The sequence below is a fragment of the Pungitius pungitius genome, chromosome 11 (assembly GCF_949316345.1).
Source record: "Pungitius pungitius chromosome 11, fPunPun2.1, whole genome shotgun sequence".
In the NCBI taxonomy this organism is placed as follows: domain Eukaryota; kingdom Metazoa; phylum Chordata; class Actinopteri; order Perciformes; family Gasterosteidae; genus Pungitius; species Pungitius pungitius.
In genome coordinates, this window is record NC_084910.1 from 15,179,893 (window position 1) to 15,301,788 (window position 121,896).

A 121,896-nucleotide genomic window follows, 5' to 3' on the forward strand; every position below is an offset into this window, starting at 1 on the left:
ATCGGGGCTCTGGCCAAGCGTTATTATCATCCTGATCATGAGGAGCGTTCTCCCCTTGCTCTGCCGCAGCTCAACACAAGACCTTCCTGGCTTCCTCTCTCCTCTCCTTCAGCCCGTCCAGCAGCGTTCTTGCCTAATTTCTCTCCTTCCCTGCGTGACGTCTCTCTGCAATAAAACCGACGCACCAATTCTGCTTACGATTGCTGGCCTCGTTCCAAGGGCATGCATTGAGGTGACGTGTCATTGACACACACACACACGCGCGCACACACACGCAAACACATATCATGCATTTATTTGCCACTCTGTTCATTCTCAAAAATATACAACTGATAAATTAAGAGATATCACCAAATATCCATTACGCAAATGAGCAACCTGCTGTGCCGTTAGATTGAACACATGTACACGCACGCACACACTGGTGCGCGCACACACACACACGCGCACAGTGGTGGTTAATTGCCAGGTGGTGGAAGATAATGTGTGATTTAACGGACTGATGGATTTGTTTTTGTTTCGGTCACCCATCGGTGAACAGAGACATCTGTAACAGCGCCAACACACACATGCTGGAGTTCTCGTACACACACACACACACACACACACACCATTATACACAAGTGGAAGCCCAGGGATATCGCTGACAAGTGACTGATAGCAGTGGCAACGGGCATTGTGCAAGACTCGAACGCAGGCAAATGATCCGTATTCACGAAGTGAAAAAAAAGAAAAGAAAGAAAAGAGCCGTTTGTGTTTTTTGTGTGTAGTAGTACAATCATAGATGTACGGGAACAGGTAAGAGTGTGCATGCTTTTGTGCACGTGTATCAACGGCTAATCCTCGGTAACAGCCTCAGCCTCTCTCGTGGTTGACGAGTGGCTCGGGGGTCAGAAGGCGCTTGAGAAACTGCAGGTCCGGCGGCGTTACAATGTGTTTACCACTCAAACTGACAGCTCCACTACAGCTTATTACTGGCCTTCTCAACCCTCCGCGCTGCACTGAGAGTTAGAGAAACTCCACAGTGGCCCATTGCCGACGGCGAGCGACACAACCGCCAACCCCCCACCAATGTGAGATGCTGCGGTGGAGAAAAAAAAAAACGGGATCTGTGCGACGAGGGAAATGAACTGCCATGAAGTACGTGAAAGTATGGATCATCTGCCCTTCGCGTGTCACTGTCCGTGGTCCCTTTTTGTCTCGTGACTCCCACGTGGTCATTGTGTGTGTGTGTGTGTGTGTGCACTCAGGAAGAGAAAGAGAGCGAGGTAGGGAGATCAAGGATGAGCCAGGTCCGCTGAGATGCCGTGTTCCTTAATTAACCACGGTCTTCAGTAAAAGGCTCACACTGCATGGGGCTAAGAATATTCCGCCGCTGGGATGGAAGGCGCACTGGCAGCGAAGGTGTGCAGAGGCCGCGGGGTTAAAGGTCAGGACTCTTCAGGCTGCTTTAGTTCTTCTGCTGCCAAATTATTCTTTTCTTTTCTTTTTTGAAATCAACTGCAACGTTTCATTTTTTTTTTTTTGCTTTACAAACAGGGAGAGTGTGCAGCAGAGAGCAGCTGACAACTGACTTAATTAGTACACTTTTTACCAAGGCTAGTGCTGCTCATGTTACGAGGGGCTGATTGTGCCGAGGTCCCGGGTTCACCTCTTGCCTTCGTGCCTTTGAGCGTTTCTTTTACACATTTTATCTAAATCAACTCGTCTCCATTATGGAAACCGAAGGTGGAATTTCATTAGCATATATTATAAAATTGTTACAGAGAGAAGAAAGGAAAGTATAGAAATTGAAAAAGAGCCCTCTCCAGATTGAGAATGAAATATCAGCTAGAATGCAATGGCAGAAACCGCGCGCGCAACGTCCGTTTATCTAAAAACGAACAGGGAAACAATTTCCTCACATCCAGGGAAATTATTGTTTACCGTGTTGTACCACAACGCAATAACCGTTTTTTTTTTTTTCACCAATTGCTTTACGCGGTACTTCATGTATGACGTTTCCGCCGTGGTGCTTGAATTCACTCGCCTCTCTTTAAGTTTTATTACGCGCTGTAAACTGAAATCAGAGGCTTAGAGTCACCATCAGCGCACAGAATGATTGATCTTCCAGCTGCAAAAAAACAACAGTGTATTTTCGGAGAATTCATTTTGTTTACGTCTTCAATAAGCGCAGTCATAAAATGTGAGTCAGTATGCATCCGACTGCTCGTCTACGGGGGCCTAGTAAATTCAGCTGAGGAAGTAAATACCGCAGACTGAGAGGTTTTAAGGGCCGCCTGGGCTCCAAAATGCATCTAACAGTCAGGACTCGCTGCAAGATGGAGAGCGGAAAGGAAGGTGTGTGTCAGTGTCTGACATGCGCTCTAGTGCACCTGAAACCTAAGAGGGTTGTTTGCATTATTATTGTTATATTAATTGAAAAACCATGAATAAGCGGCCTCCTGAGTTTCTCGTTTAAAAGCACATCTTGTAAATGTATTAAAAATGTCACGTTAAATCCGGCATCCATTTGCAGATTCAAAAAAAAAAAAAGACCAAAACATTTTATCTGCATATTTTTTGCAGAAGAGAAGAAACACGGATGTTAAGATGGGCACGAGTTGAAATAATACAACATATACGTTCCGGGCGTGAATTGTGGGAAGGGGGATGAGGGCACAGTGTGTTGCAGCAGACTGACGCCACATTCTTAAGGATTCAGCAGCAGAGCCATGGAGCCACAAGGACAGTATTTAAAAAGGCAGCTTTTCACTTAAACAGAGATAGGAGCAGGCAGCCAGGGATTAGAAGCACAACAAAAAGGCCAGCGGACTGAGTGTAAACAAGAACGGGGGGGGGACGGACGGAAGGAGGGGGCCAGTTGGAGAGTGAGCGAGACGCAGAGATTGAACGGTGACACTGGCACAACACAATGGGGTCAGGATGAAGAAGTGCTCCTAATTGAACCAGATAGAGGAGGAGACAAAAGAGGAACACTTCTCTGCTGCCCTCGTCCCACAGCTCCACGGATGTGAATGCCTGAACGGAGAGGGGGGGGGGGGGGGTCATCGGAGGACCGTGCACAGATTGACTCTGAGCAACGCCGGCTAAATGTGTCCAGACTAGTTGTGCAAGGTGTTAAAAAGACAGTTTGGAGCCGCCATGACTTCACAGAGGGGGTGAGGGGGGGGGGTCAGCGTGAGCAGCATGTCGCTCAGGAACAGCATCCCTCTCCAGAGAAACGTGAGAGGCCTGTCCAAGCAGCTTTTTTTTATAATGGATCTATACAATAGACTCTACCCACAAGAAGATACAGACGATGGAGGCAGCAGTTCACATCCTTGATAAAAGCGCGTTGAGGGGACTCAAACAGGTAAAGCTAAAAAAAAATGTGAAAAAAAAATGCAGCGAACCACTGAAAATGAGATGTGGGGAGCACGAGGGAGCAAATCAGGACAATCCCCTTCATTTTAACAGGGTTAGAATAGAGAAATCGAAAGAAATAGCGTATTACCCCCCCCCCCCCCCCCCCCCCCACCACCCCAACACACACACACACACACACACAGACGAGCACAGAGGAATGGGGGAGGCGGGGGGGGGGGGGTCTTACTGTATGTTGGAGCTGTTCCAGTAGACGGAATGCCTGTTGGCTGTCACCTGGACCACGTCCGCCCAGGTGAGACTCGTTAGCACCCAGAGAGACAGCGCCACCAGAGCCATGCTCCCGTCTCCTCTGTCGGCCCCCCCGGTCCGCTCGGTGTCTCCGGCCACTCTCTCGGTCCCTTCACCCCACCAAACAACGCGACTCAAACATCCCAGCAAATGCCTAACAGATGTGGAGGGTGGGGGGGGGGGAGAGAGAAGAAGACAACAGCTTCACGCATGCATACACATGAGACGTACTTGCTCTGGTTAATAAGTGTCGTAAGGTCTATTGAGGTGGGAAGTGACTAAATCCCCCCCCCAGCATAAACCATACGGTGAACCCCCCTCCCACCTCTCCCACCCTCTCCAACAAATCCCGGGGCTTCCTTCTGAGCGGGCTGCTCACCGGGAACTGCCGCTTCTGAGCCCGCCGGAGGAGCGCGTGTGGTCGGCACAGGGTCCGAGCGGGGGGTCGGTCTTCCTCCGGGCATGAAACGGTCCCGTCCGCGGCCAGAGAGTTGCTTGCTGACGTGCAAAGGCGGACTGATGGAGAACTACGAGTGTGGATGGGGAGGTAAGGGGGGGCTGGGGGAAAAAAACGGTGGTAAAATAAAAAAAATAGTAAGCAAGTCCTCACAAGAAAAGAAAAAAAAATAATTAAAAAAAAGCGGTTCTTTATCTGCGCGCGGCTGCAGTTTTTCCTTGCGAGGATCCGAGGGACGCGGAGCGCGCGGGGCCACTGAGCTCCGTAATGGCTGCAAACAATTCAAGCAGCCAGTTTCATTAGCTCCTCAAGACTCTATCCGACAACCATCGTTTACGGTGAGCAGCCTGCCCACCCGTCTCTCCCCTTTCCTCCCCCTTTCTCTCTCTCTCTCTCTCTCTCTGTTTGGTACGCAGCTCTCGTTCACTTTTTAACTCCGCCCCCTTTCTTCAACATCGTGGCCAAGTCGCAAGTAAGTTCGTGCGCGTTTGGATCCCCGGACTAATACAGTACTGTCATCGTGCACGACGTGCGGCACATTAACACGCGCGCTCGTGCGCGCGCTCACACAAACACACTTACGCAATTCCCCATAAAGAAGATAAAACGCGCCGTATTTTCACGGTGAGGATGCTGTAGTGACTTTGAAACAGAAGTGACTCGCCGTTTTTGTTTTTGCAAAATATAATAAAATTACATTTCACATCTCAAATTAACCAAAGCAATTAAGTTGTAATAGAATTAAGAGTTATTTACGTGTCAATCTTCCTGTAGTTCTGTCACGCAGAGACGCGGGGAAAGGTTTGCCCCCCTCTTATCACCTCCATTGCCGCAAACTGTATATCCAAAGGCATGCGTGTGCGTGTGTGCGCAAGAAATAGAGAGAGAGAGAAAATAGAGATTGAGGGAGAGCGAGAGAGAGAGGGGGGGGGGTGGACAAGAACAGGCCAGACGAGGACAGAGACAGGAGGAGGGAGGGAGGGAAGGAGAGAGAGGAGGTTCCAGGGAGGAGAGAGATTGTTACAGTTTTCTGGCCGCCTGCTGGGAATGAGTTGGTTAAGGGGGAAGTCAGAATGATTTATTGGAAGAAAAAAGGAGGGAAATAGGGAGAAGGAGTGCAAGAAACAGAGTGAGATGAGATGCCATCGGGGAATCCCTCCGTCTTCTCTGGTCCTTCCACCTCTCTCATGAGCTGTCCATTTAATCTCCCCTCTGTCCGTCTCTCTCTCTCTCTCTCCTTACCTTTCTCCTCACTTCACCCCCCCCCACCACCACCTCCCCTGTTACCACTGCAAACTCTGCGATCTCTGTTACCTGGCCTCTTGTCTTTTGTTAGCTCGGTCTCTGGTGGTTGACCCGTCTCCTCCGGCTCGCTCTCCATCTCTCACCGTTACAGCAGGCGTGCAACTTTTTAATGAGCACTCCTCTTTGGCCTCCTCTGTCCATCATGTCTCCTTAGTCCTTCTGTGGTGTTGTTGTTGTTTATTGCTACACTGCGTCGGGGTATTACAGCAGCACTGTCAAACACCTGCTACTGATTTAATATAATAGTCCGCACATGAACATACATATTCTATGATCATTCTTGAGTGAAAATAGGAATTACAAATCTAGAGGAATAATTTGAATTATTGGAGTGCTCTTATTTGCTTTCTTTGCTGGGGGTTATCCAGAAAGAATATTACGCAGCTACAGACCACAACAAGTTAGCATAGCTTAGCATAAAGAATGGAAACGGGGAGGGGGGACAGCTAGAGGTTTTTTTTTTACAGCCAATGAACATTTACAAAGACCTTTTATCAGATCCCATCGTCTTTATGTGAACTTCTGTGATGTGAAAACTAAGCGACCTGATCGCCAGTTGTAATGACGCAACCAACGTCGATCTCGTTAATCCAGATTCCATCCGCTGAAGGATATGTCCAAGTGGTTTAAAGACAAGTTTGGAAGTATTCAACCTCACACAACCACACATTCACTTCCACACCTACGTTGCACCGGGAAGGGCGGCAGAAATCTCAGAATCTGAATAAGACCTGAACGATCTGCATTACTAGATCACGCTACTAGGTGTGAGGAAATGTGTTTCTGTCGTTTCTGTGAAACAACCCTTCCAATGCCTGTCTACAGAGCTCGGGTGAGCGACACCATGGGGCCTCCCGGGGGCCCGTTTGTAAATATGCCGTGTGTCTACTTTTGTTAACCAGGTCCAGGAAGACAGAGTTGGAAATCAAACATTAACGGGAAGAAGAGAGTTGGTGCTTTCTTCAAAGAATACATAAACCGCTCCGGTCTCTATGGAGCAGACGTTAACACGTCGTGTTTCAGCAAAAGGCCCCTTTTCAAATTCTAATCATTCACGTTGAATTTTCCAGGCGTGGGTTGCAGTGCTATTGCATTACTTTTGCATTGGGGTTATTATGAGAAACGGCCTTGGGGATGACTGCATGCGGTGACACCGAAGCTCTCATGACATTTCCAACCCAGAGCCGGCCAACACCACATCTGTCAAGTGATCCTTTCTGCAACCTCGAAAATCTAATCGGAGCTTTCTCACAGCTCTGACAATTGGATATTGGGCCCCTGCAGGACTCACATCCCTCTCCGTGGCCTCGGCGCGGGAAACAATGCTCCTACGGATTGACCGTGAATTGACCTATTTATGCATATGAATGTAAATATACAACATTTGTATTTTCTTTGTACACTTGTGTGTGTGTGCTGCATTTCAATGGCAGTCTTTTTCTCACTCCTCCTCCTCCCGCTCGCTCTGTGTCTTGGCCTGCTTCGCTGTTCACTGTTGTGTCAGTAAATTGTACTGACACTCCCCCACCCCCCCACCGCCTCCTCTCGCTCCCTCACCACCTCTGCTACCCCCTAACCCCCTCCCTCCCTGTCTCTCTCTCTCACCCGACTGACTGACACGAATTTTCAATTTCTCTGTTTACCTTTCACTGCTGTGCCTAAAACAACACTGGTACAGGCTAAGAGCAAGGAGGAGACTGAGGAGGAGGGAGGGAGGTCGGGGGAGGGGGGGGGGGGGGGGGGGGGGTGGGTGGAGATGAAGCCGAGTGGAGCGTTGGAGGAGGAAAAAGAGGGAGAGAGCCACTAAGATTGGATGGGAGAAGGAGAACCGAGGGAGGGGGGGGGCAAGAAGCGAAAGAGAGGTGCAAAGAGAGAGAGAACAGGGCTTTCTCTGTGTTTTGGTTGGAGAGGAATCCAATGGGGGAAAGAGACATGAGGAGTGAGGGGTTAAGGGAAGGAGGAGAGGAGGGCTGATACTTTAACAGTCACGCAAACTGAGCCAGCAGAGGGAGAGGAGAGGAAAGGGTAAGTGTGTGTGTGTGTGTGTGTGTGGGTGGGGGGGGGGGGGTGTAAGTCAGAGTGGGGAGGAAGAGTTAGTTGGGGCACAGAACATTAGGAGTGCAATGAGATATAGAGAGTGAGGGGGAGCGAGAGATTTATAGAGGTACAGAAGAAGACAGAGGACAGCAAGAGTGATGCGTTGAGAGAATGTTTTTCTTTTTTCTCAAGAGAGAGAGAGAAGGAGGCAGAGAGAGGGCACATATAGAGAGAGAGAGAGAGAGCTCAGAATAGATACGCTCTCACCAACATGAAATATTGAACGAAGGAGGCCGAACACAAGGAGGGGCGAGGAAAATGGAGGGACTGATAAAGACAAATACAATTGTTTTTGTGTGTGTGTGTGTGTGAGAGTTGTTTAGGAAACAACGAAGATGAGAGAGAAGAAAAGTAGGTGACAGGAATATGAAGAATTGTTGCTCCTGGCAGGAGGCCAACACTCACAAACACACACACACCCACACACACACGTTGCTTTGAGTTTAGATTACTCCCATGTGTGGAGGAGATGGAGCGGAATTTGGTGGTGTTGAAAATATCAAACTGCAGAGTATGTTTCATCACCACTTGCACCATCGCAACACACACTCACTCGTACGCATACACACGCACGCACACACACACGCACACATCCTCCCCCTTTGATCTCACTTCTCACTGATCTTCTCTTCTTCCATGTCAAATATTTAGGCTGCATTTGGCAGGTTTGACGAAAATTAGCATGGAGAAATGATTTTATTTATTTAACTTCCACATCAGAAGTCAGCATCGGTAGCCGCGAGAGGATGATCCCAAATTTCAACAAGAGGAGGACGGCACTGATTCCCCCCACCCCACCCAAAAAAACCTGCTGACTGTCCCATTTTAGACATTCTTTTCAATGCAGGAAAAACCCCATTGAAGGATTTCTGAGGAAAGCCCATGAATATCTGTTAGAAAAAATGAAAAAAGTACAAAAACTTTAGATGGATGAAGAAGACACTTCACAAGCACTCATATCCATTGAAGGAGATGAGTCAACATGTTCTCTGCCGCCATTATTATTATTTTTTGCATCAAAATGGTGTTTCATGGCTGTTTTTGAATAAATAAATGCATTTGTTGATTCATTTCGGCTCCACGGGGCATTGTAATCTCCAGCTAAGCCAAAGGGGTGCGTCATTTTATCATGGAGAGATTGATGGAATTATCTGGCTACCGTCGCACACAACCCACACAACGCAAAAGTCGCACAATTACAAATCTCTCCTTCGCTCTCACCATCACACCCGCATACAAAGACCTGCATTCGCTCTCTGCATTATTTTAACCACAGATCCTGACATTGATCAGATAACAACACTGTTACAATTTGTTTTAAATGAACCATTTAAGAGATTCCCATTAAATACATTTTGTTTATAATCAAATCATCACCAAATGAGGTGACACAATAGTGATAGATCCCACCGATTAAAGCCTTTTATTTTCAAAATAAAACGATTCTATAGGTGAATTGACTGTAAGATCACGTTTGAGGGCCGATGCCATTACAAGGTCCAAACTCCCTTTCTTCAAACTATTGAGTGACCCCAAAATCTTAGTGGATGTCAGCATTGTCACCCTGCAGGAGACCGGTGATCGTAACACAATGACGTCAATGAGATAATTTACTTTTACCACATTGATCCAAAATCAATGTCATGCTCAGTATTTTACAGCTTGATATGACGTTTATTGCTTTATCGTATTACGCATTACGCGCATTTATTCATGTTCTCTGATTCGTTCAAATTGCACTTCGGCCACTTAAAGGAGATCGTTTGTACGTGCAAGCTTGTTTTTAGGAGCGTTCGGGCTCACACACACACACAAGAAGGCCCCCTCCCCACAGGTAGAGAGGCAGACACACATGCGCACACACGGAGAAGGAACAGGTGCAGGTCGAAAAAGCCGGCTGCCACCCGTTCTTTGTAACATCTACATTTCATCAGCCACAGCGGTGGCGGCGGCCGTGGCCCCGGGTGACGGCGAGCCCAGTGGGCGCTGAGATTAGGAGCGAGGGAAAGGGTTTAACTTACACTGTCAGCGAAGGTCAGATTTGCATTTCCCTTTTATTGTTAAAGGTTAAGTATTACAGCGGCTAAGCTGATCTGAGATCAATGTCCGAAGGCAGCCCTTCCAACCGCAAGGACGCCTCCTTGGATTGTCTCACGTGACGTCGTATCGGGGGGAAATCGGTGAAAGAATAATGAAGGGACTTTTGGGCCATTTTGGACATGATTTACAGACACTCGGGGTCTTCTTCTCCTTTATCCATGTTGCTCTCTCTGCTCCATCTCTTTTTATCTTGCCCGTAGCTTCCTCTTTTTGTCTCAATCTCTGTCTCCCATTCTGTCTCTCCACCTTTGGCTGGTGCCTCCTGTCTTTGTGCCCGTCGCTCTCGGCCTCCCTCTCCGCTGTCAGGGGAAGCCCCGGTGGATTAACCTCTGACTCTCAGCAGGAGTCGCGACCGATTGGGTTTGTAATTGCCATCAATGCAGCTTGTGTGTGGGTGTTTCTCTTTTTTTGGGGGGGGGTGGGGGGGGGGTTGTGTGTTGGCCATCTGGGCCAGGCAGCCTGCACGTTTACACGGTGAAAGGCATTGTGGGTTGTGATGGTGCGTCGAGGGTGTAACGTGTTGCTCTTTTGTGCAACAAATCGGCTGCCATTTGTCCGAATGCTTGTGCGTTTGTGTGCATGCAGTGTGTGTGAGTGTGTGTGTGTGTGTGTGTGTGTGTGTGTGTGTGTCCGCGCAGGGAGGCTGCGACTCCGAGTCCTTTGTGTCCCCGATCCGACTGCCATTCACACACACACACACACACACACACGTGTAACCGTACCTTAGACCCCATTGGACCTTAGCTAAAGTAGAACCAGATTTAGTGCAATCCTTTGTGCGGCCCCTTTGCCCCCCCACCCCCCTCCCCTCCGGTTCTGCTCGCCTCGGGTCGTCCTCGATGTGCTGAGTTGCCGTCGGACGTATCGGTTTGCCCTTTGGACGGGAAGGGGACGGCCACTTGGCGACTAACGTACGACTAACATGGAGCAGCCGAGCATTTCCTGTTGGTGGTGTCGCTGCGGCTTCTGGAGCCTATTGAGGAAATTAATGACCAGAATGAGTAAATGGGCCGTCACAATAACACAGCCTCTGGAGGCTCACGGGGGGGGGGGGGGGGGGAAGGGGGAACGGGGTGGGGGGGGGCTGTTACGCCAGACAAGCACTAACATAGTCAGCTGCCTTTTTTTTCTTCCAGGTGAAGCGGTGAGAAAGAGGGAGAGAGACATCAGATGGCAAAAGAAGGCAACCAGTGAAAGGACGGAGGGGAGGTGGGGTGAGACAACGAGGGAGTAAGGGAGGGAGGGGCTGGTCCAGGTGGGCTTCAGACAGTCAGCGTGTGCAGAGGGAGGGAGAAAGGGATGGATGGAAGGAGGTGAAGATGAATGTAGTTAATTAAGATGAGCCGGCAGAGGAGACAGTGTGGAATTACACAAACACTAATTAGAGTCTTCGTTAGGGGGCACGAAACGAGAGCAGCGCATCCATCATCGCAGCCCTCCATCCTTCTTTTCTCCCTCCTTCCCTGCCTCTAATCGCCACCGCTCTCCTTTTTGCATGGCAACCATATTTCCTCTCACGACTCACGACACACGCCCTCTGCCACTTTACCCCCCCCCCCCCCTTCTTCCCCCACCCTCCCCCCCCCTCCCTCTGTGTCACGCATCATCGATCCAGTCAGCGGTTAACTAAATAGGTACGATTTAACATCTGGAATTGTAATCGAAGCGCTCTACCTTTCCTTCACTTTGAATACTAGATTCTTCATGATTGTATCACTCCTTTTGTTTTTTTCATCCCTGCTCAGGGATGGGTTTCACCCCCCCCCTCCCCCCTCCCTCTCTCTCTCTCTCTTCCTTGTGTACACGCTTACACACACACACACACACTCTCACATTAATTGTGCCATGTCAGCAGTATTTTTTATTGTTTCAATCAATGCCTCTTGTTGTCTTGCTGTTCCTGCTCCTCTCTTAAAGTACACAGCACTCTAAACCATTTATCTCTCTTTTCTGTCTCCTTTTTTCCAGAAATAGGCTGAGCATTCCTCTTTATTGTTTCATAGTTCTCCTCTGGCTCGTCCCTCTTTGATCTTCATCTTAGGATCAGCATGTCACCGTGGTCGTCTGCATCCCTCCCCGTCCCTCATGAGACCAGAGGGATGGAGGGAATAACGAGCGGTGCTTGTTTCAGACATACAGCACACGCGCAGCGTGGAGCACGATTATACCGTCTTGTTATTGTGTGATCAACATTCATGTGACTGCAATGAATCAGAGTCAAGTATTTAGAGAGTTAACTCCTTATCTGCATATTTACTCTTATGTTCTCATTCATTAGCTTCCTCAAATAAGTACATTTCATTCCTTCTCACTCATTGAAAAATATTTGAAAATATTTAACAAATTTTGAAGTATTTTCCATTTCAACATTTCTTCACATGATGTCTTCTACTTCACTGAAAAGTACGTTCACAGTTTACTGGACGCTTTGCGTTTCCACATCCAGGGTTACGCTGACCTTCTCGTAGGTTAAGGCGTTAAACTGAGATTTAAAATGAGCACAGAGATAAATGTTCAACAACCATCTAGTTTCCAGCTCACCACATATATCCTTCTGCAAAGTGAAGGTTTAACATCCAAGTAACAATAGAGGGTGAATTTACACTTTGCAGTAGAATGGGACATCACCTCTGCAATAATAAAATGTCCCAAACTAAAGAGGTAATATCTGCAAGGTTTAATTCTACGTTAAAAAACAATGAAAAATAAGAACTTCTCTCTCATGGCAAAGTGAGCTCTTTTGTCCATGTTTTTGTAATTCATTATTGGATGGATTTGGTGATGGCTACATTTGGTACAGATATCCGTTGTCCATAAAAGGAGGATTTCGTCATCAGTTCAATTTCTTTTATTTTCTCATAACTAAATACCTGCAAAGGAATGCACATTCCTATATGGTGAAACTAAGATGGTGAATATATCAATTAAACATGCTGAACATCAGCATGTTAGCGTGGGCATTATGATTGTTGAATAGTGCATTTAGCTCTGAGCAGAGGTAAGTACAGCCTCACATATCTTGGCTCGTTGTGCAGTAAAGTAGTGACACGAGGGAGACACTTGCATGAGGATTTCAGTTTGGAAGGCAAGATCCTTGTTAATCCAAGTCCACAATGTTGATCCTAAAGCTTTTGTTTCATCAATAACAAGCTTGCATTCCTCCTGCAGTTTGACATTCCAGTTTTTATTATTCATGCACCCCCCATTAGATCGTGACGGTTGAAATACCTTAAATTATGCAACTGGGATTCTGTGGCCACAGCAGATCACCCAGTACAACCAGTACCGTGAGCATCTCCTGCCTTCCACCAGTGGCACACACCTCCTGCCCGGCACGTCAGCGGCATGTTAATACTCTGCGAAACCAGCGTAGTGTCTCACATCACTGCACCGCCTGTAATAGCTGCAGGTGAGAAAGAGGGAGAGATGGATTCCTGAGATGGTATCTGATTGAGCAGCAAACAAGATGAATAATTGATACGAATGCTCTCCATCCACATGAGGACATGGAATACACACAGAGGTGCAAACACCAACCGTCTTACAGCCCATACAGTCACCAGTCTCTCAGGCTAAACTAATCCTGCAGGAAATGTAATACGTGATTCAATTAGTAGCTGTGCTGGATACCTCCTGTGTATGACATTGTGGCAGCGTCAGTATGTGTGTGCGTGTGTGTGTGTGTGCGTACTGCAGAGAGTACAGAGCAGAATTATGTCCAAAACCACCTTTTAATGCACGGGGCCCCCTCCCGCATCTCTTTCAGAGCCTCTGGGTGTGCAATTTAAAGAGAAAAGCCCAGAGATATAAACAATCAAATGTCAAATAAAACACCATGTATAGTTAATTAATATTCTGATGGCAACAATACTGAATCAAAATGGGAGGGATTTTTGCAGTTAAAATACAACCTCAAACAATAGCCGGAGCGAAGTTGATGGCTAATGCTCCGTGTTTGCTTTTCCATTATTCATCATCTTGTTTTCGTGCTCACAGCGGTTTGATGATGCCATCGTCTTTCAAGTGTGCTTCTTAGCGTCAACTCTCGCCTCACACCCTCAAGTCTGAAAATACAAACAGAAAAGTGTCCTCACAATCATACTGAAGGGTACAAGCGGCTCTCATGTTTTCCCTCAATTGAATTGCCAAAGTATTACGATGAGGCATTCAATTAAAAGATGAGCATTAATACTTTTTCATTAAGTCAGTCTAAAGCGGTTGTCATTAGTCACTTAATAAATAACGTTTTTTGAGACTGAGGACTATTTCATGAATTTAAATAATCATAATAATCCGACATCGGCCACAAATATTAAACATGAAAACATTATGTAAGCTCTGAAAAAGAAAAACTGTTGCATCACTTCGGAGTCTTCAGACACGTTTTGTTTTGATCAACCGGTTTCTTTTTTTTTTGAATGAAAGAACCTTGAAACATTTCTCAGTGGGGACATTCCTAAAAATTCTATTTTAAAACATTATGAAGTCAAACATTTTCAGAATACAAAATACTGTCCTTTGAGGAATCTCGTTAAAAAAATAGATAATTACTTCTTAGCAAATTATAGTTTTCTTCTAAAAATGCCAGTGATGAAATAAAGCATCTCATGGTCCAATGGGGGAGTAAATGAAGGAGAGAGAACAAGAATGTAACTCTTTATTGCTCCTTTTCTCTTTTACGCTCTCTGATTCTCCCCATTACACTAAAAGTCTCCTGAATCCTCAAAAACAAACATCCATGAGCACGATGAAATGTAGTGTATGGGGAATAATGTGTGTGTGTGTGCTTCTCCGTGTGTCTGACTCATGATTGATGTCTCTCTTCTCAAATTAGGCATTTAAAGATGAATTAGAAGGAGCACGGGATGAAGGAGGAGAAATAAAATTGCCACTTAAGAGGGCCTAAACCGATTAACCATTTAACCCAGTGACCTCTCAATGTCACGCTCAAGCTGTGTCTCATCTGATCATAATGACCGTGATCGTGTTTCATAAGGTTCATAATGTGCGCTTTATATAAGGATTCATGAGTTTGGTCAAAATGTCTTCAATTTGTGAAAAAACACTGTTCAAAACTTTCTATTTGAATTCAATTAACAGTGAGATGAAGAGATGAAAATCCCCTCATTGTAGAGGAACCACTCCGCCTTTATTAAAAGTGTTTGCCAGATTCTGTTTACTGCAGTTTGCAGTTTAAAATAGAAAACATCTTTCATTACATTTTAAGTGAATCAGCTGGAAAAAAAAGATGCACAACATTAAAATAATGATCTAAGAAAAGAACAAAAAAAACAGCTGGATTGACTTCCATATTTTATGACAAACCGCTGAAACAGGATGAGGATGTAGCGTCTAGGCCGGACTATATGCCATTGATTCGGGAAACTGTTTTTTTTTTCCTGAGTCCGTCTGTGTCCACGGGCCAGGACGGCCTTTGAGGGGTTAATTCTTCCTTCTCGTTGGCTCTGCTGCTCCTGCTCCAGATGGTGCGAGTGTTATGCTGAGCTTTCGCATCCAGCTCCTCACAAATCATCTGTTGGGCGCACAAGGCCCGGCCCGTCACCCACCCGACCGTCCCACCAGCGCTTCTGTCCTCGTCGCGCCTTTACCCAAAGTTATGTTTGTAACAAACTTGTGCAAAACCGTCAGAGTTTTTCCCCTTTGACAACCAGTTGCTCACTTACTGACTGGTTTTCAGTGATGCTGAATGGACCCTGATTGAGGCGAGGCCCGGGGCGAAAGGACCAGCAGGAAGAGACTCTCATCATTATCCTCGCTCTCCTCCTCTCATCCCCTACATCAATTTATAATACCGTCTCCTCTCCCGCTTTCCCAAGCCGTCTGCTCATCAAATCCCCCTTCTAGACTTATCCATTCCCTATTTTTCATTTCCATGTGCTCTCTCTCCCTCGCTCGCTTTCCTTTCCTGTCTCTCTCTCTCTCTCTCCCCTGGATATTTAGTTTGATTTATTGCTTTTTGTTGGAAAGGTTGGCGTTTTAATAACTCAGCTCCTCCTCACCCGAACGAAGGGAGAGAGAGAGAGAGAGAGAGAGAGAGAGAGAGAGAGAGAGAGAAAGAGAGAGAGAGAGAGAAGAACTTTAGTAAGCACAAAATAAACGCGCGGACAGACTGAGAGAGAAGGTTTTTTTGTTTTTTTTTCCTGGTGCTTTTCTTTTATCTCTCCTGCTCTTTCATGTCTTCCGGTTCCTCTCACCGTTCACTCGGGCTGAGGATATAAAAGCTAAACGTGCAGCCGAAATGGATGTCAATTTGAGCTCCTCTCTGATCTACGGTGGGAGAAAAATAAATAAATAAAATAAAAACTACACACGCGCACACTCCAAACAGCTGTAATGGACCGGGGGATGTGGAAACCGACAAGCACATAAAAGATGAACTATCTGGTTCGAGGTGTAGCCCATGGGACCAAAAGAAAACAAATTAAAGCAGAAGATCAATGATCCAAGAGGGACAGCACTCCGGCCATGAGATACACAGCGATGAGAAGAAGAAAAGGATGAGACAGAGACTGGAGAAGTCTGTCCATCTGCTAATAGGCCAGAGAGGATGAGGAAGGGAAGTCAGAGACTAACTCCGTGTTCACAAGCACCAAACTGAGCCTTTATTTGGACGCCAATTATTCACACTGGGCATTAGAGAACCGGATCACTTTCCCTCATTTACTGAAAGACAGCAAGCGGGAGGGGGGGGGGGGGGCGAATGAGCAGGCAATCATTAGAAGGTATCACTTTCACCCGTCTTCTGAGGCAGACAGATACAGCCTGAGAGTCCCCGCCCTCCGGCAATAAGACAATAAATAGCAATTAATAATTCAAATCACAAAGCAGCAGCAACAGTATCGACGCGTGGGAGTTACAGAACCCGCGTAGAGAAACTTAACACTGTTGTTCCCTTTGTTTTCGGCAGCAGATATCAGGGTAATTAAGTAGTCTTAGCATATTGTTTATTCTTTTATCCCGTTTCTCCTCCTAGAGCAATTAAGGGTAGAGTGAATGCAGAGTTAATTACAAAGCACGGAGTGGGATTATTGGAAAAACATGTCCCCCTTTTATTAAATGTTTGCAGGTATTCATTGTAGAGTCACATATCGGGATGTAAGAACAGCAGAAGTGAGGCGACACACACAAGAGAAGTCTTCCGCTCTCTCTGTGTCTCCAACACACACACTGAGACACACACACACACACACACTCATTGCTGGTGTCTGATTCCGCAGTAATAACTCACAGCAAAAAATCGTTGATGGGGGGAGGAAAAAAAAAAAAACAACTGACGAGAAAAAAGAAAAATCTGCATTTTCATCTTCAGCCCATAATTCCAAGTGGCCCGGCCTTTTTGAATGTTTCCTCGGGGAACAATTAACTTGCTTTTAGTTCCTACCACACAAGCACGCCTGCCAAATCCCCATCAGTTCGCTGCCCACTAAAAACACACGGCGACGGCCTAGAGATCACAGGCACAAAGACACAAACTGGAGAGCCTTCCATTGTGTGCGCACTAAATGAACAAAAGCTGCGAGCACTGCGACAGCAAGAAATGAATGAATATACTGTACAGAGGTCAAAAAAATTAAATGGGTTTTGTTTATACAACACAATCTGCCAACTTTCTGCTACAACACTGGATGCACTTAAATGTACAATTATCAAAAAGGAGCATCTCTGACAATGACATGACAATTGAATGCTTTTGGGCTTTTCCTCTCACAGCTGCAAGAAAACTATGGATATGAACGTGTTCTCTTGTGTTCTTCAGAGCATCATGACAGAGCAGGTGAGGGATGCTTCCTCAAAGGCACCTTGACGGGGTTCAAACGACCCCCGTGTTGTAACAGGACGGTCACTTTCACCACTTTCACCTCCCTGCTGCCTCCTATTTGTTGTACTTAAACAAAACCACACCAAAAAGGACTTTATTTTTAGACACCGATGCGTACTTGGGGGAGTTGCAAGCCAGATATAAGTGGAGTGTCTTCGTAGTAAGCAGATGAAGACGTAACCTTCACCGATTTTTTTTGGCAGGATGTCAAACTGCGTGAGCGCAGCCTCGTTCATCTCAAAGTTAATTTTACTACAGAGGGTTCACCGGTGTGCATGTGGGATGGAGAGGAGGAGCGAAGGGACGCAAAGGCAGAGGAGAGGATCAGTTGTGGAGGTGTTCGGGGGGGGGGGGGGGGGGGACTGCCTTGCTGGCACAGAGAGAGGACGTAAGAGAGCACAGAGAGGGCCTGTGTGAATGGGAGGAACAGAAGGACGCATTTGTTCTCCTGCAAAGTGTCTCTTCCATTTTTGTCAAATTCTAAAGTTGCATTTTTCTTAAATGTCTAAACAAATCTACGGTAGAAACGTCAAATGAAAGATAATACAATTAAAAAAGTCCCTTTGCATTACACGTGTACATCTTTTTACATTAGGTAGTGCACAGGAAGAAATTATTATATTAATGATGGCTGAAACACATTTCTGCATAATCAAATTCAAAGTTGAGTTGACCAGAAATAAATGTCACCTTTGATCCGTTCAATACACCATCTTGTTTTTCACTTTCTCAGGCGTATCCTGGATATCATTAAACACACTGACTTCATCAACCTATCAGCATTGACCCATTATCTCACACTCGTCATTCTCCACTAGAAATAACATGAGCCCTGTTACTTTGCTTTTTGACAGTTGAATGAAAAAAAACAAAAAACAATTGTCTCACATTAAGTTCACAATTGTCTCCCTGAAGAACAAGAAATTGTGCGAGCATGTGAAGCTGCTTTGCGTATCTGTTAGCCTCAGTCAGTAACAAAAGGAGTGTTGAAGTTTGATAATGGCGCGACACGAGGAGAACCGACTCGGTAGCTTTGAAAGACGGGTGAACAAACAGAAAGAGAGAAAGACAGCAAAGCAGATTGGACCTTGTGCCTGTGAGGAGGAGGAGGAGGAGAAAGAAGAGACTCAATCGGATCGCTCACATCTCAGAGTGCTGTACATCAGTGAGGAGCACTTACACAGATAATATCAATGGGTAGCACTTGCCGTGGAAGAGACCCGGCCCTCCTTTTTTCCGCTTACATGTCGACCACAAAAGCCTCGACTACTGCACTGAAGATCCCTCCGACGTACTCAATTCTCATCCTCTCCTTACAAACGGCAACTGTCACCAAAGGAGTTGAAGTGACTCCTCAAGACAACAAAGGGAGGGAGATGAAATGAGTGAAGAGATACAGATGTTCATCGATACAGCGGAAGGTGAGAAAGTCGCAAACAGATAAAGCTCGGCGGAGCTGAGGAAAGAAGGGAGGAGGGGGGGGGGGGGGGGAAGTAGGAAAGTGTGGCAAGAAGCCTTCAATAAACACGTCTCTATAGTAACCAACATGCAATTTGCTTGGCGAGAAAGAGAAAAAGATGGAGATTGAGGGGGAGTGATAGAGGGGAATAGAAAAGCATTTACCATCACCGCTTGAGTCCGGCGCTGTAATTACGGCACTGCGACGCAGCGAGAGAAGGGAAAGAGCGACGATACACACAAGAAAAGAACCGCACGCAGTGTACTTTCACAAAAAGGAAAAAGGTGAGAATGAGAAACACACACACACACACGCACACAACTAAAGTGATGACCCCATAAAATTGGCACTGTTGCAAATAAGTGCAGTAGGCGTACAGAGGAAAAGCAGGGAAGAAAAACATCATCACAGAGTACAAAATGATGAAGATAAAAGGAAAGGAGGAGAGCAGTGAAAAGACTTCTTTTGTAAGTGATTGTGTATGGGGGGAGAGAGTTCAAAAGATTGTATAATCCTGGGTGATTATCAAGCCAAATCAAGGATGTTAACAACTCTGATTGTATCTGCAGGGAGCAGAGGCCGACATGTACGGATAAAAAGAGAAGAAGGTGCAACGTGGAGCAGAACAACCGGGAGGAAAGGATAGAGTGACAGGCCATCATACCTTGTGGGAAGATGTGCCCAAGACATGCATGTGGCCGATCAAAAACAGTAAGAGACCGGAAATAGCAGGATTACAGAGGAGATGGAGAATGGGGCCAGTACCGCCCTGCATGCACGTGTGTGTGTGTGTGTAAGTGTGAGAGTGTGTAGGGTAGTTGATTACAGCTCGGGCGAGTGGCCTGGTGTCAGCCTGTATGTGTGCAGATAACGGGATTAAGAGGCTACTGACACTACTGTACAAGAGAGAGAGAGAGAGAGAGAGAGGCGGTGATGGTGAGGAGTGCAACAGAGGAGAAACAGCTGGAGACGGAAAACAGATTTAAAATAAGGAATATTCCACTTGATCCCCGAAAACGCCTTTGGCATATGACACAAAACAATGAGCAATTATATCATGCCAAATCAGTTCCGCATAGGGTGACAAACCCGTGCTAAGCGAGCCACCCAATGCACATGATTGCAGTCAGGCTACTTAAAGGGAAAATATATTAATCATACGCTTTTGTTCCGTGCTCTCCATCCACAAAACACTAATTGAGAAACTAAACTGTGAAGTGGGTTGTGGGGCCCTTTATTTATGTTGATAAGCAACTGTCAGCTTTTCAGAACTTATGCTTTCATTAGTTGCATATTAAATCATTGGTGAGCTATGCAATAAAGCAATTATTATTGGGTTCATGGGAATATTTTATGAACAAGTTATATGGGGAAGGGAAACAGTGTCTTAGAAACTGTGCCCTGAGATGTGTGTACGAGTCCTATTTGACCAGTAATGAGACAACCAATGAAAGGCAAGGTTAGGATGACGAATAGAGATTGAAGAAAAAACATCTGGGAAAGAGTGCTGATGGTGATGAATAGAGGACACGCAGGAGTTGTAACAAATATTAAAGAGGAGGAAGAGATGAAGGAGAAAAGCTGCAAAGTTGGTTCCGAGATGCATCTTTCTGCATGTTCGGTTCAAATGGCCATTAGCACGTTCTAAATCCATCAGCTTTGCAATCAACGCGGCTCTTAATTTAGTGAATTGAAACTGCAGATTACAATTGGTGCACCCATGAGGTAAATTAGAGCACTTTTCTCTCCAATCAGAGTCAAGGGGGGGAAACTGGTCAATTTATAGACTGAGACTGAAGAATTAGCTGCAGGGCCACTGAATACGTAAACTCTTATGTATGGGACCCCATACTTCTAAAGGCAATTCCAAATTAAAAGATTGTTGGTGAACAAGTGAGAATTGAATGAATTCTCACAGAACAGAATTGACTTGTGGAGAAATTATAGGCTTTGTCTGGCCAAGTAGATAAATAAAGAGAGAGAGAGAAACCTGTGCAGAGTAAGTTACTCCTCTTAGGTTTGCAACACGTTTGCTAAGGGAGCACTAACACCAGGGACATATTAACCACACAGAGGCACTGAGGCATCATGGGAAATTAATGATCAGGACCTCCAGGAAGTGAGCTAATGAGGAGTTCTGCTGGCACACACACACACAGGATGAAATACAGCGGAAGCAAGGAGGAAAATAGCGTCCAGTTGCAGCAGCTAATAACACAAAGCTGCCAAAGAGTTATAGCGCTGCAACAATAGTGATCTCTCTCTCTCTCACACACACACACACACACACACACACACACGATCGAAACGTAGTGATTACTGTCACTACAGTACAACCTAACCTGGGGCGCCTGACAACAACCAGTGCATTAATACTTAACCCCCCCCCCCACACACACACACACACACAAAGCCAAGTGCAACGGGCCTAAATGTGGCCCGCGCTCCATGTGGCTCCCGCTCGTGTGTGCGTTGGGCCCCTGAACGCACCATTTCATGTGTAAAGTTGTCTTATTTGATGACACGTGGTAGCCAAAGTCTACATCTGGATTTCAGGCTTAAAAAGATGAATGAAGAAAGCGTGCTTGTGGAAAGTTTCTCAAAATAACGCATCTCACTTGTGAGGGAAAAACACCCCGCAAAGACCTTAAATTGTGTGTCTTGTTGCATGAATAGTGTTTTTTTTAATAAGTAGGACCATTGGGCTCCAGTGACAGACCGTAAACCCCACACCAGTCGGCGCACCTCTCAAGGATTTAATCAGTGCGGCGTCACACATGACCACACCCTTGTCCTCTGATTGGTCCCAAGTTCTCCCGGCACCACCCTCAGCTCAGCGGATCCGCCCTTTGGACGCAGCTCAGCCTGTTGCTGCCAAACCAGCTGGCACTTTGGATTGATATCCTCGTTCTTGCACTCGAAACACTGACCTTTAAACTCAGGTTTAGTAGATTTTTTTTTATTTATTACTTTTCAAAAAAAAAAAAAAAAAAAAAAAAAAAGAAATCCAGAGTCCAACACCACCATGCGGACCAACTCGGAGACTCTCTCAAGTGGAACTCCTGCCTGTAGAAGTTCACACCTCCAACTTTGCAGCCTGTGATTTGACCTGTTTTTTTTGGATTGACTTTAAATCACTTCACCTTTAATGCATCATGCGAAGCTACAGCCGCGCATGACTTAAGACGTTTGTTCATGAGTATTAGATAGCTTTTTTTTTTAAATATATTTTTCCACCCCTGCCTCACCTGATTGTCACGCCACTCCCGGGCCGTTGCAGAGCCCTCTCCGCGGGGACCCCCGCCCACCCCACCCACCCACCCACCTACGGCGGTCGGTCAGGATGGGGACGCCGGCAGCGCTGCCCGTGTGGAAAGCCGCGATTTTCTTCTTTAACCTCATCTCCGCCGCTGTGGCCAAACGGCACGTCGTGTATTGGAATTCTACGAACGCGAGGTGAGCCAACGGGTCGCTTAATGACGCTCACCTGCCGACAACCTACCTGCGAACCTGGTGTTTTCAGTTGAAGTTTTAAAGAAATAAAGGGGGTGAAGCTGCAAGAATGTGCTTCCTTTTGGAGAGCACGCGTAGCCGGTTGGAACCTGCGCTGCGTTGCTATATTGCGCAACGACCACAGTAATTCCGACTAAGTGAGTCAGACTTGAGAGTCAAAAGTGTTTTTCTGAAGAGTGAGTTTGAGCTGGCGTGATTTTAGCTGAAGCCTGCACGCGCCCCCACAGGTAGGCCTTGGACAGGTATTTTCGTTCAACGAGGATCCCTGAGTGGCCTGATCTCCGCTTCTTTCACAGACCGCTGTCTTTATCATAATGACTACACTCTGAAGCTGGCTTTCACCTCCCTGCTGATGCCAGAAGGGGTTTCTTCGTAAAGTGCACGTTTTTAAACAGTGTCCTAGAAAGCAGTCTGAGCACACGGGTGTATATTAAAGTCTAAAGTGCCGCCGTGATTCAGCAAATACCTGGTTGTGTGTGTGTGTGTGTGTGTGTGTTTCTGTGTAAGCGCGTTGATTGGGGCCATTAGCCAGGCAGTTAGGCTCACCTGCTGATCCAGGTGTTCCAGTCTACAGCTAATTGAAGGGTTGGGAGACCTGCGGGGCCAGTAGGACTACTGCCCGAAACAACACCGCCTGCTGATTTTTAGAGGCGCTCGCTCGCAGCCGGGCCCAATTTACCCCCCCCCCCCCCAAAAAAAAACCCTGTTTCAGACGAATCACCTTTTTTTTTTTTTTGGTCAACAGCCCGTGGCCACCGAGCCACTCTGTCAATGACGCTTTAGTCTTGTTTTACATGTTGCGGGGGCACCAATGTACAGAGATAAAACTCCCGGGACAAATTAATCCCCCCCCCAACCCCCCCAGGGCTCCTTTGTCAGATCTGCCGGACTCGTCCTCTTGGGGTTGTATCCGGTGCGTCCGAGCGGGTAACAAACGCCCGCCTTTTTAATGGGGGTCCAACAGAAACGTGTCGGGGAGTAACACAGAGGATTAAGAAGCACCTTCGTGTTCCCGAGGGATTCAGGAATGAACGCTCGCAGTCGTCTGCGGCGGCGGGGGCCACACAGTTGGCTGCAACGCCACCCAATCACAATGCCATCAGCGTCATGGCGGAGGGTGACCCACTGTGGCAGAGAATCGTTCTCATCAGCAGCACCACCCAATCACAAAGCTATCAGCAGCCTCCATGTTGCACCCGGTCCAGAATCCCATGGGTTTTTTACCGCTAGGGCTCTTTTTTTTTTTTCCTTTTTCTTTTCCTTCATTCCTCTCCTCTCTCACTCTTCATTACCTCCCTTGTTACATCCCACTCTCCTTTTCCTTTGTCTGTACCCACCCCACTCCCCCCGCCCCTCCGCCTCGTGCGTTTACACCCTTTATCTCTCACGACTCCCTCCTGTCCAGTGATGGATATTGGCGGTGCGATTAGTTGAGCCTCAGTCATTTTCCCCATACCATATTTTCGATTAGAAGCCAGCCAGCTAGGTTGTCCTGAGGCCTGTAAATGTAGCGCAGGAGGGGAGGGGAGGGGGGGGGGGCGGCTTTTATCGGCACAGCGCTCCACTGCAGAATTCAGTTTTGCAATTCCATTTTTTTTTTTTTTTTAAAGCTGCTCCAATTTGTATTCTTGCATCAACAACGGATCGTATTACAATGCCTCATGTTGTTTTAAGCATGAAGCCACGTGAGCAACCGATATATATATTATATATATAAATATCATATCTCAAGTGTAATCTGCCGTTGGAAATTCCTTGTTCCCGCCATCTCTGCCACTGGTACTAAACAGAGAGACGGCACCTCTTTAATAAGGATGACAGAAGACATTCTCCGGCCTTCACCTCTCATTCGACATCCAGATTTATGGTTTTAATGAAGGAGGGCAGTGAAGTGGAGACTGAAGGGCCTTGTCGCGCCGCTCTTCGCCGGCTAATATGTCTGTAACAAAGGCTCGGCCGAGCACTTATTAAACGGGCACACGTTTAGCACCCTCCGGATTGAAAAATGGAGCTTTGAAATGGAAGTGAGGGAGCGACCGCTGGGTCAGCGTCAAACCCCGTGGAATCGGGATCTCTGTCTCATCGAGGGGCTCGAGGGGCTCGATTTTAGCCTTTTTATGATTTCAGGAACAGCGTTTTGTCCGTTTTCTAACGGCGTTTTCTCCAAAGCAATAGTTCCTTATTACAGTGGAAATGTTTTTGTTTTTTTTCACATCCCGGAGTAGTCAGGTTAGTGAAATATTAAAAGCCGGAGTGTGTGCTGAGCAGCGAGCTCAGACTGGTTCATTGGTACGTTCGGCTCCTCCTCTGAGCCGTGTTGTGCTTCATAACCTGTTTGGCGAAATAAGTTGACCGGCCTATTTGCTGATAGAGGGTTGTCTGCTTCTTGTGCTACATTCTTCCTCCGAAATTCCCTCTGAATGTGTCAGCTCAGTTTGATTGAATCCTCCATTTTTGTTGTTGCTTAAACCAAGCTTTTGCCATCTATACAATTTGCTTATACGTCTGTAACAAGAATAAATGTTACCCAAACCTACATGAGCCATTCCTCTGTCCTACGCCTTTTGCTATTGCTTTCCCTCATATCCAACCACGTAGGCGGCCAACTTGTTTCAACAGTTCCCCCCTGGATTAAAGCTCCAAACTGTTGTTTGCAGGCTCCTCTTTGCAGAGGGGCAGATTATCTGTATATAAAATACACATCGTCTATAGTCTATTTTTTTAAACCTGTTTTCAAACCTTTTTTTTAAATCTTAAACTGAGAAACTCAATGGGTCTGTGGAAAACCATTTCTTACTTGTTTCCCTGTCTCTTGGTGACATTGGAACTCACTCACTCACAGGTTTGGACACCGACTTTAAAGCATTTACAGTACAGCAACACCACGGCCCTCTGTCTCTCCCTCTCGTTCTCACTCTCTCTTCTGACAAAAACCTCCGCTCCAGCTCCAAGCCAGTCAAGCATGTTTAAACTGTGCATGAGGAGATGAATATTTGTATTGGTTTTCTGTATCTTTATTGAAAGGAGCCCTCATAAGTCTTCCGTGTAATCTCTGCTCTGTTTATGCATCATTTCCCTTTTGTGTGCACTCATGAATGATCTAGTTTAAATACCAAAGTAAATCACATTCTGCATGCCATACCTTCACACTCTCTCACACACACACACACACACACACACGGGCGAGCAGACACACATATGCAGGGTACAGTAAAGTGAAAAACAGTGTTGTGATCGTGTCTTGTCAGAGGAGATGATTGCACTTTTACCACCAATTCATTTACTTTGCATTATTTCCTTGCCCGCCAATGTATCTTCCACCTGTGTGTGTGTGTGTGTGTGTGTGTGTGTGTGTGTGTGTGTGTGTGCATGCAGATGGGTGCATTTCTCATACTACGTGCTATCTCTCCTCACCGTGTCTGTCTCTGCCCTAATCTCCGTCTTCCCCTGGTAAATGATTAACATGGAGAACCTGGCTGAACTGTAATCAACAAACCCACAGTGAGGTAATTACCACTCTATTCCCTGTCCTGCTAACAAAGCAATCTCTCTCTCTCTCTCTCTCTCTCTCCTTCTCTTCCCCCCTTCTGCTCATCTGTCATCCAACTGTATCAATGTCTCTCCCTCCTTCTCTGCGTCAATTGCCATTGTCTCGCTCGCCGCTGTGCCGTGCTTTGTGCAGATCCAGGGATTGTGTAGCTGCCTTATCTGTGTGCTGTAAATGTGCGTTTGTTCGGGGCGTTGAGTGTGTGTGTTATCCGGAAGGCAAACCGGGCATGTGTACGCTCGAGCTGCTCCTTCTTCTTCTTCTTCTTCTTCTTCTTCTCTGAGCCAGCGATGGCAGTGATTCTGGTGAAGTGGACGCCTGTGAATTGACATTCGGCGACATTGAAGTTCATCTCAGTGGAACAATAGTGGTTTGTGTGTGTGTGTGTGTGTGACAATTTGGCCATGACCTGCTGCTTAGTGTAGAGGGGAACTTTTCATTTCCTCAAGAAGAGATGAGAGTGTGACAAATTTCCGTTCTGGAAAAAAAACAAAACGCCCCCGAGGTGCACCAGGATGCCGACCTCTAATGAAACGCACACCGGTTTCTTGATTCCTGCTCACAGCGCGTAGTGAAAGTGGCTTTGACTGGGGGGGGAAAAAAAACTCTGGTCGGTGGGAACATTTACCGAGCGCTGCGCCGGCCTCTCGTCTAAACAGCTCGTTGTTTTGTTTCCACTCGTTAGTTGACTTTAGGTGTGACTGAATGATACGGGGGAGAGGCGTGATATTGCCTCTGGATTCTTTTAAAGGCGGGGCGTGCACATAGAATACTGTGTTCAACCACGTCTTTCGCTCTCTCTCCAGGCCCCATTTTGTAAAGCATCACAGGTGTTGCTTTACAGATATACGTGACTGCTATCTGTGTGAAATCGGTAATCTCCCATTTAGTCTAATATTATGCCCAAAAGAGAAACCAACATAAAAGTTTTGCGGGGAGCATCATCTTTGCGACTGAATTGAAAGCAGAGATATGCACACATGCACACATGCACGCGGGAAGATTTAAGCACACTGTGTTGAAAATGAGGTTCAGGCGGAGGCCCGGCGCCGAGGACGTCCGTGTTGAAATGGATCAGATGGTCACAGTGCAGCTCGGAGCCGTCGGAGCACCTGCATGAAAGAGCCGCCGCTCTCTGCTCCTGGTCAATCGATACCAATTTAACACCCAGATATTATCACCCCGGCTCCTCGCATTATCGCCCCACTGCATATGGACCCATCTCGTTCCCAATTTCTCCCCCCCCCCCCCCCCGCCCCCCCGAGCTGCCACCCCCCGTTTTCGCTCCGTGCCCACATGCATCAACATTAGGTCGCATTAAGCCGTGATAAGTTGGATTGTCGGAATGCGTCCGAGTGGCGTGGACCAGCTGGGGAGCGGAGTTGGGTCCAGTGTCGTCTGGCGCTCGGGCTGGCAGGACCCGGCTGTGGCACAAAATGGCTGCTGTGAGTGTGTGGAGGGGAAGCTTCTGGTGCTTAAGGGTTGTTGGTGAGCGCCGGTGGGGGGGTGGGGGTGGGGGTGCGCATTCATTCACGGTGCACAATGAGCTGGCATTGTTGAACGTGTCGGACCAACCGGGTCTTTTTTTTTTTTTTTTTTGGACGTACAAAACTGCAATTAAATTCTAGCGTGAGAATATGTGATTCTCAAAATGTGGGAAACGCTATCGACTTAAGCTCGACCCGAAAATAGCACATTCTGCTGGTTTAGCCAATAAGTTGGATGAAATTCTCTCTCTCTCTCTCTCTCTCTCTCACACACATGTGCACAGACACACTCTCAAGTACATACAACCTCACACAATGTTCTGCACTCGGCTCAGAAATTCTGCCAAAAGGCATCCTGGGAATTCCCAGAGACAGAAATTGAATTAGTATTGACCCGGGCAGAGCAAGGTCCTCGCTGCCAGGAGGACATGAGACATGTTTGCCATCCTACCTCATGTCTTCAAAGCTGCTCAAGTCGCTCCGAAAGCCTTTTTGCTGCCTGCGTTCCTCTATCGCAGAGAACGTGTACCGATGTGAAGATCTGAGTGTCCTAGTGTGGGTCCAGTCATTCGCAGCCAGGAAGAACTTCTGTTTTACAGTGTCACGGATTATTGTTGTAAGTCGCAGAGTTGGAGGCACAGTTTTGGGGGTGTGCGTGCGAGTGGTGTACTTGGATGTATGTTTTAGATGGAGAGCTGCGAGCCTCAAACGGTGCAGTTTGTCACTTAGTTTTTTCAAGATTGTTCCTATGTAGTTTTATTTTATTGTATAGCGTGTGTATAGTTTATAATGATAATGTGAGTTGGTATTCTGCTTTGGGGGGGGAAAAAAAAAACAAGATTAAAAAGTTTTATTACGATCAAATCGTACAAACTCTACTACTGTTATTACAGAAAATAGAAGCCTCCCTTTTGACAGCAAAAAGCAGTGAATACATTATGAGAGTTCTATTCATTCTGATAGGTGTCGCTCTCTATTGATGAGTATTTCCCTTCCCTGACTGAGATGCTGGGCATCCAGAGGCCACAGAGGAGCGCTATGAGCGCCTTTCTTCACACCAGAACCAGAACTTTATGGGATAATAAACCTGCGAGAACCGCTCAACGGCGACTTGATCTCGCCATAACAAAAGACTCTTATATGAAAGTACTCAAAGGGGTTGTTTTGTGTGTATTTACGGTGGTGTATAACTTTGTATGAAACCGACTCATGATACCGCTTATCAGAGTTACCTTCTCATGAAAAGGGCTTCAAGTAACACTTCTGTAATGCTATGGTTTCTAAAGAAAACCCCTTTTTAATCCAGCGCTTAAAAATGCATGTCCAGAGGAGATGGATCACATGACATGTGGGCAGATATTTTGGATGTTTTTGTGTTGAGAGACTTTTCCACCGTGGAACAAAAGCTAACATCATTTTGCCGTTGAAGTATGGCACCACAGCCTGTTTTCCGTGCCCCTGCAATGTGAAACACGCGCACACACACATTCCTCCTCTTGTTTCTTTTTGGGCTGGTTTGCACTGACCACATGCGCACACACACACACATGTGCACGCACACCACAAATGAACATACACAATCCCTCTCTGCTTCCTTTTCCTCGTTGGCCCCAAGAGATTGTAAAAACATTAGACCTGCAGTGGAGGCAGCGAGGGGTGGCGGACGCGTTAAGGAGAGGATGGTGGGGAAAGAGTCAACAGATTTCAACTCCCAAAACAGCTCAGGAAGCCCCCCCCCCCCCCCCCACCCCCACCCCGTCACCCCCTAGGGATGGAAGGATGAGGTGAGAGGGAGAGAGGGAGAGGGAAGAAAGGATGTCAGCAGGAATTACTATCACTGTCACTAGCAGGCGAGAGGAGCAGCTCCTTCCCACTCGCTTCCCCGCCTGCCGTAACACACACACACACACACACTCTGTGACTCAGGCTGGTGTACAGGTGTGGTACCGAGTCACATAGCACCATCGCTCTTCCTGCATGCACACTCCCACACGGCGACTCTCTGACTCTGGGGAGGGCCAGAGTAGGAATCTCACCCCATTTAGGGGTGTGTGTGTGTGTTTTTGACTAAGCATATTGTGTTTGAGATACGTGATGATACATTTCAGTAGAGATAGCGAGCAGAGATTACCTGAGCGTAAAAGGACCGAATGTGAATGGAATGTATTGTATGCTTATTCAAACGTGCCTGCACCCAGACTGTTCCAGGTTTGTGTACGATGTGTGTGTGTGTGTGTGCGCGCCAGCATATTTGGATGTGTTATTTTTACAGCTATAACCACATGATCTCTGGGTGTGCAGTAATGCGCAGCTTGATCCCTGTCTCTTGATACGCTGTGCTGTTTTTTTTTCTCGGTCTGCTTCCTTGTCCTCTTTTTCTGCCTTTTACTTCCTCCTTTCTGTTTTTTGTCTCAACATTTTCTTCTAATCAAATCTTTTATAAGTTGAAGGAATGTGGATTTTTTTCTTTTTCTTTAAGAGTTGGTACTTTGACCTCCCTGCAGCTTGATGAGTGCAGCATGGAGCGTTTATTGCATCTACTACACTGGCAGGCAGCTGACATGTCGGCATGCCGTGGAAGTACTGCACAAACCGGGAACACACATTTTGCCACAAAGAAAATGTGTTTTTTTTGTTGTTTTTTTTCTTTCATGTAAATTTCCATTTATTGATGAATTGCTATCCATCCCTGCCCAAAAAGCCCGTTTTGTTATGTTCATCGGAAATGATCAGATGGCAGTAATTCACAGTCCGAGAGCATCGTAGTGTCGCCAATGTTGTGCTGAATGGAAGAGGGGGAAATAGCCTTGTCCCAAATCTCCATAGCCGTGGCCTTGTAGCAGGAGAACTCATGAATCTCATTGCTCTCCTATTCAGCCGAAAATGGAGTTCCTGGTCGGAGCGCGCCTCTCAAAACACTGGAGCAGAAGCTGCGTGTTTAGGATTGTGGAATTAATCGGCGTGTTCTTCCAAAAGGCACCCGGTGACAAATGCATAGTCATGAAAGTCCGAAAAAAAAAAACTTACTCACTGCTTTTGTTCGTTTTAAAGAGGTTCCCTGATGGGTTTTCTTTCAGAGCGGGAAATGTTTTCGGACTGGTTTTGTTCTTCATCGGACGTCGATGTATCAATATATCTGTGGTTTTTGCTTACTTTGCTTAGTTGGTTTACAGCAGACTTTACTGTTAATACGTTGGAAAAAAAACCCCACTCCCCTGCACTGTACACTACTGTGTGTCAATCTTGTACTTTTGGGTCATTGCGGTTCAGTACTCAAAGTACAGACCAGTCATTTTTAATCCCAAATTAATCAGTTAATCCCACTCCAGCTTCAGGCTGTTGTTGCAACTATGTCAGACCCGCCGTCTGCACCTCTCCTCTTGACCCTCACTACTTCCTTCCCCAGCGCTCCGAAATCCAGCCCCCCCCACACCCCCCCCCCGTTCCCTGTTATTGTGTCTAAACCACTCATCAGTGTTGTGGAACTCAACTGGCCTTTCTAAGAAACCCACTGGCATCCGGCCTTGAGGCAGATAAAGGCATCCAGTCCTATCGACTCAAGTGAAAATGAATTTAATTTCCCACACTGCACAGCAATGGATACGCTAATGTACCAGAGCTAAATATGCTGGATTTACTTTACTTTAAATAACTCGAACCTTAAAGCCAAATGGATGGATATTGTGAAAATGTCTCTACTGTTTTTTGTTTTTTTTCTGGGCACTCACTTTTTAGCTGATTGGTGTTAGACATCAGTGTCCTACCTCTGGTTGGTGTGTGAGAGAGAGAGGGGGGGGTAGGCGGGCGGGTGTGTGGCTGTGCGTGACTAGAACAGGACAAAGCTGGCTGCCTTGAGGGGGAGTACGGGGGGGGGACCTTCCATTCCCCCGATGCGTTGAGCGATATGAATCTTAACCGTTGTGACGGAGAAAGATGGAGAGGGAGAGAGTAGCATGGATCGGCTGCGGGGGGGGGGCAGTTCAGGCTCCTGGGATTCCAAAGCAGTGACCGTGAAAGTGCTTAGATAAACAGAGAAAAAGACGACTGGAGGAGGGAGGGAGGGAGGGAGGGGGGGGGTGAAATTGTGGTGGAAGAGGCAACGGAGGGGAGAGGAGGACGTGAAGGTGTAGGATTCGCTGACAGGGGGAGGGAGGAAATGAGACCTGCTGAAGATGGGGTGAGAGAAAGCAGATGGGAGTGAAAACCGAGTTTACAGAAGTTTTTCAAAATAAGTTCACCAGGAGTCGGCAGGACGGAGAGCGGCCGTGGGACTCTATTTACTCGCTTTTCTCTTGTGCCTCTCCGATCTCTTCTCCTCTCCTCTGGTTTAAATTATTCAGGCCGGTGGGCCAAGCTTTCCTTGGGTGTCTTAACTGTGTGTGTGTGTGTGTCGGGCTGACTGAAGGGCAGCTCCAGCCCTCCATTCGCCAGCTAACAAGCAGCAGGTAATCCGACACGGAGGCGCTGCACACCTGGGATAAATGGCTTGTTGCCTCTCCAGCGCTGACCTTCACTTTTGGGGAGAGAGACAAAATGCCGAGTGCGAGAGAAGGGAAAGAAAGGAAAGTGTCTACGGCATCAAAAGTGTGACCCACTTAGTAAAGGATGGATTCTCAAAGCCGCCGCTGATTTATTGGCCGAGTGCGTTTGCCTTCGCAAAGAGTGCATCTAGTAATGTGTGTGTGTGTGTGTGTGTGTGTGTGTTTAGGGCCGTTGCTCCCACTTAGACAGGTGGGGCCTCCTGAAAGACCTGAGACATTAGTGTTGTTAGGTATAGTTTTTCATTTATTTATTTTTAAGAAATCAAGGCTTATACAAAAAAACTGTTCATTATGTGCCCTGTGGCTTCTACAAAGAGGGGTTGTGTTTGAATGCCGATCAACGCAGCCGAAATGTCCAAAGTGGTCAAATCCTATTTGCTGAAATGGGTGAAAAAAACAAGAGTGACGGGGAAACGAGAAAATCCAAACTCCCCAAAACATTCGTACGCAGACAAAACCAGGACACGGGGCCGTTTTTATTAACGATTAATGCGATCAAGGAGTTTTTTTTATTTAAGCTTTAAACCTCCACATCTAGCCAGTGGCTCTCATATATTTCTTAAATCAATAGGGGAAAAAAAGATGGTCCTGTTCAGCCCTCAGCCGTACATCACCTGCCCCGTTGGCATGAACCCAACATCGACCAAGTGTGTATTTTTTATTTATTTTTTACTCCAAAGTTAACATTTATTTGACAACACCCCTCATGCTCTGACACCGTGTGCAAAGCCGAAGGGCCCCAAACACATGAGATAAATGATGTCTTTTTACACTAGATTTCATAAATGGTTTGAACCATGGCTGTCGGTGTCCACCCAACGCTGCCACTGTCTTCCTCGCCGCCTTTCCGTCGGTGTCTGAGCGGTGAGGTACTGAAGCTATATCGGGCGTTTATTCATCGGAGCCTGGCACCTGTACAGTTCAGCCCTGTATTTACACTGCAGCTCCATTTAGACCGGAGGAACATGGAGAGCCCTCATTACTCTGAGGTTTAGGCCGTCCGACAGTGGGATGCAGGAAAAAAAAAAAAAAAAAAAGGAAGACAACGGATGGAGCAAAGTATGCACGGGTGGGGCATTGGTTTGGCACGAAACCCCAGCTCCGGATTGGTTGTTGTCCCGGGCAACGGCACGTCTGACCTTATTTACCCCGCCCTCGCCGCACGAGCACGCCGCTCTCGCTTCTTTTTTTTTTTTTTTGCCGCGCGCTTTCCTCCTCGCTCTTCCCGCCTCGAGAGCTGAAAACCCTTCTTCTCGTGCCCTTATTTGTCCCCTCGCCCTCCTCCTCCTCCTCCTCCTCCTCCTCACAAGCAGCCACTTTCAGGCGGAGCAGGTGAGCGAGAGAAACCCCTCCGAACTCTAGCAGCCGCCGGTGTGCTCAGGGGGGGCGACGTTTTCCGGGGTGTTTTGGGTCAAAGGGCGAAAAAGGAAAAATGGGCCGTAGACTTGGAGACGTCCCTCTTGTCCATTCATATTGAGGATAGTAGTTTCATCCCTCCAGGACCTTTTAGGATCAGACCAAACGCATTGAGAGCGGAGCCCGTGAATGACAGGGCTCTGTCACGATGGGGGGACGGGGGGGGGGGGGGGGGATGGTTTCCGTAGACCTGCAGCCGTATCAAAACCCTTTTTTTCCTACGGATGGACCAAATCAAGCAATTCTCCTCCGCTCTGACGGCCGTCACCATACATGCCGACGTGCTGCTGAGTCTCCCGAAATGGACACGCATACACCCACAGAGGAGGGCCTGTGCTGTAACAGGCAGAACATAGGGTCGGCCTTTTATACCTGGAGGTTGAGTCGCCCCCCCCCCCCCCCCCTCCCCGGGCCTGAAGCAGCGGGTGTGCATGTTTGTGGAGGGCACGAGGCAGCCTGCTGATCCGCACGGTCTGAATGCCCCCCCCCGGTCGCTTTAATGGAGCCTGCCAGGCAAGAAAAAGGTGCAACCAATCACTTCATCCAGGCAACACACACACACACACACACCAAATTCATATTGAGATATGGTGCTCGGCAATGTGTTTGCTGGGCTCTTATCCTGCTAGCCTCATGGGGTCAAAAGCTTTACGCTCGTCTACTGGCATGGGGCTTACCCCCCCCCGGTACATGTAAAGCAAAAGCCAGCAAGATATCCGTGCATGTTATCGCTGCATCATGTGTGCATGCTCAGAACTTGCACGTAGAGAAGAAAAAAAACACACACACACACCTACGTCAGTGGGGGCGAGCGAGGGGTAGAAAAGGGGCGGGAAGTTCACACGCCGACTACATTAGGCCCGATTAGGAGGCCATAGCAAAGGGTCTGGGGGTAGCAGGAAGATCTACTTCCTGCTGACCTTGAAGGGAACGTCCGCATGCACTCTCATGGGCACGCCAAACAGGAAAGCGTGGAAGCGGCTTGTTCCCCTTACGTCCCCCTCCCCTCTCGGTGAGGAGCCGTCCAGCGCCGCCTTCGGCCAGTTTGATGATACTGTGAGGCGCAGTCTGCAGAGCGTCAGGGGTGATGAGGTTGTAGGGGTAGGGGTGGGGGGGGGGGATTTTTCTGCCAGCAGGGATGGCAGGGAGGGAGGAGGGGGTCCAGATGGTCGGAGGTGGGGGGTGAAGTCCTTGTTTGTGTGCACGTTGAGGGTAAGCACCAGGTTAGACACAACATTGGTGTTTAGGCTCTGGACACAGCAGGGCTTTGTGTGGGAGTGGAGGGGGGGGGCACAGCTTAAGGAGGGCAGAGGAGGGGGGGGGGTGGGTTGTCCTGATTTTGCTCTGTTTTACATCAACACAGGGAGGAAATGGTAAACAAAGGATCCTCTGAGAAGGTGCAGTAGAACGTAGAGGAGATCTGAGCCGTGGGTGAAGCACTTCAGGTGTATGTGGTTCCTTTTCTTCCTCTGAAGGGAGCGTAGCCTGTGGAGCACGAGGTCACTCACGGAGGCTTTGTAGACATCAAGAGAGAAGGTTCCCTCTTTAGTTCTGCCTCGTTACCGGTTTCCTCCTGTACTGTCTTTGGGCTCTTTTTGTCATAAACTTCTTTCATACTTTACATCAATTACTCCCCGAAACTACAGCATTGGTTGTTTTTTTTTAGTTTTCTTTGGAAGTTTGGTGTTCATTCAACTAAATGTGTTGTATAGGTGTAAATTCAGAATTCAGGTCAAAATCAGACTTGCGTTGCGATATGTTTTCATGTAGTTCTTTTCTATTTAATTACCCAATCCCACCAGAACGTAGCCCAGCTGTAATCATTTGTAGGTCTCCACAAAACGTTCCATTGGATTTTTGATTATTGCAAAATAGTCTCTGTGGTGAACACAATTCATGAATAACACATCTTCTCGATGTGTACACCATGAAGCTTTGAAGGTGGAGTCTTAATTACCCAGATGTGAAACTGTGGTCCATCCACTTTTGTTTTTTTTTAATGCCGTAGACCAAGACGGTAAGATCTCTGAAGTTTGTTATCCGCAGACTTTATTTCTGGCATAAAACCGCTCACAAAACTTTGAGACAAAACAAGTTGAAACGCATCATTTCCGACACATTTTTGTGGATTCTGGGACTCCTTCCTGCAGCGTTCGATTTGAATACAGAGGTTAGTCAGCAGCGTAACAAAACTTCACCACAATAGGACTCAATGTGAAAATTCTAGGTTGTGTGACTAGTCCATGCTGACTAAACCCAACCGCGACACCCAGAAAACCAAAGCAAGTAGTCTGTCAAAGTGGTCGTTGTTTTACTCTATGTGATCTGTCAACACCTCCCATAAATTCCCCTCACATCTGATATGAACTAAAAAAAAAAAAATACAGTTTCACAAAAGTTTCTTTTCTTCGAACTGGAGGCTGAAGCTGCGTCATGCGATGCACAGTGACCACCAAGCCATTCGCTCTCCCGTCGTCACGACAACAAAGCTGTGGGCTCGTAGTTGTTGCCGCAACTATCCCAAAGTGTTTACTGTAGATTATATATATATATATATATATAATTAGTTTAATTGGAATGCAAGGTGCAGTGTGAGCATGTCATTAGCATTTTCATTGTAGTGGAGCATTAGAACCCAGCGTGTTTGTGTGCGCTACATGCGTTGAGTGCCTTTGTGTATTCAGCGTGTGTAGTACGCAGCTGCCCTGCGTGTTGGAGTATCTGCTCTGTATTCCTGGAGCCGTGCTGTGGGATTGTTGCTCCTTTAATTATTCTCTCATATTAAAGGATCAAAGGTCTCTGCCACAGTCAACCCTCTGCATTTAATTATAGCTGCACACACACACACACACGCTTCTGTGTGCACACACTTAGACATGGACACACTTTGGGAGGACATCAATTGTGTGCAATTTTGGACTTTAAACGTGAGTGCTTACAATCATAAAAGGGTTAAATGTTGTGTGATTGGACTTCATCAACCGAGAGCCCCCCTCCTCAGAAGGGTGTCACCGATCACCCTGTGGCATGAGGAAGGGAGCATGTTTTATTCTCCCCGAGTACTTTCATGTCTGTGCGTGCACACTTGCGCCAACGCGTGCCCAGACGCACGAGTGTGCGTGCGCCTCCTGTGTCTTTGCCCTCTTGTCCTTTTTCCGCGCCATCGCTGGACCAAACCGATCCTCAACCTCCCGCTTCCAGAGGCTTCTCCTGCGGAGGGGGCTCCTCCAGCGCTGCACCCATGATGCCACTGTGCTGTCACCGCTCTGCTGCCTGGTGGCTGGCAAGAGAGGGGAGGGGGAGGGGGGGGGGGGGGGCTCTAGGTGTAATTATGGCGTATCCGAGCCTACCGTAGCACGAGAGACGGGAGCGGATAGAAAGCGGGCTGACAGTTTGACATCAGCAGCGCGCACGTCTCTGTAATTGCTGGTGTGCATATGTTGGGGGCCAAGGTTTGATGCTCGTGTGAGGAAGACGGGGCGATGTAGGATAGAGAGGAGTCCGAAAGACACGAGGGAGAGCCGGGATGCAGCCTCTGAAGCATTGGGGGGGGGGGGGTGCACTACATCCAAAGTGGGGAAATTGAGGAGACAAATGAGCAGGAGGAGGAGGAGGAGGAATGCAGAAGATCAGGCTGCACAGACTCAGGTGAATGACATGTGTAACATGGGGGGGGGGGTCTATTGTTACATATACATCGCCTATACGCACTTCCACATCTGGTGCAGCTAAGTAAACATATATCTGCCTCAATGAGGCCTCAAATACCTCAGGTAGAGAAGAGTAAACAGGCCTGTGTGTGTGTGTGTGTGTGTTTGCTTACACTGCTTTATCTGCTTTTGTGTTCCCTCAACCAGACAATCAAGTTCCTTTTTTTTGTTTGCGCCTGTAATTAGCACGTACAGGTAATGGAGCTATCGAGACGTGGACACACACACACAGGCACACAATAGCAGAGGGGGGATACCGATTGCCGGAGGGTGTGTGTGTGTGTGTGCGTCCTGAGCGAGGGAGTCCGGATCGATGGTGTCCTGTCACGTTGATAGATCGCCAATTGCGTGCGCCGGGTATTGAGCAGGAAGCAGCTTTTGGCGAGACCTGTCTCCCCGGGTGTCACCTGCATCCCCCCACGATTCACACACTCGTGTTGCTCCATTATCGCGCGCTCAGAGAGACCCGCCACGTCTCCCACATGTGAGCAGAAAAACTCTCCAAACTACGGTACTGTTATCATTTCTGGTCTCGCCGCTCCATCCGCCTTCAACACCTCGCACTGACTTGCTGGACCATTTCAGTCTCTTCCTGTCACCTCTTATCGGTTTTCCTTTGACCGGTTTGGTCTCCCCTCTTCCTTTTTTTCTGCATTGAATCCTCTTTTCATGTGTGCTTTGTGTCCCCTTCTTTGTACGCCTACTTAGCTTAAGACCACAATTCCTCCCCTCCACATTCCGCGATCTATTTTTTTCTTCCTCCCATGTTCCCCCTCACTGAGTCCCAGCACTCCCTTCCTCTCTCCTCCGCTCTGTCACCCCTCTAAGAAGGCTCCCACCGATGGACCTGAACCGTCTGCCCGAACCAAATTCTGCCCCTCATTCTGTCGTCCTGCCCTCCATGTGAAGAGGAGCCCAATTAACGTCCGTCTCCTCTCCTCCTTCCCCTCTGTGTGTGTGTGTGTGTCTGCACTCAGACTCTCTGGGGTCGCTAATTAAAAGGCTTTACTTTCTTTCAAATCCACTCAACCACTTCTTCCTTTTTTTTTTTTTTTCACCTGTTCTTCCTCGTCTTTTTTTTGGCCCTAACCCGTCTCAAGCAGCTCTCTTGTCGTCTTGTAGTCTTTCCATCCGTCTTCCTCTGGGTCTGGTCTCGCGTCACCTAATCACTCACATTCCTCCCCTCCATTTGTCACACATTTCTCTCCTCGTGTATTGTCTCCTCCTTTTTTGTCTTTTCATGCCGTGGTAACCCCCCCCCCACCACCCTTACTTTGTCCTACATGGGTTTCCCTCCATCTCTTTGACATCTTCTCTTCTCCCACATGAGCTTGTACACGGGTAGCTCCTTATGCTGCGGCTGACGGGGAGAATCTACAGTCTTGAAGGAGCGTGCATTATGCAGCGCTCCCTGTTCTAATGATGCTGTCTTGTCCACAGCTCGTGGTGGTTGTTGTTCTGCCTTAAAGCCGGTCAACCTTGACAGAATACGGGGGCCGTGCTCGCCCATGCACGTCTGCATAAGTTCTCCATGTGCGCACTGTGTGTATTTTGGGGAGTGGGAAGTTTATTTCACACTGAGCACCCCTCAGTGGTCTCAATTAGCGAGTGAAGGATCGTTCTTTTCCCGCTCGACACCGCTCCCTCGCTGGTCCGGAGGTAAAATGAACTCCTTTCATTGATGAATATCCAATTGTAAAACCTTCTTTTTAAGAGCCGCACAACTTTGCTGCGTAATTGTTCTGTTAAATATTGATGACCTATCCGTCTGCTGTAACTATCGGTTCCTTCAAGGCACAAAGGCATTATGGAATACCTGCCACCTGCCACCTGTCTCCTTCCCCTCTCGCCGTTCAATCGCCACCTCTCACTCCCCTTCAGTCCCGCCATTGTTACGCATAACGCTTTCACGTTGTTGTCGTCCTCCCCCCCCCCCCCCCCAGGTTAACGGCGGGAGACCTGTCCGTCCAGGTGAATCTGAATGACTACCTGGACATTTATTGCCCCCACTACTCGGCCGAGGGGGCCCAGGGCCTCGGGCAGCCGGAGACGCTGGCCCTCTACCTGGTGGGGGAGGCCTCCTTCCAGGGCTGCGTGGAGACGAGAGGGGCCATCAAGAGGTGGGAGTGCAACGCCCCCCACGCGGCGTTCGGACCCGTGCGCTTCTCCGAGAAGATCCAAAGATTCACCCCCTTCTCGCTGGGGTTCGAGTTCCTGCCGGGGCGCCACTACTACTACAGCTGTGAGTAGCGGATGTGTGTCCGTCTTTTTTTCTCCCGTTGGCTGTGGAACAATGTGAAGGATCTGTGAACTGTGTCTGGGAAATAGCCCTAGTTTTGGAACAATATAAAACGCCAAAGTCACATACTTTTTAGGGTGACTGTTATGTTAAAAAAAAAATAAGGTAAAGTGTTCCAAAGGAGCTGAAAAGACTACTTCAAGTCGTTGAATTAGGAGGTTAAAGAGCCTAAATAATAAAGTGCATGTTTTTTCTGCCATGTTTCTACAGTCTCCCAAAACAGATCAACTAAATACGGGCTCTAGATGGAACCTTTTTTACATTTTCAAATTTTTTTTGTTGGCCACACTGATTCTTCTCCCCAATCTTCACACAGGAGAAGTTTCTGCAACTTCATTGCTTTAACTTTCCCGTCCTATTCTCCTGTCATATCTTTTAACGGTACTGGGGTTCAACACGTGGTTGAAGAGTTTCCTTTTTGCGAAGGCCGAATCCTGCTTTTTCTATTTCTAATTGGAAAAATCGTTGACGTAAACATTTGTTGTTGTTTTTTACACTCTGAGCAGACACCTGTTATTTTTTTTGGTGGGGGGGGGGGGGGGGGGTAAGGAAGCGAGGAAGCTCTGCATGTTGACACAATTAAAAGTTTGCCTGTGTTTTACGAGGCTACGAGCGCCAGCAGGCTGCAGCTTGTCGCGTTCATGTTTCCATAAGTTCACGCTGCACGACAATGATTTGATGTGTTCGTAAACCTGTTGGCTGTTTTTTCAAATTTTAGTTACGACGTCAGATTTTCTTTTATAGTACTACGTTTGTTCCCCTCACTCACTCACTTCAAACCACAGGAGGGAGGGAGGGAGGGAGGGATTTTTTACAAATTCGAGGAGAAGGACATAAAACCAGGCAGTGGTTGGAAGGGTGACAACAAAGGGACTGCAAAATGTAAGCGGGAACACATGGAGATCAATATAGGGGGGGTGGGGGGGGGGGGGCAGACAGAGGTAGAGAAGCGTGGAGGAGTGACAGTAGGAGAGAGGGAGCAAAAGATGGACACAGTCTGACCGTACGGGAAGGGGGGGGGGCAGATGAGAGGAATCCACATTGGGGAGAGAAAGGGGGAGGGGGGGGGGGGGGGCAACAAAAGAAACGCAGAAAAGGGATGGATGAGTCGAAGAGAGAATCTTTACATAAATTACTGTTGCGGTTGGAGGGACAATGGAGCATTGTGGGTGCATGAGAGAGTGCTTCCACACACACACACACACACACACACACACACACACACACACACACACACACATGTGTATATATGTACACACTGGGCTATTGTGGTTGTTCAGGCCCGTTTAGAGAAAAGTAACAATGCCCCCCCCCCGCTCCGGACACATCGGGGCTCAGAGCGATTTTGTGTGTTTTTGTCCACATCAAAGACGAGGCGTAAACTTGGTCCAAATGCCGCAGCACCGGAGACAGAATAATGGCATTAGCCCGGGAGAGCAGCACAATGGCATTAGAAACACTAATGGCATTAGATGGCTCCGTCTGAGCCGGGGCTCAGGCCCCCGCAGACACCGTCCACCCACTGTCCACCCACCGTCTCCGCTTGACCCGCTGACTGGCTCACGTGTCTCGAACGCCACAAACGGGAAACGCCTCGATGTCCGACCGTGGGACAGTTTCCGAGGGGACAGTCCGGGGGGACAGTCCGGGGGGGGGGGACCCCCCTACAGCCGAGGGATGCAGTAGTGATCAGTCAGGGGCACTTCAATACGGAGCCACACAATGTTGAGATTGCAATAAATATTGAGTTAATAAATAGTAGTTTGAGGAAACTAATCGTCCCCGAGGACATGTTTTTAAAGAATTACAAGAATACCAGCAGCAAGTTTTAAAAATGAAAAATATTTTTCTGATGTAAAAACAGTGTTTTTGAGTTTTATTTATTTGCACATGATGAAATAAATTCACACTGTAGAAAGAGGCATAAAGCCACAACCTAAATAGTTAAATATTAAAATATGATAGAGAACATGACATGCATCACCTATGTTTACCTGAAATAGTTTTACGAGATGGCAAAAAAAGAGTGTAACAGTGTACATGTGTACTCATGAGAAAAAGCAAAAAACAGGAATACATGGAAAATAATACAAAACCATTACAGAGCAGCAATAACATGTTTTTTTTTAACACCATTTTGTCTCTTCATTCTCACTGTATTTGCTCCACAGACTGTGATTATCAATCGACGTTCCCCGTTGGTTTGTGACCTGCGTGTGACGACTTGCGCTGTTCTTTTCGAAATGTTCCACATTTGCTGTTTAGAAATCTGAGCCGAGTGGCCCTTATAACGACTCCCCATCTTACCAGTGATACAGAGTGGGACAGAGTGTAAGCGATCGCGTGGTGGGTCCCTGTTGAGTTCGCCGCTGTTTGTGAATAAACGTAAAGCCGTTTAAGTGCATTTTCCAGACTGGATTGTTTTTGTAGGAGAGCTGCTAAACGGACAGTTATTACAGGGCAGGTTTTCCTATTTCCCCCCCCATGAGACCCGCATGAGACCCGCGATCAGCACTGATGTCTGAGCCGTACAAACGTTCTGCTCTCAGTAGTGCGTGTTTTTGTTTTTATTTCGTTGTGGACAGGAAGAGACGTTGGATTCTTTTTTTTTTTTATATTCGTACATGGTGTGATCTGTTGATGAGGTAGAAACGAGGGAGAAAAAAAAACACATTCCCCCACTGCTCCTTTTTTAGATTTTCTTGTCATAAATATTCTTCAAAAGTACCGAGGGGAGTTCTCAAAGGACTCGTTTGATGGGCCCATTTCGCCCAGCGCGTACCAGCGTCTCCTTTTTATTTGACACGTTTTGACTAAGCTCCTGTTGGGTTTAATGGGCAAGCAGCAGACCTCCCTCTCAATCCCGCCCTGTGTCTCTTCGTGCTTCTTCCAGCTCTACCCGCCGACGAGGGGCCTCCTCTGCCATGTATGAAGTTGCGTGTCACCGTGTGCTGCGAGACCAGTGAGTACCTTCCTCTTTGTAAACCACTACTCCCAGGGCATGGTATTGCTCTCTCTCCCCCCCCCCTCTCTCCTTCCCCATTTTCATAAAGGAAGCTAAATCCATCTTCAGAATCTTGCGTCATCTTTAACCTTGTGAGATTAGGTCTGCTCCACTCTCCCCTCCACGTTGGCTGTTAAACCTAATTGGATTGGGTTTTCTTCTTCTTTTTTTTACGCATTAGTTCCCTCTCTTCTCTCTCTCTCTCTCTCCCTCTCGTTGTCTCCCTCGCTCTCCCACTCTCCATCTCGGTGTCCCAGTGTGAATTCCCAGAGTTGATCTAATCCAGAGAGCGCCTCGAGTAATGTTAGTCTTCCAGTCCAGTGAGCTGCCCATTCCGGTTGGGAATGTTGCCCAGTCACTGTGGGAATCCCTGTACAGTTGTGTGTGTGTGTGTGAGAGAGTGAGCATTTCTACGCGTATGATTGCGCGTGTGTGTGTGTGTGTGTGTGTCCCATCATATGCTGGTCTGGGTCGTCTGTCCCAGTTCCCATCCCAGTGCTATCTGCAGGGGGCTTGTCGTGCTGCCCAGGCTGAACCAACACACATTTTTTTTCCAGGAAAGCTGGTTGTGTGTGTGTGTGTGTGTGTGTGTGAGACCTATTCACTTCATTTCTCTGTGTCGTTTAACGAACACCTCCCCACCGCACCGCCCTCCTCACGTGTAAAGGAAAGAAATGTTGGAATCAGGCATTAAAGGAGCCCCCTTCATCTCAAATGCCTTCAGCGTTCCACAGTCGCTTCCTGAAGGCTGATCACTTAAAAATGTTGATCACCCTGCCGTTATTATTTAGAAATACTTCTTCTCTTTGTGAGAAAATGCCAATGTGGACCTTCTGACAGTATTCCCCAATCAGTCACCTGGACTATGCGCGCACACACACACACACACACACACACACACACACACACACACACACACACACACACACACACTTGACTTTAGCGTTGCAGCCCACCACTTTACATCAGAAAGGCTTTCTCCGAGCGGGATCCACATGCTGACACCTGCTGTTTCCTTTCCTCACTCTCCCTCTCATCCTGTTCCTTAACCAAAACTAATCCCGACTAAATGTCAGGATCCCCCCCTCGTTGTCTTCAACTCCCCTCGCGCTTTCTTTCTAGTCTTCTGTCATTCCTGAAGTGGCACTAATCCTCCCCTTCTCTCTGTCTCCTCCGCTCTTCCTCCTCCCTTCCTCGTTTTTTTATGATCTTTCGCTACTGGAGCAAAACTAATCTAGACGCCCTCCCTCCCCCCTCCGCCTCACACCCCACGGCAGTCCCTCACACTCCTTCCTCCTTTCCCTTTGACTCCGCCCCCGCCCAATCCCTCCTCCACCTTTCCCCGTGCCTTCTCCGCATCTACCGAGCTGGCCCTCTCCTCCATCTCTGTCGCGCGCATGCTGTGCGGCTCGTGCGTCGGGATGAGAACACACGAGGCCGGAGAGAGCCGAGCCAACGAGATGGATGAGGAGGGGGATGGAGGAGAGTTGGAGGGTCTCTCTCTCTCTCTCTCTCTGACTGTCCATTAGCGGCGGTTTACCACAGCTGTTGTTGTGTTGTTCCCTGTGGTAACACCTCACATACCCTCTGGTTGCTTCCTGCTCAGGTTGCCTTTTATCTGACAGGTAGCATGGCAGCAGGGGTGTGTGTGTGTGTGTGTGTGTGTGTGGCCCTCGGTGATGGCAGCCTCTCGTCCTTCAGCTACATCTTATCTCGCATCTGAACTTCAAACTGTGCACCTCCCCACCGCCCCTTGTCTCCCGAAACTTTTTCCCTTTGCTAAAAAGGATGCAATTAAATGGTATCTCCACGTGGGGATGCCCTGTTGTGGGTGCTTTGAATTAATTACCAGCAACTACACACACACACACACACACACACACACCTGCCTCACACTGGTGTAAAGGACTGAGTGATGGCGGCGAGGGGGTCCGTCGGGCACGCCGTCCTTGCTCCAAGGTCAGCCACCACTGGCCAATCCCTCGGCCTCCTCTCCCGTGTGCAGATGTGTGTGTGTTTTAATGCCTTAATTTAACCCAAGAACACCAGAGAGCAGGCAGGACAGTGTTCAGCTCCTAATGGCGTCCCAGCGTGTCCTTGCAGCCGTGCAAAGCAGGATTTTGGAGACGTTTGTGTGTTCATATGAACGCGACGCTGTCACGAGTCAGGACAGACAGACAAAAAAGGGCTTGAGCCTCTGTTGCATCAGAAAAATAGGCTTTGAATTGTCATCAGCACAAAAAAAAAAAAAAACGCCCTGCAGCCGTCCACTGCATCTCGACTCGCTTCGCCTCTCGCTCCATACTTACCTTTTTTTTTTTTTCTTCCTTCTCGCAGCAACTTCTCCCTAAAAGTGCGGCTGTCGTCCCCTCGTCGCTCCGCCTCGCTCGCTTCTCCCTTGTTTTCGCCGTCCCGCTGTGAGGAACCATTACAGACCAACTTCCCTCTCTGCCTCTAATTGATTCCCCCGTTCTATCTCCGTCCCTCTCCTCGTTTCTATCGTCGTCCCGCTGTGAGCAGTCCATTGCATTCATTTCAGTTTGAAGGGCTTCACCATTTTCCGCTTTTTTTTTTTTACTTGAGCGCCCTCCCTTAACCCCCCCCCCCCTTCTTCCTCAAATACCTTTGTACCCTCTGAACTCAATACACACAAGGACACAATACGAACATGCACGTGCGCGCACACACACACACGCGCACGCTCGCCCAGCCGCGCTCTCTCAAATCCCCCAAATGTCACTTTAACCGCTTTCGTCAATTTGCTTTTTGTGCTTTGCGTTTTCCTGTCAATTGCATTTCTTAAAAAAAAAAAAACATTTTGATCAGCAAAGCGCTAAGTCGGGGCTAGTTAGCGCTTTGCTATCGCGTGTGTGAAATGGCGGCATAAGAGGAAAGGTGGGATGGTGGAACAGTGCCTGTCTTTGCAGGGGCTCTGCTTACTGGGGACACGCACACACACACATGCACACACACACATGCGCACAACATGGTTCTAACTGCAGTGCAGATACGGCACCGCTCTCGCAGTCACGCGACCACGGACGCCATTTTGTGGCGCAGTTCACCAGGACGGAAATGATGATGTTGACGCAAACTCTTTGTCCTCAGTGGTCTTTTTTTTTGGTCCAAATGATTTGATTACAGACCAATCAAAACACGCGTTTCACACTCAGGCGAGTAAACACGAGGCATTTTAGTGCGGTGTGACGATACGAGCACACGTACGCTCGCACAAACACACGCACACACACACACCAGCGCGGTAACTGCTGCTTTTCTGCATGCGTTTTTTCCTCTTCCCAAGTAAATTATAGCTTTTGGTTTTAAAATATTATTATTTTTATTGCCACTTTTACGGCATCCAAAATATCCACAATATCCAAAAAGAAACGGGGTGGGGGGTTAATCAATTTATTTTAAATGTATTTTTATGTAAAATAAAAAACATACACTGCTGATTAACGCAAACTACTACTCATTAATATTCTTTCATTGTTAAATTGCAAAAAACATGGGTTAATTTCATTTTTGTTAAAAAATGAAATTAATGTTTTTCATACTATTTTGCTCTCACACACCAGCACTATTTAAAACCCCGAAATGTTTGCTTTGATTTCCAGCCTACAAACACACACACACACACACACACACACACACCGGCTCAGTCACAGGCCCCCCCGACCCAGCACGCCATTTAATGCTTGGTTAACCCCTAGACGGCCGTTAGTTGTACCCGACCTGGGAGCAACTCAGTGTCTCGTGTGTGTCGGAGCGACATGTTGCCACGGAGACCCGTAGGTGTACGGGACAAACGACAGTAAGCCCCTCGTTAATAAACCCCTTTCTCCCTGTGTGTGTCAAGAAGAGGAGCTCAGTCCCGTTTCATCTCCCCTAATCAGAGGGATGTGGAGAGGTGGCAGTTTTCCTGGAGATATCAATATGTACTCTCTCTGTGTGTGTGTGTGTGTGTGTGTGTGTGTGTGTGTGTGTGTGTGTGTGTGTGTGTGTGTGTGTGTGTGTGTGTGTGTGTGTGTGTGTGTGTGTGTGTGTGTGTGTGTGTGTGTGTGTGTGTGTGTGTGTGTGTGTGTGTGTGTGTGTGTGTGTGTGTGTGTGTGTGTGTGTGTGTGTGTGTGTGTGTGTGTGTGCGTGTGTGCGTGTGTGAGAGGTTGCAATGTCAAAGGTGCGTTCAAGGCCGTATCGATTTAATAACTGCTGCAATTGTGCAGCCTCATCCCCTGACCTTTCTCTCTGACTGACGTTGCGCGCCGTATCCTCTTTTTTAATTTTTTTTTATTCTCACCACCTGGATGTTTTTTTTTTTTTTATATCCCCCTTCTCCTCACCCGCTCTCCCACCCCTCCCAGTCCCTTCATCCCAGCCACCCTTCCCTCCATTATTTCCTTTTAGTCCGCCCCCCTGCTGAGAAAGTGACGTCCAGACACAAACACCCCCTCCACCCTCCTCCCCCTCCTGTCCCCCTGTCCCCCCTCATTCTGTCCCTCCATTTTCTCGGTGTCTGACCTTGTTTCCATCTTGCCAACGTCCTTTTTTTTTCCACCATACTTTCTCACTTGGATCTGCCCCGCTCTCCCTTTCATCTCCTGTCCACTTCATGGTTTCGCTGTCATTTGGCATTTTCGGGGGGGGGGGGCTTCTCCCCTTTTTTTCATTTCCTGTATAATCTCAATCATTCTTACTCCTGCTTATTTGCATAACACTATCTTTTTCCTGTTGCCATGCTCTCTCTCTCTCTCTCTCGCGCTTTTTTTATGCGACCTTTAAGGGAATTTGCATAGGGGACATATTTAGGGATTCTCAGCGAGTCAGTACTCATTTTTCACGGCGTAGGGCTTTGAGTAACGGTTAATGCCTTCCCTTGGTCGTTTGTCTGTTTCTGGCTCCTTTTTTGTTCCAGAAAGCAGTATCTTTATTGAGAAAGGTAAGCACACGAAAAACGACTAATCAGCAACTTGTTCCTTGGCCTCAACTTTAACTGCTGCATCTTTTCTGTCCCCTTCAGCGGAAGCCGAGGGTTCACAACAAAGACAAGGTGAGAATTTCACCCAATTCATTCGTAGACACGGGCTTGTCTTGTGTCCTGTGCTATGTGTTTTCAGTGGCCCGATTTGATTTATAGCAAGATCGCAGCACATCGTGTGACCACATGAGCGGGAGACGCTCCACGAAGATCTCCTCGCAAATGAATAAAAGTTAGAAGCTCCACATAAAATGTGGTAGTTGAAAATAGTCAGTGTTCATGGGTGACGGATCAATAAGGCTTGCGCTCTGCGTTCATACCAAGGACCTTCTAGAAGATGACGTCCCACCATTGTCTTTAACGTGTTTTATGTGTTGTGACCTTATGGTTTAAATAACTATGCTCAAGCTGTTGGGAAAAAATGGCGCAGGCTAAAAGTTTGATCAAGTCTCTTCGTCTTCTCCAGAAACCGTTGTTGGAAGCAGAGGCTCTTCCCTGAGGACGTCTTCACCTCCACTCCTCCTCTCCCTCGTCCTCTTACTGATGACCACCTGACTCCCTCATCCATCCTCAAGGCGGGCCCCTCGCCGATGTCTCCCCCCAAGTCGGAAGATTGTTGTATTTTATTTTTCCCCCCCCACAATGCCGCCTTCGCTCGGACGATGAATGACGCGACTCAATCAACGCTAAGCACCCGCCAGCCGGTGTCACCGCGCGGCTGGTCTACTTGTGACAGAGTTACTCGGGGAACCAACACGCTGAATGATTCTTCTCATTTTTTTTGTTGTTGTTCTCCTTTGCAGCAGTGAGCGCTAACACAGAATGCGACACGCAGAGCTGGTCCGAGTCGTTTGAGTCATCGTCGACTCTGAAGCCAGAAGAACTACGAGTCTGCCAGGAAACACTTTTTTCTCACTTTTTTTATCGCCGCTTCTCATTTTGTTTACTTTGTACTTTTTTATTTTTGTGTACAAACGGGGCCACACACACACACACACACACACACACACTTAAGCTCCTGCACTGAGGGGTTCAGGTTGGAGGTCGGTCAGCTTTATTTCTCCACACGGTGATTCACGAAAAACTGAAATGGTTCCGGCTGCATCTGGTTCAAAATAGTTTTTAACTAATTAGATTTGGTAAATAAAGGTGTTTTTTAGTGGCAATTTGGGATTATTCTGGAATCGGCAAACAGGGCTGCTGCGCCCCCTACTGGGATTAAGCGGGTTGAACTGGCGTTGGACTGCGTTGGCCATGGACTGGACACAAGCTATAGACGTAGTGGTGTATGTGGTAATGGGACCCTGGACAGAGTTTGTCCCACCTCCCCGGAACCCCCCCCTGTTACCTCAACATCCTTCTCTCTACAGAACAGAGGGGGTTATGGGTAAATGGAGAGTACCGGCTGGCCTCGCTCCAATGAGGAGGCTAATTGGTGACCAACCAAGCTTTACACTCGTTTTGTTGGTGGTGGTTGTTTTTTACACAGATCCTTGATTTATGGGTTTTACTGTATAGTTAATATATTCTGCAAAAATAAGATGTATTAACTATATAATTTAACATTTTAGTCAGAGCGGATATTTAAATGAAAAGACAAACAATGATTAATATTGTGGACGTGCATGCATTTACTGGTGTTTTCGGTTTTCTATGCTACAATGTAGTTCGACCAATTCAATTTGAGGATTTTTGCCAAACTTCTTTTATTTAAAGGAAGTCAAATTGACTCGCATAGATTAGAAAATATAACAAGATAACAATTTATTTGATTGAAATTCAAAATCGTATCGATGTTTTTTTTTTTAATTCAACAAAAGTCGTATATTTAAAAAAATATTTCTCCACAGATTGAGTGACTTAAGCTCTGCAAATCTATAGTTTAATTGTTCCATTTATTAAACAATTTATTCGATCTTAAAAATACTACATTGTTAGCACTTAATATATTTGTCCTTTTGCTGTAAATAACACCAGTCATGCTATTTTTATTTTTTTTACGTCATGTTTTTTTACGTTTATTTCCTAAATGGGGGATGAAACCAATGTTTGAAGATAAAAAAGAATTTGCTGATGTAGACATTTTGTGTTGAACTAGGAATTTGTTTTTATTTCTTTACGTGTGTGTAACGTATTTTGCATTCACATTTTAGTGAAGAATGTAGCTTCTTCTGTGAAGAGCCAACTGCAATTTGAGCCCTTTTTTGTATGTGGCAACACAACAAAAATAAACACGATTGCATTCAATCGCTTAGAGTCTATTGTCATTTAACTTTTTAAAATATATTGATTGGTTTCATGTAACCGCTCCTTCCCCCCTGTGAGAACACATGCACACAAGTGTATTTGCGGTGTGTGTGTGTGTGTGTGTGTGTGTGGGGGGGGGGGATAAGGAGGCTTCAGGGACTCGAAGTGACCTTGTGGTGCAAGAGGCCAATGTAATGTGAGTAACTCTGTGGAATATTGAGCTGAGTTTTAAGCTCAGACGAGCCAAAGCCTGATAAGACTCCAATAAACTGGTGGTATTAATAGACCCCGGAGCATCCAGGCAATACATCAACCTTAAAGAAGCAACTATTTATTTTCCGTCAGGGTGGATAGAGCAAGGGTGCTTTTTTCTATATAATAATATAGAAGTGTACATCAGGATGAGGTGTAAATGTTTCTCCATTTATGTAGGCTGTAATGGAGAACCTCTTGTGAAAGCCAGAGAGGCAATTTCCTGGATAATGGGGCTAATGCTTCTATTTCATGGCTTATGATCTCTTCTGATGACATGTTTGTCACTGTTCAGGCCTCTTATAAAGCTGGCTTTGATTCTGACCTTCACAAAGAAATTTCCAACGCCTGCGTTCAAGTACGAGCGCACTGACATCAGCGGGGCGATACCTTCAGACTGGCATTAAAGGAAAGCGCATTGTAAGGGGAGTAAAGTTCCATCTTACGTGTGTAGCGACCGTGTGGCTGTTTATATCCAGCAGACGCTTTCATGTAACGGTGTAATATTGAGGCTTTTTTTCATGTTTTCTCTTTGAAAATGTTCAAACAATCATCCGAAACATTTCTGATATTTTCTGAATTTCCTTGAGCTCGACGATGTTTTTGAAATGCCTGCTGTGCATCTATGTGCTAAAGCTCCAACTGAACTCGCTCTCTAGAATAAACGTCATAATTATGGACAGATGCTGCCATGTTATTTAAATTTAGAAGATCATGGAAATTCAACGTCAAAGCTTCCTCAGAGGCTTTCTGGGGCAACTGGGATCATAAACCATTTCTGGGATGGTAAATTTAGCTTTTAACTCTCCGCCTGACTGAGAAAACAATTGTTGCAGATCCATTTCGCAGCTCTTCTTCCCCCCCCCCACTGTAATTACACTGTATCCTGTTTCTACACAGCAGGTTATTTTGCCACAAGTTGGCCTGTATTTAATTGGACATTGGCTGCATATTTAAGGCTTGGTTGATTTACATCTTCAGAGATGCAACACTCTGGCTTTTAATAGTAGCGAACGATGTCTAAATAGTTCTATTTTAATGACTTGAATAAATACATTTTTGAAGGGAACACTCAAGTGAACATATTTTACAGCATACAATGAATTATTATTAAATACTTGATTGCATTTTATTTCAAATTCATGCAAATCAATCCATCTTGTATGATTGTAAATCATTGCATGGTAACTTGTTTTTCCTTAGTGAAGAGTAGATGTCGTGTGCAGAGTCTACAACTTTCTTTGAACTGCTCTGAGCGAGTAATCATCACCCGGGTCAGAAGCCGTCGTCATGCTTGTTGCAAATCCCAAACTGCGTGTATTTCACCCTGAATGAAGGTGAACTGAGGTTTTTAATGTGGTCCATATAAAAATCTGTTGTCTTTTACTTTGTGTTTTACTGAGGTAAAAGCATTGATAATCCTCTGGGAGGTGAACTGACTTTCTTTTCTCTCCTTGGGAGCATTCGTCATGTTAACAAATCCAAGGATTGTGAAGAATATAATGCAGTAAGCACTGAAATTGTACCTTACATTTGTTTATTTGACCATCTGAATCGTCCATATCCTGTATTTATTTTTGATGCTGGCATTAATGACATTTTGAGCTACTTCAGCGATTTTGCTTCCACAGAAATGTAAAATCGATTGACTGACAGCACCAGGTAGGGTGCCAAAACTCACTGATGTTTCCAGCCTACTATTCCAATGGTTAGCTGTCATTTCTGCCAGCCTCCAACCTTTTTGCATCAGGAAATGGGACCGAACAGCTTTTTTTAAAATATCATCAGAGTTGTGACATTTTACCATCTCACAGCTCTGGGCTTAAAGCTCTGAGAATAGGAACAATTGTCTTGATATTTTCTGCTGTAGGTGCCATTGCTCCAGGTGACATCTGAGCTACGTGTACATTCCTGCACACACTATTAAGATCAAGGACTTTGTTTAGGTCTCCACCAATCAGCTGAATGTCATTCAACATCTCTTGCACACATTGCATCATTTTTTCAATACTTTATAATCCGATACAGCATTTCCCCCTGTTGAATACTTGACCCTTCACGCAGCAGAGAGTAAAGATTGACTTAAGTCGCTGCAGTGAATCTGTGAAGCAGACCCTCCACATAAACTCCTTTAAAGTCTTGAAATATCCAGTTTAGGAAAAGCTTCAGTTTCGCTTCACTTGTTGTCGGTGCCACATCTAGGAATAATCCCAATGGCCCTGCCGATCATATACCACACTTTATGTGTATACAGAAGTAAAACAGTGATAGTTTCTGTGGTCATTATGCAGCCGCAGTAAGGTGCACATTTCTTATGACTAGCGTAGTTTAATATTACGATAACTACAAAAGTCAATCACACATTTCAAATCATTTATCAACTTGCAGATTCAAAATGTTACCTGAATTAATTTAGAATAAATTGAAAGTTAATTGAAATAACACATTCACTCCGGGAGATGCCACCTCACAATGTTTCTTTGCTGAATGTATTTTATAACACGAATGAATCCTTTTGGAGGCTTGATGAATCGGTGAGGAAATGGCGGCTTTTATTTCCTCTTCGAGCATAAACAGACCTTGTTCGCTCTAAGTAAATTCCAAACTATCACGCTTGGCTCGCTCGTATTCACATTCTTCACATGAGTCAGGCCGCGCGGAACGGCGTCGTTATTCCTTCTGTGCGCTCACAAAGCAGACGCAGCCGTAGTGCGATGAAGGTGGATCCCGTTATAACGAAGGAAGGAAAAACACTATAAACTGTCATGGTGCTGAGCTCCAGCCAGAGCACTCGTCAATAGACACATAACAACAAACATCTGAAAAAGGAATTGTGAATGTGTTCCCTCGCAGATCGATTCATTCCACGTTTTGTACATAACAAGAGGACACTCAGGGGAAAAAAAAGGAAGTTTTTCTACTAAAAGTGAAGATGTTCCCTGATTTCAGATGTTCACATAGATTCATACATCACTTTGGCTTCAAATAAGGCCTGACTTTGTAGATGCGGTACTAATCTTTAACAACAAGAATCAGTTGACGTTCGCCGGGCCTTTCAAGTGCTTCAGGCCCCTCATCTTCCCGTCACCCTGCACCGCGTATTGTCGATTTGGTTGAAGAGTGCAGATGAGCTCAGCGGCTTGGAGCTTCACGGGCCCTTTGCATTAAAGCTTCACAGGCCCTTTGCATTAAAGCAGGCCTCGCTGTGCGGAGGGGCCTTCTCTGGTGCGTGTGTGTGCGCGTGTGCGCGCGCGCGTGCCGGCAGGGGGTCTTGTCGCTGCGCGTCTGTGACAAACTCAGGATTATGGAGGCACACAGACGGAGTTAAAAGTCACGTGGCAGCAAAGCAAAGCGGCCTCGTCCCCCGCTTCCGTCCTTCCTTCTTTTACTTTGATCCGCTTTAAACGTGTGACACTTTGATGCCGAACATTCCCGTTTCCCGTGTTCTGGTCGGGGGGGGGGGGGGGGGGGGGGCGACTTCACGTGCAGATGGGTTGGTCATTTGCATGGACTCAAAGGTCCCCCTTCTCTCCCGATGCTCGGTGACAACGCGGCGTCTATTCGTCCTCCGGGTTGTGCGTCCTCGCCGAGGACATCGGCTGCTCCGAGAATTGGATTAGGAAGACGCTCCTTTCGGGGGGGGGGGGGGAGAGAGACTCACTCGCCTCTGAAAAAGGGGGGCAGTTCACTCCGATATCAAAGCTTGTCGCGTGTGTTTGTACAAAGTCAGACAGCGAGTCGGGCTGCGTGGATCGCGTGGAGTCTCGGGTGGGAGACTGATCACTGGAGCTCCTCTTATCCTCACATCACCTTAAAGAGGAACGCCTCCACCTATCTGCCTTGGTGAGAGCCAATTAAGTTTAAATGTGCACAGGAGGATAAATAAAGAGAGCTTTCCTTTAAAAATAAATAAATAAATAAAATCCTGCTTGGCTTCTGTCCCAAAATACACAGTAGAAGTTTTTGGCACTTCCGTAGAATTCAAACAGACCCGGTTTCAAAAGCTCAGAAATAAGAATAATATGAATAAGATATTCATAAATAGATATTTGATGACCGAACACATTCAAAAAAAGTATTTTAGGCCGAATACTTTTGGGGCCCTTGTCAATACCCATATCCTCCTGTCACCCAAGACATGTTATTCTGACTCAGTTCTACGGGTCCAAATTAAAACATGATGTTGAAATGAACAAGAACTCAACAAGAATCCACAGGTCTAAAGCAGAACAAACTCTCTCACATACAACCCCCCCCCCCCTCAGGCACATTTCAGGAGTAAAAAATCTGTTGTTTATTATCAGAACACACACCATAACATATCTGTGGATATGAAAGCTCAGCTCATTGCCTCTTTTATTACTGTTATTATGAATAAACCAAGCAAGCCAGATGAGTTAGACTAGAGGTTATAGGGTCGTGAGGGTGGGGGGGGGGGCATTGAGGTGGTAATTGCTGGTGTAAACAGTGTGCGCTACCCCCACGGTGGCCTCGTAAGCGACACGCTTTATTAGATCGGCCGGTATTGATCCTCGCTGCGCGGCGTTGACTAATCTCCAGGCGGGGGGGTGAGGGGGAGAGAGAGAGAGAGGGGGGGGGGGGGGCGGATCAATGAGCCTGGATTCAATCACGTCTGGAAACAGAGACGGTAATTCATTCTAATCACATGTGCAAAATAAAAGGAAGAAAAAGTGAGAACCACGCGCCCGTGAGGTACTGAGAGAGAACTGCAACATCGGGGTGGAGGCTTGTTGGTTTTTTCCCCCCAGTGAAGAGATGCTCAGTTCAATAAGTCTGCAAATATTGATATTCAGTGAGACACCCGAGGAGTCAATCTGACCTTCAGGGGTCCGTCCACGTTTGTCTCACCTGGACACAAACCTTTTCACACCACTCACTAATACATTTTGATAGGTCATCTTGTTTTTTTATTGGATTCAGAAACTAGACAAATAGATTCATGAATAAGATGAATCAAGAGCAATATTCAAAGCCCCGCCTGCCGCCTGCATGCGGGACGAATAGTAACATGACGATGGATGGAGACGCCGCGGCTTCACGTTGCTGAAACAAACGCACACGGACAGACTTTATTCACAATCCCATTCTGTAGACGTCCGGCTGATGTTCACAGGACGACTTAATAACAACGTCCGTGTGCTTTCACATGTGCGGGGGGGAGGGGGGGTGGTCGAAAGACACACACGCCGAGAGAAGTGATCCTCCATCAGGCGCGGGAGTTTCGCTCCTCTTCCTCATTCTCCAGCAGGTAGGCCGCCTTGTACCGCGTCACCCCCCTCCCGTCCACCACCTGGAGGGACGCGTTGCGGCAGGTGTTGTCCATACTGCCGAGGGAAGTGTACCTGCGGGGTCGGACGGAGGCGTTTAAAGACGCCTGCCCCCTGCAGCCGGGAAACGGGACGCGGGAGGAGGCGGGTCTTACCCTTTGTCGTAGAGGATGCAGTAGGGAACGTACAACGTCCTCAGGAAGGACCAGATGTCGTGATACGTCCAGTCCTGTAGAGCGTTGCAAGACATTGAGTTTAATTGGTTTGGGATTGATTCCAGATTAGTTCAAATGAGGATCCCTTTGTGATGCACTAATGCAATGAAGGGCAACATAAATTACCGTGAAATGAGATCAACTGGTGTCCTGTATGTATAATTTGTAGTGCTGCAGCTGTCACAGTATGACCGTTAACAGCCGTTCCAAACGCGTTTGGCCTTTCTAAAGCCATTAGCATTTCCAAAGTAAACATCCATTCTTTAACTAACTTGAGCAGATGAAAGATATTCATTCTTACATAAGATGGACTCATATGGAGACATAAAAACCTGCCCAAAGTAATCCAGTTGTGTTATGAGACGTTTTTTGATGTTAAATATTTTTCGGGAACGTGTCACACTAACAAAACATGAATAGCTTTATAATGCAGAGATGTGTATGGAGAATGTGTGTGTGTGTGTGTGTGTGTAAGAGGTAAGGGTGCAAAATATTATTATCATCTTCTACAGCCATTACTGCAGGGCTGTTGAATTGCATTATAAGTGTGCGGGCGCTCTGTTATTTCGTACACACCCTGTAGATCTGCACTCTGAAACTCCGGTCAAGATGACAAATAACATTAAGTGTAACAAGGGGAAATTGACAGACTGGAGCAGTGAAAACAGATTTCGATTATCAGTCAAAAAGCAGTTTTTCCTCAAGCACCGTATACACTTTACAAAGTAAATTAATGTTTACAAGGGCTCTTAAGCCGTAGGTTGCATGTTGTTTTCTACATATGCAGATTGGTGGACTTTGTTTTTTGGATCCTCAGAGACCCTCTTACATGATATAACTTTGTGTAACTCTCACCAGCAATGGGTTGACCCTCATGTAGTCTGGCCAGCCGGAGTCAGTGGGACACATGGCCGTGAGGGTGCGCGAGTACGGGTCGCTCCTCCTGGTTCCCATGAGGACCGCTTTCAGCTCCGGCCTCCTCTCCTGTACCTCGCTCAGCGCTTGCCGTATACTGCCCTCCACAGAGAAGATCTCCAAGTCATATCTACAGGAGACACCACCCGGGGTGGGGGTTAGGACACTTATTTGTCTAATTGAATTAAAAATACAATCAGTCTGAAAGGTGTTCACTAACGGCATGCAATGTGGTAGACTGGCTCTTCACCTTTTAATCGTGTCCTGAAGGAATCTCTCCATTTCTGGGAACGGAGCGATAATACGGATGTACAAGGCTTTCACTTTGTCTTTAGCATCTGGATGTCGCCTGAGAGTGACAGAGGAAAAAATGAGATGTTTCCCATTATCACAGTCTGTCCAACGCAGGTCGAAACCTGTCCAAACAGTAGTCCGCCCCAGCGCGTTCGCCTCTCTCTCACTTCCTCATGCACTCTTTCTTACAGGTGTTGTTGTGTCTCTCCTCCCTTCCCTCATTGAGAATTGCTGTTCTCCTGTTTAAAATCATCCACTAATTGTGTCAATCCGCCCCCCCCCCCCCCCCCCGTTACCGTTTCAGCGCTGCGTAGTAGAGATGCAGCAGCGCTGTGCAGTCCTTGCCTCCGTTGAAGCCGATGCAGACCTGCTCTGTCGAATACTGGTCCAGCGCCGCCTCTATGGTCTTCAGCGCGGACATGACCTTCTCACCCAGCGGTGTGCCTGCGGGGCACGAAATCAACGGCAGGCAGATGCTTTTAAATACTCTATTTAGATCACTCACTACAATCACCCTCCTCCTCCTTTACCGCTGTTGGCCAGTGCGTACACCTCCGCCGAGGCGATGGTCACCGGGTCCGTCACCAAGGGCACCACGCTACCCTTGGGCAGCTCGTCCAGCAGCTGCGCCCGGGTTTTGTCCACCTCCTCCTGGCTCTCCGAGTCCAGGACCAGCCTCACTCTGTGATAGTTGCTCAACCAGTCGGGGTAGGAGCCGAGGGCCACCTTTCGGCCCCAATCGGCCTGCAGCTTTGTCAGCACGGGGGCGATGTCGGTCTCGTCCGCATCCACGAACACCTTATGCAAAGGCATTGGGGTTTTAGGAAACCTCTCGACGAGAACTTGTAAATAGGTATGCTCATGGGGTTACCTCACGGGTGTGAAACGTGGTCCCCGAAGCGGCAAAGAGGTGCCGCAGCCCGTTGAAGGCCCTCTCCATCAGCAACGGGACCCCAGGAAAGATGTAGACGTTACGCACACTGACCTAGAGGAGATGATGGACAGGTCATATTCATATATGTATTCACTCAAAGCCGCGTGTAATCAAGTTTGTGTCTCAGCGAACTGCAACACAAATACTGGCTGGCGCGTATTCCTCACACCGCTTTTCAGTGCAAATGTTCAATGTCATTTTGCCTACATTTTTTCACTCCTGTAGTGTCTGCTAAGCAGGTGATCTTGCAGCCTCGACTAACCTAAATGACCCCAGAGTGGGATGGAACAGAGAGAACATCGTGTGACCGAGGGTTGTGTCAGCTAAACTAAAGTTTTACCCCAAAAGTCGACTTGAAAAGGAAAACGCATCTCGACTTCCCTGTTTGAATACAATAGCAGCTTGATGAATGAACGGAGCTGATCCTCCTCCAGGCCGCCGTCACTCACCAGCGGGTAGCTGAGCAGCTGTCCGGTCTGAGGGTCCGTTCCGTAGTTGAGCTTCGATGAGCGAGGCACCATGGCCAGCTTCATAGCCGCACTGTTTTTATCCGTCACCCCAAACAATTCCTCGACCACGCGGCCGAGCTCAGGATGGTGGTATAAATCTTCTTGGAATGCCATGGCAACACTCTCTAGGGTGACGTCGTCGTGGGTGGGGCCTATGCCCCCCGAGGTGATGAGATGCGTGTACTGTGGGGAGAGGAGGGCCACCTCTTTGGCAATGACCTCCTGCACATCGGGCAAGACCGTTATGCGCTGCACGGACACTCCGAGCTTCCTCAGTGCTCGCAACAGAAAGCCGCTGTTTGTGTCCAACGTGTGTCCCTGGGAGATGGGAGAAGAGGAGAAACGCTCGGTTCCACTTTCGTTTGAACTTCACACTCAAAGACTGCACAATGAGTCCAAGGTCGTGCTCGAGACAATTCGGTAACTCACAGGGAGCATGTCTTGAAACATGGCATTGGACTAAGACCTAATGATTAAATCATGATCATGTCAGAAAAAAGAAAATATTGAAATTGTTGTTTGAAGACAGAGCACTGGTGCGACATCAAATAACCCTCTCAAGGTTTTGCTGGAGTTACACAATGTGGATGCCGGACTGCGTAGCAGTGCAGCGAGCCGAGGCATACTGATGAATTAGGGCGTCACGCTAGAATGTATAATCATGCAGTCGAGTGCGCAGATTTAGTAGAAAAAAAAATTCGATTTTCCTCAAGTCGGTACGTTCAAAGGTTCTCCGCGGGACGCTGTCAATCCTACAGATGCAGATTAGTCGTACAACAAGTATAACACCTTGAGTATCTCGTCTCCGATGATGAGAATGGCGGCAGTGGAGGCATCCCCGTTGGCTGCGGCGGACGGACTAGAGCCCTGGGTAGTTGTGAACATGGTTGCTTTGGAGAGTTGCGCCGCCAGTTTCCTCACACGCACCACAGCTCTACACGGTTTGGGGAAGAAAAGGCTAGGAGACAAAGGGGAATTGTTCATTTACTTTTAAGGCATTCCATGCATGTGTATTTTGTTCACTTTGTTATCTGGACTGATCAATGGCAACTAAATCTTAACATGCGATAAAATATAACTTTTGTTTGTCTGTTTGATGATTCATACTATAAATAAAGTTAATTTTGAATCTTACGTCAACATGAAAGGTCCAAATGGTGTTTCCCAAATTGTTTCAGTACAGCTTAGGCCTTCTTCTCCTTCATAACATGTCTCCTACCAGGAGGTATCTTGAAGGAGCAAAGTGAAAGAGCAAACTAAATAAAGAGATAACTGGAAAAAAGCAATTTGTGGAATTTAGCAGTGAACTATAAATTACTTCCAATTAGTTGTCCCTTTGATTATGTCAACATATTGAAGGAGTGGTTAGTTGAATTTTTAATATTGGACAGAGATTATTTTATGATGAATGTTTTTCTATGATAAGCATTCAAATGATATCAATGATTATGTTAACTGTACATTCACTACTATATAGTTAGACCAATATGGCCACTGTTAGTGTTTCACCGTCATACTGGACAGCCAAGGCATAAACTGTTGACATTAAAGTTGGATTTGTCTACAAGTTGTCTGAAACAGATGTGACAGCTTTAAATAAAGAATCTACTGAAGAAAGAACAGACCTGGCGTGGATAGATAGAGAATGCAGTAACTAATAAAGCTGGATAAAGGAACAACGGCTTAATGGACAGCTAGAGTTAAGTTCAGCAGTTAAATGAGTCACTGCAAGCATTTAATAAACATCCCAGAGCGGTAGTTATATCTAACATGATCTTCGTATGTCTTATTACTCTTTGTTTGTATTATATGTGAAGGAGGTGTAGGAGTTATAAGAGCATACTGATGTCTGCGCATTATATTCCGTGAGTAAATTGTGAAGTTAACCTCGTGATCTTTCAAATAAAAATATTAATAATAAATACCACAAATTATGTTTTGTCAATAAAGCGTCAGGGTAACGTTAGCTTACGTGACAAATCTTAGCATTCTCGTTCTTTCATGATAGATAATATTCTGTCTATGAAGTCGATTTCCCTTGACTGCCATAAACTGTGAAGAAACGCAATATATTGTTCATATAATGTTGACAAAACTGAGGGAACTTACTCATGAATCTCATATGACCTCGTTGCGTAGTCAACCGTTTGTGGGGTACATGTCACTCAAAGCACTTTTTGTCAGACGTCCAATCACATTTAAGAACAGCTTTCCCAACAGCTTTGACAGCCAATCAGGTTTACGGAATTCTGTCTTTAACAGTCAGTCTTCAAGAACACGGAAGTAACAGACAAATCCTCGTTATTCTTAAATTCAAATACGATGCGGCGCAATACGTGTCCTTTTCACAAAATACAGATTGGTATCCCAATCCGAACGGTACCAACAACTCGTCTATCTGCAGGTTTTCACTTTGAACAATCTTCCCCGTGGATAACGTATAACGGGGTATTAGCGGCTACAAGGACCTTGTTGTCTTCTTCTTCTTGACCACCTGAACCCTGAGCGCCGAGCGCCGCTGTGCCCCTGCTGCCCCTGCTGGCCGGAGGAGCAATGACATGCTGCGAGGGTTTCTCGTCTGGAGGTGGCGCATGTTGACATGTCTAGAGCAGCGAGTCTGGCTCCGTGGCTCTGCTTCTATTGAAATACAACTGAAGATGAATTGTTGTATTGGCTTGAGGAGACGTGTTGTGAGATGAATTGTATGTAAATAATTAAAAAAGGAATACATTGCAGTTGCAGTGGATGGCATCAATTAAGCCAAGCAATCAGGTTTAACTGTCAGAACATTTAGATGTTATATAACATTTTCAAAATGTTCAAACATAAAGGTGTTATCATTATTACAATTTTGTTAAAGTTTGTAATCAAAAGTATCTACAAGCCCTTTTCTGCTAGTAGAAAAACATAGATACAGAAAGATAACATTATTTCATTAAACATATTTAAAAATAATTAAATAACGTCAGAATTAAGAAAAAATATAAGATATTAGCAACACTGAGATATGTCAATGTGTAAGACGGTGTTACAACACATTGTATTACGTTAATATGTACACGTTTTAGAGAGGCAAATCTCACAGAATGTATATTATGAGAAGCAAAAGTACATGTGTGACTAACAACGTTAACCATGGCTGTGGGCGGTACCCAATGCACTGGAAACGCAGGCCTACCGCATACGCAATATCAAATGAATACTTGGAAGCTGCTATTAGAGATAAACATTAAGGTTGTTTTTTTTCGAGGTAACTTGTGGACGAAAACGGAACTTTATCTTTATTTGAGGGAACTTTCGTTTCGCAGCTTTTTGCCGCACGATCTGGAATTTTCTACTTTTGCGCAATCCACACCGAAAGAGCCAGGTGCGCAACGGACGCGCGCACTCGCACTCGCGTTCTCACACACACACACACACACACACACGTACACAATCCGTGGCCAGATGACGTTACCATTTGTTCGCGGAAGTGGCTTCTGTCGTGACCGCGGATGGTAGGGGGGGGGGGGGGGAGCAGGGGGAGGAGAAAGGGAAGGAAGGAAGAGAGAGAAGGAAGGAGAGAGAGAGTAAAAAAGAAGTTCAGAACTAAGATTTCCTGAGAAAGTTCATTCCAAAAACGGTGAAGGCGCTCGGCCGACCAACACCATCGAGCCTTTGTCCCCGGTAGATGACACCAAGCCGAAGGGGTTTGAAGCAGCGACGGCTCGCTGCGCAGGAGGAGCAACTCGAGGGGACACGGGAGGAAGAAAGCTGGTGAGTTGATCGTTAAAGTTGACCACACTTTGTCGGGGCATGTTTGGAGAGCCGCTGCGTGCTGCGCGTCACCGCGCCACGGCTGTAGTGGACGTCTCCAAAGGGGAAGGGGGGGGGGGGGGAATAGTTCCCTTACCTTCCTGTGTGGTTCCCGCAGGGTACGTTTGGTGTGGATGTTGTTGGAACGTGTATGAAAGCGTATATATGTGGAAAAACGTGCTCCTGATCAGACTGATGTGGACACATGTCAATGTTTAACTTGTGTTCGGCCTCTCGCTGTCTGAGGACTTCTCACGTTTTGGTCCTCTGTGCTTGAAGTCTCGGTAGCTGCCAGAAGACCCATTTGGAGAAGCACAGCAGCAGCAAAGTCGCTCATAAATGACTAGTTCGTTTAAAATAGGCAATAAGGAAAAGTCCACTGAGTGGCCTCAGGCTGGAGACTCTTTAAGTAAGGGAACAGAGAGAAGGCCTGTGCTTGTACACAGAAATGTCTTCAAATTGACTCATTGATGAGCTCATCCACGATGGAAGGTTTGTTAGCCATCAATCTGATAATCTGATAATTCCATCTTCTTTAATAGTAATAAAGTAATAATAAGATCAATTGATGATGTAAATAATCGTTGCAACTCTAAACCAAAAGTTTGAAAAAAAGAGGGGTACGGTCAGAGTCGTCTCTCTCTCTCTCTATATGTATATATATACATCTATATATATATATATATATATATATATATATATTAGTACTACAGAGAGATCTGTTTACAACCATGCAACAAAATGACAGTTTTGCTCATCTTTTACTTCTGCGTGGAGGGTTTCCACGGAGACCAGGCATCAAAACCCACCTCGCATGCACCCAGACAGGTTCCCTGTCACTTGAAAGTCGGCCCCGTGAAGGACAGACGGGCCGTTATGGAGACCGACTGAAGGGCGCGAGGGGATGATTGAGAGGATGATTGAGGCGACTGGAAGCCGTGGGCTCGGTGCTCTTATCGGGGTCGGCCACACCGCTCATACCGGCCGATCCCCGACGCGATGTCATATGCTGGAAGTCATCTCCGCTGATGAAACGGAGGAGAGGAGAAGGTCCAATCAACAGGTGCTCTCCCAGAAAACTAGGGCCAGACGCGTGTCAGGAGACGGACAAACAAGACCCGCGTGCCCTTACACACACACACACACGCACACACGCACACGCGCGCGCATACAAAAACGACACAAGCGGGAAGGAGAGTACGAGACACAATCCGTCAGTCAAAGGGGAGCATCTCGACTTCTCCATCACAACATTGGCACCATCCGAAAATCCACTTGATTGAAATTGTGTCCGTCCAATTCCCCTCAAACGGTATCAATCAGAGGCCAAAAGCTTTCGTCCCGATGGACGGCACAACGTGACACTTGATATTGTTGCAGCTTTGCTTTGACGTGTGTGTGTGTCTTTGCAAACTGCCATTTTTCTTCTTTTTTTCTTGTAAGAGGTGAATGCTAGCTCTGATATCAGCCTTGATGTCGTCTCGATACTTGGCCATCTACTGAAAACCCATCGGCGAGGTGCTCGTCTGCACTAATCGGGCCGAGCGCCTGCGTTCATCCGTCCGGTGTCTGTAGGAGTTTGTTTTTTTTGAGGTCGTAGCATGTGGTCGTCCGTCTCTGCCTCGACACAATGGGACTGCGCCTCGGTTTTGTTTCCTCCTACGCTGCTCGGGTGATTGCAGTATGTGAACCGCAGTTTTGCTTAAATCCTGTCCTGTGCACCGTTCAGCATGAGAAGTGAGTGAGTGCAGCGTGGGATTGACTGTACAAAACAATCTGACATGTACATTTCACCGTAATGACAGTTTGGGGATTGGCCGGCTTTAATTGTTTAGTTAGTTATTTGGGTCAGGTCATTTAAGGTTGAGAAATATCTTTGTCTGGTTGAGATTATATTTTAATAAGTCACTTCTGCTTTTCAGATCAGGGCTCCTCCACTTTCTAGTCTAAAGGTGTGAGACGTTGTACCACTGCCAAGAAAAGTCACTTTGGGGTTATGTCAACATCAGGAGCGGGCCGGATTCTCATGACCTTTTTTCCGTCCCTGGCTCACATGTAATCTCGGTTTTATTCTTTAGGTTAAACTGAGAAATATATAATCTTCGTTCACGTCATCGTTGTTGTGGAAAGCCTGGTCAGTTCGAAAATGTGGAAGTACCGGTCGGGGGGGGGGGGGGCGACTTAGGGAGGGAGGTCGAGAGTGGCAGTAGGAAGGGAACGATAGAAGGAGATAGAGATTGTGTGGTTAGAGGCTGGGGGGGGGGCTGGCTCAACCCGAAATAGCCAGCTCACATGTTTGCTGTGTGCGCGGCGAGCTATGAAACCAGCAGAAAGGCCTCCTGCCGAATGCCTGCCTAATCTAATGCTCACCCTAACTCCTAATTCAGGACAATTTCATTGCCTATTTTCTCTCTGTCTGTACGCGTGTGTGTGCGTGTGTGTTTGCACGTCTTTCCAATCAGAGAGGCTCTCTCTCCTCATCCCTCCTCTCCCCACCGCCCCCCCCGCCCCCCCTCCTCTGTGCTCATCGTCATCATTATTATCTTTCTTGCCTCCATAATGTGAACCGATGTAGCAGCGTCTCAGGCTTACTGTAGTCCAGGAGGGAAAAGGTCAGGGACTATTAGGCCTGTTGACACATTTTTGGGCCAAGTGTTTGGGCCAATTACACACACACACACACTGTAAACAGAGCACATATGGCCCTGCAGCACGGGCCTTCGATCCAGAGCTGTTTGATGACTGTTTGATTGTTGCGTCTCGGGGACGTGCAGAAGCAAAGCGCGTGCGCGCGCTGACTCTTGTTGGACAAGCCGAGAGACACAAGGCGCGTCCCCCCCCCCTCGCGCGCGCAAGCTCCGCCTCCTTTTTCAGTTGATTCCTCTCATTCCACGGAGTGTGTTTCGACATGCTCACTTATTGCCTCTCCCCTCTCACACTTGGTACTTTCTCATCACTCGATCTGGCTCCTTTTGCCGTGTGCGACGCCAACGCCGTCGTTTATATATCCAGGAGCTCCCCGTTGAGCTTTTGCACGGCTGGAGCAAAGCATGCTGGGAGTCGAGGGTGTGCTCAATGGCCGGCGGTATGTGTCTGTGCAGTAGGCCGACGTGTCACAGACTCACAGGAAGTGTTTTGCACGATGGATTATACATTAAAATGATGCAACGTGTTTATCTAATGCGCAGAGCGACACAGTGGCAAAATTTTATATTTTATATCAACTATATCAAGAATAAAGTTTCCTCAAGACGTGTCCTAGATATTGGTTATTCGATTCATTATTTGAATTGAACTTTATTGAATCGTGTAGTTGGTAATGAAACGGTGGAGCTCGGGGTGACTCACATTGATTGGTTTCTCAGCAACGGCAGAAAAAGGTAATATTACTCATCGGTTTATGAACAAAGCACAGATCGTAGTCACGGTAACATGCAGTTTGATACGTTATATTGGTTCACCGCTGTAGATGATTGGAGAAAACAGGCCATCTTTAATACGCATTTAAAAGTTTTTCCCTGCAGCCGTCTTAAAAAAAAAAGAAGAAAAAAAGGCCAGTATGCTGCAATAATGTGCAAATGAAAACCGATGTCGCAGTGTGCGGTTGTGCAGCTGCTGTGTGGATTGCGTATGTTAAGGTTAGATGGTTTGAGTGAGTCGTCTTGCTTATGAAATGGGGTTTCGCTAATTTGGGGGATATTGTGGCTTCTGTTTCTGGTGCTGCTGAATTTAATTGCATGATGAAAAAAAAGAAAGCAATGTATATCTTCTGCAAAATTATCTTTCAGTTTTATTAGATGTACATAAAAATCTGCAGATTGAGTATTTTTAAAAATATATAAATTCAAGATAGATTATTCTATAATTGCTTACCCAAAGATCTGAAATCCTTTTAGCAAAACATGTTTAGTAAATCATTCCCGAAGCCACAGTGTGTGATGTGCTTCAGCGTTTGAGGGGGGGTTGTTTTCACTTTCATACCTGTGGGATGGACGTCCCCCTCCAATGACACACTCTGCAGTTCTCTGGTTTCTGTCCTTAACACACAACCCTGAGTGCACCACCCGACTACACAGTGACGCTGTGGTGGTCAAACCAAGTACTGCAGTGACTGTGTGTCAGAGGGGGGGGGGGGGGGGGTGTCATCTGAGGACTCTCTTTATATCCACTCTGCTGTGTTCCCGTGTCGCTCTATGGGTGGTTTCCTCCTTCTTTCGCATCAGATGAAACGGGGGGGGGGGGGGTCTCTCTGCTTTCCGTTTGCCCCCCCACAGATTCACGCATTGTCATTGTGTTCGCCTGGTGATGAACTGTCCTTCCCCCCCCTAGGGAACTCTATTCTTATAGCAACCTCCATAGGGGATGATTATCATGTGAATGAAATCTCTTTTCAAGGTTACACAGAGTGACCTCATGACTTAGAGGGAGAGTGAACCCACTCCCTCTGTCGACCTGCCTCCTTTCTCTTCCTCTTCCACTCGGTTTCTCAGGTTACCAAAAATGGACCCACCCTATTGTCCCCCCCCCCCCCTCCCAACATATGCACAGACAAACACCCCCCGCCCTCGCTGCCTCCACGGCTCCATCTCCCCTTGGAGTGTGTGCATTAACGTGCAGGAGTGTGCATACACATGTGAAATGACTGAGGCTGCAGATAGGTGGGGGGAAGGGGAGGAAACAGGAAGGAGCTAGATAGGAGAAAAGGAGGTGGGGAGGGCAGAGGCTGCGAGAGCGAGAGAGAGCGCGAGAGAGACGTTAAGAGAGAAACTGGGAGGCAGCATCACCCACCCAGACGGGGGAGACGGGGAGGAGGGGAGGGGAGACGGCGTGCCCGTCCCTATAACAGACAGAGGTGAACGGAAAGTGGACAGGAGAGAGAGAGACAGAGAGAGACAGAGAGAGGCGTGAGGGGAGAAGAGGAGCACAATGAAGGAGTGCCATTGTCCATCCTGCCAGCACTGCCATTTCACCATCTGCTGTGAGAGAGAGAGAGAACGATAGAGAGGGAGGAGGGAAGTCAAGACGAGGAGAGGCAGCCAAATCGGAGGAGAGGATAGATGGAGAGGAGCTGCCGCCAGTGACTTTGTGAATTAATCGAGCGGAAAAAGAGTGGATCGGAGGAGGAGCACGTTTTTTTTTTTTTCTTCAGGGAGTGGACGGACGGACGGAGGGACGGACGGACGGACAGAGAGACAGAGGGGGAAGAGGACGGGTGGCCAGACAGTCCGAGACTGTTTAAACATTTATGTGATTTCATGTGAACATGGAGCCCGGCTTTAGATGAATCACCGTGGATTACCAACTGTATGCTTTATGAACCAAAACAGGAGCTATTTATGCTTTGCCATTCATAAAAAAAATGAGTCTTAGGGAATTTGAGTAGACTGTCTTTATACAGAACAATTTAAATGACTTTTTTTGTTAATATAGGTTCTCTTTGTGACTTCTGATTTTGTAGTCTTTATGTGCATTCTCTGCAAGATGTGCAAAGAATATTCAGGTTTTTCTGCAAGTTTTCTAAGCATCATTGTTGTTTAAGTAAATTAGGTGTCGTAGCTGTTGTTTATACAAGTTGTTAGAAAAGTGACTATTGTCCCGTTTTTTTTAAAGAACCTCAGACACACAGTCAGACGCTGTCTAGTCGGAGTCGGTCAACATTGACGGGTTTCGTTGCCGCCGCGATGCCTGTCAACCTTGGTTTCCTGAAACCCAATCGACCTTTCTGCTAGCCTTTAGTTTTTCCTGCAGTTGTCTTGTGAAAAACACGGAGCCTTTGATGCAGCAACTAATTGCTGTCACGTGACTTGACCAAGCAGTTGTCTCTTTGTCTAAGGATTTCTGCAGTTGTCGGGACTTCTCAGTGTTCGTCCTCCACAGGCATCTCTTTTTAATGGCTGTTGCCATAGCAACGGGCAGCAGCTGCAGACGGAACAAGATGTCAAGTTCATTTATTTGGTGTCTCTAAAAAACGGTGCTGTTTAGTACATAAGAAGACAGTTTTTGCACTTGTTGTTGTTTTTTTTCTTTTCTTTCCTAGACAGTTTGTCTCTGCGGAGATCAGCAGACTGTGGGAATCAAGGTTGTTTCAGGTCACCTGTTTCCCCCCCCCCCTGTTCTGTGTAATCTCGTGCTAGTCGCAATCGCTCCCTTTTTTTTCTCGTGATGGCAACCACACCATCTTCATCAGTCAAGCTGATGTGCCATCTACCGGGAGCAACGGGGAGAACGAGGTCTTGGCGCCGGTTTCACCTGACAACCGATCATCAGGAGTGCTAAGCCCGTGACAAGCTGTTCCTTTTTACTGTCTCTGTGTGGGTGACTCAGGTTTTCTCCTCATGTAGAGGGTCATTTCCTCCGCAGTCACCTGACCTACACTGTGTTCTGTGCACCAACGCGCCCTCTAGCCCACCTGTGTGTTAGAACACAGCTGGGTATCCATTTCTGTTGGGCCCTTTTTTTTTTTTTTTTTAAGCCGCTATTTCCTTCTGATAAAACGGGTGTGACGGACTGTTTTGCTTCCTCGATTGTCCAGCTGCCCGGGCGTCTCTTTTGTGACGTTCCCCAGCCATACTTTCTTCTCCGGCTCTCTGGGGATCGCCGCAGCCTGTCCGGCAGTGTCGTCGGCATGACCGGCTCCGCCATGGTGCTTTCTGGCGGGGGCGCCAGACAGGATGACTAGCTAGGATCGCAAGACAGTCCCTCCGTGGTGCTAGACTGGCGTAGGCGACGCTTCCTTCGGCCCGTGCGCCCGGCGCCCACGGCAAGCTGGTGTTTCATGTACTTCAGACACGGTTAAGTTCTGTGTGGGAAGAAATCCTCGCTCTGCATCTCTGACACGTCGGTGCCAAACTTAGACCTTTTTGAAAGGTCGAGGGATTGCAAAAAAGAAAAAAAAAAAAAGCATCCGGCGAGCTCGCTGCAGGGCGAAGCCTGTTAGGCCACCTGGCCTCTGTTATCGCAAAACGCGCTCTTGTTTGGTAGTTTGCTGTAGATGCGAGAGATAAGCGCTGCCTCTTTGATGAGGACGGAAGCGGTTGAGAAGTGGGGAACACTTGGCTCGCTCATATCGCGCTCTTCTCTCAGGTAACTGACTATGGTCCAGGCTCGTTATTTCAATCAGGCAAAGTGATAAAGAGAGGCTCGCGGAGGGATCGGCGTGCAGTTTGGATTGAGCCTCTCCAGCCGAGTGAGTGAGTTCAGGTTCAACTCTGATGAGCCTCCAGCACCCTTCAGGGAACCCTGGGTCAAGAGTTCAAAAACCGACAAATCAGGTCTCATCAACATCACAACAAGCCCACCGTCCTCAGCCGATGACCTACATTCTCCGGTGTTACGTCACCACCGTGCTACTGCAGTGTGTGTCACTGTATCACACAACATCTCAGACTCAACCTATCGCTATCTAATGGTGCTCTTAAGGGGGGGAGGGGAGAAAAATCCACCCTCTTAACTGAGGTGACCAGTTTTAGGTAAAGAAACTTCAACCAAGGCAGCCTCAGTTGTTTTAACCACATCAGGAACTTTTGTCAGGAAAGGGCCCGACACTGGCGGCCCGGTCTTAACTACGAACTTCTTTTCTTTGTGATTTCCACTGGTGTCTATATATAGGTGGCCACAACTAGCCTCTAGCCATCCCTCAACGTCCGCAGGGCCTGACTGTCAGGGCTCACCACTAATACATTAGGCAGAGGGAGTCTAAAACAGGGCAGCCTGGAGAACGGGCGGGCCGACGAGGGAGGGGGCGGGGGGGAGATCATCTGGAAGAGGAGAGAGGAAGTGGTGGCGAGGGAGAGGGCGGAGGCGTCTGAGAGGCAGAGGCTGGCAGAGCACATCGTGTGGAGGAAGAGGGAGGGCTTCCAGGAGAAGCGGGGAGAGCGCGAGAAGGGAGGCCAGAGCGCCGACAAGGTGCCAGAAGTGATCTGGAAGAGGAGGGAGGACGAGGAGGAAGGAGACGCGGGGAGGGCGCGAGCCATTCAGAGGGGACATGAAATCATTTGGAGGAAGAGGGAGAGGGAGTAAAAGATTTTGAGTAAGCAGGTGTTAAAGAAAAGCGCGCCGCGCTGGGTACCAGCCATACGTCAGTAAGCTTCTCTCTTCTTTAGCCCGGGCTCCATTGAGCTCTGTAGTATCGAACCAATTGGAGCCGTGCAGCCGAGTGTGTGTGTGTGTGTGTGTGTGTGTGTGTGTGTGTGTGTGTGAGTGTGTGTTTGCCTGTGCTGTGTTCGTGCGTGCAGCGCCCCTTTGCGATTCCCCTCGGCGGGCCGCTAATAGGATATTTATGGGAACGCATCAAGCGGGATAGAGCTGCCAAGTGGAGCTGCTGCACACGTGCGCGCACCTGCGCACGCCAACACACACACACACGCGCGCGCCGATAATCTCAGAAGCGTTGTGGGCAGAGAAGATTTAGACCTCCCTCACACGTGTGTGTGTGGACACGTCACGTACAGGAGCGCACCCTTCAGTGAAGTGAGACACATGCTAGTGGGGGGGAGGGAGGTGGGGGGGGGCATTGACAGACAATCACTTGTGCCGATTCTCCATGGTGCCGAACGACAGCTGGATCCCAGGCCCTCGCCGCTAAGTTGGGGGCAGGAAGCGCACTGACATTGTTTTACGTAACGGGCAAAGCAATCACGCGGTCTCGTCACCAGGGGGACGCGACAAACGGCGATGCCGTCTCTCCCCCCCCCCCCCCCCCCCCCCCCCCTCAGTGAACTGAGGACAAGATGATCCGCCCAGGTGCACCGAGAGCAAACTTTTCTGCCATCTGGGACTGGGACGCAGCTCTTTTTCCCCCACTGCGCTCTCGCTGTGGATGAAGGCGCTTTGAAAGGCGCTGGGTTTCGGTCGCCTGGCGACGGGTGGAAGACGCCGGGCAGATGGACACAGCACTTACGCCGAGGGAGGCCGACAGATGGCCGCTTGTCCTTTTTCGAGAGAAACTGTAAGAAACGAGACAAAGGGACTTTGATCACACCAGAGTCCGTGTGGAATTTTTTTTTTCTTCAAAAACTGCCACTGCAGACTCACCATGGAGCTCGTCCCGAAAACCAAGTACACCCACTTTCGGAGTGAATCGCTGAGCTCAGCGGACGAGACAAACTCCAACCCATCACCCTTCCCTCCTTCCAGTCCCGCCACCCCGCTCACCCCCTCCCCCGGTTTGCCTTCTTCTCTCTCCTCCTCGTCTCTCGCGCCGATCCTGCCGCCCTCTTCTCCCCGCCAGGCCGAGAACAGCCCCACCACCCTCTGCTCCTTCTTCCCCAGGATGGGATCCCTCCGCCTGGGCGTCTCTGCCACTCTCCTCCCGGGGCTCAAGGCCTCCAGCAGGCCGCCGCAGCAGCCTCATCCCTCTGTCGAGTTCTCTCGGGGCGACCGGAGCAGCTCCAGCTCCTCCCCGCCGCGCCGTCACCCAATCACCCCTCTAACCGCTCCGTCTCCCCCTCCACGACCCCCCCCGCAGGACATGAACCGGCTGGGAGGGGCGTCCAGGAAGGCCCGGTCGGAAGCGGCCACCAGGAAGGCCCGGGTGGAAGGAGGGCAGCTGGGCGGCGACGAGTGGACGCGCCACGGCTCCTTCGTCAACAAGCCCACCCGCGGCTGGCTGCACTCGGACGGCGTGGTCAGCACCGCCGGTGTTTCCTACAGCGTACGCGTGAGTGACACACACACACACACACACACACACACACACACTCTCACCAACGCCCCTTGCCGGGGTACATGATCACACATCTAACTTTCCAGACAGCTTCCTTTGCATGTATAATCCGACTGTGCGTCTGATGCATTTTTTGTGTGTGTGTGTGTGTGTGTGTGTGTGTGTGTGTGTGTGTGTGTGTGTGGCCTTCCTGTTTCCTCTGCAGTACATGGGTTGCGTGGAGGTGCTGCAGTCCATGCGCGCGTTGGACTTCAACACCAGAACTCAGGTTACCAGGTGAGATTGCACACAGCTCACATGACTATCTCTTATTTTTTTCATGGGGGGGGGGCGGCGATATGTTGGAGAAACACCACTCACTCACTGCTTAGGTTGCTTTCTGTCCCTCTACTGCTCTGCTTTTTCGTGTGCTCTCCCAGCCCCTAAATTAGAATGTTCTGGAATCTTGGTGGTTTCCTTCTGGTTTCCGTAGGGATGTTTGTCACCATTGACGAGAACTGTTTAGGGACAATAACTCCAACCCCCCCATCCTTTCCCCATTACTGTGAGTCGTGCTATTACAAACACGAGCATGTTGTCATTGTTTCAGGGAGGCCATCTCTGTGGTGTGCGAGGCAGTGCCCGGAGCCAAAGGAGCCCAGCGCAGGAGGAAGGTACACAGCATGTCCACTGACACACACACACACACACACCCTTACAGGCCATTATTTATTTATATGGCTTAAGTGGGCAGCAGTGGGAAGGGTTCTCTGGATAAGAGCTAGATTTAGCTTGATTGTCCACTCTGTGGTCAGTTGGCTATTCAGTCACACATTCTCCCTCACACACACACACACATTACACGCACACCTTGATTTATGATGCTTTGACACTTTAGCGGTTAGTGGGCTTCTTGCAGGTAATTACCAATCCCTCTCTGGTCTCCCTTTTCCCGCCCTCTTGCCACTGGGGAGGCTGGAGAGTTGGAGCAGTAGCTCGTGAGGAGCCAGAGGGGCATTTCGGACGAGCAGACCGTCTGTGTGAGGGCTTCATATGTCTGTCGACAGTATTCCTGTAAAGCTAAAAGCATCCACCCAAACAGTCCATAAAACAAAGTGGCCAGTCCAACGGCCTGTTGCCGTGGCGGGATTCGACCAAGGAATGTCTGGCGCACCAGACAAAACACAGTGAAAGGGATGTAAACTAGAATAGCTTAAACCCATCTAGCCCCTTTTGGGCAGAGGTCACTGTGGCCTTTTTTTTTTTTTGGGCATCCCGCCCCGAGTGCTGTTTTTCTCACAGCGTACGCCAAATATTCTGGAGCAGATATGGGGGAGGATTGGAATAAACGATCGGGCCCACTGGCTGGCGTGGTGTGAGATGCTCTTGGCCCAGGCTTCAGTATGTGAACGCTCTCCGTTGGTCACAGTTGGCCTCGGAGACGGTATCACTTTCGCGATTGCAGCTGTTCTTCTACTCACACACACACACACACACACACACACACAGAGGCCCGTCCACTTACGCACAGGCAGGGAGGCCTCGATGATCTACAGACTCAAGAAAGAAAAATGGTTCTGTTTGTGCACCTCGTCTGTTGTGTACTCATGGGCCACACCTGGCCGTCCCCCTCAGCCTTCCTCTCGCTGTATGACGTCCATCCTGGGGAAGAGCAACCTGCAGTTTGCCGGCATGACAATCAGCCTCACCATTTCGACCAGCAGCCTCAACCTGCTGGCTTCCGACTGCAAACAGGTAAGCCCGGAAACCGGCGCCGAAGCTGCTTTTTGTTCTTAATCTCTCCTCAAAAACGCCCCTGATCGCCAGAGATTTGATAGTGGCTAGAAAGATGCATCTGATTGTTGCAGCCAGAGGAGGGTTTGGTATCCAGAGGGCACTTAGGCTGTGCAGTTTACTGGAGGATACAGGGGGGGATCTCTCTGCCTGTGGGATTTCATGTGGATTTAAAGATTATAGAGACTTATTAAAGGTCAACCTCAGCATGGCTATTTATTTATGAAACCGTAAACATTTTACCATCCTTGTGTTATTGTGATTTTAAACCTGTTTTTGAAATAATTGGTCTTACAAGCTTGTTTTTCGGAATGTACACGGCGTTGATGTTTGTTAAATCCACTTGCATGAATAACTGATTTCTTTTGGGATTTGGTGTACAGTACAGTGCGCACACATTAACCCGCAGCACACAGAGACAAATAACGCCACGGATGTGGACCACACAATGTGCACAGTGCATTAGCCAGTGCTGATGGTTGTTATTGATCCAACATGGGCGGTTATTGCAGACTGTTCGACAAGAAGGGCTCCAGTTGATGCTTCTCAATGGAGGGGAAAGGCACTTTTCTCAGTAATGATTGCGCGTTTGTCTCTCCATCCACATGCTTTTGTCTCACTTCCCACATACTTCATGTCACCCACGTGCTGTCCTTCTGTCCCCCCCCCCCCCCCCCCCCCCCCCCGTCTTTTTTTCCACAGATAATCGCCAATCATCACATGCAGTCCATCTCCTTTGCCTCTGGAGGAGACCCAGTGAGTCACTCGCTCAGCTCAATCCCACTCTGGCCTCTTTCCATCTTTCTTCAGCCCGCATATCCTTCCTTCCTGTCTTCTGTCATTGTCTATTCCTGTGAATGCTACTCACTCTATTACCGTCTTTCTGTTCCAAGTTTGATCTTGTTACGTCCTGTCCCTTCTCTTTCGGCTGCTAGCTCCTGTTATGTCTAACAGACCCCAGCGTTGGCTTAATCTCTTCCTTCTTCTTCTTTTCAAACCTTTCTGTCCTAAAGCTGCCCCACTGACCGCTTTGTCCTCCGATCAATTTCTCCCTATCCCTTCTTCCCATGACTGTCTCACCCTGTCCCCCTTCAGGATACAGCGGAGTACGTAGCATATGTGGCCAAAGACCCAGTCAACCAGAGAGGTGAGAACAAAACCGCAAACTTCACTGCATTCTGTCTCATTGGATGGAGACACAGATTGCAATTAGTGTATCAAATAAATATAAAAAACAAGCCATATTATTAAAAAGATAAATTAATCACATTAAATAGATAATGTGGCTCTATTTTTGGAGGCTATTACAGACTTTGTGTGCAGACTGAAGGAAGAAAACGGTCAATTTACGAACAAATACGCAGAGCAAGTACATGGGATGTTTTCCACATCTGCTTTGGTTTTGCATATGAGCTAAATTTTAAAAACATGGGTCTGGATTTTGAATCTAATGACAGCAAATACAAAGGAATAAAACCGTGTTCTTGGTTTTGCACTCACAGAGCTGGGAAGCAACAAAATGATTTATATTGAAAATCTTGCCTTTATGTGCATTACGGTTCCACCAACACCCGATGGCACTTTAAGCATTCCTCATGTGTTCTACATGCACATATACAGTATACTCCTGTAGTTTTGGAGACACTAAATAATTAAATAATTCATTAAGTAAATAATGACTGCCAATGTGCCATCTAGCGAGGCACATGGTCATGAGTGTCCTGCAAAAGCACACGCGTGCCCAGTATGATTGACACTCTACCTGCAGTCTGACGAACCCCCGAGTGCATGTATCAGTCAAACACAGGTTGCGGCTTCCTCATGAGTCATTTGTGCCTCCTCCCCTTCAGCGTGTCACATCCTGGAGTGTTCGGAGGGTTTAGCGCAGGAAGTCATCAGCACCATCGGTCAGGCCTTTGAACTGCGTTTCAAACAGTACCTAAAGAACCCTCCCAAACTGGTCACGCCTCATGACAGGTAAATATGTGAGAATGGTCCCCCCCCCCCCCCCCCCCCCCCCCCAAAAAAAAAACGTGAGCTCCTGTTTGTATTCCTGTCGCCCCCGTAATCTGTATCTGGACGTTCTCATTTCTCAGAATGGCTCCTTTTGACGGCTCGGCGTGGGAGGAGGAAGAAGAAGACGAGGCTGCTCCACCCCCTGACGTCCCTTACTATAATAATTTCCCCACTAAACAGCCTCCCCCTGGCGGACTGGTCGACATGAGGACCCGCCCGGGGGCCACGCTGGTGAGAGAACTGCACATAAACACAGCGGGGGAGGTTGGAAAGGGGGGGGGGGGGGGGGGCATACGATACCCATAAGCTTGCTTCAACACATCCAAACACAACTCCCACTTCAGCCAAGAGAAGCTGCTCTTGTGAGTAATGCGCCATTTGCACAGAAAGGGTCCGACTCGTTGCCGAGGACATTGACCCCATAACAGCAGTGGCTCGGTTTGTGATGGACAAATTATCATTTAACCTCTTCGCAAACCCTTTCTAATAGGAATAGATTTGTGTACAGACACCAGAGTAAGTGCGCCCACGTGGGGTGATGTGAGTCACTATTCGTTTGTATGCCTCTCTGTTTGCAGCCCTACGGACAGCCGGGCCAGAGCGACATTCACAAGCAGCCTCTGCCGCCTCTGCCGGGTGAGTCTCCGTCCGTCCGGTCCGTCTCTCTCTCTCTCTCTCTCTCTCTCTGTGTGTCTCTGTCTCGGTCATTCGGCAGAAGACGGTCATCTCGACTCACTTAGGACGGGAGTTGGACGTCCTCTGGTTGGCTTTGTTTCAAGGCGTCATTGCTTGTTAAGAGGCCGTTTAATGTGTGTGGCTTATGCTTCTTCTCTTTTCCTTCTTGTTTTCTGCTTTCTTATGCTAGTTGGGGCCAAAGAAGGCGGACGGGAACTATTCGATGACCCTTCATACGTCAATGTGGACAAACCCCGCCACCCAGTTGCTGCTAATGGAAACGCTCACAGGGACGCTTTTGACATGAGTAAGTGCCGTAGCCAGTCCGCGCCATGTGGTGTCAGGGAACGCCGTACCAGCTGTAGAAATCAAAGTCTCCACACACTGAACGGTGCAGGTAGACAAACGTTTTCGGGGGAAAAGGTGAAAACAGAACTTCTCGCAAAATGACGGGCAACACAAAGATTGCGGTTGTTTTGCCGAGTGAAAGGTTAATTATTGGCTGGGGGGAGCAGACGGGTCCGTGCGGACCGTACAGCTAATTGAAGAGCGGAACTGTTCACAGATGGCAGTGTGGGAGAGAGATAAGGGAGTTGCAATGGCCGGCTCCATTACAGCGCGGCGTTATACGACGTGATTGCTTCACCGCGTAAAGCTTTTCGCATGAAAGGCACAGTCCACTATCTTGTGTTTACCACCAGAACGTGCATGGGGAGGTTCTCCACGGATTAACAGAATTATTACAAAAATGTGTGTATTTTTCTCCCAAGAGCCATTTGACGACGCACTGGGAGTCTCCGGGCCCGGTGGAGCGAGCTCGGCGCCGGCGCCCCCTCTGGTGCAGCAGCTGCAGTGCGAGGCCTGGTTCCACGGTAGCATGAGTCGCAGGGAAGCCGAGAGGCTCCTGACCCGCGACGGAGACTTTCTGGTCCGAGAGTCCGGGACCACGGCCGGACAGTACGTCCTCACGGGACAGCAGGGGGGCCAGCCCAAACACCTGCTGCTAGTCGACCCGGAAGGAGTGGTGAGTTGGGGGGTGGCGGTCAAGAGGGAATACCAAGGTCCGGGAGAGACCAGAAGAGTCGGGGGGGGTCATTTAGTAAGAAGTGTTTTGTATAGGTATGAAGCTGAATTTGCCTTTTTTAATGTTTTTTTTTTTTGTCTTTTCAGGTGCGCACAAAAGACCACCGGTTTGAAAGTGTGAGTCACCTGATCAGTTACCACATGGACAACAGTCTTCCCATCGTCTCAGCTGGTAGCGAAGTGTGTCTGCAGCAGCCAGTGGAGCGCAGAGCCTGACGATGCACAGCAAAATACACACACGATCCCGCAGCAACGTCATCTCCAGACAAACACAATTTTCATATGATAAAGCAGACACTCAACACACACATACACGATATGCACAAACCATTGCAATGAGAGACAGAAAAAGAATCACCAGTTTCTCTTGTCAAATCACTCGCGTGCTGCTGTTGCCACACGTTCCTTTCTGAAAGGCGGACTGTGACCTGCAGTCCTCTACACCCAACAAATATCAGGCGCATCGCTCCTCAACGGAGAAGCACTGCTGCAATTTCTCTGCATCCTACTGTGATCCAGGGAGAAAACAAATGCAATTTTTCTTCTTTTTTTTTTGGAAGAAAAAACCTAAAATCTTAACACACAAAAGAAAAACGGAGCACCTCACAAAAAAAAAACCAGAGTGTGGAACTGAATTGAGCAGAAAGGAGCATTAATGGGCCACAGAAAGAGATGTGTTGTGTCACGCAGGGGAAGGTCTCCCCTCCTCAGACTGTTGCTGCAGCACACGAGCCCAAACACAAACTGGACGGTAACAGTTCTTTGCTTCAGAGATGGACCCGGGCCTCCAGCAGGAACTCTCCCCTCAGGTGTCACTGCGGCACTCAAGCCTGACTTTGAGGGGAAAAAAGAAGAAGAAAAAAAAACCAGTGAATATGCATTAAGTTCTTTTTTTAGTCGTATTTTTCTTCCAGTGTGATCAGGAGCGCCTCCTGCCCGCCCAACCGCTCCCCCTCCTAAGGACTATTCGACCCCTGGAGATACACCTGGTGGTGATGAAAGCCTGTATGCATACCTAGGGGACTGCTATGCCAATGACCATGTTCTTTTTTTTATTTTTATGTTTTTTTATTTCCATTTTCTTATCTTAGGACAATGTGAGTTGAGTAGGAGCTGGACAGCTGTTTGTCCCTTAATCCCTCCGTAGAAACGGACACAGCTGCACCTTTTTAGAAAACGCAGTCTGCGCCACCCGCCACGCCAAAGAGAATCATCTCTGTTGCCGTGACAATTATCAGCGGTTATCCGTCTCGTGTGCTTACAGCATTGGGAGCGAGTTGAGCCTGTTTCAGAGGCGGGGGGAGGGGGGGGGGATCTGGCCAACGATGCCTGAATAAATCAGGAAAAAAAAAAGAAGTCAACTACTTTGATTTGTCACCCGACAACAACTACATTATGAGGAGCACCACTTTGACCTGGTGCTTTTCATCGTTTGCACTGACAATCTATGGGTTCTATCTTTACAGAGGATTCAGGCTGAAAGGAAAGGAGAGTAGTTAAAGAGGGGCCTCTTCAAAACGTTGGCTAATAAGAAACGTTGCGAACAGCTCAAGGAATTAATTTTGTGCTGCAAGAAATGATGCAAACTATGTCATTGTAACCAGTTGGGTAATTTTGTGCATCGTGACGTCATTTTTTTTAATCATTCGAGGGAATAATGTCCTTTTTGAAAGAGCGATTAAGTTTGGGAGTGTTGATAATGTCAAACCAAATGTTGTTTATTCTGTTTTCACATACGTTTGAGGATCCGAGGGGAAGAAGTTCACGCTATTGTTCCTACTTCCTGTAGATGTTGGTTTTTTTAAATATATATATTTTTTAATTGTGCCTTGCTTTCTCGATGCAGTCACGTCACTTCAATGCAGTGACCTTATGTGCTTAATTCAAATGTAGTGGACTACAGGAGAATCTTACACAAGCCTCTCAGTTAAAACAAAGACTCTGCAAAAATGACACTCCAATAAACTCACATACACATCCAGTGATGGCAATCTCCTCTGATGCACATTGTTGCACACGGCTTCTAGTCACAGATACTTGATGTCACCGTCGGTTGGGGGGGGGGTGGTGGGGTATTTCCTGACCGTCTGTAAATAACATCGACTTTTTGACTTGTCGGCTTAGCATTGGATCATTGTTCTCACAGTTGTATCTCTAGCGCGTTTGTGTATACGATGAGTGACTCGGACACAACAGCACTGAGATGCTCTTAAAGACATTTCAACTTTTCAAAGAGATTAACGGCAAGCTCTACAGCTCGGGTCGGTCGGATGCTCACACTTTGCCCAGATCGGGTGTTTGTAAGTCAGAGGTAGGAAAACCAGAGCTTTAAGATCTGCCATTGCAGTGTATGTATGTATGTGTGTGTGTGTGTGTGTGTGTGTGTGTGTCTGTTTGTGTGCTGAAACACGCCCGCCTGCCCCTCTGCATCATTAGTGAACCGGTCTCGTGCGATCATCACTCATCACAGATGCCTTTTTTGTTGCATGAAAATCCTTAATGAAATGTGTTGTGTGTCCTTGGTGGTGGTGGTGATAGTTTTGATGATGATGTTGTACTTTTTTAATTTGTGAAAGCCAAAGGTTACTTTCAAATAGCGTGCAAAGATATTGATTTTTACTTCATGTTTCTTTTTTGTTTATAGGGAAACATTGCTGTTTACGCCTGTATCAAAAAATGTAAATTGCATATATAAATACGTATATCATTCATCTCGATTGATTAATTTTTTTTATGTAACTGACTGTGTTAAGCCTGAGAGTCCCTTTTAAAGTACACTCAAAAACATTGATGGAAAATGAAAAAAACAAAGCACACACTGCCAGAAGGTGCGATAGCCTTATCACATTCTCTCCTGAACAAAGAGAGCGATGCGGTGGGAGTTTTACTGGAACTCTCTTGTTTGTGAAAAGATGAGCCCGTGACAGTGGGGAGCTGACTCTGCGATTATCAGAGCATAGTACTCATCGGTGCTAGACAACAGAGCGGAACAGTGCACAGCAGAAGGTAAACAAGGCCTTGAATCAATCAGCAGATGTTTGAAAGCGGAGAACAGTTGAGAAAAAGGATGTGGAGGCAGGCAGAGTTTGATCAGGAGGTTATAAGTAGAGCTGACCATGCCTGGAATACGAAAAGGACCTCAGCTGCTGCCCCGGGCCGGTCTGATGCGATTTGTCTGACCTCACCTTCTATTTCGTCTCATCGACTCCCCTGCCTGTTGCCTCTGCCGTTTTTTTTTTTTTTTGGTTCTGATCGGAGCAATGCATCCAGAGCATCCTCTTCCTCAGGCCATGCCTTCCTCCTCCATAGCAAAGCACCTGAGAGACATGGCGATGGGTCTTGGGAAAGGCAAGAACTTCCTCGGAGGAAACGCCACCTACGGTTTCATCCAGTCGTTCAAGGAATGCCTCTACTTCCTCCTCTGCTGCTGGTGCATCAAGGAGATCCTGGACTGAAGGACGGAAAAAGAGTGGATCGAGTGGTCAAACGTTGATTTTAGCTTTTTCTCCGTTGGCTCCTGTAGTGTAAATTCAACCAGCTTTTATTACATTGGGAATGGAGTGTTGGACCAGTGATAATAGCAAAGCATTGGCAAGTACCATTCTTGTCTAACAACAAGCTACTTGAGCACTCAGCCTAAATGATAAGATTCCGTTCATGTTTTGAATTTCTCAAAACAAGGTTGTCAATTTTGCTACACAGCAGCTATTTCAATGAGGAATAGATCAACTACATCATACAATTATTCTATGTGTTGAAAAATCTTTTTAATCTGTTTTTCAGTGTCTGTAGGATGCTCTTCTTTGGTCCAAGGAGAAACACTTTTACAGAAGCTCGAAATGTTCACCCTGCTCATCAGATATCTTGAGGAATGGCAACCCTGATGTGTACAACACCAACTGGTGTGCAATGAATAAAGGAACTAATGTCTAGAAATAATATTTCCTTTATGTCTGCATGTTTGTTCATTTTGTTTTGGTTAGTCTTATGGTAAACAAACACAAAAATGTAAAGTTTGTTATTTTATTGGGCAAAGACCGCAATGCTGCAGGTCTTTATATAGGTCCCAATCAATACGTAAAATGAACCAAAACACCATCCATTTATTAGCTGTCTGATATGGAAAAGAAGGATATGAACGTCAATCCGGAATCAGGCCAAGCAGGAGGACTCAATGCTGAGCACCGGGCTGTTACACTACGTGAGACGTATACGCGACACGCTCACCTGCGCGTGTCAATCAAATCGGAACCCTCACCAGTGAAGGACGGTCACACTGCATTGCCATTGGTCCAACCGGAAAGCAAGAGGTGGGACCAGAGCCGAAGCTGTCTGTGATTGGCGGAGGGGCGCGTTGCTCGTGCAAGTTTGAGGAGGCACTTCACAAGTTCGCAAGTTGGATGAGGAGACCCAGAAGTGTCCGCTGTATCTGAGACTGCGGGCCTTGAAATAACCACGGTAAGAAGTAACCCAATTTCCCATATGACGTGTGAAGTGTTTTTTAAAATTATTTCCGAGTAAGGACGTCTGTGCTGTTGTCGTTTGTTCTTCCGTTGCGTCACCAACGTCTCTTCGCTCACCTTTTCCTGTTTTGCTCGATTCACTGTCGATGTGATAAAGTTGTATATTTATTCACCGTGTAAAATAAACAGTTATTCACACTTTAGCACAGTAAAAAATGTATCCATATATATTTCTGGGTTTACCTCGTCGTGAAGCGGACTATATCTAGCCTTGAATTCCAATGAGCCACATAACTGTTTGTTGATGTCTAACATACTGCAGTAACTGGCCCTGGCCTCGGAGTTTATTCTCATGACCTTTTTTGGTCATTTTTGGTCATCCTGCTGAGACCAAGATAATAAGATTAGGCCCTTAGCTGTAATCGTACATTTCTGCTGTGTTTATTAAACTATTCCCTGGATGAGTTTGTTTAAAAAGGGTATAAATACACTGAAACCATGGAGGGTTTCAGCCCAGCTTGCCAAACCTAGAGCTTTACAGGTTTGTATTTGATATCCTCACTAATGATCAGAGGGAAAGAACAACACACTGCACTCTGGTCTAAAGTATTTTTCCTCTGATAAAAGCTCTCTGCTTTGTGATGCAGTTAAAGAAGAATAATGTGCTCCCTCCTGGTGTCTCCAGTCGATCTCACGTTAGCTATATTTAGTCGCTATCTATTTAAGCCATTCCTCCATACGCCCCACAAGGCTCTCAGGGCCCTCGGCTAGAATCAGTAGGCCCCTCTTGGGAGCCACTCAATTAGGAGACCTAAATTGCGGAGCTGGGAGAGAACTGAATTTGGGGGGGGGGGAGTAAAGTGTGTCATTACCCCGGACAACGTGGTGTAAATGTGAGCGGTTAGCTCTCTCTGCATTCACTGAAGAAAGCCAGATGACCCGGGATGAACATTCATCTCTGTTTGAGAGGCTTTGTGCAGCGGTAGTAATACCTGACACTTGCTCCTGACCAGCCGAAGCAATTCGAAATGTCAGTTTGAGTCATCTTGGTCTGGAAAGATGCAGCTGTGTGAGTCAGATGAAATCCAAAGAATTTTGTTCATCCTATGGTTAAATTCCTTAGTAATTTATACAGTAGTAAGTGTTTTACAGTTTCAATCAAGATATTATAACAGACAGCTTTGAAAAGAACATCCCGTTCTGCTGTCCGGATCCCGAGAATGGCGTCGACCTTGGTTACCCGCATCCTGTGCCAAATCCTTCCTATGTTACTCAAAAGCCCGGGTGACTAAAAGGCCCACAACACACTCAAACTACTAATGGACAAGTGTATTGTCCCAGGGAGCTGGACTTCCTGCACACATGCACTTGTTTAGTCTTCCACACACACACACACATGGAGCAATGTGTTACAGTAGCTCCTTTATCAGCCCAACGGGTTCGGCTGAAAAGCAAAGGCGTGTATTCAAATCCTGCTCACGGGCAAACAGAGGATGTAAATTAGTTGAAGCTGCAGCACTCTCACTCTGGCCATTATTTTGGAACATTACACCTGCTCTCTGGCGCTTCCATAAAGATTGCACTGTTGTAGGTAACAAAGCCTGCAAATCAAACAAGTCGGCCATGTATTTATGTGTTCATAAAATGTTGGTCATGTTTTCTGTTTTGTGTGTTTTCACGTTGTGTTGCAGGAGTCGGACACAGTCTCTCGGGCGGGGGTCATGTCCGGCGGCAGCGCTAACAACAGCTGGACCATCGTCACTCCTGAGGTATTAAAAAGTGAACAAAAAAAAAGAAAAATGAAAAAATGCTTGTCCCATTTTTTTCTTTTGGGTCAACTGGATCTAAAGTAGGTTTTCTGTAATAAGACCATCTTTATTTCTTATCATTTCTTTTTTTTTTATATACCATTCACAAATGCAAATTCCTTGCCACTTGCCTGATGGCCGGTCACATGCTCGCTGCCTATATTTGGGGTTGTTTCTCTCCGTCACTGCTGGGTCTCTGGAGATAAGCATGCTTTGCCCGAGCAATAAATGCAAACGTTATATGTGCGCAGTGTCCACTGACCTTCTTGTCTGTTTTGTTTCAGGAGACTGTTGCAGAAACCCTGCGGCCTTTAGCAGAGGGGACAGAGAATCATGGAGGAAGCCTCACATCTGCCGCAGGTGTTTTGTCACAATACATTTGATGATTTTTAGAATAATTTAGACACAAGAAAAACCTAGTTCTGCGGAACAAAACTAATTTAATTTCTAGTTCTAATTTGTGACTTCCTTTCATCCATCGTTAAACTGTGCATCCTTTGTCTGTGTTTGATCCAGTTTGTGGGGAGAAGCGGCCTGCCGACTGTGCACAGTCTGCAGAGGGGCTCCCTGTGGAGGGCCACCTGGTAAGACAGCAGGACGCATCATTTTCTGTGATTTAATGTGTGTCAAACAGCTCCGTGGAATATTATGACTGGCCAACAGAGGCATTCTGCTGTCTTTTTTTAGTTTTTTTTTTTTTTAACTAAACCGTACTTTGAATTGCCTGCAGATATAAATCTGTTTATAGCAGTGCTGAAATCTGATTGGTTCATTTTGTGCATGTCTAATTCCCCCGTCTCAAAGACAATGGTTTGAAACTTCTGATTTTCAATTAGACTTGTTGCTTAAGGTTAAATTCTTTGTAATCATTAAGGTGTTTTAATGCCATGATTCTTTGGCCCAGTTATCAGAAGAAGAAAAACCTTCAGCGCTAAGCGGAGACACGAGCGCAGAGCAACACCGTCCCGCCGCCGACAGCGACGCGTCCGTTCCCCGCTGCGACGAGCTCAGCCAGTCAGCGGGCCAGCCTGGGCCCGCGGCGTCGACGGGCCCCGACACGGATTCATTTTCTGACACCTACGCCCACATAGCCCCCTCCCCCGATGAGCCCTCGGCCTCGCTGCCGAGCACAGAGACTCTGGGAGGGGTCGAGTTGACGCAGGAAGAAGAGCGTCTCGCAGAGGAAGGAACGCGGCGTCAGCTGGACAGGGAGGAGCTACAACAGGAAGGGGAGGAGTCAGACCTGTCTCCTAAACCAGCTGACTTATGGAAACAGGCAGGTATGAACAACAAGAGTTCACTCCTTTCCTTGTTGGGTTAATGGTACAGTAACCCTTAGCATCCGTCTTAATCATGTGTGTATTCTCCTGCCATCCTGTCCTTTTTATTTTTTAGACTGAGCCGCGTGTACTATTTGTGTTTTGAAGTGTACTTGGTGGACCAGCTAGTTATGGAATGGTTCTGTATCTGGGCCAGGAAGTTGTCTGGAGAGGCTGTGGTTGGTACGAGGAAGGGAGCATGATGTGACAAAGCAACCTTTTAGTTGCATGACACCCTGCAGAAGCAAATTGGTTTCAGAGGGACTTGGACGTCAAATGTTTTCTGCATTGTGGTTAAAAAAACCTCTTATTTTGCTCTGTTGTGCATTTCTTTCTGCACTTTTTGTTTCCTTTTGATGGTCCCTTTTTATAATAAATTGTGATGCAATTTAGTGCCAGAAGTTCCAAAATGAAGCATCTGGATCCCTTTCCACTTTCCAGATGATTTATTCAAGTTAGACTTATCAATGCAATGCAAAGGGAAAATGAGGAATGGCAATGGAGCAAATTAACCAGCGTGTCATGCAAAGTAAAGTCTTATCTCCCTGTGAGGAATAAACTGTGACCGATTACAGCGCCACAGCTGCCGTGCTATCTAACATCCTTTTTGTAAATGCAAGAGGAAATATTCAGCCCAATAATATGCAGCTGCTTGAAAATAATCAACATTGCCAGAGTTGTGTAATGGATGCCTGTACATGAAATAACGAGCTGTTTTCAATAGTTGTGCCTGTGGGTACTCCTAGAATAGATTAAAAGTTGGAGTCAAACAGGACTGACTGACTTTCCTTCTCTTCCGTTCCACCGGCTCCCGTGTGGATGCAGAGGAAGGTGATGGGAGATCCGAGAAGACGGGAGAAGAGGCGGAGCCAGAGCCGAGGAGGAGGTCTGTCCTAGCTGCTCTGGAGCGGATCGGAAGGTCAGAAGAGGAGGAGGAGGAAGTAGAGGAAGAGTTCCGGCCTCCCCAACGGGAGGACGACGACGACAGCGGGTTCTCTGTGAACAAATGCATTCTGGCTGTTGTCATTCTGTTAGGCCTGGGCACCATCTTTTTCTCAGGTAGGCATCCCAGAAATGACCTCTTGAGCAGGTAAATAGAGCATTTTGTTTGCCTGCAACTCTATCAATGAATGAAGTAAGAATTGTAAGGTGTTAACGTGTCATAGGAAAATGAGTTACTGTAAGTAAACCACACAAAGGTTGCTTTGAGACTGAGGTGTACTATTCCTGCAGGTGTCTTCATGAACCTGGATGAGGGTAGGTTATGTGTGTACTTGTTTGCAAATAAGTGCTTTATTCCCCACAGCATATGTTTCTTTGAATGTGCATGCTGAAAAATTGTGTTTTGCGCCTGACACCTCTTTAAAAGGCTTTCTTTTTTTTAATGCACTGCATTCAAATGTGTGTAAGCAGAGAACGAAGGATTTAGGCACTTTTTTTAATGAGGCTTACTTTCTGTTGAATGAAAACCTTTTTAATGTAAGCGAATAATCGTGAGCATGACGATGCCTTTTCTAGCAAAATGCTAGATTTTAGCGATCTAAAAAACATGAATTAAAACAACAAATAAAAGATTCAAATTTTGAGGTTTTCAACCAGCACAAAATCAATAATCGTTTATTTTAATATGTAATACATTGTATAAGTATATATGTGCATGAGGAGTACAAGTTTAATGATACAACTCTTCAATGTTAGTTGGAATTTTTCTTTTTACATGCTTAGCTGTGCTTGTTTTCTTTGACAGGGTTTTTTTGCATGAACTTTACGCTTTGCATATGTCATTGGCAGAGAGTGATTATGGTACTATGGAGCAGAAAGATGCAGAAGAACCAAGAAAACGGGTCAGTCTTTCGTCACAGTGTCACTTCATTTCTGCCCCTCTAGTCTCTCTGTTCTTTCTAACTGCTATTCACTATAAATACCACTTGTGCACCTAGTTTACCAGCACACTGAGTACCACCACGTGAGTTCTGAGTGTAACATACTCAGCAGGGGACCACCCACATCACTGGCGACACGACTGCTATCGTCTGCCAACTGTGCTTCTTTGGTCTTCTTTCCTGTCTCATTTGACACGTACTGTTCTTTCACTTCTTGACGACTGTTTGTTTTGTTTATTTTAAGAATTCATCTAAAATCCTTCCCTTTTGGTTGCTTTTTTTTTTTTTTTACTGTGAATGCAATTTGTTGACAGGAGTGGCTTAATCCTGAGGTTCCTCCGCCCCCAGTAGATGCTGACAGTTCAGAGCTTCTAAATAACTTGGCCAAAGGGAGCCAGCAGATTTCTTTGCTGCAGGCGCAACTTCAGGTGTGACTCCATTCTGTCTCCCACCTTATCCCCCTCCTGTGGGTGTGTGTCTGTGCGTGGCCACGGTTTAGCCTACATGTAAACATGAATATGTCACTGCACTGAGTTTGCATTGTTCTCACAGGACACTCTTTTCTTGTTTCTTTTTTTACAACCAGGAACAGAAAGAGGAGCTAAAAGTAGCGAAGCTGCAGGCTGAGGAGGGGGTGAAGGAGCGACTGCAGTGGGAGGAGATGGAGAAGGAAAACAGTAGGTTGAAGAAAGAGATGGCATCTCTCCCTGTCCTTCAGAAAGAGAACGAGAGGATGAAGAGGGAGCTGGAGAGTGCCCCGGCCCTACAGAAAGAACTAGAATCACTGAGATCCACTGTGACTGAATTGAAACTCGCTTCAGGTACAAAGGGACAGAGGGAGGATGTAGGGGGGGGGGGGGGGGGGGGCGTGGAGGAGGGTAGTTATTAAACCGCTAAGGAAAGAGCAGTATGTTTCCTCCTCATTTTACTTTTTGTTAATTCACACGTTAACATTTAGTTCTTTGTTCTTTTGTTCTTTTTGTGTGTGTGTTTCCTTTAGCAGCCAGTGAAGCAGCTGTGAAGTCTGTCACGTCGCCCCCCAGTGGTCAGCCAGGGAACGGCACCCAGGCCTCAGCCGTATCTAAAGAGAGACAGCCTAAGAAGCAATGGGATGATGAGAAGAGGAAAGATGTAAAGAAGGATCACATAAGCCAGAAGAAGAAGGAGGTGAAAGAGGGAGAGGTGTTTGAATGGAAGGAAGGAAAGAAAAGGGAACGCAAAGGTGAAGATAAAACAGAATGGCAACAGGGCAATGCGCAAGGAAAGTTTGACAAGGAGACAGATAAGGGAGGTAAGCAAAAGCATCACAGTGGTGAGACAAAACAATGGAAGGACAAAGAGGGGAAGAAAGAAAAGACAGGCAGAGAGGATGAGGGAAAGTCGTGGAAGTATAAGGAAGGGAAGAAAGAGTGGATAGAAAAGAGTGAGAGAAAAGAAAAGGAGGCTAAAGATTGGAAAAAGACAAGTCATGAGAACAAGAAAGAGGCTAAACAATGGAGAGGTAAGGAGGAAAAGAAAGATTGGAAGGGAGGAAAAGACCATGCAGGGAAGCACAAGGAGGAATGGAAGAAGGGGAAGGATGTATTTGAAGCAAGTTTGAAAAAAGACTGGAAAGAAAAAGATGAGAAGAAAGAGTGGAAGAAAAAAGATGGTGACTGGAAGAGTAAAAACGTCAAAGGTGGTGGTAAAGAAGGGAAGGGAAAGGATGACAAGAAGCCGTGGGAGGAGAGCAAGAATCATGGCAAGGAGAGGAAGGGCTGGCATGAGAATGAACAGAAGGATAAAAATGGGAAAGATGAGCGAAAACGGGGTGAAAAGACCGAAGAATCGCGGAAGGGAGGAGCAGCAGGAGGAGGAGGGGGGGATCGGCACAGGGACGGATCACGCTCCCACGGCCACAAAGAAGCGCACCGGTGGGGCGGCGGCGGCGGCGGCGAGCATCCTCACACGCACAGCCGACCGTCCCCGGGGCAGCCCGAGTACTGGCTCCAGCAGAGACTCCGCCTGCAGCGCCGCCCCGAGCCGCCGCGGCAGTGCGGCTCGTCGGAGACGTGCGCCCGCGCCGAGGGGCTGCTCCCCGTCACCTTCCCAGAGTTCCGGGCCCTCCTCCAAACTTACCTCGCCAAGGCGGAGGAGGCGGGAGCGGACGGCTACGAGAGGGGGGAGCTCGACAAGCTGGCCTCCGAGTTCTTCTGGGACGGAGTCTTTGCTCACGACCAGACGAGCTTTCGGGAGTTCGTCGAAGACCTGGGAGATATTCTGGAGGACCTGGTGGAGGGAGATGATGACGAAGACAACGAAGACGCGGTAGGAGGAGAGGATAGTGACGCGGAGGAAGAAATGGAGGAGTTCGAAAGGGAAGCGATGGAAAGGTTTTCGGCGCCGCGGGCCGTGGAGGAGGTGGGGGGGTCCAAAGGGGAGTGGAGGAAGCAGAGTGGACCAGGACGTGGCTGAAGTGATGGCTGAAAGGAATGGCTGACCTATGAAAGGCCATTTATTTCACATCAATTACTCTCCTCGCTTTACTTTGCCTTTTTGAAGGAAACATTCTTTTTTTTTTCAATCGAGGAAAGTCAGGATGTTGTGGAAAATATCGAAAACTGAGCTTTCTTCAGGGAGTCAAGGTAACCGCGTTGTGAGTAATTGATAAACAAATGGCCGTTTTGTGGGTGAAGTAGGAAAGCCGCCATGACGGATGAGGGGTTCTTCAAAGGGAACATTTTACATTGGACCACCAACGCTTACAAGCCTACATTCATCATCCTGTCGCCCTTTTTTACAGGATCTCATTTGGCCCCTTTCACAGGGCCAAGAAGTTCAACTTAAAGCGTTTGGGTTCGTTCTGTATTTTACTCATGCACACAAAGTAGAAGTTACTAAAGATTGTGCTTTTCATTTAAATAACGTTCTGAGATGAACTCAAGACGGGAGGAGATAAGAGGCTACAGCTATTACTGACGCATAATGCATGCATTAAACCGCCCTCGCCTGCTGGTTCTTGTGCTTAATCCATTAAAAAAAAAAAAACACATCTGTACAATTTAGCAACTGAGCACCATCAGCTAAACTTTTGGGGTGCAGGAATAGATGCTGTATAGTCTTATAAAAACCCACCTGGGCCTCTGCGAGCTGCTCTGATGACGTCTGTCCACTGGTACCTACAGTCGGCCATCTTTATGTACGGAGCGCTTGGCCTGTAACGCCCTACGTCTGTAGAAAGGGTTACGTGAACTGCTGAATATTTTGTGTTTTTTAGAATAGTCTGCATAGGTTTTTTTTGTTTTGAATGTACATAATGCATCAAATGTTTTGAAAACTGCAGAAATATATAATTAACTTATTTTACATGGGTGGCAATTAAGTAAATACACACGATTGGTTGTCACGTAAGATATTGACATGTTGAGCATGTTTCTTTTCAGGTACTGAACCCCCATGCACTGAGCATTTTCTTCTATTTAATTAGAGTTTCATCATAAATTTGACATTTGTCTTAAATGGTCTGGTCACGGCAAAAAATCCTGTTTTTCTTGGCGTCTGTTTACACGATAATTTATTAACTCCAGGGCCTTCAGCCTCACAGAAAGTCTTCTGCTGTTGCTTTGTGGCTGCGTAGAGAACTATTCTTTCTTTTTAGGACGTTAATGCTCTCTGTGACTGTCCCAAGAGCACAATAATAAAGAACTCTGATATGAGACCTGGCTTTTGTCTCTTTATCGCTGCCTTTGCCACCAGCAAACATTTCCTCATTGTTTTACCCACAATGATCCAAGGTTATACACACACACACACAGAGGCTGAGATCTTTTGTCTTTAGTAGAGGTTAACGGTGTAATCCGTTAACGGTATCATCCGTTAAAAGCTGTTACTGATTTGCTGACAGAGCAATTGAACATGAGTGATGTATTAGCGTGTGCCCTTTGCAGGTGACTCACCTTGGATTGCCTTTGCCACACTGATGCTAACTTCTCTTATTCTTATATATTCCCTGTGAGTGGATGGGTGGAGCAGAGCAAGAAAGAAAAGGGAATATACATAAGAAAAATATATATTTTAACAACTATACACATGTGCGTGTGTATACCCCCAGTTAAATTTTTCTCCTGAATATATTTTTATTGAGCAATTTACTCGTGTTAAAACCTTTGGTACATGGCTTGTGTAGTAATGTAATGGCTTCTACAATTGGACGTTTGTAGTTGTTAGTCAATTAAATAACGCAATATTCACTGAGTTGGATTAAAGATAAAATGGCAAATTAAAATGTACATGAAAACGTAGAATAATAAAACTGTGTGTGAGATAACGGTTCAAATAGTTTAACATGAATGCTGTATCATTATAGATGTTTGTCTCTCTGCATCAGACACTAAGCCCGTCCTCTGAATATTTCGAAACAGCTGCACTGTAACGTCGGTAATGATGCACACGCACACACACACACGCACACACACATTTATTGTCTCACGCAGATCCACATTCCCTACTGACACTCCTCCCTAATGAATAACCACCTAATGAAGTCTGTGTAAGGAGTTTTTCCCCCCCATGCATGTTTTTTTGTATTTGCATGAAGCATTAAAAGCAGAAGACATTTGTTCCCACAAGGCCATCTAGAAACGTACAAAGCATTGGACTAAGTTTTTGAAACATCGACACGTCACAAACGCATCGACCATAAGACAAGTAGCAGCGTCGACCCATGGAAAACCCAGAGGAAGGGAGGAAGGCCGAGGGAATGTAAGGAGGACGGGAAGACTGCTGTTTTAAGTCTGTGTGTGTGTGTGTGTGTGTGTGTGTGTGTGTGTGTGTGTGTGCGTATCTAGAACTGGTTGAGGGGATACTTGGATGAGAACGCCATTGTTCTTGTCAGCACTAATTGCCTCCCTAATATGCCAATCGAGCACATCCTGTCAGAGCTTCGGCTCCAGTAATATGGCTCTTTCCGAGGTGAAACCCGAGAGGCTCGTTCTCAGAAGTATTTGCGACGGCGTAATTATATCTGATTTACTGCTGGCTTTGTGCTCTTGCAGCTTTTTGCTCGCAGTTTCACAACCGGTGCAAAGCCGAGGGAAGATCGGGACTCTTCCCAACTGGGAGAGTGAGTGTCCTACATGAGGGGACTCATGAAAGCCGTGTCACTGGCTCAGATTGATGCTGAGGTCAATCACGTCATGGAAAAAGGCCAGTGGTGTTTGGGAAAACGCGGTTTACATTTTTACCGGCTGCACCGGTTGGAAAACAGAAGCTGTAAATATTTAAAAGGGATGCGAGTAAATGATTTGTTTTTGCTCCACAAGGAGAAGTTGGCTATAAAAAGAGCAGGAAGACCCAACTTACTCGCACACATACCTGAGTTGGTGAGTCTCTCATTTGTGTTACAAGATTAAACTCTCGTCATACAGATCCGCTGTTTTCTTCTTGCTCAATTTGAACTTCATCTGTGTCATAAAGTGACTGCATTTTGATATTTTTGTTGTATTGTGACCAACAGAGTTTGTCCTTCTTTGCCCTTTCCTGGCCCAAAGATTGAATCCTCTTGACTGACAATGGAGGCTGCTATCGGTGTGCTGGTGTCCCAGTTCAAGGCCTACGCTGGCAGCGATGGTTCCTCTGACACACTCAGCAGAGAAGAGTTCCACAAACTGGTCACATCACAGCTCCCTAACTTTGTCAAGGTGAAGATTTTACATTTCCTTTTGAGATTTTTTTTTCTTTCGCTTTTATTGTTTTTCATTTTTTTAAATTAAATCTGCCTTAAAAACTTCTGGCCGGATGGAAATGAGCGTCTCTGGCTAACTATTTTATTGGTTTGCTTCCTGGTGGAATACATCCCGGTGGGTCGAGGGGTTTCACATCAATAGCTGTTAAAGCCAATTTACTTCTTGGTTACAAAATATGCCATAAATATACTGGTTTGTCCTGCGAAAAAGTTACATGTTAACCTTACTGAGCCAATTTCTTTAGTGGTTCACACGTGCATCATCCTGCTGCCACCGAAGGTGTTTCAATGCGCTGCTGAAAATAGTCAACAAACCCAACAATTACACTGTCAAATATTTTCTTCTAAAAGACAAAAGGGCAACCTTTTTTAAGGGATCAATGAGAATATTTTAAGTATGTGGATAAGTATTAGTGCTGAATACAAATCTTTAAAAGGGAGTAAATGGGTCACATCAGCCGTCGAAAAGTATTTATTGTTGGGGTTAAGGTTACGCTTTGTTTTTTTCCATGGGTTTATTTGACAAAAAACTGACTTTGTAAATCTTTAGATTTTTGTTAAAGTGCATTTTTCAGCCAGCTATTAGAAAGACAGGAGCCACCGTTAAACCGTTACAGAACAATCGGTAACTTGTTATAAGATTTATCGACCAAAAAGCGTCCTTATGAGGGCAAATTCATTTTGTATTAAGTATCATCTGACATTGGCCTTCTTTGTTCTAATGGCAGATAATTAACTCTCAGTCATACTTGTGTTCAAAAGGCCTCTTCTGTTCTTCTTGGGCAGATTGTGTAACTGGCCTTGGCAAGAATATTTGACTCCTTCCTGTTATTCAGTGCACAAAACAATTGAGTTTGTCATAAAGACCCTTCAGAGACTTCAAAGTGAGTCACTCCATGCTTGTGCAGATGCGCTTGTGACGTCATGTCAAACTAAAAAGCCCGAGAAGGTAGCAGCTCACACGGCCCATCTCCTTGCACGACCACTTGAAGTACTCCCCTTCGGCCACCAGGTGGCGACAAATCCACTGCTTGTTTCCCCAAACCACAGCGGCTAAAAGTTGCGTCATTTATTTCAACCGGTGAAGGTGCCAGTGTCAGCTTGCCTCGGTCTCACGCCACCGGCACGTGCAGCTACGATCACTGCGGTCTGTCCACACGGACCGTCTCTGCTGTTCCTTGGATGTCGGACGTATCAAATGTCTCTCTTGCTTTCCTGCAGAATGCTGCCGACCCCGCCGCCGTTGACCAGCTCATGACCTCATTGGACAAGGACAGTGATGGAGAGCTCAACTTCATGGAGTTCTGGCAGCTGATTGGGACTCTTGCAAGCAAGCGTGGGGGGTTCAGCCAATAGCGTGCTGTCCTCGGATCCAGTTAGATCTGTTACAGTTTCGTGCATGTAACTGTCTTGTCCGTTTGCCAAACCTTTTGTAAAAAAGAAAAAGAAAAGGGAAAACAGCTAAATGGAAAACACCCTGTTATTTTTTTCTGCGCCTCTTCTCACCAACTCTGTGAGAGAATACTAATGAAGAATTTACAACAGTTGCCAAATTAGAAACCTGCCCTATTTCCCAGGACAAAATCAAACACACACACACACGCACACACACAGCTGCTAGTGCGTATATGCCTATTAGGGAGTTATACAATGTGAATACATTGTATTAAAACCGGCTGTGTGTGTGTGTGTGTGTGTGTGTGTGTGTGTGTGTGTGTGTGTGTGTGTGTGTGTGGTATCACTGCCGTTTCTAATAACCGTAAAACGCATCATGTGATGTTTGTAACAGGAGGTTCGTTGTTGACAGAGCAGGATGTTCTGTTTCATGCTGGAAATAAAATGAAAACCAGTTATTAAGAAACACACATTCATGCCTTTATTTGACAACTCGTTTCCCTTCTGCTCAACAGTGTTTCTTCAAGAGGGTAAAGTTTTAGGGTGTGGCTTCATCTGTCTGTTGGGAAAGCTTTGAGCACACACACACACACACACACACACACACACACACACACACACACACACACACACACACACACACACGAACACACACACACACACTTACATACATAAGTGCACTCTTGTTCCTACATGTTGAGAGAAAATATGTAAGGATAAAACCAGCAGCAGAACAAGTATAAAGTATAAAACAAGACATTTGCAGTCTCACTGTGTTTTCTCATTAATCCTCGGGATGGTCTGAGATAAAATGGTGAAAAAAAGCGGTCCTTTGCTTATAAGCTGCGCCTCTTTTCACATTCCTTCTCTCCCGGCACACGCCCTGTGACAATGTAGGGGGGGGGGGGGGGGGGAAGTGGGCTGGAGTGAGAAGTTAAATCACGGAAAAGATATGTGTTGCTGGTTCATCACGGGCAGGACTGAAGAGGAGGGCCTGAGAGAGAAGGAGCGCAGCAGCTGAACTCCGTTCCTTGCCTTTTGTTTCCCGACAGTAACGGTGAGTCTCTGGCTGTGTGACAGCATTACTGCTTGTTGTTTTTGTTTTGTTTACTGTTTTTGTTCTGTTTACTGCCCCCTGTCTCCCTCCCTGTGCAGTTTCCCAGATAGATCAGTTTGAGCTTTTTCTTTCCACAGCTGCGTCCTACATTCGGCGCAATTAGCGGGCGTCTCCGCTGTCGGCAGCGGGCTTGGTGGCCGCGGGGGTCGGGTTCCCGGCGGCCATCCGACCCGCCGCCCCTTTACACTTCACCGGGGAAACCGGAGCCTCGACTCACGTTTACTTATTCATCCGCCCGCGTGTCAGTCCTGCCTCGGGCCGCTCTGCAAATAGCCGGCCTTACTTGGGTCGACGTGCGCATAGTGGGGGCGCGGTGTGTAAAGCCCCGACGTCTCCGCCACGCGCACGGCGCAACCCCCCCCCCCCCATCCCATCCCATCCCGTTCCGTCTGAATTATTCACGTTATAAGGAATCGGATGGGTTCGACCCCTGGTGTTCGGTTGATGAGGCTCCGGGGGAAAAAAAGCAAATAAATGGCGACCTGGGCGATGACAGGTGACACGGAGCAAGCGGGTCCGTCACTTAACGCAAGGGACGCCGCCAGCCGGGAGCTGATCGCCGGGGTTCGTCAATGCGCACGCGCTCACGGAGTATCGGCTTGCGGCGCACACCCGATACTCCCTCTGAGCCGACCCCATACATTGACCCCCCCCCCCCCCCCCAACACAGATCCATATTTGTTTCCGCTTGCTACAGTTTGGAGGGAGGGGTCGAAGGGGAGGGGGGTTCGGGATGACTAAGGGTAGGTTTAGGTGGCCCCACCTGATTTATGAACACAACTGGTTTGGACTTGTCCAGCCTTAAAGCCAGCTTGCAACATTCGCGCAACTCTCACGTTCGTCATGGATTATTTAATGCATTATGTGGGAAAACAATGACACAATATGTGTCTAACCGACCTTTAACCGAATAAGAACCTAGAAAGTAATGAACCTGAAAATGAAGAAAGAAAACCGTACTATAGGGACAAGACCGAGGTCATTTTGTGCTACCAAGTATATTCACAACCTCTCACTATATTAAAATAATTCCAATAACCATAGTTATTTTTAATTTTTAATTAGTTATTAATTTTTACAATTTACAGATGCTGCAATTCTTTACAGTTTTGCAACTGGAAGCCTGTAAATATATTTCTCAAAGGCAGAAAGACATCCCTCTGCCATCAACCATAATCCGGCGATATATTCAGGAAATAATGGGTCAGAAGTAGCTTTAAAAAAAAAAAAATGTTAATCTGTTTTGACTCACTTGACCCAAGTATGCTGTGCTTTACAACAATACAATTGCACAACAGAGTGCACTAATGCATTCAAATGCGGCTGCGGGCCTCGCGCAGGCATTCATTCCCCCTGACTCATGCTCATCTGCAGGCTCTGCATGCACCCAGAGCCTCAAGGACGCCTTCATTTGTACCACCCGAGCACAGTCAGGCCACAGCTTGTTCTCGTCTGACGAAGCCCCGCCGACCCGTTCCCCTCTGCCGCGTGTAATTCCGTGACCCCCCGATGTCTCAGGTTCTGACCCCCACCCCCCCCCCCCCACCTCAGAGGGGGCGACTTGTTATCGAGCTCATCTCGTTCCGCTCAGAGAGGACGTCGAACCGGACGCAGGCCCGTCGGGCGTTTTCATCGCGCTGCTGTTTGTCTTGTAGCGGGTGACAGGAAGTGTTGGGACCAATCCAGTAACCCATTAAATAATGATGACCAGCGTGCCGATGGCAGATGGCGACAGTTGTGTGTTGATACCGTGTGCGTGGACACAGACATGGAAACTGAATCCGTGGTTTTGATGCCTGCACTCTCCGATCCAGTAATTATCTCGATGCTACAAGTCCTAATTGTGGGTCTAATCTATATGCGTTCTACAACTACTCCGAAAACATCACCCCTGAACTCCCGAGGTCGTTAGCCCTGAATGGAAACCCCGCAGCAGATGAGCTGACTGCAACTCTACCCGAGTATCTGCAGCGTCCATTCAGGCCTTTTCATTTTCTGAGAGCATTGGAATTAGAGATGTTGTTTGTTTAGTCAACGGAAAGCGAATCAACGGGAGCAGAACTCTCGGGGAGAACCCTTCATACGTCTGGATTAGGTTGCGCTGGCCGTAGATAAAACGTTACGTCCCCGTTTCATGACCAAACAAACCGCATGGTTGTTTTGAATAGCTTTTTTTGTTGCATGTAGACTTTTTTTAACCAGAAAGAAATGATGCAATACCGGCGGTTTCAGCCGGGAGCAGCTCCTCTATTTCATTTTCTGCATTGTGAGGTAAAAGGCCTCTTTTATTGCAAGCACACAAGGGGTGCTCATCCTGCACGGTCCCACTAGCTAATAAGCAGTTAGGGGAAAGAACCAGAACTTGAGACCGCTTGTCTGCAATCTGTTAGCCAAGGAATTTGGCTTCACGTGACTCTGGTATCCTGTCGACAGCACGAGCGTTACAGTTTCCCCCCCCCCCCCCCCCCCCCCCCCCAGAGTTCCATAAGCAGCTATGTGCGTTTTTTTTCTTCTTTTCGTTTCTACTGGAGCACAGTGTGCAGAGTATGCCTACAATGTGAGGGGAGGTGTGCAGCAGCAGACGGGCAGCAGGCCGTAATCTGAGCCCGGATCCTCCCGATGGCTTCTGGGGATCAGATGTCCACCGTCAGAGATCAGAGCTCCCATTGTGTTCCCCCCCCCCCCCACGACTCCCCTCCTCCTCCAACCTTCCATCACTCCCTCGCTCTCGCTCCGTTAACCTCAAGAGAGCCTCCAGGCCGCGTCCATGCCCCCCCCACCCCTGCTCCTCCCCTGCTGACGTCACTCGGGGGCCTCACCTTTCTCACGCGTTTATGTTCAGGAGACACACCTAAACATATCATTTAATGGTGAAGGTTATCCAAACACGAGAATTGTGAAAATAGTGCTCCATTCAACACCAGAGAATTACATTTGTCTCGCTTTCACCTTAATGGCCATTAAGGACAGGACTGCTTTGTTAGAACTATTTATTGTAGGAGGATGTGGTTTTTAACACGTAATTAATTTCAGAATTGTTTTTCAGTTATTCCCCACGTCCAAAACTTAAGTCAAATGCTGCATTACAACCTTGTTTTAACACATTTTACTACATTATATCATTGCAGAGAGTCAATTTTAAATCTCTGATCGCTCTCATTCAATTCACAGGAATTCCAAAGTCGTGATGTACTCACGATCCACTCAATAACTAAAATAAGTTGATAAAACAAACTGTACCCAACGGCGTGACGCCTGAGTGCCTGAGATATGGCCACGAGGCTTCCTGCCACGTCCAACGCTCACTTGTTCTCCTCGCCTCTCTCTCTCTGTCTTTAGATATGGAGTCAGCCATTAAGACGGTGGTGACCACGTTTGTTGGTTCTGCCAAGGGGAAAGAGAACCTGGATGGGGGAGCCTTCCAGAAACTGGTAAAGAAACAACTTGGCGGCATGATGGAGGTGAGAAACTGTCAAATGTCATTTAATGTAAATGAAGATAAAAAAAACAGAAACAATGACCATCAAACAGAGGTCATAGTGCTACATCACTCTTTTCTGCACACAAAAAACAACAACTCAGTGTATTGGAATGATTTATTTTCAAGCATAACTAACATATTCTGTTTGTCCTTAGAACGCAAACGTCTCCTCTGCCGTGAAGGAGATGCAGCAAGGTTTGGATGAGAACAACGATGGAAAGGTCAGCTTCCAGGAATACCTCACTCTGATTGGCTACCTGGCCACTTCACTCAGTGAGCGCAAGACTGGATCCAATGCAGATGCATCGTAGATGCGTGTGTTTAGATTTTTTTTTTGTCTCTGTTCTCATTCAAATGTTCAGCATTGAACAATCCATAACAATCTTCCATCTCATCAATCAGTTGTAACATGCTCTTAATGGCTGTTCAGATCAGACATTTTTTTTCAGTCACACCATATTGATCTCCATTGTCAAGGACACATTGAAGGACTCTAAACTGGAAGTATCTTCTTTTATAAGAATTATACAAAAGATACTTATCATACTTTCCAAATAAATGATTTGTACAATAATACTGTTGTGTCCAGTTTTTATTTGGTCTTTATTTAAGACGAATGAAAACTTCCAAATGAAACGGGGGGAAACCCAACCAAATACTGTTAGTGTCCGTTGGTTTTGCAGGCACTGCTGCAATGATACCTGCACACCTCTCCCATGAACACCAGCAACACGTACTAAATATAGCTGTGACGTGTCTGCGTGGTCAGACTCAGCAGCCTTCAGATGCATCAACTTCTGCAACCAGATCCTGACAAACAGTATACGCTTCCTATTGTGCACCATCCTCCACTCTGCAACACAATACATACACACATATGGTGCATACAAGCGCACGCACACACACACACACACACACACTGTGCTGGACCCTCTCACTGACACAATATACTGCAGCGATAACACACAAGCCAGAAGATGAACTTACCTGGACGGCGGATCAATCCCACCCTTGGTGACATCTCGCGGTGCCTGTGCATTCATGTCGATGGCGTTAGTGGCATTAGTGTGACCTTCCAATCATTCAGTGAAGCGTGCGCCATCTTGGTGTTTAGAGACTCGTTTGATGAGTAACCAGGTGACTCGTTGTTGGTTCTTGGGGTTGCGATTACTGTAGCACTCCCTTTAAACCGGTTCTTTGTTTTGACAACAAGCATCAAGTGGTTGCGCAACAAGGGGAATGCCGATGGCGTAGCGTTTAATTGATCAAGTTGTATGAATGTTGCAGACTCCGGCCAACTTCAACAATAAAAAAGTGAGTAACAAGCCCACTTATAAAGCACACATACATGGCATTTGAGTTTGTCTTGATCACATGTTTACCTAAACCTGGAGTTACGTTTCCATTCATTTTTCCATTGACGACACGTTGTCCCACCCCTCCCACCCCCCCCCCCCCGAGGAAGGGGGTCAGATGGACCTTCCATGTGTCCATCTAGAGCACAGCAGGTGTCTGATGCGTAAACAGAGATGGAGGAGGGCGCGTAGGTGGGACTGAGGGACGTATTTAAGACGCCGTCCCTCTCATCCTCCTCATCAGTCTCTCCTGCCTTTTCTCTCCACACCTGACCAGCAGGCCATCACTCCTCCTCAGGTAAGACATTCGTGTAGAGCACAGACTTCGACTCTGAAAGCTGGCTCTCTATTTTCCTCTGAGTTTGGGTCTATTTTGCCTTTTAAATGGAAGTTTTAGGGACACTGTGCTCACTATAAGGGGGGCTGCCCGTTGAAAATGCTAGTGCAAATTAACAACAAAAAAAGCTCAGTGATTGATCATTTAATCAATTAAATCCTCCTAAACAGAGCTTGCAAAAAATCTGTTTTTCCGTTATATGTTTTTATTTCCCCTGACTCATGAGAATGAGGGGCATGGTGTCAGCACGGGGCATGCGAAGATTTGATGGACTGTGCGGAAAAGCCTCAGAGGTGACGTGGGTCGGAGGAAGGCAAAGACCTGTCTCTGTTTTGTGCCATCCGGTGGAGCCAAAGTAAAAGGCAGATCAGGTTGCCTCAGCGAGTCCTGGTTACATCTCCTCCACCGGTTTCACTCTTATCAGCTGGCTCACATGTCCAGGCTGCCGTCCAATGTCCTGGCTTCCAGAGGTCGTCTCGCTGGGGCAAAGCAACCGAACAGATAGTGGATTTGTTCCATCTGTTGCTGGATCTTATCAGGAAAACTGTCACAGAGGAAAATCACCTGATGAGGAAACAGCTAGAGCAAACTGGACCCCTGTGCCGAATTCCCTTTCCTGTTCATAGATAGATAGACCTCACAGAAGATAACTCCATGGCTGTGTCCGGGACGGGGATTCGGCCCTATGGTTAAGTTTGTCTCTCCATGCATCCAATACTCTCTCAGTGTGTACACAAAAGAGAGAAAGAGTGTGTGCATACGTGTGCGAGACCCAGAGGCTTTAACACGTGTGTCGTTACTTGTGCTCCATGCTGCTTGCAGGTAGACGTAACCTCACCTCACTCCCTCTCCTGCCCCCCCCCTTCCCCCCTCCTCACTTTCTTCTTAGAATGTCTATGCCCAACTCAGAGAACGCCTCCACCCTGGAGAACGCCATGCAGCTCTTGATCCAGACGTTTCACAAGTACTCTGGCAACGAGGGGGACAAATACACGCTGAGCAGGGCCGAGCTCAAAGAGATGCTTACCGCTGAGCTCGGCAACTACCTGGGGGTAAGGGGACACCTGGGGATACAAACACTCACTCACCTGCGTATTAAAAAAAAAAAACCCAGGCCAGCTTACATTTGTGTTATCTGCCCTCCCACGTGCAGAACGCCCAGGATAAGGAGGCAGTGGATAAGGTGATGGGGGACCTGGATTCGAACAACGACGGCGAGGTGGATTTCACAGAGTTCATCATACTGGTCGGAGCTCTCACCGTGGCGTGCAACGACTTCTTCCTGGAGTACAACGACAAGCCGGCGAAGAAGTAGCTTCCGTAGGAAGACGTCCACTCTGCAAAGCCACACGCTCAAGAGGGGAAACAGTTCAGAACAGGAGAGAAGGGCATCATCCCGTGGACTTTACTTTCACACACACACACACACACGTCTAATAGCAGTAAATGTCCAATCGTTACGTTACTCCAGCTGTATGTTTTGCAATGTGAACATCTGAAGAGATTAAGTCCGTTTCAACACCTCTCGTCGTTGAATATATGAATACTCCTCTGTTTCTTTTTGTCTTTTTGTGTATTTTATAACACATTCAAGCAAAGGAATTAATAAATGTGCCCCTTTACTCAAACTGTGCAATGTGAGTGGTGCTTTGTTACACTAGAGAAGATGAGAAGAATACTGGGGGGGCACTAGGTGGCAGCAAATAGCCGGAGTATTAAGTTATGTAGAACACGCTAGTACTCACTGCACTTCATGTCAGCAGTAGGTGGACGTAGATTCGGGATGTGAATCCCCAATAAAGAAATATCTACGTTATATCAATGAATGTTATGTGGCTGAACTTGGTGAGATGTCCATCGTTTTGAGAAGGGTCCCGACTGTACCTTGTCTTTACAGCAGAATAATGAGAAATTATAGTGACCTTGGCTGGGCCTACACCCAGTTTTGTTTTCCTAAAAAGAAGAAAAAAAATCACAGCGGGAGAGTAAAGGTATGTGAGTGTGTGTTTATGCGTCTACAACAAAGGAAGTTACCAGCATGGAAATCAGAAAGTCAGGAAACGTTTCTTTCTTTCATTCTATCCTGTGGTGAAAGATTAATGGGAACCTTGGTAATACTATAATTTACTGACTATGGGTTACCTCTGTGTGTGTGTGTGTGTGTGTGTGTGTGTACTTGTACTACTTCTTCAGACCTTCCGATTGAGGAATTTTTGTTCCTGTTCTTACTTTGGAACTGATAATCAAAAGTTTCTTTCTTTGTGCTAAGTTAGAAAATGTTGCCCTGTCCTGCTGAAGAATTCAAGTCAGAGACAGTCTGGCAGGATGGGGGTTCCTGTCTGGACTTGATTTAAGAGTCGGGACCCGCACGGACAAACAGAGGTTTCTCTGTGTGTATTGATAAGGGGATCGGTTTCTGTTCTGTCTAGGGAAGCAAGGTCAGCGGGTCAACCAGCAGATGTGTAAGATAAGGAGGGAGGTTCACACCACACCCCAACCAACACTCAACCATTGTTCTTTGTTTACGTTAGGCAAGGTGGTCTGCACATTGGATGTGACCGGATCCTTAGAGGCGGGGGGAGAAGGTTCATCCCCTACGCCAGCTTCGGGCCAATAGAAATCTTTTCTTTGTCTTTTGGGTTATAAAACATGTTCTTGCTGATGTTAGTTAGTGTGTGTTCTTCCGGCCTGCGGGCCGGTAGGATTGCTCCTGCCTTTGCAAACGCAGCGCTTATACTTGACCTGTGATCTGATGAATAAATCTACCAGAACGAGAGAAGTAGTTTGGCTGAATTCTTCCAGACGTCCCCATCCAGGCTTCCAATTTTTGAACACGAGCCTCTCTTTTGAAATTACTAACAGAACAGACGTCAAAAGGCCTATTGGAGGGTTCAAACTATGTTTTATGTTGTTTAGGCTTCCTTAGGTCACGGTTAGGAGAGGAGTGCATTCATTTTAATGGTTACCTGTGTTGCGTCCACACAACGACCATCACGAAAAACCAAAAGATGTTTAAGTTATGGTTATTATAAGGGAAGTAGCGCTTATGCTTAGACCACGTCTCCAGGAAATGAATGTAAGTCAATGTGATGCCCTCTGAAGTGATGGTAACTATGATATTAAAAACATGCCACACAGACGCATACTTTGATTAATCTCAAACCTACAACCTTTATTGGACTGGTTAGGTGTGCACAGGAGCAGATTTGAGAGTCGGGAACGAGAAGGGCGAGAAACGACGCAGCATGATGAGAGAGGAAGTGAAAAGAAAGGAAGTGGAGTGGAAAGGTCGGCGAGGGAGAGGAAAACCGCGCACAGCAGCACTCTGTCCGCGTGGAGCTGTGCACGCTACAGTTTTCACAGGTCTCTGACAGGCTTTTCACACTTGCTTAGGATCTGCTGGGAATCCCCCCCCCCCCCCCCCCCCCCCTTGGGTAATCCTATCCTCTAGAGACAGAGAGAGAGAGAGAGAAACGGACAGCTCCCCGGTACACAACTGATGCTGCAGACAGCATCACAGCGAGTGACAGTGACTGAGGAGCAGACAGCGTTTCTTCAGAGGTTAACGTGACTTTGCGGCAGAGTAACAACACAAACATCTGGTCTCTGCCCATCCCGCTTCATTCCTCCTCACCATCCGCATGGTGCTTGCTGTGGTCAGACTATCCATTTCTTTACCGCATTCGACATCTTCATTAAGCCAAAAACCATTTCTGTGTTTTGTTTTTTCATCTGTAACTTATTGCGATGTGCGACTGCTTCAGCATAGGCCCCTCGTGTCATTTCTCTCTTCCATATTGGAAAACGGATTTCACCTCCACTCCCTGCATCCCTGAAACGGCCTTTTGTTTTCTGGCTTGGTCGTCGGTGAGGCCGCCGAGCGTGGGGCAGAAAAGACAGATTAGCTGGTCGGTTGTAATGAAGGGGTCTTTAGAGAATGTAGGTAATTGGACTAAATGTCAGAAATGTGTTGGTCTGTGGAAGAGCAGATAAGGAAGGAGGGGGGAGGCGCGACGCATACAGTAGGTTATCTGAACACCGTAACGGACGGATGTGATAGTACATCTGGATGTGGGGCAGACAGAGGCATTCATGTATGCTCGGGAGGGTTACACACAGAAATATGAAATTACAGATTAACACACAAAACAGCTTCATTTTTCTCTTCCTTCCCGTCACTACAATTTCATTTACACGTTTACTTTTTCTAATGCTGATCTCTGTTCGGTCACATCTGAGCTCCTCAGCGGACACTCGATTTGAGGGAAATCGTGTTCCACCGTCCTTCATGTGAGAGTCGGTGTCCACCTCCTTGGCTCGGATTCCTCCTCGGTTTCTGGAGCCAAACTCATCTGACTGCAGCTGTGCTCCCTGGCACAGCGGCCTGCTGCTGTCCTCTGTTTTAGTGAGCCCATGCATATATTACTTTATCTCTTTCATCAAATAATAATAAATAAGCAACCGAAAGCAGATTGAATAATTCAAGTCCCCTCTATGTATTTTCCTTCACAATCTCTCGCTTGTACACGTTGTGTATTAGTGTGCATTTACCAGGCTGTGTAGTACAGTTTATATCACATTCTTGTTTAATCTATACAATCATACAACACACCGTAGCCTCTCTATCAGCAGCAGACCCTTGAATGAGCTAACACATAGAGAAATCTCAATAATATATTCCTAATGCTATACTGTGGTAAGCCGCTATGCTATGATCAAATAAACAGAATCAGCTCACTGACAAAGTGGATATCGGAAAAAAATCAAACACATGTATAAGAATTTTGATATGAACCTCCCCTTCGCTTTCTGATTAGCTCCCTGTGACACCCGTCAATCCCGAGGGCGAGTAATGTCATAGTAGAAACACGTCCTGTGTCATCGTCGGGCAGAGTGTTGAGAGGCTGGCATGAGGTCCAACAAGGAGTAAATCAGAGCATCCTCATTCCCTGACTGGCTGAAGAGGGGGAGCAAGGAGAGACCTTTCCACCAGAAAGGGGAGGTTAGTCCATAAAACATCTGGGCAAAAAGCAGGTAAAAGTATGATGGGGGTTTTCCTTTGTTACTTCATCCAAGAAAAACTGTTTGTTCGTTGCAAAAACGTTACTATAAAGGTAATGGAGGTGATTCCAGTCCTGGTTTCCAGTTCCGTCAACACAGTAGAACCCAGACCTGCCCCCCCCCGCCCAAGCCCCCGCCTCTGGTTCTTGTCCTGCTGTGCTGATTGGTCGGGGGAGCTGTCAGGTCAGCGTGTTCTCGGCCAGGGATTGGTCAGCCTGGCGAGCTGGTGATGGTCTTGACTGTGTAATTCTGGTAAAGCGGCTGCATGAACATGCCCAGTGTCCCAAAAACACACACAAACACAAAGATCCACAGGAAGAGGCGGTCGATCACCATGGCAACGTACTTCCAGTCCTCGCTCACCTGTGATTAGGGACAAAAAGGGGGGTGGGGAGAGGGGAGGGGGGTGGTTAGGACAGGCTGAAGAGACATATTAAGGTGTCTAGAATCCCAGCGCTCATCTTTATTCTCTCAATAACTACCCTCCTGGCTTTGGGGTTAATAGAGGTGAAGGGTTAATGTGAGCGGAGACTCAGTTCTGCCACACGGCTCTGATGAGAGCCGACACGAGGGGAGGAGGAGGGGGAGTAAAAAAGCGAGAGACGAGAGACAGGGGAACAGAGGGCCGTGCTCACACTGTAACCCCTGCAATGATGACTTTATTTGCGGTTGGCCAATTCCCGGTTCAGCCCCCATCATTCGAGGATCGAGGGCTGGACACCGGGCGGCCGCCGTCTTGGCTCCTCTCTTTGTGCTCCTTCTCTATGCACACGTCACGCCGCTGCTATAATTACATGTCTGTGTTGAATATTCAGAGAGCTATGATTACGTCACCAGTTTGCCGAAGCGCTGGTGTGGTCCCCCGATGCGTTTCAAACGGCGCAGCTAGAGGGGACCCGCTGGCACTGAGGGACAGATCTGTGCAGCTCACGGGGCTTTTTTTTTTTTGGTTGGTATTATTCGCACATAGAGGGGCAATTTGCGCAAGGATTTCATTCACCTCCGAGACAAGATAAACTGTTTGTTTTAATACGGAGAGGAGGCCAAGAATTACATCAACAAACATCTGTTTTCTTCACAGATATATTGGAAGGTATCATTTGTTTTGGCACGAAAATTCGAGCAATAAAGGACTTACTGGCCTTTGTCCTTTTGTATTTGACCAATATCATTTCCAGTTTTTTAAGCTCACATTCATTGGATGGAGAGCAAAAAGCTGTAAACAAACATTGACATTATCCCAATAAAAAAGTTGATTTAGTGAACGCGTAGCAGGTCAGCGGCTCCCCTGATTTATGCAAGTCCAATATTTAAGAAATCTCGGTCTCTTTAACTGCTCAGTTCTCCACTCGATGCTGATTCTGTCTTTCAGTCGCTTGGTGCTGGCAGCATGAATAAGTTAACCACCAAGTTTCAAATGGTCACTTCAATATTGATTATCAGTCAATATATTTTTCATCTTACTTTCCTCCCCCTAGACTATACCTAATGAACTGTCAGGTGGTGTGATACTCACGCTCTGATCATCATCCTCACTCTTCATGTGGTTGGCGATGAAGCGAACCCCTTCCACGGCCTCCTCAAAGCCCGGACAGGCTTGAGCCAGCAGGGCCTGAGTCAAAGCGGGACCTCCTGCCGCTTGCTTCCCCCGTGGCGTGTTTCCAGAGGCCCCCCCTTCCCGGCTCTCCCTCACCCTGTTCAGACTATCCACGGACCCCCCGCCTGCCCCGACCAGATCCCCCCCGAACTGCTTGACGGACGCCCGGTTCACGTAGCAGGTACACGGGTCACTGTCCTCCTTGCCGAACACCCCCGTGGAGGTCCCGCCCCTATTGCCCAGCCCGAGGCCCACCATCAGGGCCCCCGCCTCCCCGCCGCGCCCCCCCTCCTTCTGCTCCTGGGCCCGCCGTCTCTGGCGCAGCCTCTGACGCTCGCAGCTGTTCCTGGGCTGGCGCATGAAGAGCAAGGCGGGAAGCTTGTTGAGGAACACCAGTTTGACCCACGGCGGCATGGTGTGCGTGGTCGGCGAGCGGTGGTGCACGTTGAGCACGCACACGCTGGTGACGATGGAGAAAGTGACCAGGACCATGGTGAACATCAGGTACTTCCCCACGAGCGGGACGTCCAGCGACGTAGGGGGGACGATCTTCGAGATGAGCAGCAGGAACACGGTGAGGGCCAGCAGCACGGAGATGCACAGCGTCATCTTCTCGCCGCAGTCGGAGGGCAGGTAGAAGACCAGGATGGCCAGCGAGGTGATGAGCACGCACGGGATGATGAGGTTGATGGTGTAAAAAAGTGGCTTCCTGCGAATGATGAAGTCGTACGTGATGTCCACGTAGGTGGGGTCGGCCGGGTTCTCGTTCCGTCGGCCCGGCAGGGCGATGATGTCCCACTCGCCGCTGGGCGTGAAGTCGTCCATGCTGGCCACGTCGGCGCGGAGGACCAGATCGATCTCGGTGCGGTCGTAGGTCCAGGAGCGGAAGCGCAGCGTGCAGTTCTGCTGGTCGAAGGGGAAGTGCTTGACCTCGATCTTGCAGGCCGACTTGTAGATGGCCGGGGGCAACCAGAAGATACTGCCGTCGTAGGAAACCACCGCGTTGGAGTAGAAGGACACCTCGTACACGCCGTCGGCGCTGAGGCAGCGTGGAGACAGACACAAGAGAAGAAGCATCAGACAGTGAACAGAAACCTTTGTGGGACAATTTAATTAAAAACCTATTTCGTGAAAAGGTATAATGAGAGTCTTATGAACACTGGGAGGTGCCGCTTCTCATTTTGCAGTATGGGTTCATCAAAGCGCTCTAGGACACACACACACACACACACACACACACACACAGTTCTGGAGGCTTTGAGGTGTCTCGAAGCTGCAAGATCACACGGGCCTGCTCTTACAAACACGAAGAACAGGATGAACATCTACGTCTAGACAGAACACGCAGCTCCAAGGCCAGACTGGGTGGAGTTTTAACTGCTAAAATTAGACACATAGGTCATTGTTCAGCTGACTACATTAAAGGTTTATATTGAATTTCCCTTTTACTCAAGCATTTCACAAGATAACTAATTCATTATGCCTATTCATGTTGTGAAACGTTCATAGATTTGGACTGATTACACAATTGACTCAGCCGCCAAAGAGCACACTCAGAACGCAGACTTTCCTCCAAATTCAGTGACAAAATAAAACAGTTCCTTCCGTTAGTCCTCCTGTTCGAGGTGCCTGACAGGAGTCGGAGCAGTGGAGCGGACTGGGAGGATACAGCGTTGTCGACCTGGGGTTTGCTGGATTAGGAGGATCATTTTAACCAAAGTGCCCGGGATCTTTTAATCTTTACTGAAGTAAGGACAGAAGCAAGGAAAGAGGAGAAGGCCAGACGGATCACTGGAGCTGATTTACATACTGTAGGCTGACACTCAGTTTCCATTACATTGAGACTGGCGCGCTGCGTCCGTCACGCGGACATGCAAACTAACTGGAATGAAAGAATAACAAAGAAGATTCTGTTTCATACACGTGATGCATTCATGTTAAATGCATTGAAGACAAACTTAAAACTGGATTGACAGCAGTGTCAGATAACCCAAAGTCTTTCAACCTCATTTTAAGTAAAGTGAATAATTAAATTACTTAAACAAATTGTTTTTTTTGTCACTGTGTGCACTGTACCTGGGGGAAACTTGAAACTGACAAGGTGCTTTTACTGTTCACCCAGGTATAGTTAATCCAGGCCTAATTTCAAATAAAATTCTGAAAAAGTTATCACGTTTTTCTACAAGCCGATGGAGATAAACGTCACATTTATTAAAAAAACTTGAAAAGAAGTATTTTGATGTGTAATTTCCGGTCAATCCTACAAGCAGACAACTCCTCCTTTGACCGGCCTCACGAGACTTTAAGGTACTGTACAGCGATGTAACGTGAGTGATATGAGCATATCACAGTCGCCTGGGGCGGAAACAAACACGCCTTGCACAATGAAACCTCTGGTATTTAATTGAGTTTCTTATCCGATGCGATTTACTGTACAATGTAAGTGAGTGAGCTTCAAAGCATTAACATCTCAATGTGACACTTGTACATGCTCTTGTTGTGCATGGTTATTGCCCGTGCTTGCGACCCTGAGGCTTGTGGGTCTTCAGAAGCGAAAGGCGAGAGAGTGAGAGAGAGAGAGAGAGAGAGAGAGAGAGAGTGTGAGAGAGTGACTCACTTGTTGTAGAGCACCACGTCAGGCAGCCAGATGTGTTTGGAGGGCAGCCTGACCTTCAACATCCCGTCAAACTCCTCGGGGACCCAAGTCAGCCGATAGTCCTGCCACTCCTGAGGGCCAATAAAAACAAAGCGCTTAATCACTCGTGTGTCAATCACGCTGCAACCAGAGTGGAAGAGTGAGGAGAAGCTCTGCCTGTCAGTCGCTAGTCAGCACGACACATCACCAAATCTCAATCTTTTTTGGGCCGGTGCCTCTTCTAGCAAAGTCAAATAGAGGGTCACGTACGAGGGCAAGCGTGCTTAGTGACCTCAGTGTTTAGGAGCGTTATAATCAGGTGACATGCTAAGTGCTAAAATGCTAGTGGCTCCTCCAGCAGTGACTCACTTTGAATTTCTACTTTAGGTGACGTGTTTGAGCCCGTTCTACCGAAAAAATGTCTTTGAGAGGGCAGTGGGACGAGGGAGAGGACTGGTTATGCTGGGACGGAGACACTGAGAGGACCGGCTATGGTTTGGACAAAGAGGCTAAGAGGACAGGTTGTTCTGCGACTTGAGGCTGATTTAATTGTTTTCACTGTTGACTTTAAAAGACGTTCAGGCTATGGGAGGTCCATTGCTCATTTTATTAATGGTCGATCCCTAATTAAGCTTTGTCTCTTTTCTGGTTAATCATTGGGAGACAACACTAACAGTATTATCATATGTCCCTTCTTATGTAACCCAGCAACATGTAGGCATACCTCTGTTTTCTTTAAACCTATAATAAATCTCTTTTAAGTAAAAAGGCCAGTATTTCAAAATACTGTAGTAAGCTTTTCACCTGTGCAACAATGCACCCCTCGTATCAGCAAACATCCTCACGTCCTCTGTGCAACCTTCTTTTGAAAGACATCCATGTCCTGTTCTGTGTGCTGTGGGTCGGTCATCGACATTACCCCATGAATCCCCTTCTATGCGGCCCCTCCATGTGTCGCCAATGTTGGAGCTGTAATGCTCATGTTAGGTCATCTGCAGTAACGGTGATGCATTGTGGTCATTACAGCGTGTCTCGTCTCAGGACAGCTGTCCTTGGCTGCTCTCCTTGGCAGTTGCAAAGGATCCATGGAGCAGTGATGGTCATTCTACGCGCCGTTTACATGTCATGAATCTTGACTTGGTCAGGTGAAAGTGTGTTTGTGAATACAGTATAAGACATGCACCAATAAACAAGGCAGTCACAAATGCAGCATGGCAGTAACATTGGAGAAATGTTTCATATGGATCTAAATTAACATCTAGAATGTAATGTACATTTGTGTAATTTAGCACATGTATTGACAATATGCATGTGATATTGCATTTGTGTACCTGATGTGTGTACATGTGTACACATACATGTTCTACCACGTTAACGGTCTCAGCTGTAAGCATCCAAAGAGCCAGCCATGTAGAAGAGCTTCACAGCTCGGTCAGAGTCACGTTACTCACAGAGTGAGGTCGTGATTCATCTAAATCCACAAACTGCCAAATTCTCTAGTTGAGGAACAGGGCCACAGCATTTGTGGCTATCACCATTTACCTGTGATTTATATTATATTATATTTATATTATGATTACATATTACTCCTGATGAGTAGAGGCAGGTTCAGACTCAGGCTATAAGCAGCGAGACACACAGAAGACAGGAGTGCATCTGTCCCCCATCAGCTCGTATGCCCCGTGGTCCATTGGTGTAACACTGTAACCTCCAAAATCCAAAATTAAATGTCCTTTTAATTTCCCAGTAATGTACGAGGAGACAAGAGGGAAGTCTCACCTGTGTTAGCCAGACATTGGTGGTCATCACTTGCTCTCTTTCATGCTGCAGAAATAAGAGAAATGTATTGTAAATTATATCAACTGTGATGTAAGGTACAACAACAATTATGATGCTTTAAAAGTGTGACAGATTTTTCTAAAGTGGCACAAGATGAATGCAGCCAAGTCAAAATAACCCGATTTGAAGTAGCTATTCACAGAGTCCGGCTTACATTATGCAGCTTGATAGTGTCCTGCATTCCTTGGTAGTTTATTAGCATTGTAGAACGAGAAAGAAATTGTAGTGTTCAATGGCTCGCTGAAATAACCCTGATGATGTTAATTTATTATGTTTTAAAAGCCATGATCACAGGAGACTTAATAAAACTTTTATTGAGTAGCACTCAGCATGATGAGTTAATTGATCTTTGTGTGTAAAATCGTTGAATTGGACCATTAACTTACACAAAGATACCCTGCAGTAATCAATTTCATCTCAGCGTGTTTGCAGTGGTGAAAAGTACATTAAGTCAAACGCTGTACTTACTCTCAGTACAATCCTTACATATTTAAATGGTATGCCTCATTATATTTTACTGTATTATATTTCAGAAAGTTAAATTGTTGTAAATTCTTACACCAATGCACTCATTTGACAGTTTTAATTACTTATACATGGAATTAAATTAAATGAAGCCACAACACAATCTATAACATGAATGCAATTAGCAACAACAATTCACTTATAACACTAAAATACAGCTTACTTGTCACTGCATCAATAATAATAACAATCCATAACAATGTAACAGGAGTTACTGATGTGCTTTTTTACACTCTATAACTCTGCTAATGTAAAGGCAGGGCTTTTACTAAAGAGAGTATTTTTGAATTGCCGTATCTTTTACCTTTACTAAAGTACATGATCTTAATACTAATCGGGACTTGAGCCGAGGGCTAAATGACTATCAGAGATTTATATCTCATGTAAGTTATATATATATTCTCAAGGAATCAGAAGGAACCGGATGGAGCAGCATTACTCCACTTTTTACGCCTGACATATTCCTTCTCCGTGTGGATAATGTGTTTTGTTTTAGGATGAGCACCGGGGGGGGGTGGGACTGTCCTCACTCACCACGCTGATGAGCTGAGCCAACGACACCATCAGCTGCACGGTGACCAGCTCGGAGCCATTGGTCGCGGGGCGGATCAGCTTGTTGTAGTGGGCGGGGTTTAAGAGATGCTCCACCAGGCGCTCCTCTGTGTCTGCCCCGAGGCCGCCTGTAACGAGAACACACCGCCATCACCACCTCCATCCTCATCACCACCCCCATCCTCATCACAACCTCCATCATCATCACCACCTCCATCCTCATCACCACCTCCATCCTCATCACCACCTCCATCCTCATCACAACCTCCATCCTCATCACCACCTCCATCCTCATCACCACCTCCATCCTCATCACAACCTCCATCACCATCACCACCTCCATCCTCATCACCACCTCCATCCTCATCACAACCTCCATCACCATCACCACCTCCATCCTCATCACCACCTCCATCCTCATCACAACCTCCATCACCATCACCACCTCCATCCTCATCACCACCTCCATCCTCATCACAACCTCCATCATCATCACCACCTCCATCCTCATCACCACCTCCATCCTCATCACCACCTCCATCCTCATCACCACCTCCATCCTCATCACCACCTCCATCCTCATCACCACCTCCATCCTCATCACCACCTCCATCCTCATCACAACCTCCATCACCATCACCACCTCCATCCTCATCACCACCTCCATCCTCATCACAACCTCCATCACCATCACCACCTCCATCCTCATCACCACCTCCATCCTCATCACAACCTCCATCACCATCACCACCTCCATCCTCATCACCACCCCCATCCTCATCACAACCTCCATCATCATCACCACCTCCATCCTCATCACCACCTCCATCCTCATCACCACCTCCATCCTCATCACAACCTCCATCACCATCACCACCTCCATCCTCATCACCACCTCCATCCTCATCACAACCTCCATCACCATCACCACCTCCATCCTCATCACCACCTCCATCCTCATCACAACCTCCATCACCATCACCACCTCCATCCTCATCACCACCTCCATCCTCATCACAACCTCCATCACCATCACCACCTCCATCCTCATCACAACCTCCATCACCATCACCACCCCCATCCTCATCACAACCTCCATCATCATCACCACCTCCATCACCATCACAACCTCCATCCTCATCACCACCTCCATCATCATCACCACCACCATCACCATCATCATCACCACCTCCATCCTCATCACAACCTCCATCACCATCACCACCTCCATCACCATCACCACCTCCATCACCATCACCACCTCCATCCTCATCACCACCTCCATCATCATCACCACCTCCATCCTCATCACCACCCCCATCCTCATCACCACCTCCATCACCACCACCATCACCATCATCATCACCACCTCCATCCTCATCACCACCTCCATCCTCATCACCACCCCCATCCTCATCACCACCTCCATCACCACCACCATCACCATCATCATCACCACCTCCATCCTCATCACCACCCCCATCCTCATCACCACCTCCATCACCATCACAACCTCCATCCTCATCACCACCTCCATCACCATCACCACCTCCATCCTCATCACCACCTCCATCATCATCACCACCACCATCACCATCGGCCTCTATCGGATGATAGCCTAATCGTACAGAAGCAGTAGATCAGCGGTGCTGTTGGGTTTCTCCGTTTGGCAGAGAGCGGGCTAAGCTCTGAAGGGCCTCGCATTACTCATCAGTGGCGGCCGGAGCACGTCAGCGCGGCTCGATCTGACTTCATGAGAATGAGTAAACCAGTCTGACCGATCTCCATTTATTCCCCTCCCCTGTGTTGCACTTCTTCCCAGCTGCCAGTCTTTTGTAGCTTTGGGTTATTTTCACTCCGCCCCCCCCCCTCCCTCCCCCCTTCCATCCCTCCCGTCTGTCTGCCATCCCTCCATCTGTAGGAGGTCGTGGTCGTATCTGTGTGAGGGGTCGAGTGGGGGGGGGGCTGTCACAAGGGCACACTCAGGAGGGGAGAGTCGGCCGAGTTCTACCGAGAGACACGATGGAGGAAAATAAAGCGCCGCCTCCTTCCTGCCTCTCTGGCATCTGCTCTCGCCCGTGCTGAATATTTTCACTCTCGCAATCGCCCTGGAGATAAACACAGCCTGATGACTGTTAACTTGATGCCAAACATGTAAAAGCTGATGTGATTAAAAGGAGGGGAAAAAAACACAGTTGGGTTCGAGCTGAGGAAGGTAAAAGCAGTGAATCAAAAAACGATGACAATCTAAATCCAAATGATGATGAAATACAAGGATTCAAACGAATCATTAATTTCCCTCTTTTTACGTGCAGCATCTGCACGAAACTAAGAACAAATGCACTAAAATAACAGTAAGTAAAGTGGAGTCAGTTCATCAATAATTATAATGTTTTCTGTTTTATATCATTTTCAGCTGAATATATTTGTGGCTTGGGTGAGTTCTTAGGCTTTAGGAAACTATGATGAGCATGACTTGATTAAGGAATAGATCAAATAAATAAATGACCAATTAATAAAACAAAGGTTAAGTTGGAGCTCAGTCAACACACAAAAAAGACAAAAAAAAGTATTTTTAATTAAGGAATATACAACCAAAAAGAAGAACAGGTTCATTTGAGATGAGAAAAACGTGGTCTATTGTATTAGTAATGTAAAAATAGATACATTAAAAATAGATATCAAAATCTTTAAACACACAAAAAAATCTACAGTTGTTACTTTTTTCACCATTTCACCCTCTGAAAAGGCTTCACAGCTCCTCTGACTTTCCACCCTCCCCCCAAACCTACTCCACCTTCGGCCCCCCTCCCTCTCGCCCCGTAGCACCGCTGTGTTCACTGAGCAGGAACGATAGCCTCTGGATCCACGGGAACTCGGCTCAGACCCCGTGAACCTCGCTCCCACCTCAGTTTCTAATCTCCTCCCATTCATTTTCTTCCTTTCTCCCTCCCTCCCTCCATCATTACAGCCGGCCAGTGTCTCCCTCGCTCCCCCCCCCCCTCCTTTCGTGTTTGTCTCCATCACCCCGCCGCTGACAGCCACTGTCCATTTACTGGCCCTGCTCCCGCTAATCCGCCATCATCGATACACATCCTGTCAGCACGTGTGTGTGTGTGTGTGTGTGTGTGTGTGTAGCACTCTGCTCGTTTATTGTGCACAGGCGCCGGTCTGCTTCTTTTTTACTTCATGTGTGTGCACATATTCATGAGGGAAATAAACAACGCTGTCTGTGCCTGAATCATACGAGCAATGCATATTATTCCCGGAAGCCCAGGGCAATAACACTGCCGGATGAGACGGAGAGAGCTAATTCAAATGATACACTCTGAGCATTTTGAAGCATCCGTGCACTTAAATGCCTTCAAAAAGTCTTCATCAGACGTTATAACCGACGAGAGCCGACTCCCCATCTTCTTTGATATCATGTCTGAGTCGCGGCACGAAGAGTAATCACGAAAAGCTGCTTGCTGGAAGATTCCTTGAGATGACTAAGACCAAAACAAAGTCCAAGGCCAAAATGATTCAGTTTCTTGGAAGCAAAATATTGTGTTTCTTTCTCTGACGTTATGATGATATCTTAAAAACATGAAAACACATTACAACAAGCCTGAAATCATTTCATGTTTGCTTTATATATACATATACATACACATATATGTAAATGTTTATATCTATAAAGAGAGAGAGATCCTCCATTGATAGTTCTGTTGAACAATGAGTATGTATGTTGTGTATATACAGTATATGTATACATAGCTCTCTCCGTATATATACATATATATACACATATTTATATACTGTATATACCTAACTGCACTTTCTAGATAAAACATCCCAAGCATTTACATCCCATGCATATCTTAATCAATGTGCAGACTAAAAAAGGATTGTGCAATGTTTGCCTACACATCCCTCTACGAATCTTGGTATTTTCGGCTTATTTCTACTCCAATATTAGCATGCGTACACTGAGGATGAAAGTCTAGACTGATATTTCACGACACTGCGACAAATGAACAGAACAAAACCGGGAGCTCTCCTCGTTTTGATCTTATCTCCAGAACACGACGCGCTGCATCCTGATTAATGCGCAAATATGTTCATCCTAAGCACTTACCAACTAATACTAACAAAGACGGATCCCTCCCTTTCCGACGGCACGCTGCTGGGGGCCACGCTGAGTGGTTGTAACGTCGCTCAGGTTGTATTATGGTTGTTTTCCAGTTGAAATATTGCAAACTTAATGTGACGCTATGAATATTTCAGCGGGTCTCCCCGTTAGACCCTGCAGTGAGGGAAGTTACACACCAACCTGCACACACACACACACCTCAGTGACAGAGCACAGGGGCAAGGCGGGGTGGTAGCCATGTTCGCTGTTCGTTTGCTTCCCCGTGTACGTTAAAAAAGCTTCTGATCCCAGCATCAACCAAACTAAGTGTGAGGGTCTTTGTCAGGATTGTTGGAAAATCCCCGTAGGCAGTAAGTGAACTCATTCTACAGTGTTGTGTGCATTTTTACAAAGCTATTAGAGGGCGCACACGCACTGTAAAAGGCAAATTAGTTTGAATGGTCCTGCTAAGGCTATTACAGCGATGATCTCTATTTATGCAGCTCGCTCAAATGACAAAAGGTTGGAGGGGAAGTAAGTGTCGCTTTCTGCTCTGCGTTCTGCCAAAGAGGCTTTTTAGCTGCAGCGGCGCGGGACCTTTATGTGCTGAAACATCGATAATGGAGGGATGCGATGATGTACTAGCAACACCCAATAAGCACCGCGGTGCCCATAGAAGTGAGATATAAATATTGATCCTCCATCCGACAGCGATATCACAGCTCTCCCAAAACAAAGCCATCCCACTGGCTACTAACTGCTAGTGCAAGAAGCTTTTTTAATTTGAGAAAAGCATGGCCCATTAAGTTTGTGGTTTTCCCGTCCCGTACTTATGAACCACGCTGCTTATACTTACCCTGTTTCTGATACTAATATAAAATCAATCCATTTCGCTTGCATGAAATCTGATTTAATTCTGTGTTTGAAGCAATTAAATAGAAAGCACATAAATAGACAGGATATCATAGCGATAAATACATGACATCAAGTTCAACACATTAAAAAATAAGCTACAATGGTCTTTTTCTAATTCAAGTCAACATTGTTTACAGTGATGCTAAATATACAAACCTTTTTGGTTTATTATAGCGCAGTTTAAAAAATTGGTACCTTGGATTTGAATATAAATTAGCTGTAGTCTAACATTGAGGGAAGTGTTTAGAGTGCAGAATATATAGCTGAAGAAGTCTGCTCTACTCTGAAGCCGTGAGGTCTTCATATGCACTTTGGTTTTTATTGTATTACAGCCCGAGGAAATCAGCTGTTTGACGAAAGACCTAGTGTTGCATATTTCAGGGATTAAAATACAATAAAATACATAACTTGAACTGCATAATGCCTCTCATGTTAGCCTCATTTGAGCTGTTATGTGGATACCATTAAATCCACGATACATGCATCTATTACACCTTTTGAATACGTCTTATCTTGGATAAGTCCTGATCACAATCATAACAAATATGTACAGTATTTCTTTGCTCTTCACAAGAATTGCTTTCTGTTGATACGCATTAGCCTCTTTAGCTTTTATTGCACTTTTAGATCAGGTCTAGAATGGGATCTTTAACTCATGTTATCACCAAGGTGAAGTTTTGCATTATCTTGAATACACTCACCTACACACACCTGCATTAGAGCAACCTCAACACAACCACACCTAAATATTAGCCAACATTTACTCAAAAAGAAAATGAACAGGAAATTAAAACTTTCCAAACGTCTCTTATCTGCTTATCGTCTTCTCTACTTCGGTTTCTATTCAACTCCTTTGCTGGACCTCTCTTATCTCCAGAGCTGCACAATGCCGTGTGCTGCTGCGAGTGCTGCACAAACACTCACACACTCAATCTTGCACAAATCACACATGAGAGCATGCGGTCTCTCACACACACACAAACACACTCATTCTCACAGTCAAATGCCGGCCTGTGATGAGCGACTTCTGTGCATTTGTTATCCCAGATGCAGATCCTATCCGCTGATCTGATCCTGCTGCTGCTGCCGAGTGTTTGGAGTTAGTCCAAAGAGACAGAGACAAAGAATGAATGAAGGAGAAAAAAAAAAAAAAAGGTGACAGATAGCAGGAGAGAAGGAGAGTAGCACGGCTGCTGTAATGTGCCGGTTGAGGTGATGCAGACATCAGTGGGCTGGAGCAGTGCAGCAGAAAAGTGATGACAGGTTCAACTGACTGTGCAGAACTTTCTAGACCGCAGCTGTGCCAACGAGATGGTTAGTGGATATAAGTGCATTCATAACAGCAGAGGGCAGAGGTCATGGCACATGAATAAACAAACGCGGCCCCCCACACGCAGTCACACACGCAAAGGGGACGCGTGTCTGTTTGTTAGCGGGCGGCTGATGAAAGTGTTGAGCTGCGAAAATAATCCAAGCACACTACGTCCTTTGGCGATGAGACCGTTGCACACTGTGCTCCATATCCGGTACACCCCCCCCAACCCCCCCCTCCCTCCCCCCCTGCATCAGGTCAACCCAGCGCCACGGACCTGTTTATTATGCATGGCCAAACGACAAGACACATCCTCCTCACACAACAGGGCGGCCGCATTCCTTGCGGCAGCGCGCGAGGCAGGTGCCGAGGTGTCCTTGAGCGCCCTTCGGCAGCCATTGAGCGCGAGGGCTTCCGTTCGTGTGCAAAGTCTTGTGTAAGAAAATATTGTGGTGTGGAGATGTGGAGGTGTGGAGTTCTCTCACCCCATCAGCATGTCAAAAATAGGAGTGTGTATTTTAGTCCGGGTTTGTGCGCATGTCTCGTCGGGTTTTACAATGGCGTGTGTTTTAGTCTCCTTGTCGGGAATCTCCCAAACGTCTTTATGCCCAGGTGTGCCACCATGTGCTCATTCTTCACATGCGTGTTTGTGTGTGGATAATCATTAGTACTTTAAGTGATATTTCATGTTGGTGCCATTTTTTAGTACATAAACCTCTTATTGAAAATAAGCTATAAACTATTTGAAGTCAGGGAATGATGAACACCAAATATTATGCAGAACCTTTGAAGGAGCATCGTGAACAAGACACATGCTTTTCACAATCCTTCGGTGACCTCTATACATTTGTAGCTTCAATTCTTCAATGTTGCAATATTCCATTTTTTTTATATTTGTATTGCAACACAAAGACACCCAATATTACTCCATTGCTGTTGTGAGTATCCTATTTGATCTGCTTTTAACTTGTGCTGAACAGCATTGCATAACCCTGTCTTTAGGTGTGTGAGTGAGTGTGAATGTGAGTGTATGTGTGTTTGACAAAAAGAGTGCTAGTGTGCGTGTGCCAGAGAGCACCGTGTCGCCATGGGTGATGATGATGATCAGTTATTCCATGCAAGGCAGGCCAGGCATGTGTGATCGGACGGAGGTATGCATTTGTGTGTGTGTGTGTGTGTGTGTGTGTGTGTGTGGGTCTGTGTCGCTATTATGTGTGCTGCTACACTGCAGGTGACTAAGTCCTTTTGCTTGGTGGCACTGTGCCGGTTTCGGCCCTTTCACTACTGTGGATTGGCTGAAAACATTACAGCGGCTGTAACTCAACCAGCTGTTTTACGCTTCCGGCAAAGCTTGGCTGAGTGGAAATTAACAATGAATTCGAGCCAAACGGAAGTAAAATACGCCCTAATGGCTTTACACTTAACACATACCTCCTTTGCTCTAAATGCACTGCATCGGCGGTGTCTTAAATAAGACTCGTCCACTCAGAGCGTGTGATGAATGGAGACAAAAAAAGAAAATGTATGAGCACAGGCAGAAGGCAGAAGGCGTTTCCTGCTGGATGACACATCGTTTGTCCTCTGAAGACAGGATGTAGAAGTTGCTTTAACTCAACGTGTCTCTCATTAACCTGCCCACTCAATGCAAGACCTCGGTGTTAATGAGAGGCAGAAGAGGGGGGTATGTGGATGATAACTTAATTTCCTCCCCTCGCCCCCGCTCTCTTTCTCTCTTTCCCCCCCTCTTCCTCTCTCCTGTATCTGGTATTTTTCAGGAGAAAGAGAAAACTGAAGAAAAACCACAGAATTTAAATTCTTTAAAACCTCCTCGAAATTTGCTATATTGCCAAAGTGGTATTTACCACAACAACAAGCAGGCGGCTCACTAACCAGTCATACAACAATATTATTGTGACACAGTAATAAGAATAATAAGAAAAGTAAGGCCTTTAAACGAGCAAAACGGATGCACTACATTCTGTCTGTAAAAATATCTGCAACATTCATCCTGTAACATCATTCCGTCGCGCGGGCTGCTATTGTGAGAAAAATGTGACAATGAAATAATCATATTCTCGGCGTGTGCCTCTCCTCAGCATCTGGGACGGTGAGATGTTTTCACACTCGCTACTTTGAAAGAAACCTGATCCCCCGTGAACGTGCACGAGCCCGCGGTGGCTTTGGCCCTCATTCATTTAAGGTGGCCGCGAATAAGAAGCACATCGACGTCACTCACCTCCCGCAATGGCGAGGACAGCGAGCAGCAGCAGCGGCGGCCAGCCGTCCATCATCCTCCGTGCGTCCGAGCGCGCTCCGATCCCCGAACCGTGTTCAACGCGATGGAGACGCGCCACCCGAAGCACACCCGCAGTGCTACTCCCCCTCCTCCTCACGACCCAAAGCCCCCCCCCCCCCTTCACTGTCTACCTGGCATGCTGACGTCGGGGCTCTGCGTCTGTCCGCTATTCTTTGCCCCGAAAAAAAAAAGAACCCAGGAGGGAGCCAACAGGAATACCTCTGCGGGGCCCAGGTGCGCTCTGCGCTCGGTCGTGCGGCGCTTGCTGTCCGTGCTGAACACCGCTAGGCGATGGCGAGGCGGGGGCGGGACAGGGGTGCGCGCGGATGAGTGAGGAGGGTGTGTGTGTGTGTGTGGGGGGGGGGGGCTTACCACGCGGGCTCAGCGAACCCTGGCCAGTGTCTTCCCGGCACACACAGTCTCACGTCACAATATAATATTCAGTGCTTACAGTGTTTGTGGTGCTTTATAGTGACATGGCATCCCTCATGTCTGTCTGCTTTATTTTAATAGTAGGAAATGATGCCATTGAATCTGCGTTCAAGCTTCTGCATCATACAATTTACCACGAAAATATATGTAGAAAACATATTATAATTAGGAGTAAAACAAAGACAATTTAGACATTTATAGAAATATTGATATTGATAGATTTATTGGGGGAGTGACTCCCCCTGCTCTAGTTTCTATCTGACACATCTCATGTCAAACTTTTAAAATGACATCACACCACCTTTCTTTCCAGGTATGCCAATAATAATCACTAACATACTTGAGAAGGAGGGGTAACCGTGAGTTGTGATGATCATAACATGCACCGCCTTCTGGATATTGTTAGATTATGGCACGTCATGCTGAAAGTCCAGTTTCTTGATGATAACAAAAACACAACAACAGGGTTTGAACTATGAGGGGTGGAGGGAATTCCGCACATGAAGAGGGGTACAGGAAGAGTCAAAGGCTTGGGAGGCATGGAGGGTTGGATGGGGGTATGCAGGATGGCGAGAGGAGGCGGTTGCCGTGGTGACTGAGAAAAACCAGAACGCTCCAGGAGGAAACAACCTGTTTCTCCTTCATTTTGTCTATTTCCATCACAGACA

The 121,896-nt window shown here is 47.0% G+C and overlaps 10 protein-coding genes across 23 annotated transcripts in view; 7 read left to right on the plus strand and 3 right to left on the minus strand.

Moving 5' to 3' along the window:
• The window catches only part of efna3b (ephrin-A3b), a 35,063-nt gene extending 30,124 nt beyond the window's left edge, over positions 1–4,939 (minus strand). Inside the window, exons 1-2 of one of the 3 annotated variants that reach the window (XM_037453579.2) lie at positions 4,037–4,927; positions 3,596–3,811 (exon numbers count right to left, since the gene is read on the minus strand). In XM_037453579.2, coding sequence (XP_037309476.1) covers positions 3,596–3,705 — 110 coding nt within the window. In that variant the 5' untranslated portion in view covers positions 3,706–3,811; positions 4,037–4,927. Of the gene's footprint in view, positions 1–3,595; positions 3,812–4,036 lie in introns of all 3 variants that reach the window. The other 2 variants (XM_037453578.2, XM_062565595.1) reach the window with 2 other exon arrangements.
• Positions 4,940–21,695: 16,756 nt separating this feature from the next.
• On the plus strand, positions 21,696–49,694 carry si:dkey-246i14.3 (ephrin A4). 2 transcript variants are annotated; one of them, XM_062565596.1, is made up of 6 exons: positions 21,696–22,371; positions 39,073–39,371; positions 42,322–42,390; positions 47,348–47,371; positions 47,453–47,482; positions 47,877–49,694. In XM_062565596.1, exons 1-6 carry the CDS (start codon positions 22,259–22,261, stop codon positions 47,963–47,965), a joined length of 624 nt encoding a protein of 207 aa, XP_062421580.1. In that variant the 5' UTR covers positions 21,696–22,258; the 3' UTR covers positions 47,966–49,694. The 2 variants fall into 2 exon arrangements, with proteins under 2 accessions (XP_062421580.1, XP_062421581.1); XM_062565597.1 differs by lacking the exon at positions 47,348–47,371 and having other exon boundaries at positions 21,707–22,371; positions 47,877–49,693.
• A 5,120-nt stretch (positions 49,695–54,814) lies between these two features.
• Positions 54,815–60,584, minus strand: flad1 (flavin adenine dinucleotide synthetase 1). 2 transcript variants are annotated; one of them, XM_037454890.2, is made up of 11 exons: positions 60,174–60,584; positions 59,200–59,293; positions 58,854–59,022; positions 58,005–58,382; positions 57,493–57,606; positions 57,152–57,419; positions 56,918–57,065; positions 56,578–56,676; positions 56,268–56,457; positions 55,353–55,426; positions 54,815–55,272 (listed from the first exon to the last, which is right to left on the minus strand). In XM_037454890.2, the coding sequence occupies exons 2-11, from the start codon at positions 59,205–59,207 to the stop codon at positions 55,137–55,139; spliced, it is 1,584 nt and encodes a 527-aa protein (XP_037310787.2). In that variant the 5' UTR covers positions 59,208–59,293; positions 60,174–60,584; the 3' UTR covers positions 54,815–55,136. The 2 variants fall into 2 exon arrangements, with proteins under 2 accessions (XP_037310787.2, XP_037310788.2); XM_037454891.2 differs by lacking the exon at positions 60,174–60,584 and adding an exon at positions 60,037–60,161.
• A 1,002-nt stretch (positions 60,585–61,586) lies between these two features.
• Positions 61,587–79,779, plus strand: shc1 (SHC (Src homology 2 domain containing) transforming protein 1). Of its 2 annotated transcripts, XM_037453623.2 has the most exons (13): positions 61,587–61,820; positions 71,326–71,517; positions 71,729–71,799; positions 72,113–72,176; positions 73,138–73,257; positions 73,999–74,052; positions 74,392–74,443; positions 75,147–75,273; positions 75,393–75,543; positions 75,891–75,948; positions 76,178–76,294; positions 76,758–77,011; positions 77,158–79,779. In XM_037453623.2, the coding sequence occupies exons 2-13, from the start codon at positions 71,329–71,331 to the stop codon at positions 77,284–77,286; spliced, it is 1,386 nt and encodes a 461-aa protein (XP_037309520.2). In that variant the 5' UTR covers positions 61,587–61,820; positions 71,326–71,328; the 3' UTR covers positions 77,287–79,779. The 2 variants fall into 2 exon arrangements, with proteins under 2 accessions (XP_037309520.2, XP_037309519.2); XM_037453622.2 differs by lacking the exon at positions 61,587–61,820 and having other exon boundaries at positions 66,491–71,517.
• A 122-nt stretch (positions 79,780–79,901) lies between these two features.
• On the plus strand, positions 79,902–80,964 carry lenep (lens epithelial protein). Its single transcript, XM_037453624.2, has one exon. It carries the CDS (start codon positions 80,331–80,333, stop codon positions 80,523–80,525), a length of 195 nt encoding a protein of 64 aa, XP_037309521.2. The 5' UTR covers positions 79,902–80,330; the 3' UTR covers positions 80,526–80,964.
• Positions 80,965–81,391: 427 nt separating this feature from the next.
• Positions 81,392–90,238, plus strand: pbxip1b (pre-B-cell leukemia homeobox interacting protein 1b). 8 transcript variants are annotated; one of them, XM_062565426.1, is made up of 12 exons: positions 81,392–81,528; positions 83,225–83,302; positions 83,626–83,701; positions 83,858–83,925; positions 84,246–84,621; positions 84,769–84,843; positions 85,486–85,719; positions 85,894–85,917; positions 86,452–86,504; positions 86,858–86,971; positions 87,130–87,364; positions 87,544–90,238. In XM_062565426.1, the coding sequence occupies exons 2-12, from the start codon at positions 83,255–83,257 to the stop codon at positions 88,995–88,997; spliced, it is 2,757 nt and encodes a 918-aa protein (XP_062421410.1). In that variant the 5' UTR covers positions 81,392–81,528; positions 83,225–83,254; the 3' UTR covers positions 88,998–90,238. The 8 variants fall into 8 exon arrangements, with proteins under 8 accessions (XP_062421410.1, XP_062421411.1, XP_062421415.1 ...); XM_062565427.1 differs by having other exon boundaries at positions 87,547–90,238; XM_062565431.1 differs by having other exon boundaries at positions 87,130–87,220.
• Positions 90,239–92,042: 1,804 nt separating this feature from the next.
• Positions 92,043–93,711, plus strand: LOC119197818 (protein S100-A11-like). The gene is made up of 2 exons (XM_037454436.2): positions 92,043–92,221; positions 93,487–93,711. Exons 1-2 carry the CDS (start codon positions 92,093–92,095, stop codon positions 93,619–93,621), a joined length of 264 nt encoding a protein of 87 aa, XP_037310333.2. The 5' UTR covers positions 92,043–92,092; the 3' UTR covers positions 93,622–93,711.
• An 862-nt stretch (positions 93,712–94,573) lies between these two features.
• On the plus strand, positions 94,574–98,834 carry si:ch211-105c13.3 (uncharacterized protein LOC325758 homolog). 2 transcript variants are annotated; one of them, XM_037455130.2, is made up of 4 exons: positions 94,574–94,717; positions 98,117–98,238; positions 98,414–98,550; positions 98,628–98,834. In XM_037455130.2, exons 2-4 carry the CDS (start codon positions 98,119–98,121, stop codon positions 98,635–98,637), a joined length of 267 nt encoding a protein of 88 aa, XP_037311027.1. In that variant the 5' UTR covers positions 94,574–94,717; positions 98,117–98,118; the 3' UTR covers positions 98,638–98,834. The 2 variants fall into 2 exon arrangements, with proteins under 2 accessions (XP_037311027.1, XP_037311026.1); XM_037455129.2 differs by having other exon boundaries at positions 98,414–98,834.
• A 1,012-nt stretch (positions 98,835–99,846) lies between these two features.
• Positions 99,847–101,560, plus strand: s100t (S100 calcium binding protein T). Its single transcript, XM_037454403.2, has 3 exons — positions 99,847–99,911; positions 100,840–101,002; positions 101,104–101,560. The coding sequence occupies exons 2-3, from the start codon at positions 100,841–100,843 to the stop codon at positions 101,263–101,265; spliced, it is 324 nt and encodes a 107-aa protein (XP_037310300.1). The 5' UTR covers positions 99,847–99,911; position 100,840; the 3' UTR covers positions 101,266–101,560.
• Positions 101,561–103,373: 1,813 nt separating this feature from the next.
• On the minus strand, positions 103,374–121,105 carry chrnb2 (cholinergic receptor, nicotinic, beta 2). The gene is made up of 6 exons (XM_037454715.2): positions 120,737–121,105; positions 112,142–112,287; positions 111,023–111,067; positions 109,226–109,335; positions 106,528–107,647; positions 103,374–105,374 (listed from the first exon to the last, which is right to left on the minus strand). The coding sequence occupies exons 1-6, from the start codon at positions 120,789–120,791 to the stop codon at positions 105,222–105,224; spliced, it is 1,629 nt and encodes a 542-aa protein (XP_037310612.1). The 5' UTR covers positions 120,792–121,105; the 3' UTR covers positions 103,374–105,221.
• Positions 121,106–121,896: the final 791 nt, after the last annotated feature.

Coding starts and splice junctions, on each gene's coding strand:
- si:ch211-105c13.3 (XM_037455129.2), top strand. CDS start 98,119: ATGGAGTCAGCCATTAAGACGGTGGTGACCACGTTTGTTGGTTCTGCC. Junction 98,239..98,413: donor AACTTGGCGGCATGATGGAG/GTGAGAAACTGT, acceptor GTTTGTCCTTAG/AACGCAAACGTCTCCTCTGC.
- lenep (XM_037453624.2), top strand. CDS start 80,331: ATGCATCCAGAGCATCCTCTTCCTCAGGCCATGCCTTCCTCCTCCATA.
- pbxip1b (XM_062565426.1), top strand. CDS start 83,255: ATGTCCGGCGGCAGCGCTAACAACAGCTGGACCATCGTCACTCCTGAG. Junction 84,622..84,768: donor TGACTTATGGAAACAGGCAG/GTATGAACAACA, acceptor TGTGTTTTGAAG/TGTACTTGGTGGACCAGCTA. Junction 86,505..86,857: donor CAGAAGAACCAAGAAAACGG/GTCAGTCTTTCG, acceptor ATTTGTTGACAG/GAGTGGCTTAATCCTGAGGT.
- chrnb2 (XM_037454715.2), bottom strand. CDS start 120,791: ATGATGGACGGCTGGCCGCCGCTGCTGCTGCTCGCTGTCCTCGCCATT. Junction 112,288..120,736: donor TGTCCTCGCCATTGCGGGAG/GTGAGTGACGTC, acceptor TTCTCGTTACAG/GCGGCCTCGGGGCAGACACA. Junction 105,375..106,527: donor GTGAGGATGATGATCAGAGC/GTGAGTATCACA, acceptor CCCTAATCACAG/GTGAGCGAGGACTGGAAGTA.
- shc1 (XM_037453622.2), top strand. CDS start 70,894: ATGGAGCTCGTCCCGAAAACCAAGTACACCCACTTTCGGAGTGAATCG. Junction 74,444..75,146: donor AGACCCAGTCAACCAGAGAG/GTGAGAACAAAA, acceptor CCTCCCCTTCAG/CGTGTCACATCCTGGAGTGT. Junction 77,012..77,157: donor TAGTCGACCCGGAAGGAGTG/GTGAGTTGGGGG, acceptor TTGTCTTTTCAG/GTGCGCACAAAAGACCACCG.
- LOC119197818 (XM_037454436.2), top strand. CDS start 92,093: ATGGAGGCTGCTATCGGTGTGCTGGTGTCCCAGTTCAAGGCCTACGCT. Junction 92,222..93,486: donor AGCTCCCTAACTTTGTCAAG/GTGAAGATTTTA, acceptor GCTTTCCTGCAG/AATGCTGCCGACCCCGCCGC.
- si:dkey-246i14.3 (XM_062565596.1), top strand. CDS start 22,259: ATGGGGACGCCGGCAGCGCTGCCCGTGTGGAAAGCCGCGATTTTCTTC. Junction 47,372..47,452: donor CAGTATCTTTATTGAGAAAG/GTAAGCACACGA, acceptor TGTCCCCTTCAG/CGGAAGCCGAGGGTTCACAA. Junction 47,483..47,876: donor GGGTTCACAACAAAGACAAG/GTGAGAATTTCA, acceptor CGTCTTCTCCAG/AAACCGTTGTTGGAAGCAGA.
- flad1 (XM_037454890.2), bottom strand. Junction 56,458..56,577: donor CTTCAGGACACGATTAAAAG/GTGAAGAGCCAG, acceptor TGTCTCCTGTAG/ATATGACTTGGAGATCTTCT. Junction 55,273..55,352: donor TGCATCCTCTACGACAAAGG/GTAAGACCCGCC, acceptor CCGACCCCGCAG/GTACACTTCCCTCGGCAGTA.
- s100t (XM_037454403.2), top strand. CDS start 100,841: ATGTCTATGCCCAACTCAGAGAACGCCTCCACCCTGGAGAACGCCATG. Junction 101,003..101,103: donor AGCTCGGCAACTACCTGGGG/GTAAGGGGACAC, acceptor TCCCACGTGCAG/AACGCCCAGGATAAGGAGGC.